Raw genomic sequence first — 144,179 nt, forward strand, 5'->3', positions numbered from 1 at the left:
GCCTCTAGTCTTACTTCTTTCTCTGCCTCTTCCTCTATCTCTGTCTTTACCTCTATCTTTTGTGACAAGAGCATGGGACTGATTACCTCCCATGTCTTTCCTCCTTATCTCTTCATTGTAGATGGCGTCTGTGACTATGCTCATGGTCAGCTTCCCCTCTAGTATAGAGTTACTGAAAGAAACCACCAACGTCTTGCAACTGTCCAGGAAAGAACTGAGCAGTAGAACGGCTTGTATTTCATCATCTAAGGGCACCTTAACGGTTGCAAGTTGATTCACCAAATTCTTGAATTCACCGGTGTGTTCGGCGACAGACACAACATTCTTCAACTTTAGATTTACAAGCCTTCTCATTACTAAGGTTTTGTTTCGGGCGGTCTTTGACTGGTACATTTCTTCTAACATTGTCCAAATGACATATGCATCTGTCTCTTGGGCGATATGATGGAACACACTGTGGTCTATCCATTATCTGATACAACTGACAGTTTTTCGGTTTATCTTTATCCAGTCTTTATCCTTCACTTTTTGTGGTTTAACCCCTTTTAGAGCAATAGGGTCAAACAAGTCTTTATAATATAGGATGTTTTCCATCAGCGGCTTCCAGATTGCATAATTGGAAGGATTTAACTTGATTATAGATCATGAAGTTGATGTGGATTCCTCCATCGTCTTCTTACTTTTTACAGAAACTCTGATTCAAAAATTTGACCGTATGGATCTCTCTGGAATACTCCAAATAGTTATAAACCACTATTAGATTGTCAAAATCAGACTTCAATGGCTTAGATCTAGCCAAAATAAGTTCGACGGTTCAGATCTGCGGATGTACCTTAGCTGCGTAGCACCGGATAATCTCTCTACTTCTGGGTCTGGTCAGGTTGGGCCAGCCCGATAAGTTGACCAACCAACAAGTATGCTGACGTAGATGACACACGGTGATGACATGGCGGACACATGGCGCTGACGCTCAAACACGTGGCAATGACGTGGTGCTGGTGTGGCGCTGACGTGGCAGACACGTGGTACTGACATGGTGCTGATGTGGCATTGATATGGTGATGACACATGGCAGTGACGTCACTATCACGCGTAGAACACTCTCATTCTTTCTTCCGCCGCTCGTCTGGCACTTGTTCGCGACTGGAATGCACGCCGGCACAGGTAACGGCGCGTGAAGCGTGTGCCTGCAACTGGGATTCACTCGCCTTCTTTAGGTGGCACATGAGAGCGTGTGGAGCCTCATCTGGGGCTCTACTTTGCAGTTCTGGACTCCTCTCATCGAGAGCTTTCTCTCAGTATATTCAAAAGTGAATTTCGAGTAACTTGATTTCTGGTAGTTTCGAAAAACACACCTTGTTTTTCAAAAAATCAACCAATGAGGCTTTGATACCACTTGTTAGGCTTAAGAACACTCAGAAATCAATAACACACAGGAAATAGACAAGATATTTACGTGGTTTGGCAATAGCCTACGTACACGGGGAGAGATATCCACTATAGAATTTTTCCGGATGAAGTTTACAACACTCACACCTCACTCTCTCTCTATAGCACTCTCATTCATAGATTACACTCTATGCTCTGTCTTTCTCTTTTTGATGAACTAACTCAACTCACCTCTTCCCATCTTATACACAAATGAGAGGGAACAAAGTCAAGAAAGAAGTTAATGGGTTGGCTGCCACCTACCATCTTCCCTCTTACTTCTTGACTTGGAGAGCCAACCTCCAACTGCTCCTCCATGTGGGCTGGAGTTAACAATTACAATCTTTTTAATCCAGTCCATCCAAACAAATACACCCTCTATATTTAGGTTTATGTTTATAGGTTTAATTTGTTTGTTTATAAAATTTTAAAAAATTATAAGTAAAAGGTCAATTGATATCTATTGCTATTTTAAACAAATTTACAAATAGTTTACAAAATTTAATAAATTATTATATAACAAAAAAAAATTATTTTATCTATTTACAATATAAGTTGTCATTTCTTACTTCTTTTTTGTCACCATTGATTGTTGATTACCACCATTACCCATCACATTTGTTCCTCGTCATCGATTATCTATTATGGCCACTACTTTTCATAATTGACAATCACCTTTGGCTAGTGCCATCCATCACTGACTATCATCTCTCACTAGAATTCACATTTGATGGTCAAAAACCACTGCCGTCCATTATATTCACCTATTGACGATTATTTTTAGCCATCATTTTTTATCGTCAATTACTTCTTGCCAAAAATCATTTCGAATCATTGGTCCAAATGAGACAACCACCTTCAGCAACATCCTCTTAAAACGTATATATCTGATAAAAAATATGTATAAGTATATATTTTTTTTAGTAGCACTAAATGACATCTAATAATTTACAAAAATACTAAGAACTCATCGTTATGAATTGATAATTTATTTTGAATATGTTTGTATTAGGGGTGGATGCGGATCAGTTGCGGTCACGAAACCTCCAATCCGCCATCCATCCGCTAGATTGGTAGATTGGAGAAAATCAATCCACATCTGTCCGCCAACAGATGCGGATTGGCAGATTGGCAGATGAATACGAATTGGTTTAGCGGTTGAAAATTTTACAAATTTAAAATTTTCAACATAATTCAATTGTGCACTTCCTTAAAAAACACAACATGGGCAATGCAATATTCACAATCACATCTATGTGTTATGAAAATAACCTGGGCAATGGGTATAATTCAAAACAACTTGGGCATAATTCAAAACATTGTACATAATTCAATGAGCATAATCTAGTGGGCATGATTCAATGTAGAAAATTAAGTACAATGATCACAGAAAATTCCATGTAGATCAAATATCAAAATTTCAATTGAATATCCCCAATCCATTACTTGAATAAATAAATAAAAATTTCAAGTTTGAGCAAGGCATAGGTAGGAAAGAGTTGAAATGCCACCATTGCTGTTCCTTTAATTTTCTGTGATTATTTACAAATCTCCACTTAATTGTAATTCATGAATCTATTAAAACATAAATCACAGTGAAGATAAAAAGAACAAATACAAAATATCAAAGACAAAACAGAAGCCTAAAAAATGAAGGTGTATAGTATTAGCAGAGATCTCAAAACAAATAAATCTGAAATTGAAGTGAGGTATTCCAAATTTCTCAGACCATTATTTTCATTTACATTACACTCATCACAAGTCCAAACAAATAATGATTTTTATCTCAGTCAAGAATACAAACATTATTGGAGAACTCAGAAAATTAGAGGAATAATAGATCAATTGTACAACAACAATCCCATGCTTTGGCTACAAACCCTAATTTGCTCTATCTGCCTCTCTTTCTCTCATCAGAAGGATTTTCCAGCCATACTTTATTAGAGAAAGGACAATGGAAAAATAGATGATTATGATACTCATGATGGTTATGGCAAAGAACACAATTAGGGTAATAAGAAGTCCAACAAGTCCAATATACAGCGTAATAACAGAACAGATTAATCTAATATTTTTTTCACTCTTGGATGCAAGTTAATGTAATATTTTTTTTATGAAGTCCCTTACAAAATCCATTGCAGATAACAAGAAAAAGAAACCAAACCTCTATGGTTTTCTCTCTGTAAGCTTCCTCTCTATATGTGTAGAACCCTCACACTATGAATCTTACCACCTCTCTAGTTTTAGAACTGGAACCAAAAAAAAAAAGAAAAAAGAATAGATTAAAATTGAGGAGAAGAAGAGGAAAGATGAAGAGAAAACAAAGTTTTTCATATTCGAATTGAAAGAAAACAAAAAATAAATAAATAATTAAAAAAAAAAGAAGAACATAACAGATTAGATCGTCGATCGCCTTTCATTTTCGAATTGGAACAAAACAGAACAGATTGAAGAAAAGAAGAGGAAAGTAGAGGAGAAAAAGAGAAAAAAAAAAGAAGAGAAAAAGAAAAAGAGAATATCTCACCTCGATCGTCAATCATCGGTCACCGATCGCCTTTTAGTATAGATCGTTGCTCGCCGCTGTTGGTTGGACGATGGAGAAGATCGCCGTCGGCAGATGGGTAGGGTTTTTTGGGGAGGAAAGAGAGAGAGAGAAATAGTTTGTCGAAGAAAAAGGTTAAGAGAGAGAGTGTGTGTGTGTGTGTGTATATGTGTGTGGTGTCTCTGTCTGTCTGTCTCTAATTGACATAAAAATGTAATAAAAAAAATGAGAGTAGCGGATGAGTTGGGTCCAGTGGATAAAATGGCGGATCAACCGCAACCCGACCTACACCTGTCAAAAGACAAAATCCAAACCCGCATCTGCCCATCAAATGTCATGCATCCACCCATATGGTGCTAGGTCGGACGGAATTGGCGGGTCGATGGATTTGCTGCACAACCCTAATTTGTATAGTAAAAATTAAATTGATGAAGTGTTATAAAATAAATTTGAACTATTGATTTTTTTTCCCTAAATAAATCTATCTATCTATTTATTCAAAACTCTCCAAAACCTCAATATTAATTTCTCAAGAAAAGTTAACATTCTCTCTCCTATGTGGCAATTCTTGAAGTCTCTCAAACTCATTTTCTTAATTTTTAAAATTTTAATGTAATAAAGAGTTAAATAAAAATTAAAATAATGAAATTTAGATAAGGATATGATTTGTTACTCTATATCTATCAAAAATATTTGTATTTAAATCTTTATTTTAATTTACTTCAATTTTCCCTCTCTTCTATCACATATATTAAAAAATACAAAATTTGAAATAATGAAATTTAAATAAAATATGATTTTTAATTATTTTTCAATCAATACTACTATAACAATCCCGACCTCTGATTAACATGCAATCGATGATTAACAATACTTAATAAGTAATTAAAGTGAAATTTTGCATTCCTTACGTGTGTTATGTGTTATATGAGTTTCTATCTATTCTGTGTAGGAATATCTGTCTATAATTTTGTTTTATTCTGTAAATTGAAGGCCCTATCGACATCCAATCATGAATTTGACTTGGTTTTTGTGTTAATTGGAATTTTTATAATTTTATTGTAGGTTTAATTAAAATTCTATTCGGAACGATTAAATTAGAATAATTAATGCTTAATTAAGTCTAATTAATGAATTTCTTAATCCAAGCCTATATAAGGCACCTTGTATACCTTCACTCATTTTTGTCCTTCATTTCAACACATCCTTGAGCTAACACACACACAAATGTGAGAGAGGGTGATTAAGGAGAAGATACCAAGGGATTTTGCTAGGAAAAGGAAGAATTGAATTTAGAGATTCAAGAATTAAGCCTCTAACTCTCATCTTGGGAAGTCTAGGTAAGAATTCAACCTTTAGATTGTACAAATATGATGTGTAGGACTTGAATTCTAAAGAATTAAGTTGGTTGATACAAGAATTGAGTTTGAATTGAAGATAATTGAACCATATCATGCATGCATGCTTATTTCATCACAATTTGAGATTGTTTTCAAAGAATTTCCTCTTGCATGTCCTTACCTAGATCTTTTTCTAAGAATTCAACATGTTTTTGAGTTAGATACCTCATTGGATCATGTTTTGAAAGATTTGGGCTTTGTTTGGAACGATTTCCAAACGAGTTTTCTACTCCCATATTTGAATATGATGTTTGGATAGGTATGTGGAATTAATTTTCCACAACTTTGCAGAAAACTTTGTTTGAAAGCGCGATTTTCAATTTTTTTTTTTTGAAATTTGGCCTAATCCGTCATTCCATCGGTTGACCGGAATAGTGCAATTTATTTATTTATTTATTTTTGCAATTGATATGTTAATTTTTATATATTCGAAAAAAATATTTTTAGAATTTTTAAAAAAAAATTGTGTGTTTTAATAGAATTTTGAGTTATATGTTTGGTTATGAGTTGTAAGTTTTTGTATCAAATATCAAATGTTACATCAAAAATTCCCCACTTAATTCAAAACTCTTTTCAAAACTATTTTCAAAACTCTTTCACTAAATAAATTTTTCACACTCAAATCATAATTCCAAAACTCAAAAACTCAAAAACTCAAAATACAACTCATACTCTCAAATCATAGTTAGAAAACTCTACCAAATGCAACCTTGAACTTGCACGTTTACATGCATAATGTATAATGATATGTTTTTACAATTTCAAGGTTGAGTTTAAAACAATTGACAAAGTTTTTAAACTTAATTTTGTGAAATGATTTAGAATTCACCATGTTTTATCTATTTACAAGTATTTCCTCAGTTTTCTCAAGTTTTTGGCCCAAAAGACCATGATTTGCAGCTTTGGAATTGAGTTTTGCATTTGGCAGAGTAATCTGGAAATTCTAGATTCTGCCTTTCCGCTCGAGCGACTAATCATGCGCTCGAGCGACCACTCTATGTTTTTCACTTTCGCTCGAGCGACCAAAGGTCAGCTCGAGCGTAAAATGTATGCTTCCAAAAGTTTACATGTTTTGCAGACCGCTCGAGCGACAAGAGTTGCGCTCGAGCGAGGACATGACTCTCATGCTCGAGCGAGCATCGAGCGAAAAAATCGAGCAACCATTACTTTTGCAAAGTTTACAGACCGCTCGAGCGACCACTCGCATTTTTTATGTCCGTTCGAGCGAAGGAGTTGCGCTCTAGCAAGACCCCCGTTTTCAGCAAGTTTTTAAAATATTTTCAAGTGTATTTTGGCATCCACATTGCATCCTAAACATTCCTAGGCCATGATTAAGACTCAATAAGAAGTTAAGACTTAGAAACACACTAAGAATGAAACGAAAGAAGTTAAGTACCAATCGAGTGTGCGTTTCATTATGTGTTTTTGTTATGTATATGTAGGTCACGCGCCACAAGTTATCTAATTTGTCTGTTCTGCAAGTGGAGCCATTTGTGAGTAATAATTTTGTAAAGCTATATTCACGTTAAAGTATTTTCTTATATGATATGACAAGAAGTGATCTGCTTTTTGAAATGCTATGTTCTGTATCAATTAATGAATGTCCAATTTTTTTTAACAAGTATGTGTGGCATCCTTAGCACAAGGCCCTTGCCCGGAGGTAATAATACCGCGGTCTACAAGTATAAGGCCCTTAGCTGGTGGTAACAATACCGTGGTCTCATGGCCCTTACCTGGGGTTAATAATACCGTGACCCAAGTATATTACAAGTACCCGGTACCGGAGGTTTGTGTTCTAAAAAAATTTAAAATGATTATTCTTAAATTTTCGTAATTTTAATATGGGCTAATTACACCAATAGTCCCTATAGTTTGGGCCTTGTGTCACTTTGGTCCCTGACTTTTTAACTGTGACACATTTGACCCTAAATTTTAAATCTTATTTAAAATAAGGACAATTAAAGATATCATTGCTCAATTTCAAGGGAAAAGTCATTAATTTGATAAAATATAAACTAATTTGACAAAAATAAATATTTTTGAATTCTTAAAAATTATTTCTATCCACTAAAGATAAAATTATGTAAAATTAATAAATCTTTTAGAAATTTATTATTTTTTTTATCAAATTAATTTTTATTATATGCTTGGATGATGATCATGTAATAAAAAGTTGTTTTACTTTCATTAAATTAGTTTCTATTTTTCCAAAAGTCAAATATGGCAACAACTTTGATATCATTATTAAACTAATCCATTAAATCAAAAAATCTAAAACTAAAAACATTTCATATATTAAATATATCGATTACACATTAAAAGCATAACAACCATGCATTACATGATTATTATCCAAACACATAATAAAAATTAATTTGATAAAAAAATAATAATAAATATCTAAAAGATTTATCAATTTTACACAATTTTATCTTTAGTGGGTAAAAATTATTTTTAAAAATTTAAAAATATTTTTTTGACATTTATTTTTATCAAATTAGTTTATATTTTATCAAATTGATGACTTTGTTCTTGAAATTGAGCAATGGTATCTTCAACTGTCCTTATTTGGAACAAGATTTAAAATTTAGGATCAAATGTATCACAATTGAAAAGTTAAGGACCAAAGTGGAGGGCTTCTATTTACACACCACCATTTCTCTTATCCTTCACCATTTTTCAATTTTTTTTTACTCATTTTGCCCATTTAGAAAATTACCAAAAAGGACACCGCAATTCTCATTTTTCAAATTTTTTATTTATTTATTCTCATTTTACACACCGCTAACCCTCGCCCCACCCATCCCGGTTACCTTCCCTATCCATCTTCTTCCGTAGGTTCCTCCACTCCCCACTCCTCTCATTTTCCAAAAACCACCAGCCACCACCACCGTCTCCTCCGTGACCCTTTCTGCCTTGGCTACCCACTCCCCAACTTCATCTCACCGCGTCTGCCCAGTGCCCTTTTTACAGCGCTGTCGCAGACTGATGAATAGAATAGATCGTGATTAAGTGATTGAGAGAGAGAAAGAGAGAGATAGAGAGAGAGAGAGAGAGAAATCGCAAATTGTAGAAAGAGAGAGATCACCACCTCATTCCCCCAAAACATCCAACCACCGCCACTACCTCCGCAGCCCGACAAAGAGAGTAGATCGCGATATTGCGATCGCGATTGAGAGAGTGAGAAATTGTAGGGGTGTGTGTGTAAGAGAGAGAGGGAGAGAGAGAGAGAGAGAGAGAGAGAGAGAGATCTAGGTAGGTAGTAGGTGGTAAAGAGATGTGACGGCTAAGGGAGAAGGCTCCCGTACCGGCAGTGGAAGTGGTCGGGGTTGAGGTTCTGGTTAGTAAAAAATGATGAAGATAATGGGGTTTGAGGAATTTAATAGTGTGAATTGAGAAATTGTGTGGTGTGAATAAAGAAATGGTGTGGGATGAGAGAATTGATGGTGGGTAAATAGAGGCTCCCACCAAAGTGACACGAGTCGCGAACTATAGGGACTGTTAGTGTAATTTGCCCTTTTAATATTTATCTCTTCTACTTAACAATTCTCTTTAATTGTCTTTCATGTTTTCTTTTTTGCTTCATTTTTTAATGGTTAAATTAATTTTCCAATGGAAATTAATTTCATAGCCTATAGATAAGATCTAAATTTCAAAGTTGAAATTTTATTTAATTTATTCGGTTTCTCAATGTTTATCTTATTTTATATTTAAATTTGAACTTGAATTTTTATTTTCTTCAAAACTTCCTCTCTCTTGAAATTTTATTTAATTTATTCGGTTTCTCAATGTTTATCTTATTTTATATTTAAATTTGAACTTGAATTTTTATTTTCTTCAAAACTTCCTCTCTCTTGAAGTTTTTCTTCTATTTCAACTAGATTATTGTAGATTCTCATATATTTTTGCTTAATTTTTTCAAAGTTTGTCTTGAAGTTGAACTTTATTTTATCTTTTAAAATTATCAATTAATTATCCATATAAATTTTAAATATGATAGAATTCCAAGTATATCTTTTCCCTAAGCATAATCTTTTCAATATGAAAACAAGTATTTTGAAAAAAGAACCATGAACATGAGATTGAAAAGAAAAAAATCACAATCAATATTGAGCCATTTTTTACTCCCCTTCACAGTGTCTAAAAAATCTTACATAAAATTTCAAGTCACAAGTGACTTTTTTTTCAATTGTATCTACTTTACATTTGAAATGTGTACTTATATGAGTGTTTGCATTTGTGGGAAATGAAGTTTATGCAAATGAATATTATTATTTTATTGTTCTTTAAATTTTGTTTATTTTTCTTTTTTTTCCTACAATATGTATTTATTTATTTATTTCTTTTTTGGCTAATATTGTTTCATTTAATTGAGATTTCATTCTATTTTTGAAGTACTACTGTAACGCCCCGAAAATAATACAATAATTCAACAGTAAAAACTAATACAACATGATATAAATAGAGTATTATGCTTTCATTAATCAGAGTCAATTTACAAAAGGGGCACATGCATTACACATTCATAAGTTCTACCTTGAATCTATAACATGTGACACCAAACTGGATGATCAACGAAATAAATGCCCTACGGGCTTACAACTTTCCAAGACGATGCTTGGTTACAACAAAATAAGTTAGAAGCTCAATACAAATAAAGCCCTAGGCTTGTACAAAAGTAAATACAAAATAAACAAAAGTGAGCTCTCAGCCTCACAATCCTCCCAAGCTAGGTCCTTCGCGGAGGTATGTTACTAGCACCTGAAAATGATTTCCCAAGTAGGGTGAGCCAAAACCCAGTAGAGACAATTTATCACAATATATAAATCTTAACAAAGATATAAGAAATATGCACGTGTTCAAGGTCCAATGACAAAATCTTTTACAACTCTTTTTCCAAATCATGTTATACCAAACTTACGTCTCAATTCATTATGTCCCGGTTCATTAGATACACCCACTTTATTTAATCGATCAAACAGAGGATACAACTCACAGGTCTCCAACCAACATAATTATCATACAGATACATTCACTTGTCATTTTACAGAAATTTCATCTGCGAGAATCAGTACTTATGTGTACGCGCGGTTTTCGAGAATTTCACCCTAGACACATAGGCCAACTTAATTTATGGAGTGCATCATCTTTCTCCTCCCAAACATGAAGTACATTCATTTTCTCCTCTCAAATATCATACATATATAACGTATACACATCACAATCATATTCAATGATAACGATTAAGAGATTAGTTTCAATTCACCTAATCCTCATGCAATTGCTACAACAATCATGGCTATCCTCCACCTATAACCTAAAACAGATATTTCTAAACAGATATACAATCTTTACAACAGATAAATTATCCGAATTTTCCATAAGTACGAGATAATACATGTCTAATTCTATCATTTACATCAACATTTATCCAATTTCATATTCTCAATACCAATTTCATTATTTATACAAAATACTTATTCAAGGCAATTTAGGGCAAAAATCCCTATTTTCCCAATCTCATCCCAAACACGAAAAACCAACCATTTTAACACAACACAAGCTCATATCTACTCCCATATTCATTTCCAATATATATATTCAAAACCCCTTTTTTGATTTTAACCCAAACCCTAGGTTTGTAACCTCAAATCCCAATGTTTCTTACATATAAACAAATATTTGAGTTAAAACTCATAGAAGAATGTAGAAGATCCTTACCTCAAACTTAGAAGACCAAGGAAGCAAAGGAGAAACTTTAAGAGCGCCGAAACCAAGCTTTATTCGGATCAAAATGGATCTCTAGCAATGCTCTATCTTTTTATCAAAGAGAGTAAGGTAGAGAGATCCTTAATATAGATGTATTTGTAGAGAGAAGTGGTGCTCTAGAGAGAGAGAGAGAGGGTTGGTCTAGGGTTTTTGAGAGAAGAGATATCAAAAAGTGATGTAAAAAGGCATTTTTGCGAACTAATATACGCGCAGCTTGCTCGAGCACAAGAGTTGTCGCTCGAGTGACCAGACACAAATAAGTTACCTCGCTCGAGCGCAGAATACATACTCCCAGAAATTTTACAGATAGAAGACCGTCGCTCGAGCGCAAGAGTCCTCGCTCGAGCGAAGAACACTATCCTCTCAGTATATTTGCAGGCCTGCAAAAGTATTGGGAGCTCGCAAATCTCGCTCGAGCGCAAGAAGCCTCGCTCTAGTGAAGAGGCCAAAATTTGAACAATAACAATTTTAGCCAACTAGCAACCAACTTGTTCCAAACACAACCAAGACACTCTAAAACTCAATTTCAATGAGGAATAAGGAAAAAAGAGACAAGAACAACAATATAGAAATCATGAAACTCGAGCCCGGAATGCAACAAGGGTTGGGTCAAAACCAGAATTGCTATAATTACTATTATTAATTTGTGATTCTTTCACTTATTGACTATTTGTGTTTAATTTTTTTGAGAGTAGATGTTAGATTGAAAGGGAAGAGAGCATCAAAATTTATTTGAATATGGGTTTATGTTTTAAATTTAATCATTAATTATTTTTGGTTGTTGATTGTCATGCAGAAATAACTTATGATTAAATTAATTTTTAGGAACTCATTTCTTTTGAGACCTAAATCACAAATTTCTTCCTTTTTTTAAATGTCTTTTTATGCAGATTCAAATTTTGAGTAAATGAAAGCGATCTCAAATTTAAAATGTTAGGTTTTTTTGAATAGTTTAAATATTTTTATTCTTTATATTTGTGAGTTGGACTTTAATACACTTCCAAACCTATTTATGTTTAGTGAACCAATATAAAACTAAACGAAAAAAAACAAACAAATAGCATACAAAATTTTTTAACCATTAACTAAATATAATAGAAATTAAAATTAATTTTATTTTAATTCATTATACTGTGTGGGGATGATTAATATAATATCTTTTATTGATTGAAAGAAAAAAGTAAAAAAAAAAAAAATTATGTTATTTAATGTTAGTCATTTTGATTAATTATAATTTTAGCATGCTTTTGTTATATCACTTTTGGTTGTTTTAGCTAACTCTTGTTATCTATTTGTTATGTGATAATTTACATAATTTTTTTAAAAAATTTATGTTGTGAAATATTAAATTTTTTAAATAATGTATAATAAAATTTATATACACAAATTAAGTTAAAATATTTATATACACAAATTAAGTTAAAATATTTTATTCATATCAGACAATACACACCAGCAACCATTAGTTGATAAGAGTGAATTTAGTGGTGTTAAATAATTTAACTGTCTTTGAGTTCAAACCACAACACTGATGACTGACCAAAGAATTCCTCGATGATCTCTCTGCTTCTGTCGGTTGTCTGGTCTGTGTCTCCTTCCTTACTCCCCTCTTCTGCTGAACCACGCGAGTCACGCCATCGTTTGGTATCACCAAAAACCATCGTTTATTTTCTCTCTCTACTTCCCCTCTCAAGGTACCCCAATATCCTCTTCAATTTTTTCGATTTCTTTTGATAAACTTTAATCTTGTTAGGGTTTTATTGTTCATATGCATGTACTTATCTATATGTGTATATTTGTTTACCCGAGATTTATTGATTAGTTTTCGATTGATGATTGGCACTCTCATTCTTTAGATTCGTTTACTGTGAAAAGATTGTTGATTTTTAATGGTTTGATGGGTTTCAACATATGATACACTGTGCTTATTATTGGGATATCAATGGGACGGACATTAACCCTCCATCGCCGTTCCCCTATAATAATTTTTCCCCATTCCCATCCCCATCTCCTAATGGGTTTTATTTTTATTTTTAAAGATTCACAACCAAAGCTAAATATACATTTTATTTTATTTTTTTAATTCAACAACAAAATCAAATACACATTAATTAATTATGTATAGAAATGAAGAAATTATTGAATTGGAAGAGTTTTCAAAATCCAAACAGGTAAATCAAGAGACTGAAAATTGACTTGAGAAAATTCAGAGATTGGCAACAACAAAAACAGAGATCAGTACAATAGAAAATGTGTATATATATATTCAGTTTATAGATAGAAACACTTTACCTTTAAAGCAAAGCAAAGCAAGGTCTCTCTGTGTCCAGTGATTGACTCCGGCAGCTCACAGTAGGGATGGCCATGGGAAGGGTTTGGGGTGAGTTTGTCATTTCCCGCCCCTGCCCCAACCCCGCTACAGGTGTAATATTTCAACCCCATCCCCACCATCGTGGATACCCGATACTCACGGATTACCCGACCACATTTCAAATAGTCAAAAAAATTGAGAACCATTTAAATTCACAGCACATTAAATAATTTCCCTTGTTTTTCCATATATATAAATAGTAAAACTTTTAGGATTATTATTTATTTATATTTAAACAGAACAGAGATTTTTAATATTCCTTTCTTATATCTAATTATATTATATATATACATATACATTTATATTATTTATTTATATATATTATTAATTATATCGGATCGGGTTGGATAGGGAGAGGCAATACCCGTTCCCACTCCACCCCCGTTGTGGGTGGCCAAAATATAATCTACCCTTGCCCTACGTAAGTGTCGGGTCAGATAAAATCCACTCATTTGGGCGGATATGGGCCAGCCCCGCAGATTGGATTAAAATGGCCATCTAACATTATCCAACCATTTTTGGACAAATTCATGGCCCTGTTTAAAACAGGGAACCCCTAATTTAGAACTGTAAATACGTTCCTTTGTCTATTTCTTAGAGAACACAACATTCTATAGAGAGAGAGAGAGAATTCTTCGGATTTGTGATCACACTAGCGAGACTCCGGCAGCTTTTAGCGAATTCAAAAAATGGAAAGTTTTGTGATTTATGATTATATATATATGTATCTATGCTTGCACATATATGGGAAGAGATCATGAATAAAGAGACAAGGGAGGAGAACATCTCGGTGTGGGTATATATGTATGTACATATAGTAGAAATGGGTGGGTACCCATTCCTGACCCCATCCTCGATGGAGATTTAAAGAACACAACTTACCTGGCCCGACGGTCAAGAAAAAAGGGGGAAATCCATGTATTTGGGTCGGGTCTCCATGGGTTTCCACAGGGTTGGTTATCCATTGCCATCCCTATTGATTCAATTATTTGTAAGTTAATATTGGGATGCCAATTTGATTGCTATTCAGAAAGTGATTCAAAAAACCCTTGCATAGGAGGGTGCCCATCTTGATCCAGGGCGCCCCTTTGTGGCGGCTCGAACCACAAAGCCAGTGCCCATTTAATCCTGTACTCCCATAAGTATCCAATCACACTTGGTGTGTCAGCGAGTTAAACTAAAGCTCAACTTGGCTTGCAAAATAATGTGCCCTAGAAGAGCATATAGACACATGCATGGTCAAGCTTGCACTTTACCTATTTGGCACAATTTGAGGATCATAACAGAAAGATCCAAGCTGGTGCATAATTTTTGGTGACTAGGTGGATATCTTTCTTTTCCTTCTTTGCTTTATTTTCAATTTCATTTTTTTCGTGTTATTTGTTTGCAACTGATGCTCATGCATTTTAATTGGCTTTGGAGTTCTTATTTGTGAGATATTGTGCTCTCATAATTTGTGTATATTTTGTCTTAAATAAACTGTATGTGAATTTGTGAGGTGGTGTTCCTTGTTGCCTTGAAAACAGATGCTGTTTAGTTGTGGGAATGTGTATAGCATGGTTTGATGATTCTTCTAGATCTTTCTCCCATTTCAATATATACATGTTTTATTTGTCTGATTTTGTGCTTCTGGACCCTTGCTTCATACTCCTATTTTAGTATTAGTTTTTTTTTTTCTCTTTTGGTTGGCACATTTCTTTTATGAGGATTTAAGATTGGGATGATGAGGATTTGACCTTAGGTCGATGAAGGGATGCTTTTCGATATCTTCTGACTTTGTTGTGAATACATTTGTAAGAAAAAAAACAGTATTGGAATTTTTATTTGTGGATTCATCTATGTATTGCATATCATTCCAAAGTCAATTTTTCCAGGTGAACTTTATTTTATTTTATTTATAGCTGAATCATGTCCCATATTCAGTCGTTGCATATTGAGTTGGGATCACATGACAAGTCTATTTTTAATGCCAGATGATTTCTATCCTGCTTTTTATGCTTACTCCACCAACTTACAATCTGTTGAAATGGTGAATGGTCATTTTATTTTTGTAGGACAAAGATGAACTTTGTTTAGGAAATAGAAGGGAGTGCAACCATAATAATAGATTAGCAACTACAGTTTGGTAAATGTACTTGAAGCATATCACTTTTTGTTTGTCTTAGCATTTTGTAAGATTCTATGATCCTTCAAAGTTTTCCTTTTGTAGTGTTCTGCTGCATGAACCACATATGTTTGGTAACTGCACGTTAGGGATATAGCATCTGGAGATATTCTAGTTTTGAGTGGAATTTAAGCTGTATTTTGAATGGAAGACAAAAATTTGCAGATCATATGCGTCCTCAGTATCTTCATTTGGTGTCCAAGTATCTCACGATGTGAGCGGTTGTTTTATGTTTTGTATCCTAACCTCTTGGGATGTGAGGGGATTCATTTTGTATGCTAGCCCTGTGTGTTCTTTACCTTATTAGGTGAGATTTGATGCTTTTGGAGCATGTTTTTCTGAGTCCTTCGGGGCTTGAGTTCGAAACATTTTCCTCAAATGAGCTGAACGTATAGCACCCCAAAAATATTTAACATAAAAAATAAAAAATCTATCTCCAGAGTTTAAGCAGAAGTGGAGAACTGTGGCTATTCACAGGTAGCAACTTAGATTCATCAGATGTACTTGTAGTAGCAGTGGACCTATCCAATATGATTTCCATGGTTTATTTCAAATGGTGCTGCGGCAATAGAACTGTGCATGCTGCAAATATGAATGCATCTGTAATTGTTTATGCATTATACCTATGTCATTAATGTTTATTCCTTTTAGTGTTTCACATGAAAACATAAATTCCCGTTTTTATAGTCATTAATGGAGAGACTAACTTTTACCAATGCCTACATTTTTCATCTGGGATTTGAGTTTCTTATTTTTATTTTTATTTTCTGTTTTTTTATTCCATTTTATGTTCAATTTGGAGTATTCAATGTTGAATAAACAGTGTTTTTTTATCAGATGGCATCATTACATGAAAGTTTAAATAAATTTAAGAAGCAACAAGAGAAATGCCAGTCAACCCTTACCAGCATTGCAGCTAAAGCAGGGTCTTCTAGGGTAACAACAAATTACAAGGCCACAACTGCAAGCACTTCTTCTTCAACCAATACAAAATCTCCTGCGCCAGCCGTCAAATTCTCAAATGATACAGAGAGACTTCAACACATCAACAGCATACGCAAAGGCCCCGTAGGAGCTCAGATCAAGCGTGTTATAGACTTGCTGCTTGAGGTACAAATCCTACACCTCACTCCTCCCATTCTCTCTTCATTTTTCCTTTCCTTTTTGGATACAATTTTCTTTCCTTGAGAGCAAATAACTGTTTGATTTCTCTATTTTCCATCTCAATCGATAATGATATTTAACAATTAATCATGTGTGTTTGATTAATTTTAAGAGCATGCTAGATATCTGAGACATTGTAAGTTCATAGATGGTCCAGTTCTCTAGAAATGAGAAGGCAATTATATTCTGTAGAAGTAGAAGATGTAGAGGCTATAAAAAATGATTCCCATACTCTATTTGTTACAAGAAATTAAACAACTGTCAGATATAATTCAGGTGAAAGAAACAAAGTTTACACATGGACGTATTGTTGGATTTGAGTTGAGACCTGAGATTTGAGCCAAATGGCTTGTTTGGACCATGACAGCAAGCCAGTATGTTTGGGACTGTGCACATCCAAAAAGTCCTAAAGAATATCTTTGGTTGTAAATCATGAACCATGGGCTCAAGATCAAAGTAGCTAGGTCCAATTGGAAAAAATAATTTTTTTGTCTTATTTTTATATTTGCAATGAAATGTCATTTATCTTTAGTTATATTAAAATTCTAATTTTTTTACGGGTGGGATACTTGGGGTTTTAATGAATGTATATTTATCTCTGTGACCAATTTGTATGTTTCTTAGAAATAATGTTCGTGACATTGGTTATGTGATTTAGTACTCTATTCTAGTAATATTCATATATTATTTGAAAGCGTTTTTTTTTTTTTTTTTTTCATTATTTATATTCTATGTTACATGGACTCGGGTAGGGGTGTTCACAGGTTGAGTCGGCCCGGGTTTACCGTTGACCCGTTAACTGACCGACTACCATCGGGTTCCACACATGCTCAACCGAAGTCGACCGATTGTTAAGTTTGAAACCATCTGCTTAAATCATTTGGTTGGCGGTTGGCTTCGGTCGGTTTAACAGCTAGTTTTTTATTTACCAATCTCTCCGTTCTTGTATTCAAAACTAATATAAAAAAAAATCTCAAAATCCCTAGAAATTAATATAAAATGAAAGTATACCTTAAGAACCCTATAAATCACTATTCCTGGTAGGAGTAAGAAATAACAAAAGAAAAAAGCACTGAGGCATCATCATCATCCACTGTCTAAAGAAATCTTTGGCACCATCGCTCATCTTCTTGATCTCCCACCCCATTAACATAGTCAATCCTTCTCAATTTACTGTCAGTAGTTGAATCCAAGATCAGAAAAGCAAGGGTGACGGAAGGAGATCAGAAAACTTGGGATTGAGGAGGAACAATGGGGACAAACAGATTCACCCAAAAAAAATGGGGAAAACAGAGAGTTTGTAGATAGATGGAGGAGTTACATAGACGTCGTTTTGGAGAGAGAGAGAGAGAGATCTGAAGAGTTGAGAAGTAAATGAATTAGATAAAGAGATATGGAGAGGAGAGAAATCTGGGGAGTTGATAAGTAATAATGAGTGTGGGAAGGAGTAACAGATACATATATATATATATATATATATTTTGAAAATAATGAGTAAGAGAGAGATATGGGGAGTTGTGAAGTAATGAGTAAGAGAGAGAAATATGGGGAAGAGGACTCTATGAGGAGTTGTTTGTTCAAAAAAAATGATAAAAAAGAAATCTGGGGAGGCGTGAAGTTGGTGATAGCTGATACGATTGTAATTTGAACTTTAAAGGAAATATTGACACATATGGATAAAACTCTAAATCTTTAATGTTTTACTTCGGTCAGTTTGGTTTTTACGATTTTGAGGCTCATGAACCGATGACCGACTGCAAAACTGAGATTTTTAATTACATCAAACTACAGCTGACCCATTCAAACATCGAAATCATGAATTTCCTTCTCGGTTCGGGTGGTTCGGGCTGGTTTTTCGGGCCAATTGGTTCCTTGAACAGCCCTAGACTTTGGTACAAGTGTCGGGTGTGGGTATGTATCCAGAGGTCGGACTCATTAAACCATAAATTTAAGGGTACACAAACTTTGAAAAAAAAAAAAAAAACCATATTTTTATATTTTTAGTCAAGTATGTAAGATAAAATGGTGGTATATTATTGCAATCATACAACGATATGTACATACAATAATAGTGTTAAATATAATTATATAAGAAGTGTCCAATGAAAGTATCCGACACATATTCCATACCCTTGTCCGAGTGTTGGATGTCCTACATGGGTATTTGATTTATTTTGAAGAGTTCGTGTGACATAGTTTATATTTATACATGTTAATGTATATTATGATACACAATACAATATGTGATACATAAAAATGATTCAGCGATGCTCGGTATGTATCAAAAGTCAACATCATGTTGAAGAATTTCCAATTGTGCTTTTAGTTCATCACTTCATCTTCCATCACTTAAGCAGAGCATTTGTGTATCTCTTCTCCTCCTTTGTAGGTGTTCCTGAATACCAATTATAATGAATAGTTTGCCTCTTTTTGAAAACTTTCACATACTCATAACTGAATGCATCACCTTGGTATGGATAAGTACAAATGGTTGAAGATATCAATTTTTAATCAGTGCTTTCCTTAAAAGTTAAAATGGCTAAAATCAAGCTTTAGATGTTTTGGTCATGTTCTTGGACATGGGAATTAGATGAATCGGGGTCTCATACACTGCCTGTACCAAACAGCTGTACCTGAGTTTATGTAACATGGTTTCTAATACTCCTTATGAAGTGAGACCCAATTATAGCCCTTAAAACCTTAAGATACCTACTGTACAATTCACCCACCCCGCTGGATGCGCAGGGAAGGGATATGTGAGAAGTCAATTTTATTCATTTGTCTTTCCAATTTACTGTAGGTCACTTGTAAGGGATCAAACACATCCTGATTATTTATGTATAAAATATTTTGTTCTGCAGACAAGGCAAGCCCTAACACCAGAGCAAATAAATGAAGTTTGTTATGTTGATATAAATGCCAACAAAGCTGTCTTTGACAGTTTGAGGAATAACCTAAAAGTGCACTATGATGGGAGGTGTTTCTCTTACAAGGTAAATCCTAATCTTTTCACTTGGAGCCCTGGTGGGTAAGTGTACTTCAATGTATTGGGAAAGGTCTGTCATGAGGGGAAATTTACTTGGTTTTTTATTTGTTTACAGTCCAAGCATGATCTGAAGGACAAGAATCAATTACTTATCTTAGTACGCAAATTTCCAGAGGGCATTGCCGTTATTGATCTCAAGGATGCGTACCCCAACGTCATGGAGGACTTACAGGTGTATTCAATTTTTAAAATCAGTTTTGATTTTTTACGGAAAAGTCAATTTTTTGGATTACTAAGTTTGCAGTTAAGCTTGCAAGAAGACTATGTTTGTTCATTTACAATTAACCAGAGGTGATTTATCGCCCTACAAAATTTGTGCTAAGAAAATGGACACTTTTCTGTGGTGCTGTGCCATGTTGGATGCATGATGTCCATCACGGTACGGGCACACTGTCAGGCATGTGTTACACTTAAAATTGCATTGTTAGTGTGGCTGTACCATGTTGTATTTGTATCTCATATCCATATTCTTGCTTCTTAGGTTTGATTTTTAGGATATTTGGGATGAATTTATCTCATGTTTTATGTTTCGACTGAGAATCATTAAACTCTAAAGCTTACCTAAATCTGGTTCGCTAATATAATGATTTGGAAATGTAGGTTACCTTGTATGTTTGTCTTGTACATTTTTAGCTACTACAGCTGTCCTTAATCATCTTCTCTTGATTAAATGGATATAAAATATAAGACACAGATATAGGCACCATCTATTGGGCGGATGTCAAATGTACAATTGCAGATAAGAATGCTGATTTGCAGATGTATCATTTCTCTTTTTGGAATGTCATTCAGGGTCTGTTACCTCGTAACATAATAGTTAGATACTAGCTTTGTTTTTAAATTATAATGTCAAAAATTTTCATTTGTCCTAGAGTTTTTAAAGCAAAGTTTGTATTTTGTTTCTAGGCCCTGAAATCTGCTGGTCAAATTTGGCTGTTGTCAAACTTTGACTCACAAGAGGACATAGCATACCCAAATGATCCCCGAGTTCCCATCAAGGTTGATGATGACCTGAAATTGTTATTCCGGGGAATTGAACTACCACGCGATATGATTGACATTGAGAAAGATCTTCAGAAAAACGGAATGAAGCCTGCCACAAACACTGCAAAGAGGAGGGCCATGGCTCAGGTTCATGGCATTGGCACAAAGCCCAAGCTGAAGAAGAAGAAGCATGAAATCAGCAAGAGGACTAAGCTGACTAATGCTCACCTTCCAGAGCTATTTAAGAACCTTAATGTTCCCAGTTCTTGATGGTGGATCAATCCTTTTCAGATTTCTGGCATTCACAGGATGTTATTCTTTCGCATAAGTTGCCTGAGATTTTCTGAATTTATGCTTGGATCCTGTAGATGTATAGTGTTATAGGGCTTATAGATAGGTGCTTTCAGTTGCTTGAAATCCTGAGATTTATCATGTGAAAGCATGAAGTCACATTTTCTAGTAATTGTTGAGATCTGAGACATTTAAAGCTGCAATGCTAATCTTGACTTTAGTTACTTGGATTATCGGCTATTATGTTTTGACGTTTGTCCCTGCTTTGAAGTAGGAATGGCAACGGGCCGGGACAGGGCCGGGGATTACACTCTCCATCCCTGATACCCGAAGGTATAAAATTCCCTGTCCCCCAACCCCCCGATCCCTGGTGGGGAACCCATCATCCCTCTAGCCCCCGCCCCCGCACCCGCACGGGGATCGGGTTTCCCCGACCCCGAAAAATCCCAATACAAAAACAACAAAATCATCAACATCAACATTAACACCATCAACAACATCATCTGTGTATTTGAGTGTGTCATAGAGAGAGAGAGAGAGAGAGAGATCTGCTTAGATCTGTCGTGGTGGAGGGAACCGACGCCAGAGTATGGAGTTTCGGCGACTTTGGCATCGTGGCAGTAGCGGTGGTGCGGAGGAGGAGGTGACAGTGATTGCGTCGCTGCAGAGAAAAGAGAGAGAGTGAGAGAGAGGGTAGAGGGAAGGAGAGAGAGAGAGAGAGAGAGAGAGAGAGAGAGAGCCTTGCCTTGTCGGTTTTCTTCGCGCCTTGCCTTGCCAGTCTTCTCTGCTCGCTGATTCGGTGCTCTCTCTCTCTCTCTCTCTCTCTCTCTTTTTGCTCTCTGCACTCTTTCTCTCCCACTATTTGCTCTCTGCACTCTCTGTCTTTGCTTTTTATTCTATTGTCTGATGGTGGATAGAGGGGTATATATATGAATGGATATAGGGGTATAGATCTAATTTCAGTTCGGGAGAAATGGGGATGGGCCGGGAATGGGGCTAGAAAACGTATCACTATCTCCAGCTCGAAAATTGTCGGAGATTTATTTTTGAATACTATTCTCGGCCCGTCGGGGGCATTTTTCGAAAAAAAACTATTCTAATCGGAGTCGGGGGGTCAGGTCCCCGTTGGGTTGGATTCAAATTGCCATCTCTACTTTGAAGGAGTTGCTGGACTGAGAGAAAAATGACACAAAGCTATATATTTCTTTGAACACTACTGTAGTTACTTTCGAGCATAATTGTTGGTTGAAAGAGTGGAACTCTCATCTATCTTGCCGTAATGCCATTTATATTAAATCTGTCGAACAATATAAAATTGTGGGATTTGATATTAATGAACTCGTAGACCATGTATACAAAGTTGGAAAACTATGTTAAGAACTCATTTTCAAAAGAAGCAAAGTTTAAACATTCCTAACTTCCCTCGCCTTTTAATCCTTAAATACTCTCTGTTCTATTTTAATAGTTCTTTTTAAAAAAATTTGGGCTTGTTTGGTTTGGTTTTCAGAAATATATTTTCAAAATTTTTTTTGAGGAAAGAGTTTAGAATTTTTTTGAGTTTGTTTGGTTGTATATTTTGAAAATAGTTTTAGAGTATGTGAATTTGAGATGATTTGATATTTTGTTGTTGTTGTAGTTGAGTAGATCTGTGTGAGAGAAAAAATGATTAAGAATGAGAGAGGAAAGAGAAAAAATGATTGATTGATGTGTAGGAAAGAAAAAGTGATTTTGAATTTTTTTTTCCAATATTACTAAACCAAACAAAATTTTAAAAAACTTTTTCCAAAATTTATTTTTCAAAAACAAACTAAACATTTCTTTCAACTTTTTAAATGGACAAGTAATCATTACACTGAATTTAAATTTTAAAGTAATAATTCCTAAAATACCTTTCTGTTCTCATTTTTAAATTTATTTATAAGGGAAAATTTTGGACACTTCATAATTTAAAGTTTTGACTTTTTAAAAAGAGAATACATTTTGGGACAATAAAAAATAGAATAATGGATTAACAAAATCTTGGTTGGGTTAGATTAAATTTAGTTGGCAACTTGTTATCCTAGGGCCAGAGCCCACGAATGTCATGATGTCGAATCGTCTTTTTTTTTTAAAAGAAAAAAAGACTAACAAAATGAGACGGAGGGCATAAGAGATCTAAAGAAAACATTGGATCAATTCCTACAATTAATAGGATGGCACAAATTTAAATTTACACACCTCTTGATAGGATATTTAAAATAAAAAAAAATATAAAAAAAACTAGGATACTTTAGAAATATATAAATAATTTTTTTTATAAAAATTAAAGGGAGATTTACCAATAAATCCCAAAATATAAACTTATGAACCAATTAGTTCCATTTTTATTCTAGTAAATCGTTTAGTCCTGAAAAATTCCGAGAGACGTAATTACCCTCATTTAGATACCACTCATCTCTCTCAGCATTCTCTTATATGGAGACCCAGCCACACACATATCTTCTCTCTCTAGCAGACACAAGACACCATGCACACAAAACACCATTAACACACACACCCAGCAGCCACACTCATACACACCATATACACAACACATACACACACACACAGCACACACCAAACCCAGCTCTGTCTTCTCTCTCTAAGACACACCCAGCGCATAACACACACACACTGATACACGCGCACACACACACACTGATGGCTTCAACACATACCCACACCCACACACACTGATACACACACACAACACACACATACACTGATGGCTTCAACACACACCCACACCCACACACACTGATACACGCACACACACACACTGATGGCTTCAACACACACCCACACCCACACACACTGATACACACACACAACAGACACAACGCACACAGTACACACGGCACAGACTAGGACATCAACACACATGCATTTACACGCACACACCCACACTGATACACACGCGCACACACACACACTAATGGCTTCAACACGCGCGCACACACACACACACACTGTTGGCTTTAACAGTGTCACACAGCCACGACGGCGTTCTGGCCACCATCTCCGCCACCAAACACCCCAAAGCCCATACGTCCGCAGCCGCCTCCTGCTGTCCGGCCACCACTGTCTCCGGTGGCATATACATCGACGTACCTCTCAACTCAAAACCCACGATCTTCTCTCTCGATTTCTTCGCCAAACCAAAATCGGCGATCTTCGCGACATCGTTTTGACATAGAAGAACGTTTTGAAGCTTGAGATCACAATGAACAAACCCATTCTCGTGAATACATTGAAGGCTCTGACTCTTGGATATTCCTAAATTCACTGTTCCGAAGCTTCCATGGCCGAGTAAATCGCCTCGAACCCACTCCATGGGAGCGAAAATCAGATTGAATTCTGGGTTTTGCCTTGCCTTGCTTGTGGTCTCACTCTGTCACAACTAACTCTGTTTTGGGGATTGGCATATATACATATATTTATATATATAAGATCTTGATATTGGTGGCAAAAAACATAACAAATATGGGTAAAATCGTTCACACAGTTACACTAAATATGAAAAATAGGATCAGCAAAAAACAAACTTCCCCACTGATAGGACTTATTCGAACAAAAGAATAAAGTTGGGACTAATTGGTTTAATAGTTTGTGAAATGAGATTTATTGATAAATTTTCTAAAATTAAAATGGTTCAGATTACAAAATAATTTATTATTTATAAAACCTACTGACACCACATTGATTTTTGTGCGGTCTATTTTGACAATTCAGCGTTTTAACTAAAAAAATTAAAATCATTACAAAAAAGTCAATTTTTTTTTTTACTTGTGTTTTTTTGTAAAAAAAATAAAAAAATATACTGAAATTATTAATTTTCGAAACAATACAGTATTTAGATTGAAAACTTTTTATTTATTTTCTTCTTCATATTATTGTAAGATGGCCATATAAGGCGCCAATTCAAAACATTCTTTTAAATAACCGTTTTTTTAAGTCCACCCATTTCCTACTCTCTCTCTCTCTCTCTCTCTCTCTATATATATATATATATCTCTATATAATCTCTCTCTCTATATATATATCTATAGAGAGATATATATATATATATAGAGAGAGAGAGAATTCTTTCAATCGTTACAAGTAAAATGCTTATTCAAACTCATACCTTGTGTCCCTTTAGCATTCTTCCAAAAACCCTAGGTTCTGCAAGGACACCCTTCGGTGGTAAGTTCAGTTTCTAATTGAAAATGCCTCTCTCTCTGTTTGGTTGCTAAGAATCTGCTTGTAAAACAAACGAATTTCAAAATTATGAAAATTTTATTGTGCTTTTTTAATTGGGAACCGTAAAACGCAATTAGGGCGAGATGTGTCTTTCCTTGGAATTGGAAACCAACACACATTGCAACAGTTCCATTTTCTCAGCAACTAAAAGGAGGGTTGTTCTCTCTTACGCCTTTATCAATTATGCTTGCTTTTTAATTGAGTCATCAGTGTGCAACTCGAAATCCGTACGGAATGAGTCTCTCCAACGGTGTAGGAATTTCAGGCTGTTTTCCGCAGCTACAGGGAATTGGAATTATCGCGGTAAAATTTTATGTTTTGGATGACTATATAATCTTGATAGTTTGTACATCTGATTGAGTTCCGCATTTGTTTGTTTCATTCCTATTTACCAGTATTCGAAATGAACGGAATTATTAATGTGGATTTTTGGAAAATGAAGAATCGAGGTGCCATATTTTCAGCTTCTGGGGGGCAGAACTCAAGTGTTGATATGGGAAGGAAAAGGTTGTCTTTTTAGCTCTCCAACTGTTTGATTTTTCACATAAAGCACACTTGAATTCCAATCTGTGGTCTACCATATCTGGATCATGATTTGGGTGGGGATTTTGAAAGCGAAACGGCTAGGTGAAAAATAACTATATTTTGTTTACATTTCACTTACATTTCATTCACATTGTCCCTTCCCTTTCCAAATCCCTACCCAAATACATAAACCAAACACAGCCTAAGTGACTCTATCGTTAACGTCGGTTGAATGTTTGATACATGTGTTTTGTCAACTTTTCTAGTCAGTGAAAACTCTAACTCTTCTATGAAATTTTAGATTATTAAGTTGTGATATTTTGGTCACTAACATTTTGTCCCAGAAAAGTTGTTGAACATGTATGTCTGCTCAAAGCAAAAGAGGACTTATCTGATGAGAAAGAGAAGGACATGATGGATTATCTTTATACATCCCAATATCAGATGGGTGGCATTGTGGCAGTGTCAATAGGTGCACTTTTTTTCTTTCATTCAAAAAAAGGATTAGTCATGTATAGACCTACTTCTGCTTGAGATTTGGAATTTCAATTACTTACGTTGACCTAGCTAGTTGATGCCAAGTGAGAGAAATGTATTCTCAGTGGCTCTACCCACCCTTCCTCCCCCACTCCCCTTTTATGCATAATGATGTATTTCTTGTGGGCAGCTTCCTGTTAATGATTTCTACTGTATTTCATTAGGAAAACATGTAGGATTGTTAATCACCTTGTTCCCTCTTGGTTTGTTAAGACTAACCCATATCAATCAATATTTTAAAAGAGTTGGTCCTTTACTGTGACATTTGATTGTAGAAATTCTAATTTTTATAGGTTGCTTTGTTTGTTTCTCAAAGACTGATCCTAAAAACTTTGAGAGTGGTCTGAAAATATATAATGACCAAGTGAGCATCAACAATTGGGTCTGTGCATGACAAATTGAGTGACCATGACCATGTACTCATTTCATGGTCATGCTTGATAATGTACATATAGTTATCGAATTATCTCTGAAGTATCAAATTTTCTCCTGTAGGACGTATCTCTGATCGAAATCTTGACAATTACACTCATGCTTTCTACATGCGTTTCCAAACAAAGGAAGCCCTTGCAAAGTTTTACAATAATACTTTCTACTTGGGAGTTCTCAAGGACCATGTAATGCCTTACTGCCATGTACGCCCTGACATGTAAACACCAAACAGTTCCTTTGAACTTTCATTTCTTCTAATTTCCTCCTGAAAGAACTTTGCTAATAAAAAGGTTAAATTTCTAAAGTTTCTTGGACTTACATTTGCTGCATATATACAGGGGCTAATAAATCTGGATTATGAATCTGAAGTAGAAGATGATATCCTAGCTATATTTCGGAAAGGAGAGGTTGGAAGCACATCCTTATCAATGTCTTCAGTTCTCTTCAACGTGACTTGAGACTTGCTTCTCATTGAATAAATATGAAATGAGTTGTAGTGTTGACTACAAAGACATATACAATTTCATGATATTATATTCGCCCGAGCTAGTCATGCAAATACAGAAAAACATTTACTTGCTTTACAATGAAGGAAAGCTGTTATCTTTACTTAGTGGAATCAAAATTTTAATTCATCTATCTCAGTTGGAAAAGCAATTAGATGCCTGAAACTGAAGGAAAGATCCCCTTCCGTTTCATTCTCTAAATTGTGATCTGATTATCATTTGTTTATTAAGTTACTGACTTCTGAAGGCCGTTGAATCACTTTTGCTGACAGGAATTTAACTTCGGTGTGGAGTTTATCGTTTTCATTGAATTTGTTGAGAGTGCGTTGGGCAGGCCTGTGGAAGATGCCTTGGCTTCTCTGGCAAAGCTGACAATGGAATTTCCATCCTTAATCGTCCAAGCTACTCAAGGTGTTATAAAATTGAGAAGTAACCTTTGTAGTTGCATCATCGTTCTTAGGTCATTTATTGCTATACTGTTTGTTGGTCTTCCTTGAGAAAGCCAAGTTGAAATATAGACAGATTGCAGTTCTGTTTGTTGTGTTACTTTATACACAAGTTGCATTGATTGAGTTGTTTTTCCTCTGTTGATAGTGCACTTTACTTATTTCTACCTATTACCCTGTCTAATTTTAGGTTCAAATTTCAATGTAACCAATAAGGAATATACGCATGGGGTGGTGATACGATTTCGATCACGTGAGCGCTCTTTTGCACTCTTTGATATGTCCCAATATTAGTCACCTCATTTTTGGTGACTGCTAATTGTTTTTATGTTTCACAGTGGAGGCCTTTGAGATATTCATGAGCAGTTCAGAGTACAAAGATGTAAGGTTCCACATCTACTTCTTTCTCCTTTCTTATTCAAGTTTCTTTGTTGACTTTATAAATTCATTTCGAGCTGTTTCTTTCTTGCTTATATCTCCATCATTTCCTCACTTTTGGTCCTTTTACATGCGCTTAGATGTACTTATCTGTGGTATGACTGAATTATTTATTTATTTGTTTTTACTGCCATGTGAAAATGGCTGAGAATGACCACTTTAGAAGTAGCAAAACAAACTAAAATAATCTCTCTAAGTTCATTGGCTGACAGGACTGCAGATTTTTTGAACTTTGTTTTCTTGATCATGGGTTAATCTAAGATTTTTGTTCCAGTTTTCAAAAGTTGGGTTGACATTTGTTGCAGTCCTAGTCAAAATCGATATAAAAATTCCCCAAGTTTCTTTGGGATACAGGAAACTATGTGCAGGCAAGGGGACAATTGATGAACTAAAAAGGAAATTTAGAAAATATTCTGAAGGCTTAACTGAAATCAGATATGAATAAAAACCTTCTTTGAACCTTATCAGTAGTTCTATCTTTTATCTTGAGGAAGTGAAAATTCATAATTGGAGTCTGAATCAGCTTTGAATTTGAAAAACCAGATGTGGAGGTCTAAATTCCAACCTATCACCCGAAACATACTTTCCAATAATTTTTCTGTAGATCCTGTGGGTACTGAGATTATGTAAGAAGTCTCAATGAATTTCATGGTATGTCTTCTTACTCCTTTAAGCTACTTTGTTAAGAAAATGGAAATAAACATTCTATATATTCTATGTACACTTTTGATAGAACTACAAGCTTCTTATATTTTGCATAAATTGATGGCAGAGGTTTTGAAAGAGGCATTCCTGATCTGGGTTAGTCTACTTTTAGGAGACAAGCATGCAGGTAAAGCAATAAAAATTAAACTATCCTTTTTCTTTTATTTTTTCATAATTTATCTGGAACATCTTTTTATTTATATATGTGTTTACACATATAGTTATATACAGATTTCTCCTATCAGCTGAATTGCTTTTGCATATTTGAGCTCTTTTCCAGTAAGTGGAATAGTGATGTTTATTTTCTCTTGCATCTTTTCAATAGTGGGTAGAAATGCATATGGAAAGTTGTTGCTTGTTTGTGTCACTTTTTGTATTCACAATCATACAAATATACAATAAAACCTATAATTATACAATAAATACATGATATTTAGGTTCTAGTAGAAGCATGAGCTTTAGTATGAAAGGTTGTTTTGCGTGTTTTCTCAAGTCAGTGGAATGCAGTTGCGTAGGGACCAGGTGCTGGATTGGGGATCTTGTGGGAAAGCAACATGGTTTGAATGATCCAAACACTCCAATCAAAATCTCATTCTCTAAAAAGCTGATATAGAAAATGGTATAAACTAATTAAGAAAAAGAGAGAAAAAAAGATGATATAGAAAAATGCTGATCTGTCTGCGTTTATGCATATGTTCATTTTGTCTTCTATTTTGCTGCTAGGACGCTGAAAGATAACATAAAAAAAAATAAAAATAAATAAAAATAAAAAAGGGGCGTACTCAGTGCATGAATCTCCCGCTTAAGCGGGGTCTGGGGAAATGTTGATGTACGTAGCCTTACCCAAGCAAATGGAGAGGCTGTTTCCGTGAAAACATAAGGAAATAAACTGATTGCATATTTGGTATTGCTTGCATATTTACGTTTCAATTTGATCACATCCCCTTCTGTCTTTCAGGAAGTTACATTTCGGAATCCTTCCAAATGCATTGTTGACTGCTCGGCGGATAGAAACAATAGGTGTACAGACAATTATTAGTAATGTTTTATATATTTTATTAATCTTTTTTAGTATCAGAGGAGCCAAATTATACCCCACCACCATTCAGCCTAGTTGTATTAAAAAACATATAGACTGCTAGACTCCACAACAATGTAAAACCAAAATCCCTGACTATTTATTAATTCTCTATTTGACTTTTTTGTAATCCACTACTGTTCTTTACGTGTTTATTACTTTTAGTCGGTGACGAAACCTGATTGTATTGGTTGTTGATGGCGCTTCAATGTTAACTCTTTCTATCCTATAATTGTTTAGTACTACGAAATTCTATTACCATGTTGTTAGTATGATGTATGTGGGAAAGGGAAAAACTCTGGCAACATAAACTCTGTTTGTTTGAGTGGAAACTATATTTTTTTTTGTGTTTTTTTGGCTTTTTGCACAATGAAAAACAGAAGTCAATGGAAAACAAATTTATTTGAGCAGAAAATATTTTCCACCTTTAACAGGTGGAAAACGTTTTCCAAACTAAAATCTTACCAATGCCACCATACTATCAATACTACCACACCACCATTACCACCACCACCACTATCACCACCTCCACCCCACTGCCACCATCACCACCACCCCACCACCACTAATACAACCATTAATCCATATTTCAAGGATACAACAAAAACATTGGAAAATGTTTCCTGTCGAAACAAAGGGAGGGATAGATTAACTTCATGTTTTCTCAACTGCAACCTTGTGTGTACTCTTCATTATTCAATCAAGTTACAATTATGTTTTTCAATCGATATGACTTTCTATTCCAACTGCATGTATTATACATTCTTAACTGGAAAAGAGAGGGGAAAAAAAAAAAAAAAACCAAAGAAGAAGAAGAAGAAAGAACAATGACAACATGGACACTATAAAACTGCAAAACTCTGTCTAACTAGGTGTCATCATAATCTTGAGAAAGCTAACTAATTGTGAAGTGGGTTTGGTCCTGCTGGAATGGTTCGGTGTGACACTCCATAAACTGGGTCGATCTGTTCATTTCCCGATTCCTCAGGAGCTGTTGCAGAGAGATGCTGTGAAAACTTGGAATAGAATTCATTTCTAAATCTTTCGCCAGTTCCTTCAGTAGCGATTCTGTGGAGGTTGCGACCATTTGAAGGCTCGCTGATTGCGAGCATCATCATTATCATGATCAGAATTGGGACTATAGGATGTTGAATGCCCATGAATATTGCTTTTGAGAATACTCAAAAAGCCTATAACAGAAGCAGAGGAGGCGGGTTGGTTGTTATGGAGTTTGTTAACTAACGCAGGCCAGTCTGAAGTACTATAAATATGGCACCAAGCAACCTGTGGTCAACATAAGAGCCAAAAAAAATCCCATCTTGGTATGCTGAAATGACGTAAATGCCCATTGTGTTTGGGTGAAATTGTAGCAACATTGTTAACTACATAAAATGGCCTAATCTTATCTAAGCCAGCCAATTTGTTTGGTAGTAATTTAACTCTATGTGACCAATACCTGGTTCATCTTTCCAATTGTTGTGATTATTGAGAGTGCAATAGAAGCATACAAACAACGACCTGTACGAAGCTTTTCTAAGGAATATGCCAGGGCTAACATGGTTCATTCCCCTTGTTATGGAATGCCAATTTGAAAAACCATTTGCTGAAGGGGCTTGAGTGTTGACTTGCATCAATTGCTATGGGTTTTTTTTTATTATAAATGAGCTAACACGCTATTATTATTATTAGGGTAAATTATCAATAGGTTCTACTTTTGGGACTTATTACTCAGTAGGTCCTATTGATAAATTTATCATTCTCTCTTGTTTTTATGAATAAATTTACAGTGATAAATTTATCAATCATGACCTTTAAGTAAATAAGTTTAGTTACTAAGATTGATTGGTAAGTGTTCCTTATTATTAAAAATAGGTATTGGTGAAGAGTTTTGAGTTACGCACTCATATGGAGACACGTGCCGGGACACACCAAGGTCAAATAAGTTGTACATGTTGCCCTCCAATCTTATGATTGATTGATTGTAGGTGAAGAATGGGCATCAAGAACACCCATTGTTGTTGGCTAGGATTTTCCAGCAAGGTTTGTTGCCTGTTAGGCTGTTACCAGATGACTTAGATGTGCACAACTTTGTGCCTTGCAAAACACAAAGATAATAGAGGGCTGTTTGTTCCAGCTTTAACAATTCCAATTGATCATTAACTGGGGAAGGCAAGTGATGAACTGAAACAAAGTTTCACATTCTTATGATGTGGTGAAATTGTTGGGTTTGGGGGCTGCACTCTATGCTTTGAATTTGTGGGGCTGTGAGCCTTGTTGGTTGCATTCCGGCTCTATTAAGATCATTTGAACCACTCAACATGTAGAATAAGTTGAACAGATTATTCACACAAACAGTTAGATTTATAGGACATTGACAACTATATGATAGAATCACATTTGTCTCAAACTTTTGAACCGATATATAGGCCCCAATTTAATCTTTTGAGGCTAATCTATCCAGAAGATCCTATTTGTCTGAATGTCACCTATATGTACATATGCTACCTAACTGTCTACCTAGTTATCTAATGTCACCAATCTGTACCTGTGTTGCTTATCTATTCATTTATCTGTCCAGTGTTACCTATCTATTTATCTACATGTGTCACCTACTTGTAGGGCTGCAAACGAGCTGAGTCAAACTGAGCTTTGCTGAGTTTGAGCTCGGCTCATTTGTTTATCGAGCTCGTTTATTGAGTTCGAACTTGGCTCGATAACTAACTAGGCTCAAGTTCGGCTCGATAAGATTTTTTTTATTATTATTTATATATGATTTAATATATAAATAATATATTTATTATATAATTTAAATAAAGATAAACAATCCGAGCTTATTTAAATTCGAGCTCAGCTCGTTTACTAAACGAGACGAGCCGAGCCGAGCTGAGCCGAGCCGAGCCAAGTTAGCTTGTGAACAACTCGGTTCATTTGCAATGCTCATCTATCTATCAAATGCCACCTATGTGTCGCCCTCACTGACAAATTTTTGATGAAAATAGGGTTAAGTGTTATATGAATTAAAATATTAAATAGTTCAATACAGTTATTTTAAAATTGTGAGACTTACTATAATTTCTTCAAACTTTAAGACGATATATATAATTTATCCAAAAAAATTATAAAAAAGATCAAAGAGGTGGAGCCCACATATGTGGGACCACACACTTCTTTTTCATTCTTCTGTGAAATTTTGTATTTTTTATATTTTCAATTTGATTTGGTAGTTGAATTATTCCTATCATTCAATTCTCGGTATCCATTTCAAGATTTTATTACTAGACACTACATAAATTACAAACAAAATTTATTTATACAGATCTATCTATTTATATACCATTGAGGATGGTAGTCTGTACTACACTATGCAGGAGGTATAGTAGGAATTAAAAATAGGAAAAATACAAATTAATTAGGAAGCTGAAAAGTAACATCATTCTTTTCCTTCTTTTCAATAGCTAGTAGGGGTGAAATTGGTGTGGTTCGGCCAGTTTTTTTTCCATTTTTTGGGCGAAACCAATTCATTCAGTTTTATATACATGTACCGGGGGGGAGGGGGGGAATAAATATTCTTTACTTTCGTACTCCTTGCGACCAAGCTTTGCATTGCTCCAAACGGTCACAACTCAAGTGAGCTACCCGGTAGGTGTGTTGCCCGAAAACCCCTCCGACGGTCAAGTTAGCACCCTTGGAAAGAAGAAGGAAAGCAAGTATCGCTTAGCGTAAGAAAATTGCAGACCTTTTGTGTAGTGGAATTGTGCGTCTTTTATAGGCTATTACCTTGCCTTCCAAGATTGTGCACGCACTACCTCGCTCATCCTTTGCTGGACGCGTGGGTGTACTACCCTCTCATTTCCTTACACGTGTGTGCGTCAATACTTCCAAACAATGTTAACTAAACATCCCAACGGTATTGATGCGTGCTATTGGTGGGTTCGCCTCAGCATTTCCAATTAGGCCACGTAGCACATGATCGCCGAGCTATACTTGGCCGGTCTAACCTCAGCTCGGTCTAACCCTGACTAACCTTCAAGGCTGAGCTAACTTTTATCGGTATATACCTGAAGTGCTCAACTAGCTCGGCTCATTACTTTCAGCCTAGTTAAGCGCCATTCGTTTATCAAGGCAAATCCTGCCTGAATCTGAAGCACGACTGAAGTACTTAGCCTTATTGAGGGCAACATCATCACGTCACCTAGCTTGGCTCACTACTTGCAGTCCGGTTAAGCTCCATTCAGTCATCAAGGCATATCCTGCTTGACTCCAGAGCACGGTTGAAGTACTTAGCTCGGTTAAGGGCAACATCAAACTAACTCGGCCCACGACCCAAGCCCATCAACTAGCCTGGCCCAACATCCAGGCCTCAGGCCAGCTCGGTTACGCGGTTTAGAACAATGACCCAAATATGATTTTGCTCGGTCCATTTGTTCGGCACAAATTCCCCTCTCAATACATAAACCGCACCAAACCGGTTCATGCGTTTTGGTGTGATTTTGTGCGATTGTTATAGATTTGGGCCTTTTAGTCCACTTTGAACAAATAAAATTGGGCCTTTCAAACTCAAGTCCAACAGCACCTAAACCTTTTTTTGCATATTGATGCCTTATACAATGAAATTGGGTCTGATCCAATTAATCCTTATAAAATTAAATTGGGCTTTCAAATTGCTATCCAATCCAGTCCAATCCTTGTAAAATTAAATTGGGCTTTCAAATTGTTATGCTAATAAAAAATAGCAATGCATTCAATACAACATTTGATATATCCATCAAAACATTTTCCAGCAAAATTTTAGAAAATAGAAACTGTAAAATATCCAGCAAAACAAAAACCCTAAAACTATAAATCCAACAAAACTAACTTGCATCATTTGAACATGACCAGCAAACATTTTTTTTGTTAGTGTTTGTACCTATTTTTGTAAAATTTCTTATCGATAAGTGGATCAATTTAATGATGACACGTGGCAATAGAGCCAAAGTAAAAGTTTTTCATTAATCAAAGGGACAGGTGGCATGATAAAGGTTATCATGTGCATAAAGTGGTTGAAGTGAACATGAGCAGTTGTCAAAGCATTTTCTCATTTAGGGGGGTGTCTCATTGGAAATTATGTTGGTGGGTTGAAGGATCTCATGTGATCATGTGTTAGAGAAAGAAGGAAGAGTATAAAGGCCGGAAAATAAAGAAGGAAAAAGACATCAACAACACAACAACAACTTAGCTTTTATCTTAGGAGTAATTCCTTGAGTAGTTTGTAACTTATAACTTTGTGCACTTTGATAGTTTATTTCAAAATAACCTTTTGTTTACTCTGTAACTGTCAATTGTTCTAGAGAAATCTTCATTCTTTTGAGGCATTTGAATCAATTAAACAGTTGCTTGATCTCTTTGATTTGATTGTTTGATTAAATTATTGTTTGATCTTGTCGATTTGGGGTTTAACATAATTTTTACTAATAGCAACCAACAAACATAACAAAACTGTAGCAGCCATAAAACTAAATATCTAAGTCAGTCTTAATATATTGCAGATTATGATACTCAATCTCATAACTCAAAAGCTCAAAATATAGACACTGTGTATCCATTTTCCAACTAATCAAAAGAAGTCCTGCAAAAAAAAAAAAAAAAAAATTTATTATCATCATAATTGAATTTAACATAAAAAAAAGGTTAGATAAATTTGTAATTTCTTACCTTTGTTGACCTATATATTCAATCTCAAAAATCAACACTAAGCTTGAATTTTCCAACCAACAAAATAGGTCATGCAAAAATAAGAAATGTATTGCCATAACAATTGAATTTACATAAAAATATATAGATGAATTATGCAATTTCTTTCCTTACTGACCATTAATATTCATTCTCAAAAATCATCATTAAAGCTTATATACAACATGCATTTTCCATCCAACAAAACAGGTCCTGCAAAAACAATAAAATTATTACCATAACAATTGAATTTAACTTAAAAAAATTTAGATCAATTCAATTTCTTACCTTTACCAACCATTGATAATCTCAAAAATCAAAAACTGAAAATGAAGACCATTTGCATTTTCCAACCAACAAAAACACGAAATCCTACAAAAAATAATAAAATTATTATCACAACAATTGATTTTAACATAAAAAAAATTTAGATAAATTATTCAATTTCTTACTCTTGCTTTCAAAGATCAATCAATGATGTTAATGTCCTTGTTGCTTGTTCCTTCCAAAACTCCATAAACAAAACAAAAACAAAAACAGTGCATATGAATACAAAAACAGTGCAAAAACATTGTTAAACATATAATTCTTATACAAATAAAGAAAACAAAAAAGGAATACTTTATTCTTATAAAAACAAAGAAAATCAAGCGGTTCGGTCGGTTTAGTTCGGTTCGGTTCCTGCGGTAATTCTTTCATTAGTAACAAATAACACATTAGCAACTCCCTTGTGTGCATCCACTTTGACACTGTAATGTACAACATTATTCATTGAGTTATTAGGATTTCAAACATTATTCTGATGATGATTACATCTATGTACATAATCTCTAATGATAACAAGGATGAAGCCAAAATCTTACTAAAACTTCTCTTTTTGGAACCAAAAACTAGAGAGGGGATTCTCTTCAGTCTGGAAGTGTTATCTAGACCCGTAGAGCTTACTAACACTCATTCTCCCTATGGGTATGTGCCTATCTTTTCTCTTACAAAAATGAGGAAGCAGAATGTGAGTTGAGTATTCGGTGACAAAGTACGTTGGCAAGTAATTTGGTTTCAGTTAACTATTCGTGCTGAATAGCCACACCAATAAAGTAAATTCCCTGTTTTAGATATTTTGGTGACAAGTAGTTAAATTTTTTAAAATTATGCCATTTTGATTAATATTTGGATAAATTGCACTGACACCTCGAGAGATTTGCACTAATTACATTAATACTCTTGACTTTTTTGAAATTACATCTCTATTATTGAGGTTTAAAAGGACATGAGCCGTCAATTTTTTGCGTGAAGGACACACAAATGACACATTACAAAGGAAATGGCTTTTCTTCAGTCCACTCCACTCTGTGGACTAGACAATGTTGTTGGGTCTGTGGGGCTCATCATGGGTCTCATTTCAATGATCTGAACCGTTCAATATGTAGAGCTCATCGAGTACTTTATCCTTGCAAAAAATCACGTTGATCAGATATCGATAATTCCTTGATCATAACACATTTTTTTTTATGGTAAATATGAATTTAAAAATAAATTGTTAATAAAAATGTTAATTGTTCTTCACATTAACATCATCATCTATTTAACTAATTTACCCCATTTAAAAAGGGTAAATTATCAATAGATCCAAATATTTGGATTTAATTTCCCTTAAATCTTGTTGAAAGTTGGTCCTAGTAAAATTGTCACTAAAAATGATTTGAGAGACTTTTGTATAGGTCCTAATAGGTGGATTTATTGTCTAATAGATTCTATGATAATTAATGACATTTTTCATCAAGCTCTATTAAAAAAGTCGCTAATTGTTAATTTTTAGTGACAGTTTGAAAATTTGATTAGAAAAATGTCACTAATTATAAGTTTCAGCGACTGTTTTAAAAAATAGTTACAAAAAAAGTCACTAATTTTCATCTTTCAGAGACCATTTGAAAAATTCGTCACAGAAAAATGTCACTAATTGTATGTTTTAGCAGCAATTTATAAAATAGCGAAAAAAGTCATTAATTGTCAATTTTTAGCTATATATGTAAAAGGTCGTCACAAAAAATTATTTTTAGCGAAGATTTTATTAGGACTTATTTTCAATAGGATTTGATGAGAATTAAATCAAATTATTAGAACCTATTGATAATTTACCTTTAAAAAATTCAACAGATATATTTGTGTAATCTAATGGCCAATAATGAAGTTGCATATCATGTGCAACTAATAGGTCCCTGGGGAGCAATTGTAACGATCAACTTTGTGGAACTCCCTCGCTTGGTTAGATGTGGAACTCCCTCGCTTGGTTAGACAAAGACAATTCCACCCTAGAACTAAAAACAACTATAGAACGCTATGGAAGCATACACTTCTTCTCAAAGCAAGCTCTTCAGGTCCTGGCTTGCTGGTCCAGTTCTCTAGTCAAATTATTAAGGGTAAATTATACTTACTTTCCTTGAGATTTCTGATAATTACAGGGACGTCCTCTATAGCTTTAATAATTAGGAGGACTTACGTGTAAGTCTTAATAAGTGAATTTATTATCCAATAATTCCTATGATAATTAATAACATTTGTCATCATATACTATTAAAAAACGTCATTAATTTTTAATTTTCAGTAACAGTTTGAAAATTTTGTCAGAAAAATGTTACTAATTATAAGTTTTAGTAACAATTTAAAAAAATCGTCAAATAAGTCACTAATTTTCAACTTTCAACAACAGTTTAAAAAAATCATCACAGAAAAACGTCATTAATTTTAAATCTTAGCGAACAATTTATAAAAATCGTGACAAAAAAGTTACTATTTGTCAATTTTTAGTGACATATGTTGAAAATCGTTACAAAAAATTATTTTTAGCGACGATTGTACCAGGACTTACTTTCAATAAGAATTGATGATTATTAAGTCCAACTATTAGGGCCTATGAGTAGTTTATTCTAATAATTATACTAATCTCCCTTACTTTTGAAATTATTATCAAGATTTCTCCATTGTTATCCTTCGTTAGGCTATTTAACAGAATTTGCTAATGTCATGCTGATGTCATATCAATAATAACGAAATTACCCCTTAGATGCCTTATCTATTCAAATGAGTAATTTGACTCACCTCACTTGAGGTTTACCTATCTATATATATATTTTAATATTATTTAATAAAATTCTTAAAATTCATGCAATAGTAAATAAAACTCTTAAATTGTTAAAAAATTATTAAATCATTTAATGGAAAAAAACATAATTTTTATTGATAAAATACTTAAAAATAAACAATATCTCTAAAATTAATGTTAGATAACATCCTAATAATTTAATATGTAACGCCCTGAAAATATAATAATAAAATCGTCCCACAACAATTATTAAATAATAATACATTTCTGAATATGATTTTCTTCTCATTTCATATAATTCAATTGTACAAAAGAGAACACATGCAATTATACATGACGCAGTGGAATACAGGGGGAATAGATATCGCTCTAGTAGACAAAATGGGTTCTTGAATCCATAAGAAAAATAGAATCTTAAATCCACAAGAAAGAGAAAATATCTTAATATTATTGATTGAATTCCTCTATTACATTTGCTTGTAGACTTATTTATAATAAAATAAACCTAATACTTGTAGGAAAAGTAATTCTAAAATAAATTAGGAAACTTAAATCAACACAAATTAGGAAACTTAAAAGAATAGGAAACTAAAATTCTAAACTATTTAAAATCCTAAACAAAATCTAATTCCAAAATAATAAAATTTAGGAAACCTAATAATTCTAAAATGTTTATACTAAATTACAAGAATCCTAATAAAATAATATATCAAAAATATTGAAACTAAAAATATAAAAATTCTTAAAATCTTGTCCTATATCACTCTGAATCTATAGCATATGTCATAAGCAAAAGATATGAATTAAAAATCATACAGATAAATTAATGCCCTAATGGCAACAACTTTCTAAGACGCTGCTTGGTTATAACAAAAGTGAGTTTAAATTTAATACAATTAAAGCCCTAGGCTTCTACAAAAATAAATACAACAATAACAAAACAAGAAGCTCTTGGCTCCAAGTCCTCCTAACCTATGGCCTTGGCGGAGGCATATCATCAGCACTTGAAAATGATTTTTTACATAGGGTGTGAATCTTAACAAAGCTATAAGGTGAATGCATAAGCAATACTCGTGCCAAAACATTTTATATCTCTTTTCAAAATAATGCAATGCTAGGATTATATCACAATTCATAAAAACATTTCCTTTACAATAGAAAACAGGGCAATGGATACGAACACTGAGATTCTCTTGGGTACGTGTCTACAAATAAGCTATACAAGCACTACGAATATCATTTTTACCGGTATTAATCAGAACGCTCGGCACCTAACCGCGCGGGTTTCTGGACTTTCACCAAGGACACATAGGCCAACAATAATACCACAACCACACCCCCTATCCAGATTTACCAAGGTATTCACCCATTTTTTTTTTAAAACAATATACATTTTCAATGTTTTAAATATGCAACAATGCTCAATACAAATGGATGAAAAATTAGTTTTAATTCACCTAAACCTCATGCAATTTCTACAACAATCATAACTATCCTCCACCGATAGCCCAAAATAGATATCTCTAAATAGATACATAATTTTCAATAAAGATATACTTTCAGGTTATTCACGGAGGTGCAAAGCACCTCGGTTTTTGGAGACCTAGCGGAGAGAATTCCTGGACTGTCAATAGAAAACCGTGATTTCCTGTACGAGGATGTTATTTATTACAAGGGCCAATTTTATGCATTAAGTAATCAAGGCTCGATTTTTGTTTGGGACGTTGGGGGTCCTAATCCAACAGTGGCACGAAGAGTTAGAGGAATAAAAAGTGAATTGCTTTGGTATATGCATCCCTTCATGGTTGAATCGGGTAGAGAATTATTGGTGGTTGCGCGAGATGCAAGACATCTAGGTGGCGACCCTGACCTAACGTATGAGACCACTTCCTTTAAAGTGTATGAGGTTGATTTGATCAAGGAGGAGAGATGGCAAGAGATTAACAACTTGGGGGGAAGTGCACTCTTCTTGGGTCACAGTGCTTCCATCTCTGTTGATTCCTCTAGGTTTTTTCCAGCAATAAAGCCTAATTGTATATATTATACTGACGATTATATGGAAATGTACCCATTTGAAGTTGACAGCCCAGGAGGTGGCAAGCACATGGGCGTTTACAACTTGGAAGATGGAAGCAAGGAACCACTCAACTACAAAGGAGAATCCCTTAGTTATACTTGTCCTCCAGCCTAGGTCTTGCCTTTTTTCTGATGTGCTTGTTTCTCCGTTACTCTTATGGAGGACGATCATGTCCTTTTTTTAAGTTTTTATTTTCTACGCACACTCAATTTTAGCCAGCCCTATTTCGATTAATTTGTGTTTTTTTTTTTTGTTTTGTTTCTAGTCTAGATTTTGCAAGGGCCCTGGATTGTATTGGATTAGTTATTTAAAATATTTGCTATTATCATTGTCTTTAATAGTAGAGACAAGAAAGAGGTAGAAGGGTTGAGTTTGTGTTTTCATTTTAAATTATATATGGCAACAAATTAGTGCATATTTTTGAAAAAAAAAATAAAAAATTGACATGAGAGTGACAAAACAAAACATTGTTGATGCGGGTGTTTCTGTCACCTAATTAAATTGATTTTTTTCATTAATTTTCATAAGTTAAATACAAAAAATTCCTTGGTTAACAGAAAGTCATTCCAAAAAAAATCTCCAAAACGAAGTGTGAAATTTAAAATATGTAGATTTTATTATTTTAATTTTGACCTTATCATACTATCATTAAATTTATCCCATAAATTCATTTTATCTTGGAAGTCCTAACCCTCTATGAAAGTAACTATATGTGATATTGTTTATGTGGTGTTTTCTATTAATAAAAATTGCAATATACATTAAGTGAATTATCATTTATATTTTAATTAGTTAACAAAGATGAATCAGCATAGTTCACCTATAAAATTTTTCACTATATGGTTGATTTGGAATACTACATAGACAATGACAATCCAACACATTTTTTTTTGTTTGAACCACAATCCCACACCTTAATCCCATCAAACAAATGACCCCATAGTGTTCTGAAATCGAACAATTTATCCCCACCCTCTGTATCCATCTTTAATCTTGAAATAAAAATAAAATTTAAGATTCCAAATAATACCAAATTGGGTCAACTCGGATCTAAACATTAATCGGATCAAGTGATTCACACCAACCAGTTCTTGAGATTCTGGGTAACATTCAACGTTGTGTTTGGTTGCGAGATTTGAAAAGAGATTTTGAAAGGAAAAGAAAAAAATATAGGTAAAATATGAATAAAATATACCTATATTTAGTTTCACATATCTCTTCCTTTTCAAATGTTTAAACCAAACACAGCATAAGAGTCTCATGAATTCATCAATATTTTCCTAGTTATTTCCCTTATGTTGTGTTTGGTTGGAGAATTTGAGAAGGGATTTGGAAAGAAAAAGAAAAAAAGTATGTGAAACTAAGCCCTGGTTTGACTATCATTTTGGGGCTAAAAAAGCACAAATTGAGATTAAATAAGTTAATAAGACAAAATATCAAATTCAATCCATAATCATTACACTTCTTCTCTCACAAAAGTCAAAAAATTCAAACCAAACGAGGCTAAATAAGTCTCAACACAAAAAAATTGGCTATATTAGCCAATGCCAAACGAAAAGGAAATGTAAGTATATTTTATTCATATTTCACTTATCTTTTTTTTTTTCCCCTCAAATTCTTTTCCAAATTCCCAAGCAAACATAGTGTTATTGTAACAAAGTAGGCTACTTTTCTCCTTTTTAAATTATTGATCTTAAAGGTAAGTGTTTGGGTGTACAACCTAAGAATTACACACTTTATCCATTCAATCCCCATAGTAATAATCTCTAGGCTGTCTTTTCTATTTACTTGTTATTCTGAAATAATTGAAAGACAGATGTCAGGTCTTGTTGAGTATAATTTCAATATGTCCTTCGATGCCGCCATCATACCCAACAATCACCACTTGTTGCCCTCCGTCACCTTCTTCATTGAAGTCCATATTCGTTGTGTTCTTAATTATCGTAAGCGAGAAGAAGACGATTCATTTGAACCACAAGGTGCCTTGGTAGTGAAATCATTCTGGGTTCGTCAAAGTGGGTTAGTTTTTGATGAAGCGCTGAAGATGTCATGTATGAGATCCTTACTTCCATGGAAGTCCATATTAATGTCTAGTAACCGATAATGAGGGGCATCTCGTCTTTCACCAGAACGATGATCGTTGAACCTTGCAATGCTGTACATACAGTGATGCCTATCCTTTTAGAGATTGTGATTGTCACGACCCAAACCCGCCCCTATGGGTTAGGTATCGTAACTGGCCAGTAATCCGTGATTACCAAAGGCTTACTTAACAGTAATGACAGTAATACAGAGTAAAGGGACTGGCGGAAGCCAAAACAGTAAATGGAGATGTCTAATAAGCTGTGACATTCTGTATGCAAAAAGACTTTTCTGAACATATTCACATTCGTAGTCAAATATATATACAACTCAGATACACAAAACATTCAGGTTAGGGACCAAATCCCTACATCGTAGCTATACAGTCAAGTTTTACACAAAACAGAGACAAAAAGGGTGGAACTGAGACACCCTAAAGTAGCCATAGCTTGAACAGACTGGGAACCTCGAAGTGAGGCACAATGGTTGGCTTTGACAAAACAAGAGCTAATCCGACGCTCCTAGCTCCGGTCCGGTGCCTGGACACCTACATATATATGTAAACAGTGAGCTAAAACCCAATGAATAACAGTTATGTAAAGAGGTTAAGAATGAATGTCCTTTCAGTAATTAAACAGTCATATCAGTCACTTAGAAAGCATAGCAGTCATATGTGGTGCATCCTATAGCAAAACAGTATAGTAGGTCTTAACAGACCGAACAGTTAGTCGATGGCCATCATAACAGTAACAGTAATGGTTCCAAACATGAGAACCGACAGAGATCTCTGTGTCAGTAGCAGTAACAGTACAGTAACAGTAAATTGCTATAGATGCCACGAATACAGTTTACAAATAGGACAAACATTCATTCATTAAACAATAACGTTTCAGTAAGCAGAACAGTTGATCATTCAGAAAATAATCATAATTAAACATATCTTTACAACATTGTTACTCACAGAGCACTGGGCTAAAAGCAGCTAGTGGGCGTCCTCGGGTGCCAACCCTACACAGTTACAGAACGAACACATACTAAGTTACACACTTGGGAATCAACAACTTAGTCCTTATCTTGACTCGGTGTGGTTCTACATCAATATCCTTATTAAGATGTCTTAAACATGGCCTAGGAATGCTTAGAATGGAAAGAGGATGCAAGGATGCACTTTAAAACACTTTTCAAAATTTGCTGAAACAAGGGTCCACGCTCGAGCGTGGCTTCTACGTTCGAGCGAACATGCAGACAAAGGAGCTCCGCTTGAGCGTGACTTCCTACGCTCGAGCGGGCTGCAAACTTCACGAAAAGTACTGGATGCATACAATTCACGCTCGACGGACGCTCGACGGACGCTTGACCCCCGCTCGAGCGTGAGACTCAGGTCTTCGCTCGAGCGTGAACTTTCTCGCTCGAGCGGACTGTAAAACACATGAACTTCTGGGCATATGCATTTCACGCTCGAGCGTGACTTTCCACGCTCGAGCGGAGGTGCATGTACTCAGAGTGCAATTTCGAGCGTGAAGTCCTACACTCGAGCGTGGGTCCAAAATCTGGAATTTCCAGATTGAACCTAACGCATGAAATTCAACTTTTAAAGCTTCAAATTCGATCCCCTTAGGCTAATTTTTTGGAAAACTCTTGGAAACTCGTAGTATAACATGTTTTTGAAGATCATTTGTTAAATCAAGTCTAAAGGTAAGACAATTGAACACAAAAATTAAGTGTAAATATGAAGAACAATTCAAAATCATACATGCATGAGTTCCTATGAACTCTAATGTTTCAAAACATGATCCAATGCAAGATTAAGCTCAAAACTATGGTGAATTCATGGACTATAACAAAAATATGAACTTGCATGTGGAAATTCTCATGAAACAATTCCAAAATTCCAGAATATGTACATGCGTGCATGGATTAAGCCTCAATCCAACACTTTAAACCAATATTTGACTCTAACCTCCCTTAATCCCATGAACCATGCAAGAATAACTCAAATGTACAAATGAGAGGATGAAGTTTCTACCTTAGGTCTTGAATTCAAAGTATATAAGCTCAATTTTACAAATTGCCCTCAAATCTTCTAAGTCTCCAAGCTAAACTCTTGATGAACTCAATTTCTTCTACTCTCCCTCTCTCCCTCGGTTTAGTCTAAGAAAGTGGCTGAAAAAATGATGTATAAAGGTGCCAAACAATGTTGTAGAAAATGGCCACTCAATGGCAATTTGGTAATAACACAATCTAATGTAATTTAACTTTATTCAATCTAATTAAATCATTCCAAATCGGATTTTAATTAAACCTACCATAAAATCACATAAATTCTAATTAACACATAACACCAATCGATTTCTGATTCGGCCGCCGATAGGGCCTTCAATTCGCAGTTCGAAATTAAAACGTGAACAGATCATATAATGACAAACAGATAGAAATGCAACTAATGCAACACACTTATGTAATCAATTCAGAATTTCAGTCAAATCAGTTACTTATCATTCTCAGTTACAGTTTAGCATTAATCAGAGGTGAGGGTTGTCACAGTCTTCCCTCCTTAAAAGAGTTTGGTCCTCTAAACTCGAATTACCTTTATTTTGGAAGAATACCGAATTCAGTAGGAACAATTCAGGATATCTCTTCATCATATCGTCTTCCCTTTCCTAAGTGGCATAGACGCCACCATGGTTTTGCCAATCAACTTTCACTAGCAGGATTTTTTTGTTTCACAACTTCTTGATCTGTCGGTTCACAATCTGAATAGGCCGTTCTTCCTAAGTATAGTCATCACTTAGCACTACACGGATAGGCTCAATAACATGGAAGGGATCCCGAAGATAATCCCTCAACATTGAAATATGGAAGACATTATGCATATGCCCCATTTCAGGAGGAAGCGCTATTTGATACGCCACCGGATTAATCTTTTCAATGATTTCATACGGTCCAACATACCTCAGTGCTAGCTTACTCTTGACTCCAAAACGAGTCTGTCCTTTCATTGGTGTCACTTTAACAAAAACGTGATCACCCACTTCATATTCCCTGTCTCGTCTTCGGACATCCGCATAACTTTTCTGTCGGCTTTGTGCGGTTTTCAATCTTTGCTGAATCAGTTTTACCTTTTCTGTAGTTTCCTGTACAATCTTGGGCCCAAGCAAAGGCCCATCTCCAACTTCTGCCCAGCAAATAGGAGATCGGCATTTTCTGCCATACAAAGCCTCGAAAGGCACCAAACCAATGCTCGAGCGAAAGCTGTTGTTGTAGGCAAATTCGGCTAAAGGTAAATGGCTTTCCCAATTTCCTTGGAAATCAAGGACACACATTCGCAGTAGATCCTCCAGAGTCTGGATGGTCCTTTCTGACTGGCCATCTGTCTGAGGATGGTATGCACTACTCAGTCTTAGTTCAGTACCCAATGCCGTCTGTAGGTTTTGCCAAAATCTCGATGTAAACTTCGAGTCCTTATTAGAAACAATGGACATAGGCACTCCATGCAATCTAACAATCTCATCAATATAAATTATAGCCAATTTGTCCGCATTGTAAATTGTTTTGACAGGTAAGAAGTGAGCAGATTTAGTCAATCTATCAACAATAACCCAAATTGAGTCCATACCTTTACTGGAGCGAGGTAAACCAACAATGAAATCCATAGTGATATGTTCTCATTTCCACTCCGGTATTGGTAAGGGTTGCAGTAAGCCTGCGGGTCGTTGATGTTCAGCTTTAACTTGTTGGCAATGAAGACATTTCGATACAAAGTCAGCAATCTCTTTCTTCATTCTTGACCACCAAAAATTCAGTTTCAAGTCTTGGTACATTTTCGTATTTCCTAGATGGATAGACAGTTTCGAATTGTGGCCCTCTTGCAGAATTTGTCTTTTCAGTTCAGAATCATTCGGTACACACAACCTTCCCTGGAATTTCAACACATTGTTCTCAAATTTAAAGTCCGGCCTCGGTTTGGACTCCCGTTCATCAATGACCTTTTTCAAAAAGTCATCCTGTTGCTGCTTCTCTTTAATCTCCTCAATCAGTGCCGGTTGAGCAAAAATAGTGGCTAAGGTTCCACTTTGTTCACGCAAAACAATCTCAACTTCAAATTTTTCAAGGTCACATAGCAATTTTTTCTGCCCGATGAGTAAACAGGCTAAATTTCCAACTGATTTCCGACTCAGTGTATCGACAACGGTGTTAGCTTTCCCTGGATGGTACAAAATTTGCAAGTCGTAATCTTTTATCAGTTCTAACCATCTCCGCTGCCTTATGTTCAATTCTTTCTGTGTGAAGAAATATTTTAAGCTCTTGTGATCTGTATACACTTCACATGTTGTCCCATAAAGATAGTGACGCCAGATTTTCAATGCAAATACTACTGCGGCAAGTTCTAAGTCATGGGTCGGGTAGTTCTTGTCATGAGGTCTCAGTTGTCGGGAAGCATACGCGATAACTTTTTCATTCTGCATTAATACACATCCCAAACCCTTATAAGAAGCATCACTAAATATGGTGAATCCATCCGTACCTGAGGGTGGGGTAAGAATCGGTGCAGTCACAAGTCGAGTCTTTAACTCTTGAAAAGCTGATTCTCTCTGGTCAGTCCAGTCAAATGATATCCATTTTTGAGTCAACTGAGTCAACGGTAGGGCAATTTTGGAGAAGTCCTTCACAAATCTTCTGTAGTATCCGGCTAAGCCTAAGAAACTTCGGACTTCAGTAACATTAGACGGTCTGGGCCAATTCACTACTGCTTCAATCTTCTGTGGGTCAGCTGAGATGCCATCCTTACTGATCACATGTCCCAAAAACATTACATTGTCTAGCCAAAATTCACACTTCATTAGTTTTGCATACAGTTTCCGTTCTCTTAAGGTCTGTAAGGCAATGTTCAAATGATGTTCATGCTCTTCCGTGCTTTTGGAATAAATCAGAATGTCATCTATAAAAACAACTACAAATTCGTCGAGGAATGGTTTGAAAATTCTATTCATAAGGTCCATAAATGCAGCAGGTGCATTAGTAACCCTGAAAGGCATAACAAGGAATTCATAATGTCCGTTCCTCGTTCGAAAGGCAGTCTTTTCAATGTCCTCAGGTTTGACTTTCAGCTGGTGATATCCAGATCTAAGATCAATTTTAGAAAAGACCTGAGCACCCTGTAACTGGTCAAATAAATCATCAATACGAAGCAGTGGGTACTTGTTTTTCACTGTTACCTTGTTCAGTTCATGGTAGTCAATGCAGAGTCTCAATGAGCCGTCTTTCTTTTTCACAAACAAAACTGGAGCGCCTCATGGCGAAGTACTAGGCCTGATGAACTTCTTATCCAACAGTTCTTGCAGCTGAATTTTCAATTCTTTTAGTTCGGTAGGTGCCATTATGTACGGAGCTTTGGAAACTGGCTGTGTACCCGAAATCACATCAATGGTGAACTCAATGTCCCTGTCAATCAAATCCCCTGGCAAATCGTCTGGAAAAACATCTGGGAATTCTCTGACTATGGGAATACTGTCCACATTAGCTTTAGCATCAGTAGGTACAGTCAATATACAACATAGATACCCTTTACATCCCTTCTTAATTAGTTTAAAGGCTTTCATAGACGAAATCAGATATGGGGGAGGCACTACACCAACTCCGTTAAATACAAATTCAAGCAATCCAGGTGGACGAAAAACAACTTGTTTTGTTACACAGTCTATGGTAGCATGATATTTTGTTAACCAGCCCATTCCTAATATCACATCGAAATGATCGATATTCAAAGGCAGTAAATCAATATACAAATGTACATCCCCAACAATAATTTCACATGCAGGGTACATGTAAGCACAAGTCATGGATCCCCCAACAGGTGAAGACACAGCTAACAAATAATTCATGGGTTCCAGTGGTCTATTTACTTTTCGCGAAAAAGCATGCGAGACATATGAATGTGTAGACCCCAAATCAATCAGAACATAAGCATTTTGAGTACAGATTGAGAGTATACCTGACACAACGGTCTCGGTATTCTGCACATCTCCTGGTACAAGTGCGAACACTCGGCCTTGCCTTAGAGGCTCCTTTCCAGTAGCTTTAGGATTGGGTTTCGGTGCAACAGTTGATGCTGCTGCGCTAGCTGCAGCTTTACTATTGCCTTGAGAAGTGGAAGGGCAATCTTTAACCATGTGACCCACTTTGCCACACCTATAACAAGCACCAGAGATTTTATAGCAAACCCCTTTATGCCTTTTCCCACATTCAGAGCAGGGTGGTATGGAATTGTTTCCCTGGCTAGAACTAGTTGTTGACCTTGTATTTTGCTTTTTGTTCAATGGACTGCTTCGGCCTTTCTTAAACTTAAAACCCCGTCTCTTATAACGCCATTCAGTCGCTGGTGTTTCGGTCTGTTTTAATGCCTCGATGTTCGACTCAGCTATTATCGCCCGGTCAAAAACATCCACATATTTCAGTAACTTCAGCACATTGATTCTGTCAAGTATCTCTACATTAAGGCCGCCTTCAAACTTCCTGGCCTTTTTGTAATCAGTGTCCACCATGTGTGGCGCCTATTTGGCGAGTTCAGTGAACTTTGATTCATACTCTGCCACCGACATAGTACCTTGTTTTAACTGTTCAAACTCAGTCACTTTGCGATCCCTGACACACTAAGGAAAGTATTTTTCAAAGAAGGCTTCTTTAAATTGAGCCAAAGTCAAAGCAGTATTGGTGTCACGAACAAGCATCCACCATCTTCTGGCCTCTTCTTGTAAAGTAAAGGTAGCCAGCAATACCTTGTGTGCTTTGGAACACGGAAACACTTCAAATAATTTCTCTGTTTCTAGAACCCATGCTTCGGCCTTTAATGGTTCAAGGCCACCCTGAAAGAATGGTGGTTTCATTTTACTGAACTTCTGTGTCAAGGCAATTATATCCTCATTAACATTTTGCTCCGGTTGAACTGGAGGAGGTAGGGGCTGTTGGTTCTGTTGTAGCCTCAAGGCCTCAGTCAACAGTTCAACCATTCTTTCTAATCTTGCCATCCTTGCCTCAGATGATTCGGATTCATCAGCATTTCGTGCATTGTCCATTTCACTATAGGCAATATGGTAATAATAAACATAGGCAGTTACATACTTAAACACATTAGCACATTAGCACATATATTCATGTCATGGCCACACACACTTTCTCATGCTCATGCAATGCCCTAATCACTTTTCTAGGACATCCTATAGCTCATTTGGACACGTGTGTGCGGTATAACTCGTGGTTTGATATCGCTCTGATACCACTCTGTCACGACCCAAACCCGCCCCTATGGGTTAGGTATCGTAACCGGCCAGTAATCCGTGATTACCAAAGGCCTACTTAACAGTAATGACAGTAATACAGAGTAAAGGGGCTGGCGGAAGCCAAAATAGTAAATAGAGATGTCCAATGAGCTGTGACATTCTGTATGCAAAAAGACTTTTCTGAACATATTCACATTTGTAGTCAAAACATATATACAACTCAGATACACAAAACATTTAGGTTAGGGACCAAATCCCTACATCGTAGCTATACAGTCAAATTTTACACAAAACATAGACAAAAAGGGTGGAACTGAGACACCCCAAAGTAGCTATAGCTTGAACAGACTGGGAACCTCGAAGTGAGGCACAATGGTTGGCTTTGACAAAACAAGAGCTAATCTGACGCTCCTAGCTCCGGTCCGGTGCCTAGACACCTACATATATATGTAAACAGTGAGCTAAAAACCAGTGAATAACAGTTATGTAAAGAGGTTAAGAATGAATGTCCTTTCAGTAATTAAACAGTCATATTAGTCACTTAGAAACCATAGCAGTCATATGTGGTCATCCCATAGCAAAACAGTACAGTAAGTCTTAACAGACTGAACAGTCAGTCGATGGCCATTATAACAGTAACAGTAATGGTTCCAAACATGAGAACTGACAGAGATCTCTGTGTCAGTAGCAGTAACAGTACAGTAACAGTAAATTGCTATGGATGCCACGAATATAGTTTACAAATAGGACAAACATTCATTCATTAAACAATAACGTTTCAGTAAGCAGAACAGTTGATCATTCAGAAAATAATCATAATTGAACATATCTTTACAACATTGTTACTCACAGAGCACTGGGCTATAAGCAGCTAGTGGGCGTCCTCGGGTGCCAACCCTACACAGTTACAGAACGAACACATACTAAGTTACACACTTGGGAATCAACAACTTAGTCTCTATCTTGACTCGGTGTGGTTCTACATCAATATCCTTATTAAGATGCCTTAAACATGGCCTAAGAATGCTTAGGATGGAAAGAGGATGCAAAGATGCACTTTAAAACACTTTTCAAAATTTGTTGAAACAAGAGTCTACGCTTGAGCGTGGCTTCTACGCTCGAGCGGACATGCAGACAAAGGAGCTCCGCTCGAGCGTGACTTCCTATGCTTGAGCGGACTGCAAACTTCACAAAAAGTACTGGATGCATGCAATTCACGCTCGATGGACGCTCGACCCCCGTTCGAGCGTAAGACTCAGGTCCTCGCTCGAGCGTGAACTTTCTCGCTCCAGCGGACTGTAAAACACATGAACTTCTGGGCATATGCATTTCACGCTCGAGCGGAGGTGCATGTACTCAGAGTGCAAGCTCGAGCGTGAAGTCCTACGCTCGAGCGTGGGTCCAAAATCTGAAATTTCCAGATTGAACCTCAAGCATGAAATTCAACTTTTAAAGCTTCAAATTCGATCCCTTGGGCTAATTTTCTAGAAACTCTTGGAAACTCATAGTATAACATGTTTTTGAAGATCATTTGTAAAATCAAACCCAAAGATAAGCCAATTGAACATAAAAATTAAGTGTAAATATGAAGAACAATTCAAAATCATACATGCATGAGTTCCTATGAACTCTAATGTTTCAAAACATGATCCAATGCAAGATTAAGCTCAAAACTATGGTGAATTCATGGACTATAACAAAAATATGGGCTTGCATGTGGAAATTCTCATGAAACAATTCCAAAATTCAAGAATATGTACATGCGTGCATGGATTAAGCCTCAATCCAACACTTTAAACCAATATTTGACTCTAACCTCCCTTAATCCCATGAACCATGCATTAATAACTCAAATGTACAAATGAGAGGATGAAGTCTCTACCTTAGGTCTTGAATTCAAAGTATATAAGCTCAATTTTGCAAATTCCCCTCAAATCTTCTAAGTCTCCAGGCTAAACTCTTGATGAACTCAATTTCTTCTACTCTCCCTCGGTTTAGTCTAAGAAAGTGGCTGAAAAAATGATGTATAAAGGTGCCAAACAATGTTGTAGAAAATGGCCACTCAATGGCAATTTGGTAATAACACAATCTAATGTAGTTTAACTTTATTCAATCTAATTTAATCATTCCAAATCAGATTTTAATTAAACCTACCATAAAATCACATAAATTCTAATTAACACATAACACCAATCGATTTCTGATTCGGCCGCCGATAAGGCCTTCAATTTGCAGTTCGAAATTAAAACGTAAACAGATCATATAATGACAAACAGATAGAAATGCAACTAATGCAACACACTCATGCAATCAATTCAGAATTTCAGTCAAATCAGTTACTTATCATTCTCAGTTATAGTTTAGCATTAATCAGAGGTGAGGGTTGTCACAGTGATAGTGAAGGATGCGCATGTCACCGGACATAAATCATCTACTAGGCCCATGAAGAAAGCTTGAGTTAAATAATTTGATTTGATAAAAATAACAGTCTTTGATGTCTTTGCTTCAATTTTTGTTTATTTTTTTAATACTTGGATAATAGAAAGACTTGCAATTGTATTATTGTCTATTTTGGGACTTTGATTTCTTGATTCAAATGGTTAATTGAACCAAATTTTATCAAATGAATGAATGAATGCAGTGTATTGTTGTAAAAATTAAGAGGGTAAACATCATTGGAATTGTTTGTTAATTATTATTATTATTATGTAACCCTAGTTCTTTAATTTTCGTAAAGCTTTGGGTTCACATATAAGAGGATTGCATTCCCCTAGAGTAAGGACAAGACTGTTTAAGTAAACAATTTTGCTACATATTCTTACTAATCTACAAAAATTATTTAAAATATATAATCCATTTATTTGAAAATAATATTGTTTCGATTATTATATTAATTTAATTTTTACATGAATATTTTACATAAAAACCTCAATATATATATATATATATATATTAATGCATGCAATGGACAACCTGAAAGAGGACTTAAAATCAAGGACACAGCCTCTAAGTATATCCTCAAAGATCTGAATAGTATGCTCAAACTGCTCGTCAGTTTGAGGATGGTAAGCTGTGCTAAAAGTCAATCTAGTGCTCAAGGCACTCTGCAAACTTTGTCACAACCAAGCAGTGGAACGCGGATCTTTATCCGAAACAATCGTCACAGGGACCCCGTGCAACCTCACTATGTCCCTAACATACAGGTCGGCAAGATAATCTACCGAGTCACTTACGCGCATGGAAATAAAATGCGCCGATTTAGTCAACTGGTCAACAACTACCCATATAGCATCACTACCCCGTTGAGTCCTCGGAAGGCCCACAACAAAATCCATCGTGATATATTCCCACTTCCACTCAGCTATAGGTAAGGGTTGCAACAAACCCACTGGCCTCTAATGCTTGGTCTTCACTTGTTGACAAGGCACGTTGATACAAACACAGTCACATCCTTTTTTATACCTCTCCACTAAAACTGGCAACTAAGATCATGATACATCTTTGTGCCCCTGAATGCACAACAAGGCGCAAATAGTGAAACTCTCGGAGTACTTTCTCTCAGCAAGACTCCGATACAAACAAACGGTCACAGTATCTCACACTCAGGTCGGGATCTCTTTTTACCTTCCGATTGGAAATCTTCTCTCGGAACGATTCCATCTCAAGGTCACCCTTCTGTGCTTCTAACACTCAGTTCACAAGTGTAGGTTTTGCAACTACTGAAAACAAAGCTGCATACTCAACAGACTCGCTCAGATGCAAGTCAAACTCATTAAGAGTACCCACCATCTCTCATTCCCGAATGGCAATACAAGCCACATTGCCGATAGACTTCCTACTTAGGGCATCGGCCACAACATTGGCCTTTTCCGGATGATAATGTAACTTGAAATCATAATCTTCTATGAATTCCATCCATCTTCTCTGTCTCAAATTCAAGTCTTTCTGTGTAAACAGATATTTCAGACTCTTATGATCAGAAAACACCTCAAATCTCTCGCCATACAGATAGTGCCTCCAAATCTTCAAGGCAAATATCACAGCCGCTAACTCTAGATCGTGGGTAGGGTAGTTCCTCTCGTGGGTTTCTAACTGCCGTGAGCCATAGGCTACTACTTTCTCCTTTTGCATCAGTACACAACCCAAACCCTCTCGTGAGGCATCACAATACACTGAATAGCCTAAACCCCTCTCCGGAATAATCAAGACTAGAGCGGTGGTAAGTCTAACTTTAATTTTTTGGAACGACTTCTCACAAGTCTCCCTCCACACGAATTTGATTTCTTTCCTCGTCAACTTAGTCAAAGGTGAAGCTAGTCTAGAGAAATCTTTCACAAACCGACGGTAATACCCGGCCAACCCCAAGAAACTATGAATCTCGAAAGCATTCCTAGGTTATACCTAATCTTGCACTGCCTCTATTTTGAATGAATCTACAGTCACCCCTTTTCCGGAAACCACGTGGCCTAAAAACTTAACTTCTTTTAGCCAGAGCTCACTTTTTCCAAACTTGGCATACAGTTTGTGGGCTTTAAGTAACTCAAGTACTAATCGCAAATGTTTCTCGTGTTCCTCCTCAGAAGGTGAATAAATCAGAATGTTGTCCACAAAGACAACCACAAAACGATCTAAGAACTCCCTGAAGATTCGATTCATTAAATCTATAAACACCACTGGTGCATTGGTTAGCCCAAAAGGCATCACAAGAAACTCATAATGGCCATACCACGTATGGAATGCCGTCTTCGGAATATCCTCCTCTTTTACTCTTAACTGGTGATAACCCGATCTTAGGTCTATTTTAGAAAAACAACAAGACCCTTTCAACTGATCAAGCAGATCATCTATATGAGGCATTGGGTACTTATTCTTAACAGTAACCCGGTTCAACTTTCGGTAATCAATACAAAATCGTAAGGCTTCATCTCTCTTTTTAGCAAAGAGCCCCGGTGCTCCCCAAGGTGAAGTATTAGGGCGAATAAAACCCTTGTCTAGCAATTCCTGGAGTTAAATCTTCAACTCACTCAATTCAGCTGGTGCAAATCTATATGGAGCCATAGAAACTAGTGCCGTACTAGGCACTAAATCAATAGAGAACTCGATCTCTCGGTGAGGTGGTAAACTAGTCAGATCCTTAGGAAAAACATCTGAGTATTCGCAAACCACTCTTGGCAACTCAATCCGAACTTCATCACACTCACTACTCATAAAGCTAGCAAGAAGACAACTAAGTTCATTCTGCCCACGCGGGTTATACACCGATGACAAAACTCTATCCATGTGGTCACCCAAGAAATAAAAACAATCACTGCTCCAGGTACATACAGTAACCTTATGACAGTAACAATCTATAACAGTCCGGTATGACGATAACCAGTCCATACCCAATATGACATCAAAACTATGCATGTCAAACAATACAAATGCAAATGGCAATCAACGACCAGTAACCCCGACATCATAACCCCGACGTCATAACCCCGACATCCTTGTTTCAAGATAATCTCACCACTAATTGGTAACTTTACAAAAATAGGAGATGCTAACTGTGCCAACTCCAAACCCAAAATAGATGCAAATGTAGACAATAAAAGAATGAGATGCACCCGTTTCAATCAACACATTAGCTACTGAATTGCAAAACCAAAAGGTACCTCTCACCACAGGAGCAGGTACTAGATCTGGCGCTGCAACCGTGTACATACGCTCAGCAGGTCTCTGCTCAACCTGCTCACCTCTCGGAGCATAAGCCTGATGCACTGACTGAGCTGAAGAAGCTCCCTGAGTGGCCCTCGAGGCCTGTGCTGACTGTGTTGGCTGGTGACTCTGTGTCTGTCTCGAACCAGACGCACCAAGTGTGCCACCTAATTGTGGGCAAAACCTCTTCAGATGCCCTGCCTGCCTGCATTGGTAACAAGTGAGCGGCTGGCTTCTCCCTTGACTTTGGGTTTGAAAATGAGCCGAAGATGATGTTGCTTGCTGCCCCCCCTTTCTAAGGACAAGCTGGAGACTTGTGGGCCAATTGACCACACTTAAAGCAAGTGAAATTTCCTTGGCCACCCCACCCAGAACCCGAACTCGGTACTGGAAAAGTGGACCTCGATTGAAACCCCTGGGAGTGCTGAGAGTTAAAACCCCTCTACCTCTTATTGTCCCCTTGACTATTCTGACTCCTTCTGGAGCCCCTCATTTCCTCTTCTTGCATAACAATCTTGAGATTTGCTGCTGCCTCCACAAGGTGCCTAAAATCTCTAAACATGGATCCTGCCACTCGAAGTTTGAGTCCGGTCCTCAACCGCTTCTCAAATTCCAAACAACAACACTCCTCAGTCGCCACCAACTCCGGTGCGAACCTAGACAAGCTAGTAAAGGTTGCCTCAAATTCAGCCAATGCGTCTTGTCTTGAAAAGCATTGACAAAGGCCTCCTAAGTCATCTCAATGCGTCCACGCGCATACTTCCACCACTAACCCGTATCTCCCTTCAGTTGGAACGATGCCAAGGTCACCATCAAATGATCATTCTCGATGCTAAGCATCTCGAATGTTTTCAACAATTGCTCTAGTCATTCATCTGCCTTCAATGGCTCCTTAGGATCACCCAAAAACTCATCCGGATTCGATCGGAAAAACTCCCTCTTCAAGAAAGATGGCCCTGCTTTAGCTAATTGGGCCTGGACTTGATTCTTTGCTCGGAGAATGTCCATAGACTCCCTAAATGCTCCGGTTATTTCATGGGCTAAGGCTCCTATGGCCTGTTAATTAACCGGTTCAATCACATTGGCTTGACCAACTCCTCCTTCCTATGCCGGAATATCATCCGTTAAAGGCACCTCATGCCTCCTAGACCTACCACGCCTATTACTACCATGTCCACGTCCTGACATCCTAATAAAGGTAACAACAAGATTAGCACATTTATAAATGTACCAAATTTAATTCACTCGCGGCCTAATATATTGGACAACAATAAACCATTCATGTATGCACATAGTCACATAAACACATACGGATTTTATGCCCAGAAAATAACCGTCCCACGGTGTTGCTAGAGTTTCAATTAGAAATAGCAGTGATCAAGTGCTCTTCTAATAGGACTTCCAAAAAAACCGTAGACTCAATCAACATCTTAGGAACCAAATCCTATACTCACATAAGCATGTTATCACATAAGCATACAATACATGCTAACGTCTCAATCAAGCGAGACAAACCCATTGTGGTACTAACCACTTTCTACTAGGGGTGAGTAGCGGATATACCGATCCGCCAAAACCGACCGAACCGAACCGATCCGCCGCATTTTGGACGGATGCGTGATGATGAGCGGACGGTTGTGGATTGATTTTCTCAAATCCGCCAATTTGGCGGACGGATGGCGGATTTGAGATTTTTTGGCCGCAACCGAACCGCCAAACCGCCAAATCGCGAGCACCCCTAGTAATTTATAAGACTTTGTATTTTCAATTTGTTTAAATATTATGTTTGTGTTTTCAATTGAAAAAGAGTTTAAATATTCTGTTGAAAAAAAGTTTTCAACTTGAATATATTTTTTAATTGAAAAAAATAAACGTATTATTCATATATATTTTTTAGTTTTTAAATGTAACTCTAAAAATAATAAATAGAAAATATGATATATGCTGGTTGGTTTTTGTTTTCAAAAACATATGTAGATGTAACAATACAGAGACATTCAATCTCTACTACTGCTCTGTTCATAGTTTTGGTGGTTTGAATTGTTATTATATTTTAAGAATCACAGATTGTAATACTTTATGGGGATGAATCATGCTGTGGTTGTAATATGTGGATGAGGCATGCAGTGATCGTGATATTCTAAAGTTTCAAACTTTTTTTCTTTGGATAAGACATACAGTGATTACTTTTTTAAGTCATTGACTGTAATACTTTCTTTTTCTTTTTTTTTCTTTTTTTTGTTTGAGGAAGTGCACAAGTTGAATTATGTTGAAAATTTATAAAATTTTAAACCGCCAAACCGATTCGTATCCATCCGCCAAACCGCCAATCCGCTCAATCCACATCCACCGGATTGGCGGATGGATGCGGATTGATTTTCTTCAATCCGCCAATCTGGCGGACGGATGGCGGATTGGAGGTTCCGTGGCCGCAACCGACCCGCGCCCACCCCTACTTTCTACGTACCCAAACTATTCAAACCCGGTACGCTCTGATACCAATTTCTAACACTCCAAAAATAATACGATAAAGATAACTCATATGCGAAATAGATATGAGAAACAACATGCTTTCATATATCAGAGTTCACTGTTTAATAACCAATTAAATGCCATGTAGGCTTACATCTTTTCAAGTCATTGCTTGGTTACACAAATTGAGTTTCGCTCATTAGATCTTAAGCCCTTGGCTTTACAAATAACAAACATACACATATAAGACATAATTAAGAAACTCTTGTTTCCCGAAAGTCCATCCACGCTATTGCCTTGGAGGAAACATCTCACCTGCACCTGAAAATGGTATTCCCGTATAGGGTGAGCCAACAGCCCAATAGAAATAATCTAACACAATATATGAGGTTTAACAAAGGTATAAATACCACCTGCATAAACAATACCGATACTAAAACATCCACAAGGCCTGCATATTCATATCCCACTGAGACCAAACCTCATTTCTTTTTTCCTTCAATTCATTTGAAGTTCATATATGCTACTCAATTCACGAGTTAAATTCATTATCTTTCAACAACCAAAATGAGATTACAACTCAATGGTTTCCAATTATGCAATAGACACATAAACACTTCAAACCTGTCATTTTACGGATGTCATCCGAAGGAATCAACACCCATTTATACATGAAATTTTGGGTCTTTCACCTAGGACACTTCGGCTAACTTGTTTTAAATGGAGTCCATCCTCTTTCTCCTCCCAAACAAATATACATAAGCAATGTATTTATAAACATAATCACATATGGAGTACATCCTTTTTCTCCTTCCAATAAACATACATATACAATGTATTTATAACATGATCATATTCAATGACACCGACAATGGATTAGCACTAAATTGCCTAATCCTCTTGTAATTTCTACAACAATTATAGCTATCCTCCACCAATTATTTTCAAAGAGATATTCAATATCAAAATAGATAGTTTATTTAAAACTTCCATAGGTGAGACAATACATATCCAATCACCATTTATAACCATAACTTTCCAATTTCACATTTCGATGTTAATCCTAATTATTTATGCAAGATAATGATTTAATCAAATTAGGGAAAAATTCCCCTTTTTACCAAATCTCAACCCAAACACCAAAAACAACTATTTTGGTACAACATGATCTTATATTCAAGCCTCATACTCATTTATCTCATATTCATCAAATACCCCTTTTATCTTTTCATTTCACACCCAAATCCTAGATTTGTCCAAACCACAACCAAATCTCATCATCTATACACAATAGCGAATAACTAAGCTAAAAACCATATTAAAGTGTAGAAAATCCCTACCTCAAGAAGAGAAGACGAGCAAAGCAAGGTTAAACTCCAAAAATGACGAAACCCACTTTTACTTAGATCAATACGAAGCTCTTGAAACCCTCTACCTTATTCTCAAAGACACTAGGGTTAAGAACTCAATGGATTTAGATGAAATCTTAGAGAGAAGGTGAGTTTCTAGATAGAGAAGCTCAAGATTTGGAAAATTTGAGACTTTTAGAGAGAGAGAAAGCAGAACATGATCTGAAATGTCACTTTCATGATCTGTTATAACACAGTCCGCTTGAGCGTGGAAAGTCTCGCTTGAGCGTAAGACACAAACTCTCGCTCGTGCGTGAAACCCTGCGCTTGAGCGTGAAATACGCTCTCCCAATATTTTTGCAGACACAATCCCCACTCGAGCGCCCGAATGCCTTCTTGAGCGTGGAGTGAAATTTGTGAAGCCCGCTCGAGCGCAAGAGCCAAATTCTGGGCAACAAAGACTTGGAAAAACAAGCAACCAACTTGTTCCAAATACACAACTACAACCCAATAACCAACATTAAGGGGAAGACAAGGGAAGCAAGACATGAACCACCATACAAACTCGAGTCCGGAACACCACAAGAGACGGGTCAAAACTGGGGTCGGTATACACCATGAGACCAGTGCTCTAGATGGCCTCAGAACTTCCCAAGCATGTTTAGAGGAGTAACCACTCTTTGAAGGTAACCAAACAGCTTCATCAGATCTGTGCAGATTAGAAATAAGGGTATGATGAGTTAAAGCAATAAGTTGCTGAATTACTCTATTTCTTGATCCAGGCCAACGCCAGAATCAGCAACTATAATACTTGAAACATTCACATAAAGAGCTCTACCAATAGTCTGCACAATTCTACTTCCAAAATATTGATAAAAAAGTCCCACTAGATGCCAGTAATCAAGTCATAAGAAGGTGGATCTGCCATTCCCTATTTTGTAATAAATAAGAGGCTGCCCAATCTCTCTAAGCTTGAATATCTTCCTTATAGTCCATGAGGAATCTTTTGGACATCAATAAACCAAAAGCATTGATCCTTTAAAATATAGGTATGTATCCATTCAACCCAAAGTGAATCAGCATTCACACTTATAGCCCAAAGGTGTTTAATCATATTGACTTTATTCCAAATTTTCAGCAATCTAAAACCTAACCCTCTCCTTGTTTAGGAACACAAATACTCTCGCACTTAACTTTGGCCCTTACTTGCTTAAGCTCAGAACTAGACCATAAAAAGGCTCTAATCAAACTTTTCACCTCCTTTAGAATTCTTTGAGGTAAAATAAAAAGGGAACTCCAATAAATCTATACACTAAACAATACTATTTGAATACGTTGCATGCTTCCCCCATATGACGAGCTTATTTGCCCACAACCGAATCTTAGAGCTTATTCTCTTCTTCAGTTGAAGACAATCCTCATACCTCAATCTTTTGGAAATAAGAGGCAAACCCAAGTATTTGATGGGTAATAGACCCTCACGAATTGGAAGAACAATCAGTAAATCAGTTTTTAAAACAGAAGAAATCCCAGCAAAGAAGACAGCACTCTTCTGTAGATTAGGTTGAAGTCCAGACCATAAATGGAACTAATGTAAAGTGTCATTTATAATTCTGAATGACTGAATATCAACCCCACACAAAAGAAAAAGATCATCCACAAAAGCTAAGTGACTGATACCCAAAGTTGGCACTTAGGATGGAAAGTAAACTAACCGTGAATCAAATTATACTTAAGACGAGCACATAACTAAAAGAAAAAGATAAGGGGAAATTGGATCCCGTTGCCTTAAACCTTTTCCTCCCTTAAAATAACCTTCCAATTCTCCATTCAACAAAATGGAATAACTAGCTGTGGACACACTGAATAACTCGAGAAATAAACCTAATTGGAAACTCCATAGCAACCATTATTTTGAACAAAAAATCCCACCTTACAGAGAGGTTAGGTTATCATTTATATTTGCTTCTTCTATTCAATAGTACCATCAATCTATATATTATGTTTTATGGATCCTCACATGTTTAGGGGCATTTCACTTGCAAGTATTAGTTATTGGATTCTCCTTTTTGATACTGCATTATCTACAAATCCTATCTTTGCTTCTGTCTATTGTAATAATCGTGACTATAATGCTTGTATTTATCATTATGCGATCGTTACTTTATTTTTATTTTTATTTAAAATTTTATTTCCTGGTGCAGGAATCACGTGAATGAATCTTTGTTAGGGTACTAGTCTATCTCTGATCTTCTACGATGTTGGCAAAAATCGAGCAATGGTGACGTCACTGATGCATTTTGCACTAATAGATGGGAATGTAATTTTTTAATGCATCACAATTTTGTTCTAGAATTGGGCTCTCTATCAGGTTTTTGAAAAGCAAAGTTCTATGCTTGTTTCTTATTTTTGATTGCACATTTCTAAAGCAAGGATTGAATACACTGTATATTTTTATTTTGATGAAGCAAATAAGAAAAATACCCATCAGTTGTAAACAAACAACACAAGAAACAAACTGGCCCTTTTTTTTTTATCAGCCAAAAGGAAATATATTGATTAATAAAAAAGTACAAATACAGTGAAATTACATCAATAACCTTACCAAGAAGGTACATGCAGTTGGCCTTATCATAGCAATAGTTATTGTGTGGTATTTTACTAAGTTACTGCACAAGAATAATGGAGTCATTTCTTATGTTCACCTTTCTTATTAATCATCAGAGGGGTTGGTTTTGTAACTATTGACAGTCATATATGTTTGGAGGAGTTTAGGAACAGAGAAAGTGTACAAGTGCTCCTATTTGCAAGTGTATTTATGACATTGAATATATCCAAGCCTAGCTATCTATTCGACAGACGGAGGCGGATTGATTTTTTTTTTTGAATCCACCTATACAACGAACGAATGGTGGATTAAAGATTTCTAGGCCGCAACTGAACTGTGACCACCCCTACATAGCATACATAAACGTTTGATTATTTTTGAACGAGTAAAATATTTATATATCAAGAAACATAAACATTGACAGAGGATAAAAGCTCAACTAAATGTAAAGGGGGGGAGGGGACAGGCCACCCAACTGGCAGAAAGTGTGTTGCTTGCTTGAGCTCCAACTACCCAGTGAGCTGCTCTGTTTTTTGACTGCCAAATCCAAGAGAAGTTCAGTTCCCATTGCGAGCCAGCCAGCAGAGATCAAACACCACTGCCATACTTTCCCAAGGAGGGACAGTTTCTGAGACACAGAGCTTAACAATAGTCTGGTTATCACTCTCAATTTCAACAGACGAAGGTTGTGATTTTTGGCCAAAAAACATGCTAAGCGCACAGCTTGTGCTTCGGCCTGTTGAATATAATACACGGAGAGTGGGTTCAAATGATTTTTATCAATGATATTTTTTTTTGTATTGACTTGTGAAGAGTAAACAAGATGCTTAACAAAAAAGAATTTTTGATAAGTAATGGAATGAATAGGATTTCTTTCAAAAACTTCACGCTTAGGTTAATTAATTTTCGCCTAATTAATCTTTGAAAAGTCGGGGTGTTACTGTAATTGAGCAACATGAGAGAACATGATAAATGATAACTAATAAAATAAAAATATATAGACACGTAATATTTCAGAAATATCTAATAATTTTTCGACAAAAAGTGTTCAATGATTTCTTTTTTTTTTTGTGTGTTCAATACTACTCAATGTCACGTTCTCTCTCCTCAATATGATCTATGATGAAATATTTAGGGCCCCTACCCTGGCCTGCTCTAGCCCTTTCTTAGTCTACCATTGAAAGCAACTCAAATAAGTAACCATTTGATTATCGTAGGGCTTGTTTTGTTTCGTTTTGTTTTTTGTGTTTTTTTTGGTTTAAACTAAGGTTATTATCAAGTTATATTTCGATAATTTTTGAAGAGTAACATTATTTAAACTAAAAAATTTGATTATTTTTAAAATTAAATTATTTAAGTCATATCTTGTTCTCATGTTTTCTTAAATCATTCATAAATCATCTTATTTATACATTATTGACTCTAAAAAATGAACTCGTATATATATATATATATATATATATTCAAGTAAAATAAAGAACCTCTTTAGAAATATTAAATCGGGGTAATTACATTATAATGATGGCAGGAAAAAAAAATAAAAATTTATAATTATAATTATTAATATTCATTAATTTTTTTTAATAATTTATAATTATTATTTCTAAAAACTCACTTATTTGATATTTCCCTTATCAAGTACAACCCAAACTTTCCATTTTTGGAATCAGAATACTTCTCATCAAACCCACCACCATCCACGACAGTATTTCAACAATCTCTCTCTCGTTAGACATACTGAAAACATAGGACTACCATTGTAGAAACTTATACATCACCATTGCACACTTTCCAATTTTTTTTAATCAATTTGTAGAAACTCATGAACGCCACATTCTTTCTCCACTATGATCTTTATATATTTTCATTCTTTCAACATGTTCTTTCTGACATCCCTCGTCCCAAATTTCATTCTTTCAATTTGTTCTTTCTCACATCCCACATCCCTCATCTCCTCCTATTCCTTACCCTCTCCCAGTTCACTCTTCGTCCCAGATCCCACATCCTTCCTACTACATCCCTCGTCTCTCTCCTCTTCCTCTTCCTCCTCCTTCCCACTGTTATTTCATCATTCTCATCATTTTCGTGCTGAAATGCCAAAGTCATCGTTGACGGAGGGTGATCCGACGATAAGGTTCAAATCGGCTATGTCTCGCTCAAAAATCAAGGTAAGCCACCATTGTTCATGCAATACTTATTGAGTTCATCTGGATGGAGATAAGCCACCATTGCTAACAATGGCAAGGTGGCAAGTCATACCTCCACGTGCGAGAGGAATGGGCTGTTGTCTCTAACTCCCTCTATATTGAGTGAGTAGCAAAATATACAAGTTGGTGAATATCTCTGTGAAGGTGAGAAGAGAGTGTATATCTCAGGTTCTCTTTGTGGACGTAGGCATTGAAGTCTAACCACGTAAATTTTGTGTTTTATTTCTGGCACTTTAGGTAGTATGGCCTTAAAATCCAAAAATTAGTATTAGAGCTCAAGTTTAGCAAAGGAAGTCAAAATAAAGTCTCAATACTCTGTTTTCCGAAATTGCCAAAAATCAAATTACTCAAAATCAATTTTTTAGCATACCAAAAGAATCGTCTTGATGAGACCAATCTAAGACCCACGAAGAATAGCTCGAGATAAGATTAGACGCTTCATCACATATCCTCCAAAGTTGGAGAGTAAAGGCCACGCGCATATACGTGCCACAAGCTCGTCTAAAGGTTGAGAATGAGATTGCCAAATTTGATGATTTAAATATTATCAGACAAATGTCATTTTTAAAAGTTGTTCTTACTCAGCAATTAAGACTTGTGGTGCGATGACTCCCTAGTCAGGAGTGCAAATCCCCCATGTAACAACCCAGATTTTTAATTATTTTATAGAATTTATACTAATATTATTTAATCACAGTTAGGAAAATATATAATTTATTATATATTATTATGTGTAATTCTGTAAAATAATATAATTATTAAAAAGTTTAGGGGTCAAAATATTCTGTAGAATTTATACTAATATTATTTAATCACAGTTAAGAAAATATATAATTTATTATATATTATTATGGGGGGAGTGAGTTAGTGGTCTACCACTATTTTGAAATTGGGCTGAGAATTATCTAATTAATTCTACAGTTATGCTAATAGGTCTTCAAGCTGTTGTATGGCTAACTTTAAGACTTCTTGTTTTACAGTTAGTTGTCTATTTATTTGAGAAATTTTTAAACTGTAATTTTCTAGAGATTTGCTAGATGCTAATGATAAAAGAAATTGATACCTTAATTTTTTATCTTCTAATTCTTGTATAAGCTCAATACGGATTCTGATTTTAATCCTAAGTCCTTCATCTAAAGGCATACAATTTTGATTTTTTAAATTCTTTTATGAACAATATTTCCTTAATATTTTTACTCGGGTTGCTCTCTTGTATTCTAAAATTCTTTTCTATGGCAAAAACTATTTTTAGGCAATGTTTGCTTTCATTACATGTACTCTCACCTTGAAGCTAAGCCTCGTTCAACATAATACATTTTTATTTTCTATTTTTTTTATTTTTCCCTTTCTGCCTACAATTTGCCCTCCAACGCCAAACCACGGCTCACACGGGCTCTTCAGCTAAGGTCACTCAGTAATAAAATAGAAAACATCAGATACTACGAAGGTGCAAAGCATGTAATATTAATGAGCAAACAAGCATTCCATAAACTTAATTTTTCCAAAAAGAAAAAAAAAATTAAGAATAGAAGAGTTATCCTTTTGAAATATTTAAGGAAAAAGAGAAACTACTCACACTTCATATAAATAAGAAATGTACTTACAAATATTATATTACAGACTCTGAAATTCTGAAAGACTTAGTACACTTAAAGGTTTTTGAGAGGGGTTTGGAAATTTTTTACAAAGCAGAGTGAAGGGAAATTTTTCATTCTGCCTCTTCCGTTGGCATGGATGCCAATTTATACAACACAAAAGGAGAATAAAACAAAAGTCTAAGACCTAGTCTTGATGGCTCACTTAATCTAGACGGTGAAATTTTTCAAAAATCCTAATAAAGCATAGTAATAGGCTTTTTGACAAAATTTCCACATATGTTGACGGACAATTATATGCATATATATATAAGGACAATTATATGCATATTTTGACAACCTCCTAATAAAGACAAATAAAGGTTTAGGATAATGATGCCGGGTACTGCTTTGAGCCTCATCGCACATTATTCAATCTTCCTTTTTAGACAACTTTGACACTATAATTTATTACAAGACACGTGTAAGGATTTTCACAACTTTTCTTTAATAAAGCAGGGTAGGGGTCATCTGCTTTATTAAAGTAGTGAGTGAAAGAAAAATCTTATCACTGACAAACTCAAATAATTATAGACACAAATATTTACAGAATCTTGTCCTTTCTTGGCGTGCATTTCTCTGATAATTGAAGAGTCTTTATCTTCTACGGATTGTCTTCTTTTACTGAAGTACCAATTATTGATGTCGACTCTTGGCTGCTGGATCTTCAAAACGGATTCTTTGTGAAAGATTTTCAAAGTTTGAAGAGTCAAAAATCTTGGAACTATTACAATATTTTCAAAATATTATGAGTCTTAATTTTGAAGTACACCCTCATCAAAGTTGCGTGCGAAGCGTGGTGGGTACCATAGGAGTAATAGATTCAGTTCCCGCTAGTTTTTTATTTTCTAGTAGAAATATTTTTCCCGAGTTAGCCCAAAAATATATACCTGATGAGATAACAAATACTTCTTTAGAAAATTTAGATATAGAAAAGTATGAATTAGAAGAGTTTGATTTTGAAGAAAAAGGAGACTATTGGAACCTAGAAGATTTTCAACAAACAGTTAACCTAGAATTAATTTTTGCAAAAATAAGAATATTAAAGAAAAAACCAGCATACAGAAGAACAGAAAATGATTTAGATGAAATAATAAGATTAGCTGAAACAATAGAGATTTTAGGAGAACAGGCCATGAAATATTGGGAAAGAAATAAAGTTTTAGTCAGTTTAGATATAAAAAATAAAGATTATAGGATTACATCAGCACAAATAGATCATACGCCAGCAGATGTAGAAGAATTTAGAACACTGATTAAGGAATTATTAGATTTAGGAGTAATTAAACCTAGTAATAACCCGCATAGGAGCGCTGCATTAATGGTTAGAAATCATGCAGAGATAAAAAGAGGAAAAACTAGAATGATTATAAATTATAAAAAATTAAATGATAATACAGAAGACGATAAATATAACATTGATAAAGATCAACTCATAAACAGAATACAGATAGCAAGAATATTTAGTAAATTTGATTGTAAGTCAGAATTTTGACAGATAAAAATGGAAAAAGAAAGCATACCTTGGACAACCTTTTGTTGCTCACAAAGACATTACGAATGGCTAGTTATGCCTTTTGGATTAAAAAATGTACCTTCCATATTTCAGCGTAAGATGAATAGCATATTTAATAAATATAAATTAATATTGGTATATATAGATGACATATTAGTATTCAGTTCAGATAAAAATAGTCATATAGATCATTTATAAATAATGGGATAATAATTAGCAAGAAAAAGATGGTATTGAATAAGCCTTATATAGAGTTTTTAGGAATGGAGTTAGGAGATGGAAAAATTAGGTTACAATCTCACAAAGTTAAGAAAATTTTAGATTATCTAGATAAATTAGAAGATACAAAACAACTTCAATCATTTTTAGAAATTTTAAATTATGCACAGATGTATATTCCTAACCTTAATAAAATAATAAGACCTCTATATAGTAAGACCACACCCACAGGACAAAAATATTTCAATCAACAAGATATAACTCTAGTTAGAAAAATTAAAGACATTTATAGAAATTTACTAGACCTACAACTTCCCTTAGAGTCAGAATATATAGTTGTAGAAACAAACGCAAGTCAATTAGGATGGGGAACAATATTATTAGCTAAACCTAATAAGTATGATAGTAAAAAAAAAGAACGCATTTGTAGATACAGTTCTGAAAAATTTAAAGAAAAAGACACGACCATGACTAACCTAGATTTTGAAATATTAGGAGTGGTATATGCAATAAACAAATTTAGATTATTTTTACACAAACCCTTTACAATTAGGACAGACTGTGAAGCTATAGTTAGATTTCATAATAAACTTAACGAGCGCAAATTAAGTACCAGAAGATGGACAAAATTTTTAGATTGTATAGTAAGACAAGGATATAAAGTAGAATTTGAACATATTAAAGAGAGTGACAATAGGTTAACAGATTGGTTAAGTAAGAAAATTTATTTAGAAAAAGAAAATAATCAGCTTAATTTTTGTGCAGATAATGGAGAACAGCAAAACCATGAACTTTGGGGGATTCGCTCTTCCCATTCATGAAGGCAGAAACAAGTTCAGACCATTAACATGAATTGAGCTAGACCCAGTTCAACAGTGTCTTCTAGATAACCTTTGGAACAATCATAACCACCCAGCTAAACGTCTGTCAGTCCTAAACTCTCTTAGTATATATTTTTCTAAAATTCAAAATAAACCTTTGTTTAAAAGTTTTTCTTTCTATGTAGTAGCTAAAGGAACCAAGCTTGGTATTTACCATGACTGGATAGAAGTTGAACCCTTAGTTAAAAATTTTCCTATACCTCAGTATAAAGGATTTTTTGATCTTGAGTCAGCCAGTACCTATGCCGGAAGACAAATAGGAACCAGTTACTTTATCAGCCAAATAGCTAAAAATTACCTAGACACATTGGGCAAGATGCAGTCAACCATTCTTGTTACCAGTGGAGTTCTAGTTAGCCAGATAATTGGAAGCAGTAGTACTGAAAGCAGTAGTTCTAACCCTCAGATAGATTCTCAAAATTCTCTTCAAATGTACAGACATTATGAAGGCCTTACCAGAAATTTCAAGAAAATTATGGAGGCAAAAGAGTCAGTGAAGAGCTAGGCCAGCTCCGAGACGAGGAAAAACAATTGAGAGCAACCATTTGAACCCTAACCAACCAGCTTAAAAAATTAGCTCCAGGAAAAACAGCTGCTCCCTTTCCTAACCAAGAAATCAGACAACTCACCAGTGAGGAATTTGACCAATTGAGGGCTAGAATGTATTTCTTCAGACATTCTATCATTCGATCTTTTTGTGAGAAAAGCCAAGAAATATAAGACCTCAAACCCCATACATACACCTTAGTCGAAGATAGCAGAAATAGCGAGCTAGTCACTATTCAGCAGTTTCTTCAAGATCTCTCCATAGCAGGAGTCCAATGCCCTGGTATGGCTTATCAATGGACTTATCTTTACGAAGATGAAGATCAGCCCTGCTTAGAAGAGGAAAGATGTATAAAGAGGTCAAAACATTTTGGTCGATGCCAGTGTAATTTAGATTTCAGTATCTGCCTTTGCCAGATAAATCTAGCAACGTTCGAACCATTGGAGATAGAGATTAGAGGCGAAACGCGTTATCTAACAGCCTCACAATTGTTAGATTACGGCTTTGTCTCCAGAATAATTTTTTCAGATTTAGATCAGACAGATAGCTTTGGGAATAAACTTGCTCATCAGTACTTTGTGTAATGGAAGAGCAACATCCATATGTAGAAGCATTAATTGATAGCAGACTGCCAGAGTGGAAATGAATAATGTGCAATCAGCTAAACATAAAATGTACTACTGAGGAACATCGACATTTCCAGGATACCCAGAACTTCTCAATCAGAGACCCTGACCATGTAGAAGATTTTCACTCAAAGATCAGCTCAATAAATAGAGAAAATTTGCTAACAATCCTCTATTAGCATATAATGGAAATTATGGACGTCTAGTCTGCGAAGATAAAAATTAGAAGATATATTGTAACTTAGCTATCCTAGGATATCCCTTCAGCAAAGAGACATTCGTCGATGAAAGCTAGTATCCCAACTATCAGCATAGCGTCTCTCATGAGTCACCAGTAATGGGAGAAGATGACCAAGATAATCAATGGAACGATGAGCCAGCCATGGGGGATGGGGATGATTTTTACGACCAACTCTCAGTGGCAGACCTGGACAATCTCTCAGACAGAATGTATGGATGAAAAAAAAAAAAAATAGGGTGCACTTCAAAATTAAGACTCATATAATATTTTGAAAATATTGTAATAGTTCCAAGATTTTTGACTCTTCAAACTTTGAAAATCTTTCACAAAGAATCCGTTTTGAAGATCCAACAGCCAAGAGTCGACATCAATAATTGGTATTTCAGTAGAAGAAGACAAAATCCGTAGAAGATAAAGACTCTCTTTAATTATCAGAGAAATGCACGCCAAGAAAGGACAAAAGATTCTGTAAATATTTGTGTCTATAATTATTTGAGTCTGTCAGTGATAAGATTTTTCCTTCACTCACTACTTTAATAAAGCAGATGACCTCTACCCTGCTTTATTAAAGAAAAGCTGTGAAAATCCTTACACGTGTCTTGTAATAAATTATAGTGTCAAAGTTTTGTCTAAAAAGGAGGATTGAATGATTTGCGATGGGGCCCAAAGCAGTACCCGGCATCATTATCCTAAACCTTTATTTGTCTTTATTAGGAGGTTGCCAAAATATGCATATAATTGTCCTTATATATATATGCATATAATTGTCCGTCAACATATGTGAAAATTTTGTCAAAAAGCCTATTACTAGGCTTTATTAGGATTTTTGATAAATTCCACCGTCTAGATTAAGTGAGCCATCAAGACTAGGTCTTAGGCTTTTGTTTTATTCTTCTTTTGTGTTGTATAAATTGGCATCCATGCCAACAGAAGAGGTAGAATGAAAAATTCCCCTTCACTCTGCTTTGTAAAAAATTTCCAAACCCCTCTCAAAAACCTTTAAGTGTACTAAGTCTTTCAGAATTTCAGAGTCTGTAATATAATATTTGTAAGTATATTTCTTATTAATATGAAGTGTGAGTAGTTTATCTTTTTCCTTAAATATTTCAAAAGGATAACTCTTCTATTCTAAAAATTTATTTTCTTTTTGAAAAAACTAAGTTTATGGAATGCTTGTTTGCTCATTAATATTACATGCTTTGCACCTTCGTAGTATCTGCTGTTTTCTATTTTATTACTGAGTGACCTTAGCTGAAGAGCCCGTGTGAGCCGTGATTAGGCGTTGGAGGGCATATTGTAGGTAGAAAGGGAAAAGTAAAAAAAATAGAAAATAAAAATATACTATGTTGAACGAGGCTTAGCTTCAAGGTGGGAGTAAATGTAATGAAAACAAACATTGCCTAAAAATAGTTTCGCCATAGAAAAGAATTTTAGAATACAAGAAGAGCAACCCGAGTAGCAATATTAAGGAAATATTATTCATAAAAGAATTTAAAAAATCAAAATTGTATGCCTTTAGATGAAGAACTTAGGATTAAAATCAAAACCAGTACTGAGCTTATACAAGAATTAGAAGATCAAAAATTAAGGTATCAATTTCCCTAGAAAATTACAGTTTAAAAATTTCTTAAATAAATAGACAGCTAACTGTAAAACAAGAAGCCTTAAAGCTAGCCATGCAACAGCTTGAAGACCTATTAGAATAACTGTAGAATTAATTAGATAATTCTCAGCCCAATTTCAAAATAGTGGTAGACCACTAACTCACTCCCCCCATAATAATAAATAATAAATTATATATTTTCCTAAATGTGATTAAATGATGAGGCAGATGGATGGCAACCTCCTCCCCTGAGTGGTTTCAAAATTAATTGTGACGCAATTTTCAGCAAGGCAACTACAAAAGCTTCTATTGCTGCTATACTTAGAGATCCTGAGGGACGTCTTCTTGATGGACAAGCCTCCTCTCTTCTCTCTAGTTTTGCCCAACAGGCCGAAACACAAATTGTGCGCTTAGCATGCTTTTTGGCCAAAAATCACAACCTCTCATCTGTTGAAATTGAAAGTGATAACCAGACTATTGTTAAGCTCTGTGTCTCAAAAACTGTCCTTCCTTGGGAAAGTATGGCGGTGGTGTTTGATATCCGTTGGCTAGCTCGCAATGAGAACTGGACTTTCTCTTAGATTCGGCAGTAAAAAAACAGAGCAGCTCACTAGGTAGCTGGAGCTGAAGCAAGCAATACCCTTTCTGCTAGTTCGACGACCTATCCCCCTTTACATTTAGTTGAGCTTTTATCCTCTAATGTCAATGTTTCTGCTCCTTGATATATAAATATTTTACTCGTTCAAAAAAAATCCCAACATTTATCTATGCTAAATACAGGTGGTCGCGGTTCGGTTGCGGTCAGGAAATCTCTAATCCGCCATTCGTTCGTCAGATAGACGAGTTGAAAAAAAATCAATCCTCATCCGTCCGCCGAATTGACGAATGCGGATTAAGCGAATTGGTGGATTGACGGATGGATGCGAATGGATTTGGCGGTTTAAACTTTTACAAATTTTAAACGGGAATACAACTTTTTTTTTTTTTTGGATAACAATCTAACTCAACATAACCAAAAGCTTATCAAGTAAATTGTCAAATACCAATAATAACAAAACTATTTCATTACTTTTTTTATTCATAAACTATTTATTTTGATTTTTTTTTCAAAAATTACAAAATAAAGCCTTATAATTTTGCACAAAAATACCAAATATCAATCTTTGCCATTTGATAAAACGATTTCCGAATTGAAAACAAATTGACAAAATAACATAATATTTAAAATCTTTTTCAATTGAAAACATAAACAGAATATCTAAACAAATTGAAAACACAAAGTCTTACAAATTACCAAGAGTGCTCATGATTTGGCGGTTCGATTACGGCTAAAGAAACCTTAAATCCGCCATTCGTCCTAAACTAGGCAGATTGGAAAAAATCAAATCGCAACTGTCCACTCGTTATCACGCATCCGTCCAAAATGCGACGGATTAGTTCGATTCGATCGATTTGGAAGAATCAAAATATTCATTGCCCAACCCTAATGCTAAGTTTGGTTTGTTACAATGAAAGTAGAATGAAATGAAATGTTCATTTCTTAGTCTGTATGAATTATTTCATTTGTACTGTATTCTTCATCATTTTTTTGGTGAGCCAAATCTATGGACATTCAAATGACATTAACATTTGATTCAAACCAAATTCAAATGACTCAAACATTTCTTGAGAGAGGTTTGGGCTACTTCCATAAAACACATTGTTTGGGAAGGCTTTTTTTTTTTTTTTTTTTTTTTTCTTTTAATACTTCAATCATGTTATATATATTGATTTGTGAGAATTGACAAATAAGAATATAATAAAAATAGATGGGTGCCCAAACAACAGAACTTCAAACGCAACCTGGGAATAGAACAAACATATTGATTCGTGAGAATTGACAAATAAGAATATAATATAAATAAATAAATAAAAATAGATGGGTCCCCAAACAACAGAACTTCAAAGGCAGCCAGGGGGTAGAACAAAAAAAAAAAAATATTAAAAAAAAAAGCAACCTGGGGGATTTGAACTCCTGACCAAGGAGTCATAGCACCACAAGTCTTAATCGCTAAGCCTAAAGAACTTTTAAAAATTACATTTGTTCGATAAATATTTAAATCATCAAATTTGGCAGCCTCATCTTCAACCTCTAGACGAGCTTGTGGCACGTATTTGCGCGTGGCCTTTACTCGCTAACTTTGGAGGACACGTGAAGAAGCGTCTGATCTTATCTCGGGCTATTCTTCGTGGGTCTTAGCCTCGTCTCTTCGAGACTATTCTTCTGGTATGCTCAAAAATTGATTTTGAATAATTTGATTTTTGGCAATTTTAGAAAACAAAGTATTGAGACTCTGTTTTGACTTCCTTTGCTCACCTTGAGCTCTAATACTAATTTTTGGGTTTTAAGCCCAAACTACCTAAACTATTAGAAATAAAACACACAAACGTGGGTCTTAGACAAGTTGGTGTATATCTCGAGCTATTCTTCGTGGGTCTTTGACTCGTCTCATCAAGATGATTCTTTTGGTATGCTAAAAAATTGATTTTGAGTAATTTGATTTTTGGCAATTTCAAAAAACAGAGTATTGAGACTTTATTTTGACTTCCTTTGCTAAACTTGAGCTCTAATACTAATTTTTTGGTTTTAAGGCCATACTACCTAAACTGTCAGAAATAAAACACAAAATTTACGTGGTTAGGCTTCAGTGCCTACATCCACAAAGAGAACCTGAGATATACACTCTCTTCTCACCTTCATAGAGATATACACCAACTTGTATATTCTGCTACTCACTCAATATAGAGGGAGTTAGAGACAACAGGCCATACCTCTCGCACGTGGAGGTATGACTTGCTACTTTGCCATTGTTAACAATGGAGGCTTACCTCTACCCACATGAACTCAACAAGTATTGCATGAACAATGGTGGCTTACCTTGATTTTTGAGCGAGAAGTAGCCAATCTAAAGCTTATTGCCGACTCACCCTCCGTCAACAATGACTTTGGCATTTCAACGCGCAAATGATGAGAAAGATGAAATGGCAATGGGAAAGAGAAAGAGGAAGAGGAGGGGAGAGACGAGGGATGTGGGATGTAGGATTTGGGACGAAAGATGAAATGGCATGGGGAAGGAGAAGGAAGAGAAAGAGGAAGATGAGGAAAGAGATGAGGGATGTGGGATCTGGGACGAACAACGAGGGATGTGAGAAGAACAAGAAATGAAATCTGGGATGAGGGACAACGAGGGACGTGAGGAAGAACGGTTGAAAGAATGAAAATATATAAAGATCATAGTGGAAGAAGAATGTGGCATTCATCAACACTAGTATTGATCACAAATTGATTCCAAAAAAATAGGAAGTTTGCGATGGTGATGTATAAGTTTTTGCAATGGTAGTCTTATGTTTTCAGTATGTCTAACGAGAGAGAGATTGTTGAAATACTGTTGTGGGTGGGGGTGGATTTGATGAGCAATATTATGATTCCAAAAATGAAAAGTTTGGGTTGTACTTAATAAGGAAAATATCAAATAAGTGGGTTTAGAAAAAATAATTATAAATTAATAAAAAAAAACTTAATAAATATTAATAATTATAATTTTAAATTTATATTTATATTTATATTTTTTTCCAGCCATTATTATAATGTAATTACCCCTATTTAATATTTCTAAAGAGGTCCTTCGCTTTACTTTAAAAAACAATATATATATATATATATATATATATATATATATGAGTTCATTTTTAGAGCCAATAATGTATAATTAAGATGATTTATGAATGATTTAAGAAAACATGAGAACAAGATATGACTTAAATAATTTAATTAAAAAAAAATCTAATTTTTTAGTTTAAATAACATTACTCTTCAAAAATTATCAAAATCTAACTTGATAACAACCTTAGTAAAAAAAAAAAAAAAAAAAAAAACCACAAGAAACAAAACAAAACAAACCTTACTATAATCAAATGCTAACTTATATACACTATTCTCGTCTGAGTTGGTTTCAATGGTGGACTAAGAAAGGCTAGAGCAGGCTAAGGTAAAGGCCCTAAATTCTTCATCATATCATAGATCATATTGGGGAAAGAGAATGTGGCATTTTTAAACAAAAAACACACAAAAAAACAAAACAAACCTTACTACAATCAAATAGTTATTGATATACAAAATTTTCCATCAGAGATCATATTAGGGAGAGAGAATGTGGCATTGAGTAGTATAAATCCAAAAATAAAAAAAAAAATCTTCAGACACTTAATTTATCGAAAAATTATTAGATATTTCAGGAATATTATGTGTTTATATATATATTTTTATTAATTATCATTTATCATGTCCTCTCATGTTGCTCAATTATTATAATGCCCCGACATTTCAAGGATTAATTAGGCAGAAACTAATTAACCTAAGTGTGAAATTTTTGAAAGAAATCCCATTCATTCCATTACTTATAAAAAATTCTTTTTCGTTAAACATCTTCTTTACTCTTCACAAGTGTGGGTGTTGATTTCCGACTACACAACTAAAAGGGAAACTCAGCTGGAAAGCACCAATAGAATAGAATGAGCCAACGACCTGCCAACAAGAAGATGAGAATTCTGCGATAGTTCATCCACCTAGGGACACTACAACGATCAAGTTAGTAAAACTTTTATCCCTCACAGATAGAAAATAGTACTTAAACTCACCAGAAAGAACTTATCTTAGACCCATGAGAGTGTCTTACCTTTATAACCAGCAATGACCTGATCCCTTAGAAGCCTCACTTCAGTGGACTCGAGTTCAATGCTCATCCTAGCCTCTCAACTAGATAGGGATGTATTCTTTATAAGCCTTATCATTAGCCAGACTGAGATAATCCCCTGTTCTTGGGCCCCGTTTGGTAGAGCTGTGGGAAAGTGATTATAACTTATAGCCTAATAGTTTATAGTTTATAACTGTGAACATAAGCTAATTTTTGACTTATAAATTAAGGTTCTCACCCACTCAAAGAATAAGTTAATTTTTGACTTACAAAAAGCTATAAGTTGTATTATTAAGCTGAACCAAACACATCAAAATAACTTAAATTAAGCTAAAAGCTGAAATAAGCTGGAAATAAGCTCTACCAAACAGGGCCTTGGACTCGTCCCTTATCAAAACACCTCGGGATTTCGGCATTACCGCAAAACATCTCGACAGTGCCATGATCACCTTAGCGACATGACTCATCCACGCGGCACCTTAGCCGACATCTCGGGCTATCTTGGCCATGTGGCGTTATTCGCAAAACACTCCCTCATAGCTACCCCCTAGGTTCTATTACCCCAGCAACCTAAGGTGATGGAACTTACATCGTTTATGTCAGCTCAAAAACGCAGATACTACTCCAACCGAGATAATGACTCGATTTCAAGTAACCAAGATTCAGTTGCCCACTTTATCAAGAATCAAGAACCAAGTTCTATTAAGCACTTTCAACCGAGATCATTCCTCCAGCCGAGGTTATTGCCTCATTTAGTTCAAGAATTTCAAACCACAATTGCGCAAGAGCTGTTACGCGCAGTCTATTCTACCATTTACTCCATGTGTCTCAATCTCATTGGCTCGTACCTAACACGCGCTATTAGATCGTTTCGTTTCTGCCCACACCGCCTGATAGACATGTCGTCCAAGGTACTTCATTACATTTTGCTGCCTTTTCTTTCCGTTCTCCCTCTGTCTTCTCTTTTTTGCAATTACAATTTCTCTCCTTGTCTCAGACTTAATTGACAAATTAGAACATGCAAGCTAAGTTAGAAAAGAATTGAAGGAAATTGGCCTTTAATTCAACATGCATGGCATGAATTCATGACATTTTGATTTATACACATTTTGATAGACACGTTGTCCAAGGTACTTCATGACATGATGAATTCTACAAGTTTCCAAGAGCTTTCCTCATAAAGTTTAGAATTAGAATTGTTGAAACACATGTTTCATGCTCTTATAACTTCTTGGAGGCTTTGATCAACTAAATATGATTCCATTGTTACAACAAACCTACTAGAATCACAGAGCCATGGAAAACCAACCTGAACACACTACTCGTGAAGAAGTGCAATTGGAGCACCACCAACCAAACCTCCCTCTTCCGTAAGCCCCCTAAATCACATCCAATACCTAACATCTTATATCACATTTTCTGCCATTGTTATCACAATATTTGTGTTTCAACATTTTGTCTATTGATTTACTATACTAACAATCTTAACAATAATTTTTTTGATTCTTTTTTTTTTTTTTTTTTTTTTTCCAGAGTTGGGGTTGATCTTTCCACCATTGAAGTTCGGTTCAAGCATCTGAATGTCAACGCAGAAGCTTACGTTGGCGGGTAGAGTACTTCCAACAATTCTCAACTTCTCCATTAATATTTTGGAGGTGAATTTTCTCAATCAGATCACATAAACATGTTTATATTTGTGTTGTAATTTGTAAATTGAACTAACCCTGTTTTCTCTCTCTGTTTCTCTCTGTTCTGAAAAGAGGTTCTTGAATTACCTCCATGTTCTTCCAAGTAGGAAGAAACCATTAACAATCCTTCATGATGTCAATGGAATCATTAAGCCTGGAGGGTGAGAATAAAAATGGAGTTGGGTTTTTTTTTTTTTTTTTTTAATTTTTTGTGTTTTACGAAAGAAAAACAATAATGACAGTTCAAAAACACTCACCATTTTTATTTTTATGCGAAAACAAATTTTTGGTATTTTTTAAAAAGTAAAATGTTTCAAAAAAATAAAGTCTTTAAAACTATTTAGAAAGTAGTTTGCTAAATAGGTTACTCTAAGCATCCTAGTTCTCATATCATTGATCTTGTTTTGCAAAATGACATTGCTCTTAGGCCCACCAAGCTCTGGAAAGACCTCATTGCTTCTAGCTTTGAGTGGAAAACTTGGTTCAAATCTAAAAGTAAGGCAGCTATGAGTTCAATTTTTTCAAAACCAAATGTTAGGGGCTTGTTTTATCTTGTGATTTTTCATAAATCTTGTTCTGAGGTGTCTTGTATTCAATAAGTTTAGGAACACGTAAATCAACATAGAACTGCCCAAAGAAAATAAATGGTTGGATAGGATTTTAAGAAATGTTTGCCGCCAACAAATCTTGTCCATAAGACATTGGGCAACATATCATGAAAGGTAGCTGTCATGGCATTGGGCAATAGTCATCTTCATTTAGTTTGTGATTGGTGATTGCTATTTCGTCTGGCTGGGGGTTGGCATTGACGGTGTTTGCCAACCCCAGGCACCGTCATAAACAGTATACCACTCTGCCATCCTCTGTTTGAAGCTTGATCACTTTAGGGTGCTTTATTGACGATCTTGAATTGGCCAATGCCTTTTTGCGAGGTGGTGATGAATCTTCTTCAAAGAGGTCAGCCTGGCTTGGTATGGGAATACCTCGAAGCGACAAGAGATGTTCGCCTTGGTCAACATGATTGTAAAATACTACATCCACCATGTGAGCTTCATCTACCCGAAAAGGTTTTTGAGAGTCTGCTATGGCTATTACCTCATTGTTGTTAATTGCTTTGACACACTGATGGTAGGTGGAGAGGATCGCAGCATATCTGTGGAGCCAAGTTCTCCCTAAGAGAGCCTAATAGGTCATCTCTACTTTTATGACATGAAACTTATTGGTGGAGCGGATTGGCCCTACTGCTAAGTTTAACTGGACATGACCTATGATTTTGATTTTTGAAACTGGTGATGGATATGGGTTGTTTGACTAGGTGCTCCTATGGGATTCTGACTGTCTAGAAATTAGAATAGGGAATTAGGTTAAGTGAGGCCCCTCCAACGATGAATCCCCTTTGACACTCCATCTCATTGATGAATATTGGGATGTAGAGGGAACGATTATCAGGGAACGATACTTGTTTGTCTGCCTCAATAAAGGATATTGTCAAGGAGTTATCTCAAAATACTTTTCTTATCGATCTGCTTACACTCATGCATGCCTTACCATGTTGCTTCGCAAGCCTTAAAAAGGCCTTGGTGGCTTCGAAGCGTGTTTCTTTAGATAAGCCAAATTAGTTGAAAAACCATTTGAACTTTGTCGACTTCTTAAGTGCTATCGCATGCCTGATCTCGAAATCTGGGCAAGTAGGAGCAACGAGCTCAGAGAGCTCACACACCATTGGTTCTACCATTTCCTTGTAATGCGAAAGCATCATGACCGTCTTGCCATTGTCTTTGTGATAAGGAAGAGGATCTTTTAAGACATCCTCTGTCTAATGGGGTAGCTCCAAGTGTGGTCTGCCATCATCTTTCGAATTAGGGATCTGAGTGCACAACATTTGATGGTACGATGTTTGATGGAACAGTGGTATATGCAATAATCTGCTCATGCCTGATCTTTTTTGGTGACAGGTCACCTTGGCTCAGGGAGCTAAACTTTTCTATCTTCTACCCAGGCATTGAGAAGTGTTTGTGCTTCGTCCACCTAGACGAGCAGAGGCAGGGGAACTTGATCAAGCTTTCTCTTTTTTGCTTGAAGATTTCCTCTTCCAAAAGTTGATCAAACTTTCTTTTTTTTTGCTTAAAGATTTCTCTTCCTCCAAAGGAGCCTTCGGCCGCCATAAGTGAGGTAGTGATACTGCCATTTGCGCCCCTGATCTTACTGTTTCAATGATGTTCTAGGCTGCGGCACATATAGTGGAAAAGTCTGGGAAGTAGTGGTTGACCAGGTGAAGCTTGTAAGTTATGGTCATCCCCTCAATACAAATTGATACCAGTTGATGTTCTTTCATCGGGTCTTGGATGTCTATTGCTTTTTCTCTAAAGTGGTGGGCATAGACCAAGATGTCTTCTCCATGCCGTTATGTTCATGAGGTGGAGAGTGGTCAGACTTTCTTTGACGTAAAAGAACTTGATATAAAACTTCTTTACCAAATCTTTGCATAAGGAGATGGAACTAGTGGCGAGGTTGGCATAACAAGAAAATGCCCAATCTGTCAAGGATTTGGAGAACTCCCTCATGTGGAGGTTTCGGTCCTTTCAGTGGACACCAAGGGCGTCAAGAAAGAGTAAAACGTGCTCTCTAACATTCCCCTTTCGCCCATCAAAGCAGACAAAACTTGGCCCACCTAAGGATCGCCCTAGAAGAAAATTCTGTCACAAAGTTGGCCAAAACTTGCCTTTTAATTGTCGTTCTCGACCTAAATTCTAAGTCATACTGACCTAGAAGCTACTCTGCCTGTCAGGTCTCCATGCTGCAACAGGGACTTTAATGGATGCTCAGTTAGCATCATAATCTTGTGGGCTTGAAAATAATGGTTCAACTTTTTCGAGGCCATTACCAAGTCCAATGTCAACTGCTCCAGAGACAGGTACCTAGTTTCTGCACTAGTTACGGTCTTGCTGACATAGTACACTGCCTTCTACTCACCTCCGTCTTCTCAGATTACCATGGCACTCACGGCGTGGTTTCAAATTGCCAAGTACAAAAACAACTCTTCTCCCAGTATCAGGTTTGACAACACCGGTGGGGTTGTTACATACTTCTTCAAGTCGACCAAGGCGACTTCGCATTCTTCTGTCCACAGAAAGTCCGTGGCCTTCTTTAATAAACCAAAAAACTGTTTGCATTTATCTGAACTTCAACTAATGAACTTGTTCAAGGCCGCTGCCCTTCCAGTCAAAATCTAGACTTGTTTGGCTGTTGTCGGGCTTTTCAAGTCAAGGATAGCCTTGATCTGACCTAGGCTTGCCTCTATATCCCTTCTGGTAACCAAGTATCCCAGGAACTTACCGGATCCAACTCCAAATGCACACTTCGAGGCATTGAGTCGAAGCCTATATGTTCTTATGATGTCAAAAACTGCCTTCAAGTCGGCCAGATGGTTCCTAGGTTCCTTGATTTTAATAACCATATCGTCTATATAAACCTCTATTGTCTTCTCAATTAGATGTTTGAACATCTTGGTGACTAGTCTTTGCTAGGTCGCTCCTGCATTCTTCAGCCCAAAAGGCATTACTCTATAATAATAGAGTCCTTTAGGGGTGATGAATGTCGTCTTCTCATCGTCTAGGGCATATATTGCTATCTGATAATAACCTCTGTATGCGTCCAAAAAACTCATCATTCCATGCCCTAAAGTGGCATCTACCAGTTGATCAATCTTGGGCAGTGGGAAACTGTACTTGGGGCAAGCCTTATTCAAGCTTGTGAAGTCCACACAGACCCTCCACTTCTCATTCTTCTTCTTCACGACTACTGTATTAGACAACTAAGTGGGCTAATTTACCTCTCTGATGGCCTGTGCCTTTAGTAGCTTGTCTAGTTCTTCCTCAACTGCATGCACATGTATCAATGTCGGCCTTCTTGCTCTCTAAACAACTGGTTTTGTCGACCTGTCCACGTTAAGTCTATGACAGGTGACCTCGGGGCTGATCCCCAACATCTCATAAGGTGTTCAAGCAACCACCTCTATGTTCTCTCTCAAGAAAGCCTCCAATTCTCTTTCTTCTTCCTTGGCTAAGCTAGAGCCGAGAAGAAAGAATCGTTCATCATCTAATTCCTACACTAGAACCTTTTTTAGTGATTCTTCACTTTTCTCGGCTTGGTCTTCACTTTCAATCTCTGCACTTTCTGTTTACCTTACATTACAAGTGTACTTCATTGCTGTCATGGAGCAATTTTTCTCCTGTACTTGGTCCCTCCTTCTTTAATCCCCTGATTAGTTGGGAATCACAACAGTTGGTGCAACGTGGAGGAAACAACCCTCATTGCATGTAACCAAGGTTGTCTCAAAATGATATTATACGAGAATGGAGCATCTATCACAGTGAACCTTTGTTGTTATCTTTTTGCTCCCTACCTGCACCTCCAGATTCGTGGCTCCTACAGGCTATGTCGGCATCCCATTAAATCCAACCATCAGGTTGTCAGATTGCTCTAGATCACCCTGATGGAAGCCAAGCTCCTTGTAATATCTAACATACATGACGTCACAAGAGCTGCACTAATCGACTAGTATGCGCCTCACCTAGCAATCTCCAATCTTCAAAGTTACCACCAGGGCATCATTGTACGGATATTACATCATATCTAAGTCGACCTCAATGAAAGAATCATTAGTCCCTAATATTCATAAGTTCTGGGCTTCTTTTGTTGGACCTAATATACATGCTGCAAGTGCCTTACTCTCTTGGTCACCCCTCGAACTTCATTCTCATTGACCTTCGAGTGAATCATATTGATTACTCGAGGTCCCCTTGTTTGCTGTGGCGGCGGTGGTGGTGGTGGAGGTGGTGCTGCCGATGCCTGGGGTAGCCTCGTATGTTCTTCCATTATCTTCACCTCATCCCCTAGGTCTCTCAAGTGACCTGACTAGATCTCCCAAGTGTGACTTCAGAGCTCGACATCCCTGAGTCAGGTGCTCATCCTCATTATGTTAGGCACAATGTTTTGCAGTGCTCCTGCCCATTAACTCGCCAGGGATCTTCTTCGACTCTCTGTAGTACGGCTGGTTTTTGATCCTCTCTAAAACTTTATAGATCGAGATCCTGAATACCGTGTTAACTGCCTGCATAGCCCTCGCTCCTATTTCTTTCCTGTCAATACCGACATTCTCTTAGCCTTGCTTCGGCGAGCCGTTTCTTCTTTCTTGTTTTGGAGTCCTTGCTCTTTGTGTATCTTCTTCTGTTTGGGTATACTTTTCAATCCACGCCATGAGCTCTTCCATGCTCTTCGATAAGGTTTTTGCAAGTGAATTTTGAAGCGAACATTTGTTATATAAGCCGTTCTTGAAAGACACGACCACCAGCTCCTAGTTACAAGTTGGAATTCTATTGTACACTTCATAGTATCTCTTGGTGTAAGCCCTAAGGCCTTCGCCATTGCTAATCTTCAAAGCCAGTAGGAAATCTACCCTTAGTGGCTATGACTTGTTTGTAACAAACTTGGCCACAAACATACTAGGTCTTCCCAACTCTTCATAGTTCCTTTCGACAACTTATGAAACCAGTCTGATGCTATCTCCCCAAAGAATGATGGGAATACTTTGCATAGCAGTTGCTCATTCCAGTTTCACAAAGCCATTGAATTTAAATACACACCAATATGAAAGTTTGGATCAGACTTACCGTCGTAGATTTGAAACCTCGGCATGTTGAATCTTTTTGAGGCCTCAAATGTATCTAACACCACTAAGAATGGCATCCTCGGCCAGACATTGGACGTGATCTCAACGTTGAGTCTCTTTCTCTAAAGGTAATCCCTTAAATCCTCCTTCATTCTACCAAGAGCTCGACTATCACTAGACTTTAGTCTCTTCAGCATACTGCTCCCAGTGAAATTGTGCGTCCTCTTAGACCTCCCTTTGTCGACTGCATCAAAACAGAGACCTTGCCCTTGGATCTGCCGAGATCCTTTGACAAAGGTCCTCTTAGTTCGTGGTATCCTCTGTGACTCGCCTTGTACTGACTCTGTGCGCTCGACATCCTTTGATGGCTAATGTGAAGTTCCTTGTCGATGTCTTCTACAACGAGAACGATGGTTGCATTATGAAGTTGACCACAGTCTGCAGATTTGTCAACTTATTTGCCATTTCTTTCATCTCCTCATCCCTCCTCAGGCATTTATCTTTATATACCTGGAGGTCACCTTTTTTGTGATTGGTTATGTCTTTTTTTTTAAGTTATAACTCAAAAAAATATAAAATTCTGTCATTTTTGTATAAGGTGCAATATGGTACACTTAGTCTTTCCCTCATTTGTTTGTTTGAAATTCAATATACTGGCCAAAAATATTCATTGTGCCAATTTTTTTTTTCAAAAATCTTACTTTAGTCACTTTAAAAAGTCATTTACAAAAATCAGAAATCATTAAACAAATAGATCCACCAAATTAAATAAATAAATTATTTGTTCCCTCTAATTTGAGCAACATTTCATTTTGGTCTTCATATTTTAATTTGAACAAAGTTTTGTATCCCTTTGTTACTTATTGTTAAAATTTTCAATGAAAAAAAATCACCTATAAAGGGACTAAAGTGAAATCAAAAGAAAAGTACAAGGACCGATAGTGTAATGAATAAATTATATCGGTGATCCTTATAGTTTTTATTAAATTTTATTTTACTCTCTAATTTTGCATGTGGTCTTTTTCTATCAAAAAGTTAACAGCACATAATTGAAGGAGAACATTGCAACAATGCTGAAATTAACAAGACTGAAACTAAAAGAATTAAAGTAACATTTTACTTAAATTATGGAGACTAATCATATAATTTATCAAAAAATATAAATAAATAAAATTTATAATATTAACTTCTTTACATTGATCTTTAAAAATAATATCAGTAACAAACAAACAAAGAAATTTAATTAGATAGTTGTTACAGCAATCAATTAAAATTTTATTTTCATCAATTGATGAGTTCTTTAAAATCCACAAAACAACTATTTATTACTTACTTTTTCTTTTCTTTTCTTTTTTTTTTTTATTTTTTGAATGACAAAAAGAGTAGAAGAGGTACAAAAAGTACATCGACAAAACACAAACACATGGCCACAAAACAATCTCCCTTAGCCACAAGAAAAATCCATAAGCACAATCATCTCAGACATCTAATAATCTAAACAAGTTGAGAACACCCCAAAGATCCAAAACTAAAGCCACAATCACCAACCCCATCCATAGGAACAGAGCCCCTCAAGATTTCTTAAAAATTAATAACAAAGTCAGATATTGAAATAAACTCCAAACAACCTCCATCTCTCAATCACAGACAAAGCTTGACCTTGATAAAATCCAACACCTTTACCCACTCTACACATGCTCCGTTAAAAATACATTCATTCTAAAACTTCCAAAGAGACCAAAAAATAGCAATTAGAATTGAAAACCCATATCTTCTTCTTTGGCTTCCTAGGGAAATCTCATAACCACCATTCGAGAAACTCCCGACACAAATGAGGTACTGCTTAATTTATTACTTTTATTACTATTTTCTTTTTTCCTAAATTTATGGGCAAAGGTGTTGGGTTTTAAGGCCAACCCACCTGAACTATCGGAAATAAATCACACAATAATGACACACAAGATTTATGTGATTCGATCTCAAAGTGTACGTCCATGGACAGAATAACAAATTTTCACTAAAACAAATAGAGATTACAACAGATGAGGAGAGTCTCTTACTCAACTCACACACTTTCTACTAACACTCTCAATTCTCTTCTCACATTCACATATACACAATCAGTTGTGTATTCATGCTACTCACTCACTTGTATTGTAATTGCCTCTTCCAAGCTAACTCAATATATAGAGGGAGTTGGAGAAAACGTTAAGAATCATTGCGGTTGCGACCGAAAATGGCTTGTTTGGCTAGGAACAAACTTCCTTCCTCTTCAGGAGCCAAACCAAAAATAACCTAAAAAACAGGAGTTAAACTGCAAATTTCCCAAAACCTTGGGGCCAAAGTGAAATTTCCTAAATTACAGGGGCCAAATTACAATTTTCCAAACTTTCTATTTGATTCGGGTCGAACCACCTAATTGACCTGATGATGTCACCTGCTGCAGCACAGATGTCAGCGAAAAAATATGCTTCGAAGTCGTCACTTGCGCGACCCGAACTCCTGACCAAATTCGCACCACAATACGGCTAAACCAGTGCGACTAACTCACTCTTGTGATACATTTTCTCCAGATAGGTATTTAAAGTATCAGGTTTGGCAACAGTGGTTGTCTTCAACCTTTAGACAGGTGCGTGACTGCGCGTGTCCTTCACTCAGAAAATTTTATAGGCGCATGAAAATGTGTCAGGCCTCCTCTTGAGCTGATCTTTGTGGGTCTATACTCCTCTCATCGATAGAAACCTTATGGTGTGCTGAAAACAGAATTTCAAGCACTTTTGATTTCCGAAAGTTTCAAAAAAAAAAGAGTAATCTAGTCATAAATTAGCTAATATATATACACTCATATATTAGCTATGCCATAAAGACAACTGAGGTTTTCATCTCCAAAAACTAAACAGATGAAAGTCATTTTAAAAACTGCAGAATACACAACAGAAGCTTCTAAAAATAAACCTGGAAAAATATCAAATATTTTTCATGAAATATCATGGGATAAGAAGGATTTATTAGAAATTTAAACAGATAAAAGTAGAGAAAAACAAAATAGAATGCAATCCTAAACATGGCAGTTTAATGCAATCAAATAGTATGTACATGCACAAATAAATGTGTGTAAGGAGGAGCGAAGCGACATACCAGTAACCAGTGTAAAGTTGGCATGTCCATCAGAAAATGAAGTACGTCTGGGAAAAAAATGAAAACTTGTTCAATGATGATGATAATGAAGCTAGTTCATGCATCTCTTCCTGCAATTAGAGACCATCTGCACCAAAAAAAAGAAAAAGAAAAAAGAGAGAGAAATATATATACTGACTTTAATTTATCTAATAATATAAGATTGATGATTGATGTGGAAACATGCCTATTAGTTGCCCTATTGGTACATTTTTATTTATTTTTAAATGAAAAGAGATATAAAAAGAGCAGTAGTAAGTTCTAAACTTAGACTTTTGACTTTAACAAAAAAAATTATTTTTTTATTTTTTTGAATAACCCCTAACATATGATTGGTGTGCCAATTGTAAACAAAAGTTGCTTTCAAGATGCATTGAGAAAAAAAAAAAATTAATGACCAAACAAAAGATTGTCATTAATCACGACAAATGTGTTAAAAGAATATTGATTGAGGTATGCATAAATTGATTCGAACATCTGATTATTAAAAAATAATATATATGTGAGAACGTGATATATAGATATATACTTCTTGAAATTGTAATTATAAAAATTTTAATTTAGAATCACATGACAAGTTTTGATTTTATCGTCTTGAAATAAAAGCCCTGTAAGGTGATTTAAATTTTCAAAAATGTATTTTCATGTTATTTGTATAAAGGTTAAAAAAGAATAGATTTTACTTTTGGAAAATGTTAGGAACATTTTTCACAAATATGTCAGTCATAAGATTTAGATAAATCAAATTGAAATAATTGAGGGATCTACAAAGACTTATGATGAATTAATATATTGAAAATGTTAACATCACTTGCTCTCACAAGGATGCCTAGAGCATTTTGCTCTCTCTCTCTCTCTCACTCTCTGAGGAGAGAGGATATAGATAAATATATATATATATATATATATTATACTTGCCTGTTGCCCAAGAGTCTATGGAGTCTGATGATGAGATCATCTACATCAACAGCGAAATCTCCTCGCTTGATGTCAGGTCGAAGATAGTTCAACCTTCAGTCCTGCCCAAAATCAAAACCAATGTCTTCAACATTTTTAACCCCCCAAAACAAAACCCAAAAAAAAATAAAAAATTTGAAAGAACCCTAAACAAGGAACACCAAAAGATGGAAATTGAAAGCGTGAAAAGCATTTCTTGCTTGCCTGATTTGGTTGGAATGTGCTTCCAATTTCCTTGCCCATACTTGTCAAGAAATTTTCTGAGCAAGTTGCCATCTTCCTCAGTCCAAGAGCCCTTCCTAAGACCATTTGGACTACCCATTTCATTTATTTTTCTTTTCCACAAACACATTTTGAAGAAAGAAATCAAAAAACCAGAAGATTGATCAGGAAACGAAAGGAATAATGGATCTCTTAGATAAAATCATATATACAGACACACACAAATACCTATATATATATGTATATATGTAAATACAGATTTGAAGAAGTGGACATTAACATCAGAAAATTCAGTATTGATTACTACAAAAACTGAAACCAATCAAGAGACAAAATTTGAGAAAATTCAGCTCTAAGCATGGCAGTGAGGGACCAAAAACCAACTTGAAATCAATTCTGGGTCGAGAGAGGTGAAACCACCGAGAAGAGGATTCTAGTGAGACACAAACACACACACTCTCTCTCTCTCTCTCTCTCACTTCTGTTTTGAGAGAGGTGAAACCGGCGATAGGAGGACTCTTAGATAGGTAATTTTGTTTCCTTAAACCCTCAAGCTATGCTTTTTTTTTTTTTAATTAAATGTTATTTATCACTTTTTTCAAATATTGATGATGTGTTTGATTCATGTTTTAGATATGGATTTTGAAAAGTGTGGGGGCCGATTATTGGGAGTCATAGAGATTCCGGATAATCAAACCTGGGAGAGTCGATATTCCGAAGCACTCGGCAAAGGGTTCGAAAGCTCAAATCCAACCCTACTCGGCCAAATGACCGATTGAGCAAAAGGCCGAGTGAAGATCGGACAGTCAGAAAATGTGCCGAATACGAGGTGGGAAAGGGATCTAATCCCGAAGCCCAAAGAAGAAAAGATATAAACAGGAGAAACATCAGCCAGAAAGAGGTATGTGAGAACTATTACACTTAGCTTAAAATACAAGTAATCCTGAGAGTAGAGACTGACTTGTCCGTCGGAGTGCTAATTCCGGCACCCCCGACCGGAGTGTTTACTTCTTTTCAGGTGACCAGAAGAGGATCTCGAGCGCTCCTCAGGATCAGAAGAGTATTTCCAAACCACTTCCCCACAAAAAGAAAAATGAAAAAGGTGTAAAATTAGATAAAATATATTTATATTTTTATTCACATTTCATTTCTATTTCTTATCTTTTTAAATTCCTACCTAAATCCTCGAATCAAACATCATATAAAGTTAGGTACATTACTTTTTCAAATTATCTTTTTCTGAAAATTTTGAATTAATATTACTTTTTAAAGTTGTGTTCTACAAACTCTTATCACACATGTCTCTCCATATAATAATTATTGAAATTTGTTTTAGTTGTTATCTTAAAGATTAGCGATAGAATAAATATATATATATATATATATATATATATGTAGGACTTAAAGTAAAAAATTTAAGTTTGAATTTGTTCAAATGTAATTCTCTTAATATTTATAAATATTTTTTATTGATCGATAAAAAGCACCGTAAATATGAAGAATTTTTTTTTTTATGATATTGAGTTATCAAAATATGATATATTATAGGCTTAAATCAAGAATTGTTGAAAAAAATTAACTTGAACTAGATTTTCTAATTTCATTTTTAATATTTAATCCAATGTTGGAACCCCAAACTAGCTATACTAGTCCAGAATTGATAAAGACAATTTTTGATTATCAAGATAATTTTTAATGATTAGGTGAATGTCACATTGACATAAATATTGAATCGACTAACTTCTAACCCACTTATAATGTTTAGTCGAATATCACAAGTCAATCATAATCTATTTCACGCAAAAATTATGACATAAGATAATTTACAATTTTTAGTAGACAAATTTTAAGCTTTTACAAAATAAGAAAAATTAATATATTAACAAATGTAATTTACTACTATCATATATTAAATTAAAATTACAAAATTTATATATATTTTATCGTAAATATAATTTTTGTAATTTTTACTAATTAAATTATGACTTGCAATTTTTTATTAAAAACTTATAATACACAATCAATGATATCAAAATAAAACCTTCTTTTAATAAAAAAAAAAATGAATAAAATTTACTCCTTCAGTCTCTATTTATTTGTTCATTATAAAAAATTGAACTTATTAAAGATACATGTAATCATTATGTTTTAATTTAAATATCGAATTTTTTTTTCACCATTATGTCCTATTTTTAATATGGAGGAGGTTCCCCCATCTCTTTTAACCTCAGTTTGTTTTTGAATGATCTATTTTTTAATTTTTTTTATTTATTATAAAAGATGTGTAAAAACATATGGTGTTGATGTGAAATAAATAAATAAAACTGCTTAAAGCCAGGTTCCCAATAGTGTTTTTCAAAATTGCAAAATAAAGTGGGTATTTTTATCACTCAATTACTAAACAAATTTAAGTCAATATTGTATTTTTTTTATTTACTAAAAACAATATAAATATAATTTTGAAATTGATTTCTTAGGCACTTTGACAGGTGTATATGTATACATGCATGTATAGAGTTGGATAGTGCGATATAGCAAGGAAAATGATATACCTGCATGAAGATAGTCAGGTTGATAAGGTATAGGAATAGGAATAGCATGAGGCCCATTATTAGGGTGCAAATGCACAGAATAGTCCACCCTCTTAATTGCTTCAGAAGCTCATGGTGGGGTAAGCTGAGTGTATTTGTCCTATTTTTAATGTGGAGGAGGATCCCCCATCCCTTTCATACTTGCTTCCAAAGTTCGTGGTGTTGAGTAAGTGTTCTAGCTCTATTTAAGCTCTTTCTTTGTGTTGTGCTTAAAATAATATAAAATTTATTTAAAATATGTATTAAAAATAAATAAATAAATAAATAATTAAATTTTAAATTTTAAATTAAAATAATAATATAAAATTTATTTAAAATATGTATTAAAAATAATTTATAAGCAACATAGCACAACACAAAGAAAGAGCTTAAACAAAGCTAGAACACTTACTCAACACCACGCACTTTTGAAGCAATTAAGTATGAAAGGGATGGGGAAAACTCCTCCACGTTAAAAATAGGACAAATACACTCAGCTTACCCCCACCATGAGTTTCTGAAGCAACTAAGAGGGTGGACTATTCTGTGCATTTGCACCCTAATAACGGCCTCATGCTATTCCTATTCCTATACCTTATCAACCTGACTATCTTCATGCAGGTATATCATTTTCCTTGCTATATCGCACTATCCAATTCTATACATGCATGTATACATATACACCTGTCAAAGTGCCTAAGAAATCAATTTCAAAATTATATTTATATTGTTTTTAGTAATTAAAAAAAAAATACAATATTGACTTAAATTTGTTTAGTAATTGAGTGATAAAAATACCCACTTTATTTTGCAATTTTGAAAAACACTGTTGGGAACCTGGCTTTAAGCAGTTTTATTTATTTATTTCACATCAACTCTTTATTTTTTTACATATCTTTTATAATAAATAAAAAAAATTAAAAAATAGATCATTCCCAAAACAACCTGAGGTTAAACGAGATGGGGAAACCTCCTCCATATTAAAAATAAGAAAAATACACTTAGACAACGCCACAAACTTATGAAGCAATATTAAGACTGAAAGGAATAGGTGAACATCCTGCTTATCTTTTACTAACTTTTTGAAATTGTTTTGAAAAATATATAACAATGGTAAGGTCATAACAGTTTTATGCACTTTGCATCACTCAGCAAATTTAAAATTGACAAAAGCTACCCAAAATTGGAAAAAAAGGCAAAAAGAATATAACAAGAAAAGAAAATGAAAAGAGACAGTGTATACCCAAATCGACATCGACATCATCATCCACTTTGACATAGAAATCAGCATCCCATTTTGCAACAGCAGTGGACAAGAAAATTTTGGTTTTTGCAGACAATTCATGATACCCTTCAACATGCTCCTACAAGACAACATGACTCATGAGCACCAAGATTGAGAAAATAGTTAAGTACACGAAGCAAACATTGGACACACGAGAACCCATTCACAAAACATTACCCATTGCAGTTTAAGGTCAACCGACTGGCACCTCTTGCAAGAAGGATCTATATATACAAGAACATGATCACTTGTACTTGCAATTGTCAGAAAATCATCGAAAATAGGACAAATACTCGCCTGACAGCATTTCAAATTTCCTCCACAAGCAGCATAATGCAAAGGGGTGCTTCCAGCTCCTATAAAGAGATACATTCATAGTATTTATAAGTCAAGAACACAGACAAGCCTCCCACAAAACATGCTTTTGAACCTCAAACAAATGACTTACCAATCAAATCCATTGATGTTCCATAATGAAATGTCACAGATGAAACATTTGCATGAATATCAAGTAGGAGTTATACACAATCAGAATAACCATTCAATGCAGCCATCTGAAGAGCAGTGATACCACCATCAGCAGCCTTATTTACAAACTTGGACAGTGCACTGCATTTCAAATAAATCTATCAATGAACAGAATAGAACAATGTTTGGTGTTATCAACTGCTGAAAATTAAAGACTCTACAACCTCTGAAATAATTATTATTGCTGAGGCATATTAAAACTTACTACAGCTTCATCTTTATGAAATCAATCTATACAAATATCTAGCTTACAATTCTGCCAGAAAAACTTAAAGAAGGCCAGTTGTATTGCAACATGTAGATAGCCACAAACTGTTTGCGTATTTTGAATCAATGAGTTTTCCTCTCATGCTTATGCACTTCTGATAAACAGAAAAACAGGAGGAATAGCTTATATATTCAGCTCAACTTGGGAAGAATCTCCCTAAAAATAATGTCCATAATTTTGTTATATTTAGGGCCATACATCTATGATACTCTAGTCCAAATTGTCTTTCCTCACCACCCCAATCCATATCCGTTTTAAGTCTTCCTTTCAAGGGAGCCACTATTGGTCTTCTTTTTTAGTTATCAAAACATCTAAACATATTTTACCTCATCACCACATTGATTAATGTCATGTCATTGACAGTGAAAAAACAAACAGAAATAAATCAAAAACCTTTGGTCATATTTGCTCTTCATAGTGGAATCATTGTCTCTGTCACAATTGGTTTGAGCATTTATAGATTCAAAAGGAGCACTGGGAACAAAGTCAGCCACAACGAGTCTCATATATCTAACATGCCCATTAACTGCTGCAAAATGGAGAGCTGTTCTTCCACTGAGATAGTCTGCCCTTGTAACCCGAACGGAGTGAGTAAAATATGTGATACACAAAAAGGAGAATTAACTAATTTATAAATAAAATAAAATAAAAAGGTCTTCAGAGTGATACAAAATTTGGGATATAGCAAACTGACCATGGGCCTTGTAAACGTTTGAACTTCAAGCCCCAACTACAGCTTGGTAACAATACTATGCAGAATGGAAAAGAGAAAGATGCTGAAAGGAAAACTCACACTGCAGTTGAAGAGTAGGAGAGTCTGTACAATAGCACCATCTTGCCGACGATACACATCTGCAGATATTTGGAAGGCAAAAAAAAAAAAAAATTAAGATAGAAGGCACACCATACAAGAAATCAATATACAATAAATAGTAAAAAAGCCAACTGATGAGTCCAAAAAAACACAGGAAGAGAATACCCTGAGAAAAATCATCAAGATAATATGGAGCAACTGATGATGCTCTTATAGTTTGACGAACGTGATGCTTACTACTTCCAATAAAAGGATTGCGTTCGTATCCAACTTGAGGACTGGCATTAACATTTCCTCTACCACTGGATGGTTAACCTTCCAAAATAGCAAAAGGTATCTCGGGTGTGCCAGCAGGGTACTATACTTTTAATCAGGTAAAATTTTATCAAAGAAACATTGACAATAATAATGTTGATTGAAACTACAGTTTCTACAGATCATAAACTAATTTAAATTTTACTAAAAGAATGACAATATGTCCATGTCAAACAAAAAAAGTAGATCTTTGTATCGAACCTGGTAATTGCTGAATATAAAAGGTTGAGCTGATACCGCGCTGACCAGAGTTGATATTACAAAAACTTTGGGAATGTGAAGGAAGATCAAGTCAGAACCCTACGACGGAGAGATTGAGGGAGAACCAGAGCAGATCAGCGATGAATTGTTCGTCATAGCGTCGTTGTTCGTCGACTTCCTCTTAATCAATGCCAATCCCAAAACTGAATCAATATCTCAATCAAAACAAGACAATCAATAGCTCAATCAAAGCAAATGCAATTCTGCAGAGCTAGGGCATGAACCCTTCAAATTCAAACTTTACGAAAAATAAAAATCAAATACAAATGTCAATCAGACCAAAAACGAAAATCAAATACAAAAGCAAATCAGATCAAAAATGAAAATCAGATTCGGATCTTAGATAGAGAGGGCACCGCTTGTGCGATAGAGATAAAGATGGCCCACCTTCTGAGACACAGCTCTCGAGAGAAAAAGCTCCCGAAAGAGAAGTTATCTGCAATAGCTTCATCATCCATCTTCAACGCAATGTGAGAGGCGGGGATAGTCATGGAATTTCAGAGAGCTCAGGGAGAAAGATTGAGAGCGAGAGCTAGGGATTGTTTTCGACAAAGAAGATCGGGACTCTCACGTCTTTTTAACTAAATAAATAAATAAATAAAAAAAATACCTAGCAAATATGAAGGGTGTGTTTGGTTTGATTTTGGCGAAAAAAATTTCAAAAAAAAAAAATTGGAGAAAGAGTGTAGAATTTTTTTTGATTTGTTTAGTTGTATATTTTGTTGTAGTTAAGTAAATGTGTGTGAAAAAAAAATTGATTGAGGAAGAGAGATGAGAGAAAAAAAGTTATTGATTGATATGTAGGAGATAGAAAGTGATTTTGAAAAAAAATTTCCACATTCACTAAACCAAACAAAATTTTAAAAAAAAAAAATTCTAAAATTTGTTTTTCAAAAACAAACCAAACAAGGCCGAAGCGTGGAAAATAAGAAACAATTATGAGTTAAAATAATACCTAGCAAATATGAAGTGTGGAAAATAAGAAATAATTATGAGTTAAAATGACAAGCATTTTGAGTTACAAGGGATTGTTTGGGAATTGTCAATTTTTAATTTTTTATAAAATATATATATATATATATATATAATGTTTGTTGAAATTAAAGTGATATAATAAAAAAAATAATGTGTTCCAAATAAAATAATGAAGTAAAGAATGTATAACATTTGCTTCCTTGCCTTTATTTAGTCGTATTCCCGTAGTCCTGCTCATTTGTTAAGCCCTTGATCCACTAATCCTTTACTACCTCTTATAATTTGTTGATCAATTTCATTTGAAAATGAAAAAGTGACTTATCTCATTGGTCATCTGTCTGCAATGGTGTTGCCCAGTTGCATAGTGACATTTTAAAGTCTGAGTTATTTGTAGACTACCACCACCAGCCACTGCCCCTCTGATGATGTTAGTTACAGGTGCACCAATCGATTGATTCGGTGAGATCCTTGGATTAATTCGATGAGAGCCTTGGATTGCATGCCTTATTCAATTAATTCAGTTTCTCATCTCTCATCTCTCTTTGCTTTTGATTTGATTTCTAGAGTTTTGATTTTGATTTGATTTCTATTCAATTAACCTAAAAATTTCTTCCTTGTAGTTTCATTTCAACTCTATGATCTCAAGCAGCAAGGATTCATAGAGAGACAGGAGCTTGTGAGGTATTTTGAATTGTGTTGTGTTTATAGCTCTTCAATGAGAATTTCTATTGATTTGGTTATGTAACATGTTATGGATTGCCAATCGTAGTTTTTTTTAATTGTTTGTAATGCACCCCAGCCCCAACTCTTAACTTCCTATATTTTAGTACCTCTTGCAATTCAAAGTTTATATAACCTATCTATACTTGGTGACTCTTCATTATATTTAATTCAATATGGTTTTCAACGATTTGATTGTTGTCTGTGGACCTAATCTAGATTTTGCCACTTCCTCTCTCAGGTTTTGATATGTCGAAATGAGGCTGAAAAATGCTTAATTGAAACATCTATAAATTCATTGCGCATAAGCCTGAAGGTGAGATAAAGTAGTTTACATTTGGATACATTCTTGAGTTCTTTCCGTTGGTTATGGATGAAATAGCATATGATGCACACTCACTATCTCACTTGTGTGTATAGAATCAGATTAGAAGTACATACACACTCACTATCTCACTTGTAGTATGATTTCGTCGTTAAAATTTATGAATATATATATATATATATATATGATTGATTGTTCCTATTTCTAATTGTCTATTTGGATTGGGTGATTTGGTAAGAAATGATTAGAAATGAAGACTCTCTTATTTTTTGGATTATAAATTAGGTGAGATTTGGTGTGAAGCAAATTGATTGGGTATATGTTTTTTTTATAATCTGGAGATTTGTCCATTAAAATCTGATGTTTAATCTGATGATAGATGATGTATTAGTCTTAATTATTTAATAGATGATGTTTAAATTAGGTGAGATTTGTCCTTATTTTTTTTGAATTATAGACAATGTATTAGTTTTAATTGAATAAAATCTGATGTTTAAAATGTTTTGTATTGTTGTTTACCAAGGAATTAGATCTTGATTGTTTTGGTGGTGTGAATGAATTGAAATTGAAAAGGGGTTTCGATTATTACTGTTGAAAACGTTGACAAAAAGCTTTACTGTTTATTCTGTTGATTGGAAATTTTGTTATGTTTTGTTTAATTATTTAATGTGTGGTACAATGTATTGACTGGCAATTACTTATCAAAAAAAAAAAAAAAAGACGGAGATAATCAGTATTATTTGATGACTCATTGACTTTTTGATTGCTTGGTTATGAATTATGATTAGAGGATGAATCTGATTCATGATTCGAATTGAATGTTTATGTAGAATGGAACCTTAGAAGAGGTGAAGAATATAGTTTCTGTCCTTGATGCTGGTGAAGTGCCGTCTCAGGATGTTGTGGGTAAATAAATGCAAAATGAAACTTACAGCTAAATTGGTGTGTTTCTATTCTAATTTATATGCTTTCACCTATTACTATTTTTATTAAGTACACCACTAGTGATTTGAACATAAAAATTCATTAAACTATCTTGTAGAAAATTAAGGGTCAGAGTTTTAAGAATGTTTCTGTCATATGCTGTGTTGGTCTCCGAATATGGGAAATCTCGGCAATAGACTGGCCTTCCATCAGTAGCTTCAGCAGCAACTACTGCTAGATTATTATCAGACTTCACCTCCACCAGCAATCTTAGCTGCTCATCTTTTCTATATATTTATATAGGCATAGCAATGGCAAAATAAAAAGTAACATAAGTATATCTAAGCTGTAGATTTGGAAACTAAATCTATTTAAATACCTTATATTGTTTTTTTTTTTTTTTGATCTTTGAAGTTGAAACATTGAATGAAATCCTCTACTGGGGTAACAAAGATAAATAACACTGCTGAAACTAGCTCATTGCCGAGAAGATGCCAAGTATGTCAATTGCTTTCTTGTCTTCATTAGCTCATTGCCGAGAAGATGCCAGAGTTACTGGATCTTGATAAGGATCTCGGTCATTTGGAAGCAGCCTCTAAGGTTTGCATTTTTCTTAATATAATATGTGAATGAGGTGTCTCTAGTTGATTTGTACAATTTATTACTTGTTCCATCTGCATATCAAATGGCTAGATCCAATTGAAGTCTTTAGCTGAAGAAATGCAAGTTGTGAGTAAAGATCTTGAAAAGGTTAAGTAGGAACTCACTGCTTCAGAGAATGATGGTGCCATCTCTGCAGGCTTCCAAAAGGTAGGGGACATACTTGGGACATTAGCTTACTCTTTCGTCTTCTTCTTCTTTCTTTCTTTTTTTTTTAGATTTACGTTGGATCTTCATAGATGCACAAAATTCTAGTTTCATGACAAAACTAGTGTATGTTTGTTGACAGTGATGCTGAGATATAAAATAAAGGGGATTTGCCAATACTGAAATTTTAATCTTACTGGAAAATTCAGCAGTAAATTTGGTTTGATTTTTCTTTTGTTAAAATCTGCAAGTTCTTGCTTAGTAAAGTATACTGACACATTTATCTTGCAGGGGAAGCTCAGTATTTTAGAGATGTATCTGTATGTAGGTTAGATTAGATGATGAAAATGAAAATGCTAACATATTTCATTGCATGAGTCTAGCTAACTTAGTTAAGAGCCAAATTTAATTGAAATATTTCTAATAGTGTTACCAAAAAATGCTAATGCCATAGAGATTTAAGGCTTTAAGTTTGTAAGCTACTACTTGGTTTGTTCACAAGTTGCCGCACTTTATAAGCCACTGCCTTTGTTTGGATGTGCATACGGCTAGGCAAGGTTATGTTCTTGTGTGTATGTGTGTATATTAAAAATAACTTTCTACGGCATGCAAAATTATGTCGTGAAAAGTGTAATGATTTATCACATGTAAGAAAATATCGTAAAAGATTATGTACGATATATAAAGTATGTCATAAACAGGGACAGACACAGGATTCTAATATCGGGGGGGCGAGTGTACATGCAATCAAAAAATTTGTAATGAGCATGTGATATACAATATCAATTTCTACCCAAATATCACAAAAATATATAATTTGATGTTTCTATTCATCGTATATAATTACAAAATATTATCAAAATACAATTGGATATGCTCTAGTAAATCCATATTAATTTTCAAAAAAGCAACTATTTGCTTTACATACTTACTTAGGCATCTAAAGTTATGCTCGATGCTCTTTCATAATATAAAAAACATCTATGATAGAATCTATATTAAAATCTCGAGCAATGTCTTTGTCAACATATGTTAACAAGTAGCTTAAAATAAAATCATCCTCGATCCTATTGCGCAATCTAGTCTTTATAATTTTCATGGTTGAAAATGCACATTCTGTTGTCGCCGTAGAAATTGAAGAAAATGCACCATTGACCACGAATATTTTGTATGTTAGTTTTTTTCCAAGCTTTCATATTATTTACACACAGAGAGAGAGAGAGAGAGAGTAGAGTGGAGAAGGGAGCTTAAACAATTAGGTTAATAAGAATTTGGGAACATTTTCAAGTGTGGGGCAGGTTATACGTGAGTAGTATTCGTTTTTTTTTTTTTTTTAGTTATAACAAAACAATTAAAAAATGTGGGCCCTAATTAGACAAAAAAGACTTTAACATATTAACAAATAAATTCTCAATTATTTTAACATTACTAAATTAAAAATAAAAAGTAATTATACTTCAAAAATAAATTATTATTATTATTATTTTTAGTATTTATCAAAAAAATAATTAAATTTTTAAATTTTAAAGTAGAAAATTTAGGGGGTGGTGGTTCTTAAATTTTTTGCAAAAACTTTGGGGTGGCGAACCTATATAATTTAAAAATATTTGTAATTTTAATTCTATATCTAGGGGGTTTTTCAAAACTTTGAGGGGATGGTTGCCCCTGCCAGCCCCTCTCTCGGTCCATCCCTGGTCATAAATATATTAAAAATTATATTCTACGACATACAAAATTATGTCTTGAAAAATGTGATGATTTATGACATGCAAGAAAATGCCGTAAAATATTATATACGGCATACAAAGTATATATGCTATAAATATATTAAAAATAACCTTCTATGGCATGCAAAATTATGTCATGGAAAGTATGATGATTTATGGCATGACAAAAATGTCGTAAAAAATTATATACGACATACAAAGTATGTCATTAATGTTTAATTTATTACTTTTTACAACTTTACCTGCATGCCGTAAATGATACTTAACTTTCCACGGCATGTCATATAACGGCATTTGTGTGCATGTCGTGAAAGAGTTTTATGGCATGCATTGCAAGCCATAAAAATTCAATTTTGTTGTAGTGATTGTGCTATAATGTGGTTTGACTTAAAAATATCTATGATTAAATTACAATTATAATTGTGCTATAAAGTGGTTTTATCTTGGTATTGCTTCACTCTAATTGTACTTTCACGAAGGGAGAAAAAATAGTTTCAAATTAGTGACAACACAACTTTTAAAATCTCAAAGCTATTTTTTTCTATTCTTGTTTTGTCTATATATATGCATATATTATTTATTGTCATTATTATTATAGTATTTATACTAAAATATCTTGTTTGTTATTCTACTAGACTAACATCATTTTCAATCTCAACATGTTAGGCATCATCAAGCCAGTCTGATAGCTAGAGCTCTTTGGAGAGTAGAAGAAACTGATGTACTGTAACGCCCTCAAAATAATAACATTAAACCCATTAAATCAGATATGCATTGATATACAAGTTCCACATTCTTTACATTTCCGAGTGTCTCATTACATATGTATTACAAGTTAACAACAAAAGCAAAATGCCTTACGGGCTTACAGCTTTCCAAGTTAACACTTGGTTGCAACAAAAAGAGTACTAACTCATACACCTTAAGCCCTTGGCTTGTATTTACATGTAATACATCAAAAAGTAAAACGACGACATTATGTTCGCCTCTAGCCTTCCAAGCTATGTCCTTGGAGGTGGCATGCTTCCTGCACCTGAAAATGATATTCTCATATAGGGTGAGCCACAGCCCAGTAGAAATATACTAAACCAACCATGAACATTGACTAAAACATTAGCAATTGATAGATGGCCAACACTGATACATTCACATAAATCACATATTTATGTCATACGACTTACAAGTCCAAATTACTTTTCATTTTCCCTTTTTCAACAGATAGGCATATAAGCACTACCCACATTCAACAGATATGTATAACAACAATATCCACATTCTCAGATAAGCAACTAAGCTATATCCACATTCTACAACAGATATGTATAACAACAATATCCACAGATAAGCATATAAGCTATATCCACACTTCACAAAGATAAGCATATGAGCTCTATCTTCACTTCTCTAGACAAGCATATGAGCTGTATCTACGGAGTTCATCCCCTATCTTCTCCCAACACTAACCGGTTTAGAGGTACATCCCCTATCTTCCCCTAAACCGCGGAGTACATCCCCCATCTCCTCCTCTACACATAACGTATACAAACACATTGGTTCTATATACAATCACTCAATACATGTAGTTAATGTATTCTATCAACCGTCAAGTTCCATGACACACTTCATTGATTAGTTTTAGTTGGCCTAATCATCATGCATTGTCTACAACAATCACGACTATCCTCCACCGATAGCCCAAAGCAGTTGTACGGGGAGCAAATATTCCGGCGTGCCCGTATTCCTTTCTTCCGAGCTCCGTCGATGTCCGATCACCTGCGAGCAAATAACGGTGAGCTACCCGGCGGTGTGTGGCCGGAAACACCCTCCGACGGTCAAATTAGCACACACCTTAGAGGGAATAGAAAGAGGGGAGAGAGTGTTTGAGTGTAAGAAATCCTTACAGATGTGTTCGTGTTTTTCGTATGGGGGGCGCAGACATGCCTATATACCTTCTGAGCCCCTTACCCACTCCCAGTCATCTCCTGACACGTGGTTCTGCTATCCCATCTGTCAGCATAAACCATGCCGTTCATCACCTGCTCTCAACTGCCTGTCAGCATAGCTGGAGCTCGGCAGCCGAGCTGCCCTACCTCGGTCATACCATGCTTCATACCTTAAGCGCCTAACCGGATAACCGAATGAAGGACCGGGCTAGCCGGCATCTCGGCAGAGCTTAGCCCGGGCTCCTCCTTTGGTCGGCCTTCTCGCCGGTCAATCAACTACCTCGGCTGACCGCGCCTTTCCGAGCGCCGGCCTCTCGGTCTGTCTGGTCTCGACAATCCTCGGACCGAGCATCTTAGCCTGACCGGTCACTTCCTGGTCGAGCAGCTCCTGCACGGTCCGGGGCAGCACACAGACCAAACTCTGCCCGGCCCAACTTCTGGTAGCCCATTTCCGAGTGCACAGTCGATCATCTCGGCCCAATGCTCTGCTGGGCCCTCAACTTGTTCAGTCTATACCTCGGCCCAACACCGGAGCATAAATCACCCTCTCAATTGCCCCTTAATTCCGTCCGCGGAAGCGTGACTGGGATTATTCACCTCGTCCGAGATAACGTTTCTCCGGTCGTCAAGACGCCAAGCCTCGACCGAGCTAGTTGACGCAATTGTCCGCAGATTTGACCGGTTATATTCCTCGGCTGACCTATTCCCGTTGAAAGTAGCTCGGTTGGCTCTTCGTCTTTTCAACCCGTCGCTTCAGTCCTGCCAAAGCCATAAATGGGGACACGTGGCGGTCTGCCATTGGTCATAGGGCAGCCAACCCGCCGTTTTTGCCAGAATTTGAATTTGGGCGGCCTTTCAACCTTACAAATACAACCTCCATCGTTCCATTTTTTCCCTACTGCTGCCTCCATCTCTGTCGACTCTCAAGCCCAAGCTCGACTGCCATCCTCCCATTTTTCGTGTTTGGGAAGGACACCTTCAGCCCTTCACAGGTAAGATACCTAATCTCTCCTATGTTGCTATTTGCTCTTATTTTGCACACATTAGGACCCAAAAACGTAGCTTTTAGGGCTTAGACCATAGAAAACGTCCTAAACCTCCCACTGTTCTTGGTGTTCTTCGTCTTCCTGAAGAACATCGAAGAACTGGGGTGAACCGGGCTCTGGGCCTTCTTTTGATCCGAAAAGTTAGCCAAACCGGGCAAACAACGTGTTTGTTCCAATCATGGCAAAAACCGAGATAACCAAAGGACTTGGTCGCTTAACCGGGCTAACATTAGGTCTGCTTGGGCGACCGAGCTCCTTAATCAGACAACCGAGGTCGTTTGGCCCCCTTACCGACCGAGCTGAAGTCTAGCTCTCTTAGCGAAACCCCACACTTACACTTACCATCCTTTTCCTGCAGAGTCCAAGGGGACCCCTGTCATTCCTGAACCTCTCAGGACCGAGCTGCAACAATTTATCACCGTGCCCAACCCATCAACCGGGCTATAGTAAGTCGGCCACAAATGGGGAAGTTCCGCTTCCTTGTGGATACTCCGGCCGCGCTAGCCGCTTTCAGAGAGGACTACGGCGTCCCGGCCGACGTCCATCTCGAGCTGGCCGAAGAAGAGACCACGCCTTGGGGTAGGGAGGAATGCCCCTTCACCGTGCTATCCATCGTTGAAGGAGGTCTTCGTTTCCCACTCAACCCTCTCATAACCGAGTTCCTCCGCCGAACCGGGCTGGCACCCACACAGGTGTCCACCAATACATATAGAATAATCAACGGCGTACACGAATTGAACCAACGGCTAGGCACCAACTTAGGCCTAGCCGAGATATTAAGACAGTACACAATGGGTCACACCGGTGACGGCCTGGCTTACTACTTGAAAATAAGACCGGGCAAGGAAAAAATCGTAACCGGCACCCCGGACAAAGATATGCACGATGATGATTTCTTCTGGGTGTCCGGCAACTACGAAACAGCCGAGGTGCCGGGCTGGTTCATAAGCAAGGACTTCGGTTCTTCATGTAAGCCACTCAAACTTGCTCGGTTAACTTTATTCTTTAGTTTTACTAATCGGTTTCCCTGTTTCTTTTGCAGCTATCCAAGCCTTGCAAGCCAACTACCAATTCCCCAACGTCGAGGCAATTCGGGCCGTGCTTAGGTACCGTCACCGAGACTGCAACGACTTGCTCGGCTACACACCGACTTACAGATATTCTGCTCCGCGCCGGAGTAGAGTAACTGACTTCCTCAGAGCTCCTTCGCCACCTCCAGATCCAACCCTACCAGACGTCCCATTAATCCGGTTAACCGACGAGCAAGAAATGGCCAAAAGATCTCGGATCAAAAACCTTCTAACCGCGACCTCAGCCGAGATACCGAGCGTCACCCCCCGTTCCCCGGCTGCCGGTCAATTGAGTGCAGCCGTCGTAGCCCTTGCTTCTCCAGCTCCAGCTGCCGTGCAATCCGCCAGAGAAGCGCGCCGGGCTGGAAAAAGACCAAGGGCAGATCCCTCCGCCGAGCTTGTCACCGAGCTGACAACCGAACATCCTGCTGAAACTCCGGCTCCCGTGCCCGCTTGGCGTCCTCAGCTGAAGCACCGGGGGCAGGACATCCCGGCGACTGCATCGATCAAGGCAGACAAAGAACATTTGCTTGCCTTCGACCTCTCCAAAGCGTTTCTCCTACCGGGCGACGTGGTTGGCAGTGACCACGTCCCTGACACCCGGCTGGTAAAATCTTCCGTGAAGTCGATGGCCAGGGTAAGTCGGCGTTCTTTTTAACATTTAACAAGTGTTTGCTCGGTCCTTCTTGCTCGGTCCCCTTTCTGATGTACTTTGCTTCTTTGTGCAGGCCATTCAAAAACAACATTTGGTCTTGGAGCGCATCCACCGGCTTAGGCAGAAAGCCAACGACACTGCCAGCCATGTTGAAAGCCTTCAAGCCGAGCTCGGCCGGGCTAAAGCTTCTCTCGAGATGGCCAACCATGACAATAATAGGCTGCTCGGTCAACTGAATGCAGCCGAGAAAAAACAAACCGAGCTCCAGGCCGAGGTTGACACTTTGAAGAAGGCGAAGAAGAAGGCTTGCCGGGCTGCCAACAATGCGGGTTTCAACGAGGCCGAGATGAATTACAAGAAGCAAGTCTTTGCAACACAAGACATATACTTCAAGGCTGGCTGGAAATTCGCTTGCGAACAGCTCGGCCAGGGCTCTGACACCGACGTTTTTGCCAATCCTCCCAAAGCTTCACTACCGGTCTACCTCGTGCCATATGCAAATGATGTATTCAGTGCGCTTCAAGCGGAGGCCGAGGAGGGGCTTGAAGAAGGGAGTGACGAGACAGATTCGGAGGCTGAGGAAGCCGTAGTGGAAGTGCAGCCCGGTCAAGTTGAGCCCGGTGCCCAAGAAGCGAGCCCAACCACCAACCTTGAGAATGCCGAGGATGAATTCACCAATCTATCCCCCTTAGTTTAGTTTTCTTTTCTTTGTATTTTTGCTTTCAATACTTTTGATGTAACCGGGCTCTGTCCCCACCTCTTGTAATGAATTTCTTTATCAATGAAAAATTTTGAATTTTCACCAAGTGTACACACGGTTGTAATCAATTCTGTCTTCAGCAAAACATCTCGGTATAACTCATCGAACCGGAATACATAACACGGTCTAAGTACTTTAGCAGAACGAGACAAATTCATGAACCGAAATAGCCACTTCGGCTGTAACTAAGTTGAACAAACCAACACTTCCAACCGGAGTACATCATCTCGGTTGGGAAGCCAAAGTTGGACAAGACACCAACTCTTCCAACCGGAGTACACCATCTCGGTTGGGAATCCTAAGTTGGACAAAACACCAACTCTTCCAACCGGAGTACATCATCTCGGCTGGGGATCCTAAGTTGGACAAAACACCAACTCTTCCAACCGGAGTACATCATCTCGGTTGGGGATCCTAAGTTGGACAAACACCAACTCTTCCAACCGGAGTACATCATCTCGGTTGGGGATCCTAAGTTGGACAAAACACCAACTCTTCCAACCGGAGTACGTCATCTCGGTTGGGGATCCTAAGTTGGACAAAACACCAACTCTTCCAACCGGAGTACATCATCTCGGTTGGGGATCCTAAGTTGGACAAAACACCAACTCTTCCAACCGGAGTACATCATCTCGGTTGGGGGTCCTAAGTTGGACAAAACACCAACTCTTCCAACCGGAGCATATCATCTCGGTCCGTAACATTAAAACAATAATCCAAGTGCTAATGCAAAATGAATTCTATAATTTGACAAAAAGAATTACATTCTGCTTTGCAAGCCAAAAAAATTGCTTTACAAAAAGAGGAAAGTAAAAAGCTTAAAAATAATACAATTTCAAGTTGGCCGCATTCCATGGCCGGGGTATGGCTCTTCCCTCCAGATCCTCCAAGTGGTAAGCCCCCTTGCCAGCCAGACCAGTGATCTTGTAGGGTCCTTCCCAATTTGCCCCTAGTTTGCCTTCTCCAGGCATCAGGGTGTTGCCCATAATCTTCCTCAAAACCCAATCCCCAACTTTGAACGGTCTGGGGTGCACTGTCTTGTTATACTTCTTGGAGAGCTCTTGTTGGTAGGCGGCCACATGGATGAGGGCTTTCTCCCGGCGCTCTTCCGCTAGGTCCAACTCCAAGGCAATAGCCTCGGCATTTAGTTCGGGCTCAAAACGCTCAGTTCTGAGGGTGGGCATTTCAACTTCCAAGGGTATGACCGCCTCCATGCCATAAGCCAAAGCAAATGGAGTTTCCCCGGTCGAACGTCGCGGGGTTGTTCGGTATGCCCAAAGGACGCTCGGTAATTCTTCAGCCCACTTGCCCTTAGCCTTTTCCAACCGTTTCTTCAACCCATCCAGTATAGTCTTGTTTGATGCTTCGGCTTGACCATTGGACTGCGGGTAGGCCGGGGTGGAGTTGTAGAATTCTATCTTCAGATCTTCACAAAATCCTCTGAATAGGCGACCGTCAAACTGGGTGCCGTTGTCAGAGATCAAAATCTTGGGGATACCAAACCGTGTGACAACGTTCTGCCAGACAAATCGCTTCACGTCTTTCTCTTTGATGGTTGCCAAGGGCTCAGCTTCAACCCACTTTGTGAAGTAATCTGTGGCCGCGATGAAGAATTTCCGGTTGCCCGGTGCTGTTGGCAATGGTCCCACTATATCTAGCCCCCACATGGCGAAAGGCCAAGGACTGGTGAGGGGAAGAAGTTCCCTGGCAGGTTGGTGGATCTGATGGGCGAATTTCTGGCATTTCTCGCACCTGCGGACATATTTTTGCGCGTCGGCCTGCATGCTCGGCCACCAGTACCCCTGCGAAATAGCTCGGTAGGCCAAGGACCTGCCCCCGATGTGGCTGCCACAAATGCCTTCGTGAACTTCAAACAAGAAGGCCTCCACACTGTTCGGGTGCACGCACTTGAGATACGGACCGGTGAAGGACTTTTTATACAACGCGCCTGATGGAGAGAGCCAAAACCGCGCTGACTTCACCCGGATTTTGTGTGCTTCTTTCTTATCCGCTGGAAGAGTCCGGTCTCTGAGGAACAAGATCAAGGGGTCCATCCATGAAGGACCTAGCTCGGCGCAGAGTACATCCGTCTGCCCGGCGTTTTCAATGCTTGGCCGCGGAAGAAAGTCAATCAACAGGGGGTTTGGAGACGTGCTATCTACCATGGAAGCGAGGCCGGCGAGTTCATCAGCTCGGCTGTTTTCTTCCCGGCCAATCCGCTGGACTCTGATTGCCTCAAACTGCTTGATATGGTCCCTGACCAGAGCTTGGTACTTCGCCATCCTGTCGTCCTTCGCTTCATAAATCCCTGAAACTTGGTTAACCACCAGCTGGGAATCACTATATACCAGAAGCTCGGCAGCCTTCATTTGAATTGCGCTCTTGAGCCCGGCAAGAAGCGCTTCGTATTCAGCCTCGTTGTTAGACGCCGGGAAGCCAAGTGTGATAGAATGCTCAATGGTTAGGCCGTCCGGGGATATAAGAACGATACCAAGGCCGGCACCATGACGGTTGGACGCTCCATCAACAAAAAGCTTCCACATGTCCCCCACGAAAAGCTTCCAGCAGTCAGATGGGTCCTGAGAGTTGCGAAGGGCAATGGGATCACAACTGCTCGGCTGTGCGGTGTCAAGTTTGGTGTTGACCGGTTCAAAGTCAGTGCCCCTTGGTGATTCGACACCGGACTCAGCAAGTTGGTCCGTAATGCCCAAGTTCGTAGGCGAAACACCAGGTTGCGGTGTGAAGCCGGCCGCAGGTTCTGAGCTGCCTGGAACCATTCCTTCCCCCCTTGAGGATTCGGCACCGGACTCAGCAAGTTGGTTCAGAATGCCCAAGTCCGTAGGCGAATCACCAAGTTCTGAACGGTGAGGAACCATTCCTTCCCCCCTTGATGATGCGGTACCGGACTCAGCAAGTTGGTTCAGAATGCCCAAGTCCGTAGGCGAATCACCAAGTTCTGAACGGTGAGGAACCATTTCTTCCCCCCTTGATGATGCGGTACCGGACAGAGTGGATGGGTTGGTGATACACAACTCTGTCATCGCAGCACCGGGAGGTATTACCGTGCAAACTGAGGGAACTTCGATGGCGCGCGCTAACTCTGCGGCGCGACCTTCGGCAGCTGGTTGTGCCTCGGTTGGCATTGTCTGCGTCTCATCATCTGCCTCGGCAATGTCGACCGGGTATACCGGATGAGTGCCAGGTGAGAACTCGGCAACAAAATCGGCCAAGGTTTGGGCTTTGATTGCGGTGCGCGGCTGGAACTTCACATCGAACTGTCCCAACTCGACCGCCCATTTTAAAATTCGGCCTGAAAAGTCTGCGCGCTCAAACAAGGCCTTGAGGGGGAACTCGGTCAGTACGACGATGGTATGGTCGTGAAAATAATGTGCCAATTTCCTCGAAGCCATCATCAGTGCCAACGCAAGCTTTTCCAGCGGCAAGTACCTCGTCTCAGCCGGCAGCAAGGTCTTACTTACGTAAAAAATTGGGAGGTGCTTGATTCCTTCAGCCCGGACTAACACCGCACTTACTGCGTGCTGGGAGACGGCAAGGTAAAGGTAGAGTTCCTCACCGGGCTCTGGTGTAACCAACAGCGGCGGAGAAGACAAATAATCTTTGAGCTCGGCCAAAGCTCGGTCACACTCGTCATCCCATGAGAACTTTGACTTCAATGCTTGAAAGAAAGGTCGGCAGCGATCTGATGACCGGCTTATAAATCGATTAAGCGCGGCGGCCATCCCGGCCAGATGCTGCACGTCCTTAGCCGATCTGGGTTGTTTCAATTCTTGCACGGCTCTGATCTGAGTAGGGTCTGCTTCGATGCCTCGGTTCGTGACTAAGAATCCCAAAAATTTCCCGGATCCCACGCCAAAGGCACACTTCGAGGCGTTCAAGCGCAGCTTGTGCTTCTTCAGAATGGCGAACATCTCGGCTAAGTCGGACAAATGGTGTGCCTCATGTCGGCTCTTTACCACCATATCATCGATGTAAGCCTCCATTATCCGTCCGAGCAAAGGAGCGAACATTTTGGTCATCATCCTCTGAAAGGTTGCCCCGGCATTTTTCAAACCAAAGGGCATAACTCGATAGCAGAAGAGTCCCCTTGGAGTCGTGAAAGAGGTGATCTCTTGGTCAGGCCCATGCATGGCAATCTGGTGATAGCCGCGGTACGCATCCAAGAAACTGAGCCGATTGTGTCCAGCCGTCAAATCCACTAGCTGGTCAATGCGCGGCAAAGGGAAGCTGTCTTTTGGACAAGCTCGGTTGACTGTCTTGTAGTCAACACAAACTCGCCACTTTCCATTCTTCTTAGGCACCACTACCGTGTTGGAAATCCACCGAGGGTAGTGCACTTCCTGTATTGCTCGTGCTTCAAGCAAGTTTTTCACCTCCTCTGCTACTACCTCGGCGTGATGCAGCGCCGACCTCCTTGCTCGCTGGATGACTGGCTTTGCGCCAGGGAAGACATTGAGGTGATGGCAGATAAAACTTGGGTCAAGGCCGGGCATGTCGTAGGGCGACCATGCAAAGACTTCGATATTTGCCATCAAAAACTCAATCATCTCGGTTCTCTCCATGGTCGAGAGACTTGAACCGAGCAAGAAGAATCTGTCCGGCTGCTCGGCGTCAATCCGCACCTCAACCAATTCTTCAGCTGCCTTGTCTTCTGCTTTGGTGCCAACATCATCCAAGACACTCTGGTCCTCCGGTCCCTCGATCATTTGAACGAATCCTTTGGCAGCCCGGCTCCCGTTGACCGCCACGAAGCACTGCTTGGACATGACCTGATCACCCCAAATCTCCTCGATTGCCCCCATAGCCGAGGGGAATCTCATCACCTGGTGGTAAGTCGATGCTACGGCTTGCATGGCGTGAAGCCATCCTCTTCCTAGGATAAGGTTGTACGTTGAAGGCACTTGTAGCACCCAAAACTCCACCTGCTTGACCACGGATCCTGCTTTGACCGGCAAGATGATCTTTCCCAATGGCCACTCCGGCTGCGAGTTAAATCCAACCAGTGGCGAAGTGGCCGGAGCCAAGTCTGTCTCACGGAGTTTGAGCTGTTTGAACGCATCATAATACATGATCTCGACCGAGCTTCCCTGGTCGATCAAGATCCGTCTAACATCAAATTCTTTGACGCGTAGTGTTACTACAAGAGCATCGTTGTGCGGCGTCTGAATACGCTCTAAATCCCTTGAGGTGAAACTGATCACGTCTTTCTCCTCTGTCTTCCCCCTCTTGATGGCAGGTTGCACTGACAAAACTTCCCTCATATGCTCTGCCTTCTTGATCATGCCCCGGAGTTCACAAACGCGCTCCGGTTCAACGATACCGTGGATGACATTAATAACTCCTTGTGGTGGCGCATCTCGGTCATCCTGTCCCCTGGGATCGGCTGGAGCCTGATTTGGTTTCACGCCGCCATCAATGTAAAGGTCCAGATGCCCGGCCGCGACCAATTCCTCCAAATGTTGTCGCAAAGGCAAACAATCCTCAGTCCGGTGGCCCCTCTCACGGTGAAACGTACAACGATACCGCGGATTGTACCCCTTTTGTCCATCGCCCAACTTAGCAGGGAACCGGACATACTCCTCGTCTCGGATTTCGCTAAGTATGCGATAGATTGGGATCTTGAAGACCGTGGTTATGCCAGTCCTTGCCTTCATTCTCCTGTTTGCGTCCTCAACATCATCACGGGGGTAGTCATCCCGGCCATTCCGACGTCCTCTACCCCGGTTTTTACGATTTGAACCTCGGTCTGATTCCTCTGCTCTTTCATTTGAGCGGCCGGACTCTTGCCCAACTGCGTGCACTTTGCCTGCTGTCTTCTTGTCTGTTCCGACCGGAGTGGCCTTTACGGTGGAAGCCGACGCATCATCCTCTACTCGGATGTGCTCATTGATGCGCTGCATGAGCTGGCCCATGGAGGTCGGTTGGTGCATGGTAAGCGAGTCCCGCAGTCTATGTCCGACCGGGAGACCGCGCTTATATTGCGTGATAGCAAGGTTGACCGGGCAGTCTAAGATCTCGTTGAAGGTTTCCCAGTACCTTGAATTGTACGCCTTCAGTGTGTCGCACGGTTCCATCTTGACACTTAACAAGTGATCGACTTCCTTTGGTGTTTTTGTGTTGGTTTTGAAGCGCGTAACAAACGCTTCGGCCAACTGATGCCACCGTTGTATGCTCCCTTCCGGCAACCTCTCAAACCACTTTAAGCCCAGCTCACCTAAACTGGACGGGAAGATTAGGCACATAAGTCCGTCATTCCGCCTATGTCCGGCCATGACCTGACGGAAGTGGCTCACATGCATGTAAGGATCGGTTTTGCCGTCGTAGAGCGTGAATTTAGGCTGGTGGAAGCCTGCCGGAAGCGGCGTTGTTTCTATTTCCAGGGAAAAAGGGGTGGCACTCAGCCTGGCCAGGTCTCTATCTTCAAATGCTGTCACTGTTTGGCGGGGTGGAGACATTCCGACCTCCTCGCTGGCATGAACCCCATAGGAAAGCCGCTGGAAAGCTGGTATTCTCTGAGCTTCGCGCCGGCGAGCCCGCTCCCTTAATACTGCCCGTAAGTCCTCTGACTGAGCTGAATAAGAATACCTCGACGTCGTCGCCGGACGTGAGGGTTTGTAGGTGCTGTCTTGCGCGCTGGACTTTTCTGCACGCACGTCGGAATCACCAACCTGGTAACTTCTGGTGATAGATATGGACTGAGTATGTCGTTGGCTCTGTCCGCCTGAACGGCGGGATAGGGTGCGCTCACTGTGGTCACCCACTCCAGCTACACCTTTCCCTTTGACATGCCGTTTAAGATCCTCCATCTCCGTCGCCATCCGCCTGATGACAGCGTCTTGGTCCCTTAACTTGCTTTCCAATCGCCTGGCGTGTGAATCTCTCCGCCGGTGACCGTCTGGACTCCGTGAATGCCCATGACTCCTTCCGCGCTTATCCCGCGCGTCACCTGACTGTCCTCCAGTGGGCGTCCCCAAGTCAGCCATTGGATGGACGGCAGGTGGTCCCTCTCTCCTTCGGGTATACTCCGGGGTGGCTCCATCGATGGCGGACAACGGGAACTCGTCGTTGTTCGCCATGGAAGGCGATCAGATGAACCTGGAAGACAAGGTTTTGTCTGTCTAGTTTCCCACAGACGGCGCCAATTGTACGGGGAGCAAATATTCCGGCGTGCCCGTATTCCTTTCTTCCGAGCTCCGTCGATGTCCGATCACCTGCGAGCAAATAACGGTGAGCTACCCGGCGGTGTGTGGCCGGAAACACCCTCCGACGGTCAAATTAGCACACACCTTAGAGGGAATAGAAAGAGGGGAGAGAGTGTTTGAGTGTAAGAAATCCTTACAGATGTGTTCGTGTTTTTCGTATGGGGGGCGCAGACATGCCTATATACCTTCTGAGCCCCTTACCCACTCCCAGTCATCTCCTGACACGTGGTTCTGCTATCCCATCTGTCAGCATAAACCATGCCGTTCATCACCTGCTCTCAACTGCCTGTCAGCATAGCTGGAGCTCGGCAGCCGAGCTGCCCTACCTCGGTCATACCATGCTTCATACCTTAAGCGCCTAACCGGATAACCGAATGAAGGACCGGGCTAGCCGGCATCTCGGCAGAGCTTAGCCCGGGCTCCTCCTTTGGTCGGCCTTCTCGCCGGTCAATCAACTACCTCGGCTGACCGCGCCTTTCCGAGCGCCGGCCTCTCGGTCTGTCTGGTCTCGACAATCCTCGGACCGAGCATCTTAGCCTGACCGGTCACTTCCTGGTCGAGCAGCTCCTGCACGGTCCGGGGCAGCACACAGACCAAACTCTGCCCGGCCCAACTTCTGGTAGCCCATTTCCGAGTGCACAGTCGATCATCTCGGCCCAATGCTCTGCTGGGCCCTCAACTTGTTCAGTCTATACCTCGGCCCAACACCGGAGCATAAATCACCCTCTCAGCAGTTATTTCTAAACAGAAAATAAATGCACAATGGATATTCAATCAACATTTCATTTCCTCATTCTTCACAATTAATTATCCCAATTAATTAAACAATGTAATTAGGTCAATTCCCATAATTAACATTTCAACCCTTAGGTCCCATTTTCATCAATGATTTAACATTCATTCCATTTCTCTATGCCAAACATGCATCTAGGTTTATTATGAATAAAACCCCAACTTTTGTAAAATAGCACAAAAGCCCCAACACTTTCACAAAATAACCAAACCAACACCAACATCTCAAAATACCAAAATTTAAAGACAAAATCCATAGAGAGGAGTAGGATATCCCTACCTCAAATCCGGAGCCCCAAAGGAGAAGACGACAAAACCCAACGTGCTCCAAAACCCGAGATTTTCAGATTAAAATGTAGCCCTTGACGATCAACAGCTTTTTTGTAAAGGCCAAAGGTGAGCAAATCACTCCTACTAGATCAAAACCTAGAGAGAAGGTAGAGTCTAGAGTGAGAGGCTCAACAATGGTGATTTTGGAAAAGTAAGAGAGAGAAGAGAAAGTAAAAAGTGATTTAGAAAGTCACAATTTCGGGACTTAAACCCAGTCTCCCGCTCGAGCGTAAAACACCCCGCTCGAGCGTCACTCACAGACTCCCGCTCGAGCGTCCAAACTTCCGCTCGAGCGCCGGATGCACTCTCCCAGCATTTATACAGAACCAGGCCTCCGCTCGAGCTTCCAACTCTACGCTCGAGCGTCACTCAGACAACCCCGCTCGAGCGGCCAATCCCACGCTCGAGCGTACAACGCTGCACAGGAAAATACTGAATGGGTGTAATCTCCGCTCGAGCGCTAAAACCCCCGCTCGAGCGTACAGGCCAAAATCTGGGCAACTAGTTTTGGTTTCTAAACTCAACCAACCTGTAACAAACCCGCCCAACACATCCTATAACTCAAATATGAAGTAAAGAGGATGCAAACAAGATAATAAACAACAACTAACATCCACGGACACATGTCCGGATCACTGTTCAACAAGGGTAAAACCCGGGATCGCTATATGTACTAAATATTTCATAGGTTGAGTGCTAGATGGTCTTTCTAGTATCTAAGCATTTCGTAACATTAATTACAAATTAGTGTAATAAAAAATATTTAAAATTTTATGGTTGATATTGCAAAAATTTATGACTTAGTTACAACATTTTTTGTTACGTTAATTTGTAACGAGATTACGCATTTATTTGTTTTTTTATTTATTTTTTGATCAGCAAAAAGAAACTTTATTGATGAAGAAAGCAAGATACATGCGAAAAGTTACATCAACAAAGAAGGGAAGTGCAAATAGCATCATAACTAACCTTACCAATCCCAACTAGGTTGGCACCGATAACGTAGCACAATCCTTTGCTAGCACTTAACCCATGATTGGTGAGGGACCAATCAAAAGAACCAAAAAGAGAGAAAGGAAAAAACAATAGAGAACCAGCAACAATAGGAACACACTTAGCAACCTTAACAATCCCTAACCAACAACCTTACAGTAACAGGCCAGTAGTAGACTTGCAAACTGAGGCCTTGTATGAGCAACATATCACCAGCATCCAGTTGCACATAGCAGACCAGAGCAGAATTGCTTCCTACAGCAGCATTAGCACTAGCACTAGCATTAGCATCCAGCTACATAGAGCAGACCATTTTCCAGCAGCATTAGCATTACCACTCCCCTCCTAAAATCTGCATAGAACAGACCAGCTTCCTACAACAGCATGCCTACCAACTGCATACATCAACTGACCTTTGAACTACAGCATACAACAGCTGACCTCTGAACTACAGTATACAGTAGCAGGCATTCTCAGATAGCAGACAATCATAGTTTACATTCATGGACAATCACAGTTTACATTCACATCTTCTAGAGTTGACCTTTGTTTGTTTATTTTTAACGCAGAAAAGAAGACAACAAAGTAATACCCAAAGCTATAGGGGGATTTGAGACCCATTGAGTTGGCAAAAGGAACTCTTTCCCAATCTAATGGCCAACCACATTAGATGACCTAGGATACCAACGAAAAGAAAACATGATACAACTAGCTAAAACTTTAATACCTTCAATGATGGGAACATAATCTCATGGGGGATCATTCTAAAAAACACACAACAAAATGATAGACTTGTTATCACCCGCAATTTCTATATGGGAAAGATTTAGGGCTTTGGCCACAAGACACGCCCTCCTAATAACAAGCGCTTTCCTTTGCAGGCTGACAGAACCTCAAGCCTTTAAACAGTTTCGTCCAGTAGAAAACCATGACAATCCCTAAATAGCACAACAATAGAGGCTTTGGAAAATCTGTGATTGATGTTATAAAATTTTGTGATAAAATTATACATTAATTTTGTGGTAGGGTGCATATTGTGTGCACCCTAAAGAGATGCACATCATAGTGTTTCTCTTTTATTTTTTATAAATTAGTCTATGCTTATTTTGGTAAAGTTAAAAAAATTAATTAAAAAAGTTATCTTACGCACTAGTACCAAACCTATAAAGTTTTTAGATTCTTAAAAAAAAAAATTAAAAAAATGACCAAAGTGCTATATAAGTTAATAGCTTAATGGAGGTTAATTTAATTATATTGACTAAAGTTTGTCAAAGATAGCAGTGGCATTGCTTGGGCCAAATGTGTGTTTATTGTTCCTTTTAAGCTCAGTTGTGTAATATATTTTTAGACAGGATTGTATAGGGTAAAGTTTAAAAGGGTCTCATTCTAAAACTCCAGGGTACAAGAAAAAAGTATCCAGTTTTTACGAATATTGATGTGTAGCGTAGATTTAATTAGGATCAGGTTTCTTTCTAGTCTGAAATTGGATTACAGTGTGCTGTTGAACTCATGGGGGCTCACCACTAGTCCTCTTTCGATCATCTGAATCGTTCAGTATGTGTAGAACTTGCCGAGTACTTCATCCCTACAAAAAATACCTTAATCGGATATCAATAGTCACTTGATCAAATCATATTTCTATCAACGGTAAATATGATTTTTAAAATAAATTGTTGACAAAAATCGGATTTGATCAAGTAGCTATCAATATTTGATCAACGTGATTTTTTGCAGAAATAAAATACTTGATGAGCTCTACACATTGAACAGTCCGGATTATCGAAATAGGACCCACTACAACATATAGGAGTTTTAGAGATCAAATTTTTTTTGTCTCTAAAAGTGAAAATTTTGTTGCAAAAGACATTTAGAGGCCAATTTCTATTATAGTGAGGATAGTCGCTAAAAGGTCATCTTGAAAAGTCAAAAATAAGGCTTTTAGCGACAAAATTATGATGACCGGGTCTCTTTTTTTTTCCTTTTCTCTCTTCCTCCACTCCATCCCTTTTGATCTCGTTGGATTTAAAATGTCAGAAGCTAATTCTTTTGAATAAGGCCTTATTCTTGTTGTTGGTTCGATGACTAAATTTCATCCATTCCAGAGTGGGCCTGGTCAAGTCTGAGGCCTCCGGGAATTTAGTCAGAAAAATCTGGGTTGGAAAGCAGGGGCCGCACGTGCGGGGGCCCAAGGCCGCACGTGCGGAATTTAGGGGTTGAATTGGTATGTATACTGCTTTATATGCACGAGCGGGCCGAGGTATGGGAGAGGATCCCCGCACGGGCGGGAACGGTGCTCCGCACGTGCGGGGATAGATACCGCACGTGCGACACTCTGGGCAGTCCGAAAACCTTATTTTTCTTCTCTTTTAGTCCGAAAGTGTATCTCTTTTTTTACATTTCTCTCTCACTCTAAACCATATTTTCCTCCTCATTCTATCTAGAAAACCTTTCTAACACCCTAAAATACTTTAGATTCTTGTAACCATTGGGTCTAGATCATCAACATTTCACATCAACTTTGAAGATCTAAGCTAGAGCTCCTTTGGGTGTAGTGGAAAAATTGAAGAAGTTTTCAATCAAGTTAGGGTTTCACCTTCTTTCTTCATCAAACTTGAGGTAGGGAAATCTCCTTGAGATATATATATTTATGTAGAGTTGGTTGGTTTTAAAGTTTCCATTAATGGTATTGAAGGCTCAGTTTTGTCTCATAAATGTTAGGGTTTCAAAATGGGTTTTTGATCTCTCTCTCTCTCTCCCTAAGCTATCCTCTTGAAGCTTTTAACCCATATAATAGTAGGTGTGGTATTTTGAGAGAAAAACCCTCTCAAAAGAGGGGGAAGATGTTTGTTTTGACTTTTGACATAAAACCCTAGAAATTTTTTTTGGGATTTTGAAAGTGAAAACATGTTTACAGACATCTTGTTGTTTTAAAAATTAGAGAGTGAAACTTTCATCACATCTTGTAACATAAGTGGTAATTTACTTCGTGTATGAGAAAAGAGTTATTATCTTAACATTATTGTTGAACATTTGAAAGTGTATTGTTGTGAAATAACAAATGGTGGTGCACCTTGGTTAGAGAAAATTGTAAGCATTGAAATTGATGATTGAAAGGCATCACATGTAATCTTGAAGGGGGATAAATTGTTATAAATTGAGCATGAATAAACGTTGCTATAGCTATGAATGGATGGTATGGCCATTGGTGAAATAATGTTGAGGAGAAGAAATGAATAATGTAGTAAATTGATATTGTTGGAGAGATGTTTGAAATAGAGGAATATTATGAGATATTATGTATTGCATCATGTTCTCATCGATTTAATATCATCATTGCACATCTTGAAAAGAATCGGAAAATGTTTACTTTGAGAAGAATTATGTTGAAATGAAAACTATGGAAATGTGCTATGGGGTAAATACATGATAAGTCTGGATAGGGGGTTTAGTGGAACTTGATAAGTTGGCCTAAGTGTCTTTGGTGAAAGACCAGAAAACTGCGCGGATAGGTGTCGAGCCTTCCAGTTAATACCGATAAAAATGGCGTTTTTGGTAGTACTCGTAGAGTCTACTTGCAGATACCAGCTTAGGGATTACCAGTGTCGTATTTATCGCCCTTTTGATTAATGAAATTGAAGTTTGAAATTGATGAGATTGAAATATGTTAATGAAAAGCATGGTAATTCTTTCAAGAAAGGCATGATATGTGGTTATTTTGATAAAGGCATTGCATCGCTTTTAGCACTGCATTTAATATTGGATGTCCTACATAAATGTATATACTTTGTTTGGAATTTCTCTACTGGGCTTTATGCTCACCCTTATGGAATTTGGTGCAGGTAATGATGTGGTGATCCCGTCGAACTGAGGGAGTGGATATTTTTTTTTGTGAAGAGTAAATAGCTCTTTTATTTTGTTGTAAATTCTGTAAAGCCAAGGGCTAATGTGTATGGATCCGAGAGACCATTTTTGTGTAACTGGGCTATTGCCTTGGAAGATGTAAGCCCATAAGGGCATGTTATTTGTTTTGAGATGATATGTTTCACATGTTATAGATTCATATGTTTTCTACTAGTGAATGTATAATTTGCATGTGAAACTTTTTATAACCTTGATTATTTAACATGTAATAGACGGAGGGTTTTATCGTCTTTTTGTGATAGAGGATTGATGTGGTTAGTTCATGTTGGGTTATTATTTTCGGGACGTTACAAAAATTTTAAAAACGTTACTAATAAATACACTTTTAGGGACAAAATAATTTGGTCTCAAAATGGTTTATTTTTTAGACAAAAAATTTGGTCCCAAAAAGATAATAATTTATCATTAATGTCTAATTTTTGTTGCTAAAAATATAATAACGACACTTTTTGCAACAAAAATATTTGGTACCTAAACAATAATTGTCCTTAAATTTTGATCTCTATAACCTTAAGTAGTGTTTGGTAAAGTTTTTCAATTATGATTTGAGAATAAAGTTGTATTTTGAGTTTGTGAGTTTTGGAATTATGATTTGAGTGTGAAAATTTTGTTTGATTATGAATTTTGAAAAGAGTTTTGAAAATTGTTTTAAATTGAGTTTGAATTGAGTGATGTGACATATGATATTTGATACAAAAACTTACAACTCATAACCAAATACACAACCCAAAATTCTATTCAAAGCTCAAAAAAATTTTAAAAAAATTTCACAAATATATATATATATATATATATTTTGGTAATATAAAAATAACAAGTGTAAAAAAAAAAAAACGAACACTGTTCTGAACAACCGGTTAACCTAAATTTTACCGCCTTGGAAAGAATTTTAAAAAATGAGTGTGAAATTAATTTTTGAAAATGCTAAACAAACACCACAATTAAAAGTGAGTGTGAAACTATATTTTGAAAGTTCTCCCAAATGGAGCCTTAATTTTTTGTAGTGACCCATGGTGAGCTCTATAGGCCCGAAAAACACAATTTAGTCCACATAGTGGACTAAAGAGGACTGGAGAAAATCTGTTTCCATTTAATTATGTATTATGAAACCCACACTTAAATTGAATCTCATACCTCCAATATATTTTCTGAATTTTTTTTCTAGATAGATTTCTAGTATCCTAGTATTGTCGAGTCTATCTACGGAAAAGCTCCACGTTCCTTTCTTAAGTACCTAACCGTTTCATCTTTATAATTAATCCATGTTTAGGTAAAGCTTAAGAAGTTATCTTTTTGGCCTAAATCAAGGGTGAATTGCAAACACATCCCTTAAGGTTTACCTAAATTACGAATTATCCCCTATAGTTCTAGAAATTATAATACGCCCCCAAGGTTTCTAGTTTCATATCAAATAGGTTCTTTTATTAATAAATCATCAAGTTAAGTTAATTAATAGTTTTTAATAATATTAAAATTTTATTTTAATTAATAATTTAGATAATTTTATTATTGTATACGAGAATAGTTAGAAATTCATTTTTTTCAGTTAATTCTGTTAAATAAAAAATTCTAACAGGAAGGTATTTGTAATTTTTCAAACCACAGGAGACAATTTGTATTTTAAGCAAACCCCAAGAGTGTGCTTGTAATTTATCCCTAAATCAAAAGGCAAAGGGTAAAAGGTGCATTTATTGAAGTCACATCACATTTCTATTTTTTTCACATCTTTACATAAAAAATCAAAAAGTACATTTATTTACATCATTCCAAATATTAATCAGTGTGTTTAGTTTCAATTTTTGAATTCTATTTTTTGGAAATTAAGTTTTATTGTTTTTCATATTTTTTTATTTTTAGTGAATATTTTTAAAATTTTAAGCAATGTTTTACTTTTTTAGATGCACATTACTTAGATGTATTTAAAAAGTAAAATATTTGTGAAAATATATTTTAAAAAATTAATAAATACACAAAAATATGAAAAATGTATTGACTTTTTGTATTTTTGATATTTTGTGAATTTTTTAAAAATTCATAAATATTATACTTTTTAAGTGTATTTATGTTAGGTGTGTTTAACAATTAAAAAAAAAAGATGCCTAAAATATTTTAAAAATTCAGTGAAAAAGAAAATATGAAAAACAAAAAAATATAATTTTCTGAAAAGCGAATTATAGAAGTCACAACTAAATAGAGTGAATATCTGTTCTACTTCTGAGAGAGAAATCCCTAATTCATTCACTCACTCTGTACCATTCATTTCTACCTACATTTTTTTTATGATCAGAAAAAAAAAAAAAATCTTTAGTAACGAAATTCAAAATGCAAAATACATTGCAAACTTGTCCACTGAAACATATGAAAAGGACAAAAGCAAATTTTCTTCCCTCATCCCACATATGATAACATCCTTGTTCTTCTTTTTCTTCTCCTTTTTTATTTATTGATTTATTTTTTTTTTCTTCATTCATATAATTCACAAATTTTAAAAAATTTAAATTTTAACTTTTGTAAGAAAATAAAGCTTATATATATATATATATTGTCAATTTAAACATTATTTTTTAATTTATTTTAATTTAAACTATTCACTTAATTTTGTTAAGCAAAAATGACAAAAAAAAAAAAAAGTATTTGTCATTAAACCTAATGAAAAAATATATTTTAGACTTTTTTTAAGAGAAAAATTCATTTCCCCCCTAACTATACTCCTCTGATCACACTATACTCCTTTGATCAATTTCACAGCCAAGCTTTTAATATTGTCAATATACCCCTTCACTTATTTAAATCATGATCAATTTGCCCCTTATAGAAAAATTATATTTTGACCCCAAATTTTAAATTATATATTCAAATTTATCCATTCTCTTCCCATCTCTCACCCAAATCACCCTCTCTCTTCTATCAACCAAACAACCATCACCCCCACCATTGCCATGTCAGTGTATCACCTCTGCTACTACCAACCATCCTAAAAACTAAAAAATTTATCAAAAAGAAAATATGTGGCACCTATATCCTTCAAAGCTTTTGGGGAAGTGTATTTGAATCCTTTATTTTTATTTTGGAAATCTTTGGTGTTGTTGTATGTTGGTTTTGAAGGAGTATAATCCGATTTAAACTTGTTGGGTTTGGTTGTTCGCACTTGTTCTTGTCAAAAGTTCCTTGGAGACTTAGAAATTATATCCTAGGGTCGACACCAGCCTTCCTAAGGGTCTACCCTTACCTGTTGGTGAAGTTTTTGGAAGTGTTGCTAGAATATAGGGTCGACACCAGTCTGGGGAGGGTCGACCCTCTTAAGTTGCAGAATTTGTGTGTTAGTTGCTGGAAATAGGGTTGACCCCATCTTGTCTAAGGGTTGACCCCCTTGCTTGTTGCTAGATTGTCTTTTCTACCTTAAGGGTCGACCCCCCTGCCCGAAGGGTCGACCCATGCTTGTTTTTTTTCTAAGATTTTTTAGGTTCGAATGGGCCATACCTTTAGGAGTTTTTGGGCCTATATTTTATTTGACCTTAGGGCAATTCGCTACTACTATAAATAGGCCCAAACCACTTTTTCTTATTATTTTTCCTCCAATTTTTCCCTTCAAACCATGAGTTTCTCTATCTCTTTCTCTCTAAAACTTACTTTTTCACTTAAATTTCTACATCTACTCACCTAGAGTGATCTTTTCACCTTGCTACTTTGAGATTAAGTGTAGAGCTTGTTAAGAGTTTCGTTCTGATTGGGACAAAATGTGGTTTCCTCGCCATCAACTTTTGAGTTTTTTCCTCTGCTCTCCCATCTAAGCGTGAGGTAGGGATATTCTACACTTTAGTATGGTTTTTAACCTAGGTATTTGATGTTATGTATAAATGATAGGATTTGGGAGTGATTTGGGTAAACTAGGGTTTGGGTACAAATTTAAAAAGAAGGGTTTTCCATGTTGGGTTGTAAAATGACTTTGGGACTTTGAATATGTAACTCTCTTGTAATTAAATGGAAAATTTAGCCTCGGGGTTAACGCTTGAGAAAATGGGAAATTTGCCCTAATTTGGGTTGAATAATTCATCGCATATATATATAGAATTTGATATGGAAAATATAAAATTGGAAGGGTATATAGAAGAATGGTGTAGTTGGATTTGTTGAATCACTCACCTATGGAAATTTGATAAATTATTTGTTTAATAGATTGTATATCTGTTTAGAAATATCTGTTTTGGGCTATCGGTAGATGATAGTTGTAACGCCCTCAAAATAAACCCATAATTCATACATTCATGGTACAAGAAATTGGCAATATATTCAAGAGAATAAAGTGTACATCTATTTATCAGAGTATTTAACACAAAAGTATTACATGTTGACAACAAAAGTAAATGCCCTACGGGCTTACAACTTTCCAAGCCAACACTTGTTTACCAAAAAAAAAGTACTAACTCATACACATTAAGCCCTCGGCTTGAATTTACATGTAATACACAAAAAGGTAAACAACAAAAAGGGATCTTCAGCCCTAAGCCTCCCAAGCTATGTCCTTGGAGGTGGTATATCACCTGAACCTGAAAATGGGGTCCCATATAGGGTGAACCAATGCCCAGTAGAGATATACTAAACCAAGTATGAGAAATAACTAAAACAATAGCATTTGATATATGGGTGACACTTATAACCCAACTTACAACACTTTTCAATTCAACATCAAGTACATCCATTTTTCATTTCAGTTTCATTCCCTTATACAGTTTCGATTCATAATTATGGCTCAGAACCTGGCCAAACAATTCAACGAGACTATGACACATATTAAAACACTTCCATACTTCACAGTTCACATGAGAATATAACTCATATTAAAACACTTCCATATATTAAAATACTACCATACTTCAACACTTCCATATTTTAAATGGTACACAGATTTGCTGTATCAGTGGAGTCCATCCCCTATCTCCTCCCAAACAGGTTTGAGAGTCCATTCCTTATCTCCTCTCAAACCATGGAGTACATCCCCTATCTCCTCCCAAACAATATACATGTACGATGTATTTAAACACTTATCATATACAATGATCAATCAATACACACATTTGCTATATTATTCCAACCGTCATATTCAATGACATATTCAATGTGATTAGTTTCAGTTTTCCCTAATCATTATACAATGTCTACAACAATCAAGACTATCCTCCAGCGATAGCCGAAAGCAGTTATCTCTAAATAGATAATAAATTTATCAACAGATAAAACATCGACTTTTTCATAGATAAGTGATTAAATTATCCAATTACACCATTTACTCCCACAACTTTCCAATTTCATGAATTTCACTTCAATTTCACATTTTTCCAAATTAATTATTCAACATAATTAGGGCATTTTTCCCCTTTTCTCATTATTAGCCCAAAGGCTCAATTTCATCGATTTAACAACAACAATTTCATTTTTCAATGTCTCATACACACATAGGTTTTAACATTTGAAAACCCCCATTTTTATAACCTCAAATCATATCCTAACTTTCCCAAAATTACCAAACAACACCATTTAATCAAAATGACTAAAATTTATGTCAAGACTCATAAGAAGGAGTAGGGTATCCCTACCTCAAAAGAAGAGACCAAATGGAGAAAATGAAGAAACTCAAGATGCTCCAAATCCAATGATTTTCGGATCCAAGTGAAGATCAAGCCAAGCTGCACACTTTATATAAAGGAACTAAGGTAGAAGATCAATAAAGATAGATGATTTCATAGAGAGAAGTTGTATCCTAGAGAGAGGAGCTCTCAAATGAGGGTTTTGAAAAGTTAGAGAGAGAGTGTGGGTCGAAAAAGTGAGTTAAAATGACACAGCCGCGATCTGATATACGTATAGTCCGCTCGAGCAGATAATAGGATGCTCGAGCGTAAGACACAAGAACTTTACCCGCTCGAGCGCAAACAGACCCGCTCGAGCGCCCAGGCACAACAGCAAAGAACTACCCGCTCGAGCGCAAAGGGATCCGCTCGAGCATAGAATACACTCTTCTGGTACTTTTACAGACTTCGAACACCCGCTTGAGCGCAAAGATACCCGCTTGAGCTCAGACCCGCTCGAGCGTAAGGGACTCCGCTCGAGCATGAAAAACAATCCTGCAGTATATTTGCAGACGCACAAAATGCTGAAAGGATAAAAACTCCGCTCGGGCACAATAAGACCCGCTCGAGCGGATCATGAAAAATCTGGGGCAACAAGATTAGAGACTAAGGCTCATCCAACTTGTTACAAACCTGCCCAACATATCCTAAAACTCAAATACAAGGAATTAAAGGACGAAAATGCAACGAATACAACAACTGACATCCACAGAATCGAGTCCGGAATACAAAACCAATGGAGGAAAAATCGGGATCGCTATAACCTCCCCCCCTTAAAGAATTTCGTCCCCGAAATTAGATATAAGTTTCAAAAACATGATTTCTCAATTCCCAACAATATTACAATTCAATAACCAACATCTTGACCCATTACCGGTCATTCGATCTATTTTCAAGAGGTAATTCACAATATAATTCAATATGCATTAACAACATGCCTTTCTTTGAAATTCAAAAATTTCCAATATCATATTCCACCATTTCATAACATATTCAATGTTAACGATATATTTGCATTGCCACAGTACATTCAACATATACAATGCTACATTAACTTTCATCTTCAAGGCATTTACCATAATACTCCCATAAACCGAAACATGTACAATGTTTTACAACTTAAGACATATTCAATGCTCTTAAAGTTTATCAATACAACAAAATATTCAACATATGATCATACATCCACAAATAGATCCGGATACTTCTCTCGGACCTCCAACTCGCGTTCCCAAGTGGCTTCCTCAACCCCGTGATGTTTCCACAAAACTTTCACCAAGGGTATCGTCTTGCCTCGCAAGACTTGATCCCGCCTATCCAAGACCCGAACCGATCTCTCCTCATACGAGGCATCCTCATCAACCTCTAAGTTGGTCTAATCCAATACATGCGATGGATCCGGCTCGTATTTCCGAAGCATACTAACATGAAACACGTCATGCACTCCGGACAACTACGGCGGCCAAGCTAAACGGTAGGCAACCTCTCAAATTCTCTCAAGGATCTCGAAAGGGCCAATAAATCGGGGGGACAACTTCCCACTCTTACCAAACCTCATCAATCCCAGCCTAGGTGATATTTTCAAGAAAACATGATCACCTACCCCAAATACCAAAGGCCTCCTTCTACGGTCGGCAAAACACTTTTGACGACTCTGGGCTGCAATAAGTCTCTTACGGATAAGCTCAACTTTCTCCGTTGTCTCTCGAACCAACTCCGGGCCCAACAAAGGTGCATCACCCACCTCGGCCAAACAAACTGGAGACCTACACGGTCGGCCATACAAGGCCTCAAACGGTGCCATACCAATTGTAGACACCCCATTTTTTACCGTCCTCAAGACTTGGACATCACCGTTTGAACACTCGGTGATCATCCTTGTTTGTGTTCGTCTTTGAGTTCCCAGAGGCCTCAGTTGCGCGCCTTGCCTCAGGGTCTCTTGACTCGACTGTTTTGTGTCTGGTTTTGCACCAAACACTTGTGTTTCTGCTTTGGAGGGTAGGAAATGGCTTTTGGGCCATCCCCACACTCCACCGGCCATGGCTTGAGGCCACCAGTTGTGTTTTATTGCCATTGGCTGAATGTGATGGCCGGTCGGCTATTTTGAATGCCGGTCGGCCAATTTGATGGCTGGCCGGCCAAGTATGGTTTTCAACAGATATCTCTGCAGACAGCTGGCAGCTGTCATTCAAGGCCACACCCCAGCCCATGCCTGGACGTGGGAGTTCTGAGGAGCTGCAGATTGATATGTATCTATATCAATCAAGCTCTCTCATCAATACAAGAGGAGATACAACTTGGAGCCAAAAATAATCTCTCTCTCTCTCTCTCTACATTTTTTGCCTCTCTCTCTAGAGTTTAGGGCTTGTTCGTGCTCAAAAGTGCATTTTTCTTTGCACTTTTGCACACAAACACCTAGTTCTCTACTCCCTTTATTGGGCTAAGGTCCTTGGAGGTGATTCTTGGGGTGATTTGAAGTCTTTTTGATTCAAAAGGGCTGCTGGTTTGGTGTTTTGAAAGAGGTCTTTAAGGGTGAGACACTTACCCTCTTATTCCTTCTTTTTTTGTACAAGCTTTTAGACTATCTTGCATATTGATTCGAGCTTAGCTATAAACTAAAAAAAGTTTTGTATTTGCATGCTTAACATGTTTGTTTAAGGTCATTTTGGTGTTGGGGGTCGTCCACCCCCTCTTAGGCCTTGTTTGGCCTCATTTTGAGCCTTATCGTTTGAGCTTTGGAACTTTCATATATTGGTTTTCTCACCACTAAAATCCAGAGGATTTTCAGTGGTGATGAAGTGGTTTTGAGGTCTTGTATAAGGGAGGGACACCCCTCTCCCTTCATTGTCTCATTTGCTTGTGTTTTGGCTCATAAGGGTAGCATGTATGCCTAGCTTTGTTTGGCTTAGTTTCAGAGGTTATTTGGTGTTTATTTAGCATGTTTTACCTCTGTCTCATGTTGGTTTGTTGGCCCCTCTCATGCTTAATACACTTGCTTTGTATTCCCTCATTTTGCCTAAAAACGCATCTAGCCATTAGACCATCGTGCTCGCATATTCTTGCCTAGCTTTGTGAAGTTTTTGGCCTTGATTTATCATGACTGAGGTCTGTTGGGTGTTGGTTTGGTCATGTTCGATATGTTTTGTATAGCCTCTTTGCATTTTGGCTTGCAAGCCTTGAGGGTATGAGTCATGAGCATGCTTGAGTTGGGTCATTTCAGTGATTTGGAGCCGTTTCCCATGCTATTTCAGTCCATAACCCATGCTCGTGTGATTGCATTTATCATCCCTTTCATGCCTTGAAGAGCTGTTTTGTTGTGCCTTGAAATGAGCATTGTGCATGCCTAAGTGTTTAAGCCTTCGGGGCTGCCATATCAGAGGGTTTTAGGACTTATTTCAATGCATCTAAACTCTGTTTTTGGTTGTATAGCTCATGCCATGTTGGCTTGGGGTAGCGGTGGTAGAATACTCCTTGGTTATGCTTTAAATCTTGGGCCTATTGGTGTGTATGCTTACATGAGTATTTGTTCATCATTTTAGGCATCTTTTGTCACTGTTTTGGGAGTGGGCTGAGGTCTGCCCTTTGTGTCTTAGGTCCACCGTTGCATGATCATATTGCATTGATTTCATGTTTGCATTGTATCATACTAGCATGCTTGCATATTATTAGCTAGTTGCATTTCATGTCTTAGCTTATATATTTGATTGCATTGCATTGCATCTTACATGCCTAGCATTGTACCTTTGCATGTCTAGCTTGCATCACATTTGGCATGTTTTGTATCCTAGTCTCATGTTGCATCTTCGAGCCAAGTTTGTATACATGCATTACATTATTTGGTTTGGGGTGTCAAACCAAACTTGAGGGGTGAGGAGTGTTCGTACTCCAAGTGATGTAACACGTCTCAACCCTCGGTCGTCAATCCCCTTGACCTCAATATGATAGGGTGTTGGCATTCATCTCTTTTGTTGCATTCATTCACATTGAATTGCAAACTTGGCCTCTTAGGCCATCATGCGTCGAAATGCGCAATTGATGGCCCGAGGGTCGAGGGTCATGCTTCCTTGAATCCCTTGTATGATAGGGAGTGTGTCCATGCTCACATTTGCTCAAAAAATTCCATGCCATACACTGCTTGCCCTCTGCTACCGCCAGCTGCAGGTTTCAGCAGGGAGAATTGGCTGGCGGGCAGTTTTTGGTGCCGACCGGCAAAACATGTTTGGCCGATAGCTTATACAGTGGTTGGTGATCATTCCCTCCGGCCGGTGGTGTTTCTACTTGGTCGGTGGTATCCCTCAGCATCCAAAGAGCATACCCTTGGACTTAGGCAGTCTTCAGAGGAGATAGGCAGTGTAAACAGAGGCAACAGTGGCATGGTATGGATTTCCGGGCAAGACGGATTCGAGCATGCATCACCCATGCATTCCGAGGCGGAAGCTACGGCCACTCTAATTCTGCATTTAACTTTTTAATTAATTAGAAGTCTGTAATATTTCATTTAGCATTATTCATTCGGACTGTAATATTTATTCGGACTCTCCGAGTGAGGGCAATTTTGTAATAAGTGTGCGTGAGTGTGTGTATGTCTCCCAACCCCACGTCTCTCTTCCTTTTTATTTACTAGCTTTCGATGGTTAGTCTAGGGCATATTTCATTTAGCATACAGTATGATAACATGTCTGCATCCATTCATTTGTTTTGCATGCACCGAGCTCGGCGCATCATTCCAACTGCATTTGTATTTCAATTTCAAATTGAATACGTGTTAGTTATAGCATTTCACATGCCATCTTTAGAATAGCCGAGCCTATCTTAGTTGCATTTTTACATGTGTTGCATTAGGCATTTTCGTATAATTAGGATCATGTATGTTCACTAACTAATTTCTGTTTTGGCACGGAGTACTAGGTAAGCTTTTATGCTTTAGCATCTTGCATGTGTGTGAGTGTTGCCATAATAGCATGATTACCATGAGGCTAGCTGCTTATGTGATATAACTGCTTGAATGCCTGTGGGTGGAGGTCGAATTACCTAAATTGGAATAATGCATTAAAACTGTGAGTTTTAAGCCCACTAGATAGTGGCAAAACCATCTTTTCTAAAACCCACTTGGGGGTGGCGAAATCTACATTTTTAGCCTACTTGCGAGTAGCAAACCATTTTTGAAATGTTTTGTTCCAATTTAGGCGATTTGGTCTATACTTGATTGCTGCACGCATAACATAGTAATTCTAGGCTAATAACCGAATAAGAACACATAACGTTTTCAAAATCGGATATCACGGTTAGTAGAGGCCGATCTTCGGATCGGGCGAGAGGGCGTGCTCATAGCTGACCTTCCCCAATCGTACCTAAGCTCCCGAGCCGAGGCAACTTTGGTGATGACGGACACGTGGCATTTGGCACTGAGTCAGGGTTTCCTAAATTCCCGCATAAAAAATATTTAGGTGGCAACTCTGTATCTGGCGAAGCAGTCCATGTTTGGCACTTCTTTTCTAAAAATCTGTTTTCTCAAAACGATTTGCCAGATTTGGACTCTTTGGTTCAGATTTAGAACCGTGACACAAATCGAGTCCGAACTGTAGCATGGGGGCCCACGGGCGCGTCTACACCAATACTCGATTGGAAACTGTTGTTGTAGGCAAACTCCACCAAGGGCAAGTGCCTCTCCCACGAACCACTAAAGTCAAGGACACAGCCTTGAAGCATATCCTCTAGGATCTGAATAGTACGCTCGGACTGCCCGTCAGTGTGAGGATGATATACCGTGCTAAAGGTCAGTCTAGTGCCCAAGGCACTCTACAAACTCTGCCACAACCTAACAGTAAAACGTGGATCTCTATCTGAGACAATTGACACTGGGATCCTGTGCAACCTCACTATGTCCTGAACATACAAGTTGGCAAGATAGTCTACCGAATCTCTCATGCGCATAGGGATAAAGTGCGCCGACTTAGTCAACCGGTCTACAACCACCCAAACAGCATCATTACCCCGTTGAATCCTCAGAAGACCTACAACGAAGTCCATAGTGACATGCTCCCACTTTCACTCGGCTATAGGCAAGGGTTGCAACAAACCCGCTGGCCTCTGATGCTCGGCCTTCACTTGCTGGCAAGTAAGGCGCTTGGATACAAAAACTGCCACATCTCTCTTTATACCCCACCACCAAAACTAGCGACCCAAATCACGATACATCTTAGTGCCTCCCGGATGCATCGCAAGGCGTGAATGGTGAAACTCTCGGAGAACCTCCTCTCGGCAAGACTCCAACACAAACAAATGGTCTCGGTATCTCACACTCAGGTCAGGATACACAATCAAGGCCTTCTCAACCTTCCCATTGGAGATTTTCTCTCGGAGGGATTCTACCTCAAGATCACCTCTCTGTGCCTCTAACACTCGATTCACGAGTGTAGGCTGCGCAACTATTGAAAACAAAACCACAGACTCAACAGATTTGCCTAGAAGCAAATCAAACTCGTCAAGTGCACCCAACATCTCCCACTCCCGGATGGCTATACAAGCTACATCACTAATGGATTTCCTACTAAGGACATCAGCCACAACATTGGCCTTCCCCGGATGATAATGCAACTCGAAGTTGTAATCCTCAATAAATTCCATCCACCTCATCTGCCTCAAGTTCAAGTCTTTCTGTGTAAACAGATACTTCAGGCTCTTATGATCCGAGAACACCTCGAACCTCTCACCATACAGGTAATGCCTTCAAATCTTCAAGGCAAAAATCACAGTTGCTAACTCTAGGTCATGTGTAGGGTAATTCATCTCGTGTATTTTCAACTGCCGTGAGCCATAGGCTACCACTTTCCCTTCTTGCATCAACACACAACCCAAACCCTCTCGTGAGGCATCACAATAAACCGCATAGCCCAAACCTCTCTCCAGAATAATCAAAACCGGAGTGGTGGTAAGTCTAACTTTCAGCTCTTGGAATGACTTTTTACAAGTCTCACTCCATACAAACTTGACCGCTTTCCGCGTCAACCTAGTCAATGGTGAAGCTAGCCTGGAGAAATCTTTCACAAACCGGCGGTAATACCCAGCTAATCCCAGAAAACTGCGGATCTTAAAAACACTCTTAGGCTGTACCAAATCTTGCACTGCCTCAATCTTGGATGTATCACAGACACCCCTTCCCTGGAGACTACAAGGCCTAAGAACTTAACCTCTATTAGCCAAAACTCACACTTCCCAAACTTGGCATATAGTTTATGGGCTCTAAGCAACTCAAGCACCACTCTCAAGTGTCCCTTGTGCTCCTCCTTAGAAGGTGAATAAATCAAAATGTCGTCTACGAAAATGACTACAAAACGATCTAAGAATTCCTGGAATATCCGGTTCATCAAATCTATAAACACTGCCGGTGCATTGGTGAGCCCAAAAGGCATCACCAGAAACTCATAATGGCCATACCGCGTACGGAATGTCGTCTTTGGGATATCTTCCTCCCTGACCCTCAACTGATGGTAACCCGATCTCAAGTCTATCTTAGAGAAACAACGGGACCCTTTCAACTAGTCAAACAGGTCATCTATACGGGGCATAGAGTATTTGTTCTTAACCGTAGCTCGATTCAATTTCCGGTAATTGATACAAAGTCTCAAGGCACCATCTTTTTTTTTAGCAAAGAGGGCCGGTGCTCCCCAAGGCGAAGTACTAAGGCGAATAAAGCCCTTATCTAGCAACTCCTGGAGTTGAATCTTCAACTCACTCAACTTGGCTGGGGCAAAATGATATGGTGCCATGGAAATCGGTATCGTGCCAAGCACTAAATCAATAGAAAACTCCACCTCTTGATGGGGTGGCAAACTAACAAGATCCTCGGGAAAGACGTCCGAGTACTCACAAACCACTCTCGGCAATACAGTCTGGGTCTCATCACACTCACTACTTATACAGCTAGCGAGAAGACAACTAAGCTCACTCCGCCCTCGCGGATCGTACATTGGTGGTAAAACACTACCAACCCGGTCTCCCAAGAAGTGGAAACAATCCCCGCTCAAGGTACACACAGTAACCCGTTGGCGGTAGCAATCAATAACAGCTCGGTATGATGATAGCCAGTCAATACCCAAAATCACATCAAAACCCGACATAGTCATAACTACAAAAGAAAATGGAAGCCGGCGGTCGGCGACCTCAATATCACAACCTCTACACCCCTGCTGCAAATCAACTCACCCCTAACAGGTGATACAACACAAATAGGAGATGCTAACTGCGCCAACTCCAACCCCAAAATAAATGCAAATGCAGCAGATATAAAGGAATGGGATGCACTCGTATCAATCAACACATTAGCAACCGAGTTGCAGAACAAAAAGGTACCTCTCACAACAGATGGAGGGGGTACAAGATCCTGTGCGGTGACAGCATACACACGCCCTGAAGGTCTCTGATCTACCTGTTCACCTCTCGGAGCATAAGTCTGCTGTACAGATTGAGACGATGAGGCTCCCTGATTGGCCCTCGAGGCCTGAACTGAGTCTGCCTCGAACTAGATGTACCAGATGTGCCACTTAACTGCGGACAAAACCTTTTCAGGTGCCCCGCCTGACCACACTGGTAACAAGAAATCAGCTGACCTCTGCCCTGACTCTGGCTCTGAGGACGAGCCGAAAATGAAGCTGCTCTCTGCCCTCCTCCCCTCTGCGGGCAAGCTGGAGACTTGTGGCCCAGTTGACCACATTTGGAACAAGTAACGTCTCCCTGACTACCTCTCCCAGAACTTAAACTCGGCACTAGAAATGTAGATCTCACAAAAGCACCCTGTGACTGCTGAGGGTTAGAACCCCTCTGCCTTCTGCCATCCCCCTGGCCATCCTAACTCCTCTTGGAGCCCCTCAACCTCTTATCCTCCTCGTACATAATAATCTCCATATGGGCCGCAGCATCCACAAGGCGTCCATACTCCCGAGTCATGGACCCAACAACCCTAACCTTGAGTCGGTGCCTCAACTTCCTTTCGAACTCCAGACAACGGCGTTCCTCAGACGCCACTAGCTCAGGTGCAAACCTAGACAAACTGGTAAATGCGGCCTCAAACTCGGCCACTGGTGTACTCAGCTGCTTAAGCTGATAGAACTGATCCCTCAGCTTCTCTCTGACAATGGGAGACAGAAACTTCTCCTGAAAGGCATCAACGAAAGCCTTCCAAGTCCTTCCAATACGACCTCGCACAAACTTCCACCACTGACCCGCGCCTCCCTTCAATTGGAAAGACGCCAAGGTTACCTTCAAAGCCCCGTCTTCGATGCCAAGCATCTCAAACGTCTTAGTCATCTGCTCAAGCCACTCGTCAGCCTTAAGTGGCTCCTTCGGATCACCCACAAACTCGTCTGGATTAGATCGGAAAAACTCCCTTTTCAGAAAAGAAGGCCCTGCCTCAGCCACATAGGCCTGGACTTGATTCTCAGCTCTGAGAATGTCCATGGATTTCCTCAATGCTCCTGCCATCTCGCGGGCTAAGGCGCCCATGGCTTGCTGACCTACTGGCTCGGCCTCATTGGCCTGACCAACACCCTCCTGCTGTGCCGGAATCTCATCCGATATAGGCATCTCCTACCTTCTAGGCCTACCTCACTTATCACCGCGTCCTCGTCCACCACCACGTCCTCGTCTTAACATCCTAATAAAGGTAATGAAGATCATTAGCACATTCACAAATGTGCCAAAGTTATTTCACTCGCGTCCTAATGCATTGGACAACAGTAATTCATTCCACGTAAGCACATAATCACATAAGCACTTACCAATTTCATTTCCGGATAATGACAGTCCCGAGGCGTTGCTAGAGTTCTAGTCAGAAACAGCATTGATCAGGTGCCTTTCCAACAGGACTCCCGAAAACCCAAGGATCCAATCAACATCCTAGAAACTAAATTCCATACCCATATAGCCACATAAACATGTTATCACATAAGTACATAAGTTTACATCTAAGTCTCTAACAAGCGAGACAAACCCAATGTGGTACTAACCACTTCCTGCGTACCCAAAGTACTCGAACCCGGTATGCTCTGATATCAAGTTGTAACGCCCTCAAAATAAACCCATAATTCATACATTCATGGTACAAGAAATTAACAATATATTCAAGAGAATAAAGTGTACATCTATTTATCAAAGTATTTAACACAAAAGTATTACAAGTTGACAACAAAAGTAAATGCCTTACGGGCTTACAACTTTCCAAGCCAACACTTGTTTAATAAAAAAAAAGTACTAACTCATACACATTAAGCCCTCGACTTGAATTTACATGTAATACACAAAAAGGTAAACAACAAAAAGGGATTTTCAGCTCCTTGGAGGTGGCATATCACCTGAACCTGAAAATGGTGTCCCATATAGGGTGAGCCAATGCCCAGTAGAGATATACTAAACCAAGTATGAGAAATAACTAAAACAATAGCATTTGATATATGGGTGACACTTATAACCCAACTTACAACACTTTTCAATTCAACATCAAATACATCCATTTTTCATTTTGGTTTCCTTCACTTATACAGTTTTCATTCATAATTATGGCTCAGAACCTGGCCAAACAATTCAACGAGACTATAACACATATTAAAACACTTCCATACTTCACAGTTCACATGAGAATATAACTCATATTAAAACACTTCTATACTTCAACACTTCCATATTTCAAATGATACACAGATTTGCTGTATCAATGGAGTCCATCCCCTATCTCCTCCCAAACAGGTTTGAGAGTCCATCCCCTATCTTCTCTCAAACCATGAAGTACATCCCCTATCTCCTCCCAAACAATATACATATATGATGTATTTAAACACTTATCATATACAATGATCAATCAATACACACATTTGCTGTATTATTCCAACCGTCATATTCAATGACATATTCAATGTGATTAGTTTCAGTTTTCCCTAATCATTATACAATGTCTACAACAATCAAGACTATCCTTCAGCGATAGCCGAAAGCAGTTATCTCTAAATAGATAATAAATTTATCAACAGATAAAACATCGACTTATTCATAGATGAGTGATTAAATTATCCAACTACACCATTTACTCCCACAACTTTCTAATTTCATGAATTTCACTTCAATTTCACATTTTTCCAAATTAATTATTCAACATAATTAGGGCATTTTTCCCCTTTTCTCATTATTAGCCCAAAGGCTCAATTTCATCGATTTAACAACAATTTCATTTTTCAATGTCTCATACACACATAGGTTTTAACATTTGAAAACCCCCATTTTTATAACCTCAAATCAAATCCTAACTTTCCCAAAATTACCAAATAACACCATTTAATCAAAATGACTAAAATTTATGTCAAGACTCAAAAGAAGGAGTAGGGTATCCCTACCTCAAAAGAAGAGACCAAATGGAGAAGATGAAGAAACTCAAGATGCTCCAAATCCAATGATTTTCGGATCCAAATGAAGATCAAGCCAAGCTGCACACTTTATATAAAGGAACTAAGGTAGAAGATCAATAGAGATAGATGATTTCGTAGAGAGAAGTTGTATCCCAGAGAGAGGAGCTCTCAAATGAGGGTTTTGAAAAGTTAGAGAGAGAGTGTGGGTCGAAAAAGTGAGTTAAAATGACACAGTCGCGATCTGATATACGTATAGTCTGCTCGAGCGGAGAATAGGATGCTCGAGCATAAGACACAAAAACTTTAACTGCTTGAGCGCAAACAGACCCGCTCGAGCGCCCAGGCACAACAGCAAAGAACTACCCGCTCGAGCGCAAAGGGATCCGCTCGAGCGTAGAATACACTCTTCCAGTACTTTTACAGACTTCGAACACCCGCTTGAGCGCAAAGATACCCACTCGAGCTCAGACTCGCTCAAGCGTAGGGGACTTTGCTCGCGCATGAAAAACACTCCTGTAGTATATTTGCAGACGAACAAAATGCTGAAAGGATGCAAACTCTGCTCGAGCGCAATAAGACCCGCTCGAGCGGATCATGAAAAATCTAGGCAACAAGGTTAGAGACTAAGGCTCAACCAACCTGTTACAAACCTGCCCAACACTTCCTAAAACTCAAATACAAGGAATTAAAGGACGGAAATGCAACGAATACAACAATAGACATCCACGAAACCGAGTCTGGAATACAAAACCAATGGAGGGAAAACCGAGATCGCTATAATAGTTATGATTGTTGTAGAACTGTATGAGGATTAGGTAAATTAAAACTAATCATATGAATTATGTCATTGAATATGAAGGTTTGACTAAAGTGTTGAATATGTAAATTTGGTAGTCATTGTGTATAACACGTTCTTACATTGTATATGTATTATTGTTTGAGAGGAGATAAGGGATGTACTCCATTGTGTGGGAGGATATAGGAGATGGACTCCATTGAGAATCAAGTTGGCCGGCGTGTCCAGGGTGAAAGTCCCGAAACTTTATATATATATGAGTGTCGATTCACTCGGATGAGAAATTCTGTAAAATGGCAAGAAAATCGAAGTGTTTGAATGATGGTTGCTATTTAAGTGTTAATAAATGAGTTGTAGTCTCGTTTGAGATTATTTAGGTAAAAATGGACTATATCTATAAGTTGATTAGAATAAATGAATGGAAATGGAATGAGTTATTGATGTCATTATTGATTGGTCATGGAAAGATGTCGGTTGGTTTTAAGTGTTGAACAATTATCTAATGCTTATATATTAGTTAAATTTCATACATTGTGTTAGTATATCTCTACTGGGCTTTGGCTCATCCTACTTGGGAAAACATTTTCAGGTACAGGTGACATGCCACCTCCAAGGACATAGCTTGGGAGGTTTAGGGGCTGAAGACTCTATTTTTGTTATGATATGTTTAAATGTTTATTCAAGCCCAGGGCTTTACATGTATAGAGCTTAGGACTCTTATTTTGTTGTAACCAAGTGATAACTTGGAAACATGTAAGCCAGTAGGGCATTTATTTTGTTATTGTTAATCTAATGTTACATGTTATAGATTCAGGATGGATATTTATGAATGCATGATGCATGTAATACCCCATTTGTAATATGAATTTTGATGAATGAAGCACACCATTTTATCATGTCTTTAGATCTTATGAATTGATTATTTATATTGTATTTTGAGGGCGTTACAAAATGTACTTCGATTCACAAATAATCATACATAATAATGGAGAATTACACAACAATGGGGATCATAACAAATATTTATAAAAAAAATTATAATTATAATTGTTAATGTTTATAATATTTATTATTTTTTGAAAATATTTTTTCTAATGCAATTTTCCCTTAGTTATTTCAAAATATCAATTTTAACCTTAAAATAAAAAAATAAAAATAAAAACTAAGAACGGTTTGTGTGAACCCAGTCTTTTCCTCTGTCACTCTGTTTCTGGATTTGTGACATAGTGAGAAGGAGATTATTGAGCGAATCAGACACACAAACAAATTTGAAGTAGTAGGCGAGAAAGATAGATGCTCATTCAACAAGAGACACCATGATCCTCATCATTCTTCAACCACAATTGCCATCTGTAAATAAAAACAAACAATTATGCAGCGGATAAAATAATCATATCATACCTTTCGATGATAGAACCTCGTGGATAAATCACGTGCTTCCAGAGTCTGATAAATCAATCCCAGCAGTGGGGTGATATTACAATGGTGAATATCACCCACACAAACCACAGTGCAATTGACTTGATCGTTGTTTCTTGGGAGAGAGTCAGTTTTTGGGTAGAAAACAAAACCTACGTTGTTTTCTCTCTTGGTTACCCATAACCATATATCAGATATATATTATATTTATCTCATTTATCCATTGGTTAAATGAGATAATATCTGATATCTATATCATCTATCCATATCATGATATGATAGATATATATCCTGAGTGGCTCATCCAAATAGGTTTGAATTCAAACTCAAAACCCATTTGGATGAGGTTCAAAAGGTTCTAAGGGTCATGCCACATGGGCGCCCAATTTCTAACATCTCCCACTCGGACATGAGTTGGCATGACACTGCCACGTCTCAATCTCAATCTCCCCAAAAATAAACAATCTCATACTAGCCACTGCACCGTGCGACTGCTGAGAACACCTGCATGTGGGAGCTCTATACTAGAAACTCAAAATGAGCCAGCATAGAGACATCAACCCAAAAAGAATAGAAATAGTGTCTCATATACCCCAGACCCATCTAATTACACCGGTCCAAAAAACATCTCTAATCCCTCAAAAAGAGCATGTTTGACCCTCTTAATTCTTGCAATATATTCACACTCAATTCGCCTCTCATACAGAGCGATGTGAGTTGCCGGCAGTGAATATACAACAGTGGTGTAATACTAGATGATCTTCCCTTTGCCCTCATGCCATTTAGTTTAGGATTGACCGCTTTCCCAGTGATGTCCCTTAAGGCCGAATCATACATGACCGCAGGCAACATACCAAAGTAGCAGAACATCAACCCCTTACCTTATGACATAGTCAAAAGTCACAAAAGGGTATATAAATGAAAGTCATATCAATAATGACTCGTAAGACTCACACGGTGAGGAAGCAGGGATCCATTCTCTCACCTCATTACTCGGTCGCTAAGCACATATAGTATGAATACATGTTACGGTGGAGTAACTCTTCCATAAAGAGTGACGTCATACTCGATACACCGTACAGATATTAGTCTAGTCGCTTTCTAGCGCCTAACCCGAATTCTCTATTTGCTCGCCTTCTAGGCGCCAAATGAGATCTCGCATCTGGCTAATCATAACAGGCACAACATGGAAAGTGGGTACTAACATCCATGTTTGGTCCTTAACACGACCTCATCTTGGTTATAACCAAGGCGACATACATAGTGGATGATTTAAGCCTCTCTTGGCTCCGAATAAAATAAACCACCAGTCTCATCCTTGCTCGCTCCCAAGCGCCAAGGGCGATTGCTCGTGTGAGTGAGCCAATCTTGCCTGCTGACATCATCATCTGCTAATCATTATGACACAAACCATAATAGTGTCAACATCCCATCATCTCAAAATAAGTGATCAAAAAAAAAAATGACCACAGCTTGCGCAATTATGGATTCCAAACATAAGCCATATCAGCACCTCTTGCGATAAGTATATACAACGGAATCCACCATGTGCGCCTCACATGAAATGATTTAAGATCACTACCTCTTGCGCAATAACCTCTCTAAAGATATTTTTGGTGACCAATTTGCGTTCATTCTTAATGCGCCCCAACTAGCGCAGATGCGCCCAACCAGCGCATTGAATTTTACAATGAGCAAATTAATATGCTTCTAATAAAGCATTTTATCCACAATCTAATGAGCAAGGTCAAAGTCTGAACAACTCAGTTAACCATTTATCAAAGATAACACTTATCATGCCGAATACGCCCACATAGCGTACTTTAGGCTCCCACAACAAAGAAAAGATCAAGGAATATAGGTCATCTGTTTCTCCCAAAGATAATCTGAGGATTCACTCAATAGCTAAGGCTCTGGCTTTTACCGATAGGTAAGTCAATGGATTTGCAATTTTGCATCTAGAATCATTCTAAGATATTCTCTATGTAAGTCATCGAAGACAGACCGAGAATTTTCCTAAAACAATCCCTAAGGATCGTACATCCGAGCATATAAATTACATCACCCATGTCCATCATATCTAAAATAGAGGACTGCCCACCCTAGGTGGCGACAACCTTATAAATTCCTGGCTCATAATGACTAAGTAAGGAAAAACTTCTTTTGGACCATTGATCATGCCTCAGTGGTCTTCATTGATCATCGTTGGCCTATCATGGCTTGACGAAATCTAAGAACCACTATTTGGATAACTGCTTTAGGTTGTAAAAGATTTATTGGAACCAGCAACCTTTTTGCGCTCCTAACTTTTCACCATAAAAGCAGAAGGTAAATCCCTACGGATCTACTTATCCAATTCTCTAATGAGAAATCAGGTCACAATGTCCACAAATCAATGTTCCGAACTTATGTCAATTATAGCCTAAGTCAAAATAACCTCACTCCCCAGGAGGAAGTCTTCTCATGGTCTACACTTTCCTCAATGGTGCGACCATTCGGTATCTAGCGAGCCTTATGCCTCAACAATGACTATCCAAATTACGCATAACTTTATAACAGTTTTGCGTCATAATAGAAAGTCAACCAAATTATAAAAAATGGTTAATCCTCAAAGACTTTGTCTTAAACTGCGCAACATTGATCCACTTTCAAAAAATAGGGGACTAGAGCCTTAGGCATTATCCTAGGCTCTTTATCATCTTGCGGAGCAATCATGAATGTTTCCCTCTCAATCACCCAGTGATGACGTGGAAAATTTTCACATTTGCTACCACGCAACTAAGAATGTAGAGTATTCTTCTCTAATGGAGTAATCCATTAGTAGGCACATCGCTCCCACTGTCCCTAGGATATTGGAAATTTCTTTCCATTCTCAACTAGGCTACATAGAGCGCTATGCTTGGAATTCTCCATCTTATAGAGTTCCGAAAACTCTATTCACGTCACCTTTACTAATAAAACTTTATGTGACTTAGTTACACTACCACAAAGATGCTTACCTATATGCACATGACCCGGAGGGTTTGCATGACCGCATACAATAATGCGCCACACGACCCTTTGTGTTTACAAGACAGCATACAATAATGCGCTATAGAACCCTAGGTCTTAACTTCGCAATCTTATGAGAAGTAGAATAAAGATAAGCTGTTTAATGGTTACAGATCGCCCATAGATGGCTCTCTGCTAACCCATTACTCAAAATGGAGTGTAAAATCTGATATGGAGGGCACTTAGTTAGGGATATAGGCAACAAACTAGTGCAATTCCCAATTGGGAAACATTTTGCGCCATTATCCACCTAACATTAACAATATTTAATTCCTTATCTCTACTACACCAGTGTGTTGTTGAGTACTAGGAATAATCAATTTTCTAAGCATCCATCTCTCTTCACAGAGTTTTTCTGAAAAATAACTCAAATAGATACTCGCCACCTTGGTCAAAACTAAAAGCACAAAAAACTCTTATCTAATTGATCTCGACCTCATATGTGCAATGTCAAAAATCATCTCAAAACTTTTGACGTATGGGAGATCAAATAGTCTTGACTCAGATGCGTATCGTAATCTATAAATGTGTCGAGATTGAGGCTTAGCTATCATACCCTCACACATATCTAGTCACAAAATATCATAGTGGACTAAATGCGCCAAAACAAATGACCTTCTGCGGCTTTCCTACTTACTTGTGCGCACCCATTGCGAACAAAGTTACACATTCACATGAGAGCAGGATGTCATAAGCGAGTGGGCCCGAGAAGGCCTACTCAAACCATCGTGTCATCATCTCATTAATGTGATTAAGTATAATAAGCCACTGGTTCATGACCAATGTCATAAACTAATTCCAATCATCTTAATGTGTGAGTTCTCGAAGACAAGTTTTAAAGGTTTAGGCCCAACTAGGTAATGACTCACGACTAAGTCATATTCACTAGATCATAAAAAGGATATCATGGAGATATCAACTGCGCCTAAGTCGCAAATTTAACTAGTAAGTGCTAATCCCCTGCACCTTCAAGTCAATTTTATTCTCCATACACTTTAATACATCTAGTTGAAAGATGACGATACTCCTGTTGCCATCTCTATTTCTCGCTTCATAGTCACTTGCAATTAATTCTACTATCCACAAGAAGGAGAGAACAAGCTATCAACTATGATAGCTCCTGAAGTAACTTAAGCGCGAATTAGGCTAAATAGTCTAATTCAACACAATGCTCTTACAAGCGATGCGTTAAATTCTTAGAGTCATAACAACCTTGTCAGCCTTAACCTTTTCATTACTATGCTGCAACGTTTGCGCTTAGTGGTAAATGTTATTCAAAACGTTAGCCTAGTAAAGGAATCACACAAAGAAGCACCTCATCCATGTTTCACACTCAAGTGTGGAAACAGTAAGTGTCCACACTTAGACAAGTTGGCAATGCTAATAGATTTTGCAGCCACTAAGCGCTAATCTTTTCACTCAGTGTTAATAGATTTTGCAGCTTCTAAGCGCTAATCTTTTAACTTCACGTGATATTTCAACGCACACTATTATAGTGCATGAAATTTCGCTCAATCCACTCCCAATAATTGGATAGAGAGCAAAACACTGCTCGTACTGGCTACTCGTCTTACACTTAATGACTAATTTATTTAAGCTCGCATTTCTTGGATGACGTGACTCTTGAATGTTACTTCATCCAATGATGTAACATTATTTACAAGTCAAATTACAAAGTCAATCCGCGCAGCTCATTAGTCAAGATCATATACAGATCTATTTAGGGCTTACTAATTTCATAACTCCAAAACTCGCCAACCAAAACTATGTAGCGTGCCGCTAACTATAGCGCACACATTAGTTTTTATTGTGCCAAACAAGGCAACAAAAAACACGGCGACTTTGAGTCATGTTTCCTTACTTTGGCTCAATTAAGGTTTGACCTAAAGTCTCCAAGACTTTTGCTCATCTAAAGAATGAGATTAGTTTGTTCACATTTGAACATCTCTACTAAGTTTAGGTCAACCAAATTAACTTCCATAAGCTAAATCAATTTAGAGAGAAATTCGCATTGGGATTAATTTGATTAGCATAATATAATTTTGCCGCAAAAATCTAAATTAAATAGTGACAATATTACACAAGTCGCAAGATCGAAAATCCGCTATGCTCGTAATCATCTCTTGCGCCACAAGTGACAATTATCCAAAATTTAGTTTAATTTATGCGCAAAATATTGGTTTTCGGGAGTTAATCTACAAAGATTTCTCTCAACCGAATAACCTCCCACTGACTATGGCATATACAAAGCATGATAAATTCCATACAATAGCATTTTAATGTAAATCTACAAATAACTCATGCTATATTTATTTAATAATGGAATTCTAATAAATAAATAAATAATCATGCTCTTCTAATTTCAACATATTACAAATCCAAAAAAAAATATGCTGTATTCAATATTCAGATTATGCCATAATTAAAGTGTACATTGTTCTGAAATATTCTGAAATTTTTCTGAAATATTATGGAATTTTAAATGACTAATAAATACACATAAAATTAGAAATAAAAAATCCAGAAACTGATAAAATGAGACAATATTACCAGTAGATATTAAAACATTTCAGAAGTCCACAATAAAAATTTCAACCCCAGAAAATTATTTATGCAATACCAGCATCATTTTAAAGCATAAAAAATGAATTATTAACACAGAATAAATATTTTTTATTTTCGTAAAATTTTCAAAATTTTACAGAATGTAGAAAAATTAATTCTGAGTCTAAGGGTACCAACCATGCTTAAAACAAAGCTATAACGAATAAATTATGGCCAATTAACGCAATTCAGAATTAAAAAACAAACACACAGAGCCTTAGAGCCAAGCCAGGGGAAAAACGGCTCGGCTCGCGGCTCAGCGCAACTCGGCGCGAGTCGGCGCGGCGCGGCGCATGGCGCGCGTGTGTCGCACACGTGGCGCGGCTGGAAGGAAGCTGACAGATCGCGCGTGTGGCGCGTGGGGGGCGCGTGCCTAACGCGCTCAGCGCGTGGAGGCGCGTGGTGGCGCGTGGGGCTACTGCTCGGCGTCATACAGCGCGTGAATCACACGCGCCGCCTTCCCGGGTGTTTTCCGGTCCGATTTTTGTACTGACGGACTCCATTTTTCACTATAAAAACATTTATGGCATAAAAAATAACATTTAAGCAACATAAAATTGAGGTATATCACTCTCTCAATCTAAATGGAGTTAAAATGCAAAAAAAGAAAACCGTGCACTTCATCTTCCTCCTCCATTAATATTCATGCATATACATGTAT

The 144,179-nt window shown here is 37.4% G+C and overlaps 5 protein-coding genes across 41 annotated transcripts; 4 read left to right on the forward strand and 1 right to left on the reverse strand.

The window, feature by feature from the left end:
- Window positions 1-12,570: 12,570 nt before the first annotated feature.
- On the forward strand, window positions 12,571-21,383 carry LOC114280999 (transcription initiation factor IIE subunit beta). 3 transcript variants are annotated; one of them, XM_082902460.1, is made up of 6 exons: window positions 12,650-12,833; window positions 15,565-15,635; window positions 16,512-16,784; window positions 19,700-19,831; window positions 19,940-20,056; window positions 20,791-21,383. In XM_082902460.1, the coding sequence occupies exons 3-6, from the start codon at window positions 16,512-16,514 to the stop codon at window positions 21,136-21,138; spliced, it is 870 nt and encodes a 289-aa protein (XP_082758586.1). In that variant the 5' UTR covers window positions 12,650-12,833; window positions 15,565-15,635; the 3' UTR covers window positions 21,139-21,383. The 3 variants fall into 3 exon arrangements, with proteins under 3 accessions (XP_082758584.1, XP_082758585.1, XP_082758586.1); XM_082902458.1 differs by lacking the exon at window positions 15,565-15,635 and having other exon boundaries at window positions 12,571-12,833; XM_082902459.1 differs by lacking the exon at window positions 15,565-15,635 and having other exon boundaries at window positions 12,604-12,833; window positions 16,498-16,784.
- Window positions 21,384-25,095: 3,712 nt separating this feature from the next.
- Window positions 25,096-30,263, forward strand: LOC114281023 (Stress responsive alpha-beta barrel domain protein). Of its 5 annotated transcripts, none has more exons than XM_028223459.2 (12): window positions 25,096-25,362; window positions 25,630-25,722; window positions 25,815-25,926; window positions 26,289-26,416; window positions 26,977-27,116; window positions 27,252-27,320; window positions 27,692-27,830; window positions 28,056-28,118; window positions 28,204-28,247; window positions 28,847-28,954; window positions 29,076-29,135; window positions 29,967-30,263. In XM_028223459.2, the coding sequence occupies exons 1-10, from the start codon at window positions 25,284-25,286 to the stop codon at window positions 28,931-28,933; spliced, it is 954 nt and encodes a 317-aa protein (XP_028079260.2). In that variant the 5' UTR covers window positions 25,096-25,283; the 3' UTR covers window positions 28,934-28,954; window positions 29,076-29,135; window positions 29,967-30,263. The 5 variants fall into 5 exon arrangements, with proteins under 5 accessions (XP_028079260.2, XP_082758582.1, XP_082758580.1 ...); XM_082902456.1 differs by having other exon boundaries at window positions 25,253-25,362; window positions 25,497-25,722; window positions 28,204-28,252; XM_082902454.1 differs by having other exon boundaries at window positions 25,253-25,362; window positions 25,497-25,722.
- Window positions 30,264-31,244: 981 nt separating this feature from the next.
- LOC145805467 (F-box protein SKIP23-like) lies at window positions 31,245-41,089 on the forward strand. The gene is made up of 2 exons (XM_082900603.1): window positions 31,245-31,300; window positions 40,462-41,089. Exons 1-2 carry the CDS (start codon window positions 31,245-31,247, stop codon window positions 41,087-41,089), a joined length of 684 nt encoding a protein of 227 aa, XP_082756729.1.
- Window positions 41,090-43,307: 2,218 nt separating this feature from the next.
- On the reverse strand, window positions 43,308-94,994 carry LOC114281024 (E3 ubiquitin-protein ligase XBAT33). Of its 31 annotated transcripts, XM_082902487.1 has the most exons (13): window positions 94,811-94,988; window positions 94,364-94,566; window positions 94,013-94,205; window positions 93,827-93,885; window positions 93,427-93,603; window positions 92,686-92,846; window positions 92,535-92,593; window positions 92,415-92,461; window positions 92,196-92,316; window positions 88,365-88,459; window positions 88,122-88,222; window positions 87,165-87,291; window positions 86,024-86,779 (listed from the first exon to the last, which is right to left on the reverse strand). In XM_082902487.1, the coding sequence occupies exons 7-11, from the start codon at window positions 92,542-92,544 to the stop codon at window positions 88,217-88,219; spliced, it is 279 nt and encodes a 92-aa protein (XP_082758613.1). In that variant the 5' UTR covers window positions 92,545-92,593; window positions 92,686-92,846; window positions 93,427-93,603; window positions 93,827-93,885; window positions 94,013-94,205; window positions 94,364-94,566; window positions 94,811-94,988; the 3' UTR covers window positions 86,024-86,779; window positions 87,165-87,291; window positions 88,122-88,216. The 31 variants fall into 31 exon arrangements, 28 of the variants coding, with proteins under 28 accessions (XP_082758598.1, XP_082758593.1, XP_082758609.1 ...); XM_082902467.1 differs by lacking the exon at window positions 86,024-86,779 and adding exons at window positions 58,588-58,824; window positions 67,825-67,896 and having other exon boundaries at window positions 92,415-92,593; window positions 93,427-93,885; XM_082902483.1 differs by lacking the exon at window positions 86,024-86,779 and adding exons at window positions 58,588-58,824; window positions 89,344-89,456 and having other exon boundaries at window positions 87,165-87,211; window positions 88,365-88,495; window positions 92,415-92,593; window positions 93,427-93,885.
- Window positions 94,995-103,926: 8,932 nt separating this feature from the next.
- On the forward strand, window positions 103,927-105,425 carry LOC145806205 (uncharacterized). The gene is made up of 2 exons (XM_082902488.1): window positions 103,927-104,597; window positions 104,689-105,425. Exons 1-2 carry the CDS (start codon window positions 104,160-104,162, stop codon window positions 105,310-105,312), a joined length of 1,062 nt encoding a protein of 353 aa, XP_082758614.1. The 5' UTR covers window positions 103,927-104,159; the 3' UTR covers window positions 105,313-105,425.
- Window positions 105,426-144,179: the final 38,754 nt, after the last annotated feature.

This window comes from Camellia sinensis, chromosome 13 (genome assembly GCF_055761805.1).
Source record: "Camellia sinensis isolate YWXY chromosome 13, ASM5576180v1, whole genome shotgun sequence".
Taxonomy (NCBI): domain Eukaryota; kingdom Viridiplantae; phylum Streptophyta; class Magnoliopsida; order Ericales; family Theaceae; genus Camellia; species Camellia sinensis.

Bases quoted from the DNA above. Each gene is read 5' to 3' on its own strand.
- LOC145806205 (XM_082902488.1), top strand. From the start codon at position 104,160: ATGGCCAAAAGATCTCGGATCAAAAACCTTCTAACCGCGACCTCAGCC. The intron at 104,598-104,688 runs GTAAGTCGGCGT...TTCTTTGTGCAG, and splicing joins CCGTGAAGTCGATGGCCAGG to GCCATTCAAAAACAACATTT.
- LOC114281023 (XM_082902454.1), top strand. From the start codon at position 25,503: ATGTGTCTTTCCTTGGAATTGGAAACCAACACACATTGCAACAGTTCC. The intron at 25,723-25,814 runs GTAAAATTTTAT...CCTATTTACCAG, and splicing joins AGGGAATTGGAATTATCGCG to TATTCGAAATGAACGGAATT. The intron at 27,831-28,055 runs GTGTTATAAAAT...GTCTAATTTTAG, and splicing joins AATCGTCCAAGCTACTCAAG to GTTCAAATTTCAATGTAACC.
- LOC114280999 (XM_082902458.1), top strand. From the start codon at position 16,512: ATGGCATCATTACATGAAAGTTTAAATAAATTTAAGAAGCAACAAGAG. The intron at 19,832-19,939 runs GTAAATCCTAAT...ATTTGTTTACAG, and splicing joins GGAGGTGTTTCTCTTACAAG to TCCAAGCATGATCTGAAGGA. The intron at 20,057-20,790 runs GTGTATTCAATT...TTTTGTTTCTAG, and splicing joins ACGTCATGGAGGACTTACAG to GCCCTGAAATCTGCTGGTCA.
- LOC114281024 (XM_082902472.1), bottom strand. The intron at 92,317-92,414 runs GTAATGTTTTGT...GTTGTCTTGTAG, and splicing joins TTGACCTTAAACTGCAATGG to GAGCATGTTGAAGGGTATCA. The intron at 88,460-92,195 runs GTATACACTGTC...AAATGGTCTTAG, and splicing joins TGATGTCGATGTCGATTTGG to GAAGGGCTCTTGGACTGAGG.
- LOC145805467 (XM_082900603.1), top strand. From the start codon at position 31,245: ATGAATATTGCTTTTGAGAATACTCAAAAAGCCTATAACAGAAGCAGA. The intron at 31,301-40,461 runs GTTGGTTGTTAT...ATATACTTTCAG, and splicing joins AACAGAAGCAGAGGAGGCGG to GTTATTCACGGAGGTGCAAA.